The sequence below is a fragment of the Bicyclus anynana genome, chromosome 10 (assembly GCF_947172395.1).
Source record: "Bicyclus anynana chromosome 10, ilBicAnyn1.1, whole genome shotgun sequence".
In the NCBI taxonomy this organism is placed as follows: domain Eukaryota; kingdom Metazoa; phylum Arthropoda; class Insecta; order Lepidoptera; family Nymphalidae; genus Bicyclus; species Bicyclus anynana.
In genome coordinates this window covers 7,101,093-7,245,271 of record NC_069092.1, presented here as the reverse complement: position 1 = coordinate 7,245,271, position 144,179 = coordinate 7,101,093, and the positions used below count along the sequence as shown (strand labels likewise).

The 144,179-nt window shown below is 36.0% G+C and overlaps 7 protein-coding genes across 12 annotated transcripts; 3 read left to right on the top strand and 4 right to left on the bottom strand.

Moving 5' to 3' along the window:
• Window positions 1-67,438: 67,438 nt before the first annotated feature.
• LOC112043598 (uncharacterized) lies at window positions 67,439-70,625 on the bottom strand. Its single transcript, XM_024079082.2, has 6 exons — window positions 70,258-70,625; window positions 69,466-69,805; window positions 68,982-69,194; window positions 67,988-68,150; window positions 67,606-67,736; window positions 67,439-67,522 (listed from the first exon to the last, which is right to left on the bottom strand). Exons 1-6 carry the CDS (start codon window positions 70,503-70,505, stop codon window positions 67,439-67,441), a joined length of 1,179 nt encoding a protein of 392 aa, XP_023934850.2. The 5' UTR covers window positions 70,506-70,625.
• Window positions 70,626-71,644: 1,019 nt separating this feature from the next.
• LOC112043624 (RUN and FYVE domain-containing protein 2) lies at window positions 71,645-98,696 on the top strand. 4 transcript variants are annotated; one of them, XM_024079128.2, is made up of 15 exons: window positions 71,645-71,927; window positions 75,898-76,076; window positions 76,425-76,534; window positions 77,193-77,400; window positions 77,897-78,072; window positions 79,901-80,037; window positions 82,574-82,632; window positions 84,233-84,358; window positions 85,706-85,846; window positions 90,633-90,730; window positions 93,262-93,403; window positions 94,129-94,203; window positions 94,437-94,664; window positions 95,252-97,671; window positions 98,040-98,696. In XM_024079128.2, exons 1-14 carry the CDS (start codon window positions 71,759-71,761, stop codon window positions 95,375-95,377), a joined length of 1,974 nt encoding a protein of 657 aa, XP_023934896.1. In that variant the 5' UTR covers window positions 71,645-71,758; the 3' UTR covers window positions 95,378-97,671; window positions 98,040-98,696. The 4 variants fall into 4 exon arrangements, with proteins under 4 accessions (XP_023934896.1, XP_052739853.1, XP_023934897.1 ...); XM_024079127.2 differs by lacking the exon at window positions 71,645-71,927 and adding an exon at window positions 74,441-74,931; XM_052883893.1 differs by lacking the exons at window positions 90,633-90,730; window positions 93,262-93,403; window positions 94,129-94,203; ... (1 more) ...; window positions 95,252-97,671; window positions 98,040-98,696 and adding an exon at window positions 88,897-90,626.
• LOC112043625 (retinoid-inducible serine carboxypeptidase) lies at window positions 98,606-107,028 on the bottom strand. The gene is made up of 9 exons (XM_024079130.2): window positions 106,869-107,028; window positions 104,612-104,859; window positions 103,662-103,761; window positions 102,439-102,569; window positions 101,623-101,733; window positions 100,304-100,631; window positions 99,617-99,694; window positions 99,309-99,457; window positions 98,606-99,005 (listed from the first exon to the last, which is right to left on the bottom strand). Exons 1-9 carry the CDS (start codon window positions 106,930-106,932, stop codon window positions 98,943-98,945), a joined length of 1,272 nt encoding a protein of 423 aa, XP_023934898.1. The 5' UTR covers window positions 106,933-107,028; the 3' UTR covers window positions 98,606-98,942.
• A 656-nt stretch (window positions 107,029-107,684) lies between these two features.
• On the bottom strand, window positions 107,685-115,997 carry LOC112043626 (uncharacterized). 2 transcript variants are annotated; one of them, XM_024079131.2, is made up of 4 exons: window positions 115,842-115,997; window positions 115,518-115,755; window positions 109,404-109,604; window positions 107,685-108,055 (listed from the first exon to the last, which is right to left on the bottom strand). In XM_024079131.2, exons 1-4 carry the CDS (start codon window positions 115,878-115,880, stop codon window positions 107,763-107,765), a joined length of 771 nt encoding a protein of 256 aa, XP_023934899.1. In that variant the 5' UTR covers window positions 115,881-115,997; the 3' UTR covers window positions 107,685-107,762. The 2 variants fall into 2 exon arrangements, with proteins under 2 accessions (XP_023934899.1, XP_023934900.1); XM_024079132.2 differs by having other exon boundaries at window positions 115,557-115,755.
• A 3,597-nt stretch (window positions 115,998-119,594) lies between these two features.
• Window positions 119,595-125,728, bottom strand: LOC112043627 (gastrula zinc finger protein XlCGF57.1-like). Of its 2 annotated transcripts, XM_024079133.2 has the most exons (8): window positions 125,454-125,724; window positions 125,028-125,202; window positions 124,152-124,244; window positions 122,987-123,121; window positions 121,849-122,259; window positions 121,217-121,314; window positions 121,083-121,144; window positions 119,595-120,649 (listed from the first exon to the last, which is right to left on the bottom strand). In XM_024079133.2, the coding sequence occupies exons 1-8, from the start codon at window positions 125,543-125,545 to the stop codon at window positions 119,799-119,801; spliced, it is 1,917 nt and encodes a 638-aa protein (XP_023934901.1). In that variant the 5' UTR covers window positions 125,546-125,724; the 3' UTR covers window positions 119,595-119,798. The 2 variants fall into 2 exon arrangements, with proteins under 2 accessions (XP_023934901.1, XP_052739854.1); XM_052883894.1 differs by lacking the exon at window positions 125,028-125,202 and having other exon boundaries at window positions 125,454-125,728.
• Window positions 125,729-127,559: 1,831 nt separating this feature from the next.
• On the top strand, window positions 127,560-140,736 carry LOC112043629 (programmed cell death protein 2-like). The gene is made up of 8 exons (XM_024079134.2): window positions 127,560-127,803; window positions 129,121-129,287; window positions 129,755-129,943; window positions 130,154-130,263; window positions 130,847-130,971; window positions 131,432-131,585; window positions 132,839-132,998; window positions 133,705-140,736. Exons 1-8 carry the CDS (start codon window positions 127,696-127,698, stop codon window positions 133,973-133,975), a joined length of 1,284 nt encoding a protein of 427 aa, XP_023934902.1. The 5' UTR covers window positions 127,560-127,695; the 3' UTR covers window positions 133,976-140,736.
• Window positions 140,737-143,048: 2,312 nt separating this feature from the next.
• On the top strand, window positions 143,049-143,781 carry LOC112043600 (uncharacterized protein CG16817-like). Its single transcript, XM_024079084.2, has one exon. It carries the CDS (start codon window positions 143,202-143,204, stop codon window positions 143,694-143,696), a length of 495 nt encoding a protein of 164 aa, XP_023934852.1. The 5' UTR covers window positions 143,049-143,201; the 3' UTR covers window positions 143,697-143,781.
• Window positions 143,782-144,179: the final 398 nt, after the last annotated feature.

Below are 144,179 nucleotides of genomic sequence, written 5' to 3'. Positions count from 1 at the left end.
GCTGTATTACTCGTATCTATACTAATATTATAATGAGGTAAACTTGGTGGTATTGAAAGCGGTAATCTCTGTATCTACTAAACAAATTTTGAAAATTGTTTTACCACTAGAAAGCCACGTTGTTTGTGAGTATTATAGGCTATATGTTATCTCCATATTCAGACGGGAACGGAAACTACGCGGGTTAAACTGGAGTTAAGTCCTTGACAGTGAAATACTGATTTTTCGAGACATTCTCAATAGCAGCTCGAATTCGAAATTTGAAAAGTTCATGGTATTACACACCTGTGCCTTGGAAAGCACGATAATCAGTCGATCTGGATGTTATCATTATCAATTAATAGTAATCGTTTGAGTAAAACGCAAAACTCTTACACTCTAAGCCCACCAACCCGCATTAAAGCAATGTGGTGGGTCTAAACTACACATTGGCTTTTTAATAAGGAAAGAGACCCGGCTGTGGCCTTGCAGTTGACCATTATAAATAATGAAAAGAGCTTCAAACCATTTGGTATTCATGTTATCCAACTATGGAACGAGTTAGGAAAGTTTATACGACTAATGAGCAGATGCAGAGATTAGGGATACTTTGGAGAGCAAGCGAGGAATGTCAGAACCTTATTGCTCCTTTAGCATTGTACCACTTCTTTGATTATCTTAGACAAGCTTGTTTTGCAACCGAGCTGTTTCGGTTTCTATTAACACGATACCTCCCACTAAAGTTGAATGCCACATAAATGCCATTTTGCGTTTTTACTGAAAACCCTTATCATTATCATTATCAACCCATATTCAGCTCACTGCTGAGCTCAAGTCTCCTGTCAGATTGAGTGGGATTAGGCCAATAGTCCACCACGCTGGCCGAATGCGGACTGGCAGACTTCACACACGCGGAGAATTGAGAAAATTCTCTGGTATGCAGGTTTCCTCACGATGTTTTTCTTTCACCGTTTGAGACACGTTATATTTAATTTGTTAAAATGCACACTACTGAAAAGTTGGAGGTGCATGCCCCGGACCGGATGTGAACCCACACCCTCCGGAATCGGAGGCAGAGGTCATATCCACTGGACTATCACGGCTCTTAGTAAAGTTAGTTAGTCTTAATTAACCCTATTTTATAGATTTACTCGTAATTCAAAAATTAAAGAAACATTGAGTACGTACATTAGACGCGTTACCTCAGCGTCTCGTTGCTATCAAATCTCAGCTTAAATATAAATTAAAAGCTTGATTATTATTAGTAAGGGTTACAGCGAACGAGCCGGGAGCTTCAAAGTCGATTATCCGACGCGGAGTGTATAAATAAGATTAGCACATTTGCCGTTAAGCATCCCAAAAACCGGACAACATCAGCCGGCAGCCGGTTGCCGGAATAAAACGGAACGGCAATAAAAGTAAATCGATGCCCGACCCGGGCTGTTTAGCGTCCCGGATTAAATCAAACGTTATACGTCTTTGCAAATTACGGTCAAAGCTTATGGAGATAGGTTTTGTAAACTCTGTAGCGAAACAGGCAGGTGAAATGATTATTTTGTAAAACATGGTACATCCTAGGCCTCTAGCCAATAAGAATCAAAATCAGAATCATTTATTTTCAAGAAACATTAGGTACATTGTGTTATACAAAGATGTTCTTACGTATTAGGTAACAGTGTTTCACCATTAATACAAATGTTTAATTAAAAAAATTAAAATTAAATGTAGCATGAATTCTCTTTCTAGAAACGCTTAGTTAAATAAAGCTTGTTAACGCTATCGAATTAAAATAGTTTCAGACGGTGATTTAGGCGATTTTGAAACATTGGCGATCGATCTATATGGCTAATCTTAGGACCTCTTTTAACATAGTAATTATATATGTAAATATTATCTATTACAGAGCATCACTGTTGTAACAAGAATTTAATCTATCATTATCAACCCATCGCAGATTGAGAGGGGTTAGGCCAATATTCCACCACGCTGGCCCAGTGCGGATTGGCAGACTACACACATGCAGAGAATAAAGAAAATTCTCTGGTATGCAGGTTTCCTCACGATATTTTTCCTTCATCGTTTGAGACACGTGATATTTAATTTCTTAAAATGCAAAGTTCGTCAAAGGCCTGCAGCATGCACTTCCAACTGAAAAGTTGGAGGTGCATGCCCTGGACCGGAGTCGAACCCACACCCTTCGGAATCGGATGCAGAGGTTAAATCCATTGGGCTATCACCGCTCGGAATTTAGTAACATAAACTGTATAATCAATAGAATTAAACATTAGGTACCTACGTACCTGTATGTTAACGTGGTTTGCCACAATTCCTTGATGAATAAAACAGTGGCACGGCAAGTAAACGACAGAACAATATTTGGGGGAAACAAATGGAAAATTATAATTGGCGTCACATTACTGCAGCGGCCCTGTAAAGCTAATTGTAATTACATGCCTGAGATAAGACACGGAACATTATTATTACCATTGGAGTATCCTTATTATCTACATCTTATAATTATAATATACTAGTGAACGCAGCGCGACTTCTCCCTCGAAAGTTCTCGTTACAATATAGCCTATATTACTCCTGCTACTTGATATCTGATAGTTTTCCATTGGTAACAGAGTTTTTAAAAGCGTTTTAGTGGTTAAAGTGTGACAACATAGCAAACAAGCGAACAAACCATGTTCCCGTACGTAGTTCCCGTTCCCGAGTGAATATGGGTAAATAATATAGCCTATGACACTCACAAATAATGTAGCTTTCTAGTAGTAAAAGAATTTTCAAAATATGTTCAGTAGATCCAGAAATTATCCCAATAACACAAAAGTCACCTCTTTATAATATTAGTATAGTATTTCCGACGCTTGAATCAACCCGCATGGGATCCTTTTTAAATGGAATATCCCACTATGTATTGTTCTGTTATATCTCAAAGATCTGGCAACGTTTTCAACTAAAATTTCCAGGCGTCTTGACTTTTTCCGACACTTTCAACCATTATCGTCATAATGTACAATTTACTCAATATTCATTTACACCTTCCTCAACAGTCACTCTATCGATTGATATAAATTTCATCAAAATCCGTTCAATACATTTTAGCAAAACAGCTCGAATATGACGAGAGCATCATACACCAACAGTTTTGCCTGCCATGCTCTGTCAGATCCAACGGGCATAACCGTATGTGTATTGCCTAGCTTATAACATAGACTCCGCGCCACGAAAGAAGTCCCGCGGCTAAAACCTGAACTAATGGCAATAATTACGCCATTAACTATATGACAATGAGCATTAGCTTAGCGCCGCGTCTACGGGACTTTTTTCGTGGCGCGGAGTCAAGGCAGGATCTTAATATTTTTGTAGCTATGCGGCAAAGAGGGGTTATGACAGCTTTCCCCGACATGACATTGTCTCTAGTGTGCTCGCATTGCGTTATGTACTCACAATGGTGGACGAATATGTTATTTTCGTCACCGTGACATGTGCCTTTTTTCTTTAAAAGGATTAGAGAGAAAGCTCTTTGATGTAGGTTAGAAGGACAATATGATCTTTTATTTTGGTATACGTGATTTATATTACAGTCAGTAAACACAATGCCATGTTGACAGACTTTATTAGTATTAGATATTATTCAAAGACAAAGGAATATTTTAGGTTTGACAGTTGAATGCTGCTAAAATTAAAAAAAAAAGAAATACGAATCGCCGGAGAGGCCATCACAGGTAGCTTACAGGTGGCCCGTACAGATGGTTGGATATTCTATAGTCTACTACTGAATACTAAAACTAATTAACATCTGATAGTCGTCATTCACGAATTTACCCTTGAGCTGAGGCTCAAGCGATTTAGCGTTCCGGTACGATGTCGTGTAGAAACCGAAAGGGGTGTGGATTTTCATCCTCCTCCTAACAAGTTAGCCCGCTTCCATCTTAGATTGCATCATCACTTACCATCGGGTGAGATTGTAGTCAACTTGTAAAGAATAAAATAAAAAAAAATAAAAAAAAAAGCCCGCCAACCCGTATTGGAGCAGCGTAGTGGATCTGCGCTCCATATCCCCTCATGAATCTTATTTTTCAAAAATAAACATAAACTGTAAAATTGATTTAGCAAATAAACAACCAATAACGCATACCACGTTATTAAAACGTTCAATAAATATTATCTGAGGTTGCTTTGAAATTGTATTCCCAATATGGCGGTCGAGGCATTGAAAGTGATGTTTAAATAGGCTGGTAATCCCACCAATATTGAAATATCTGCGACAATATTCAAACCGAGAGCGGTGATCCGTTTTTATTAAAACACGAGTTTGTATGCTTAGTCTACGATCATATCGGAGACATGACGCGGAACAAAAAGTTGTCATAGCTGACTTTGTTTTTTTTTTTAATGAAAGAAAGAAAGAAGAGAGAAAATATTTTTATTTGGATAGTAAAAACTTAAAACTATTTTTTTTAATAGGTAAGAAAAAAAAGCGCACTTACCAAATAAAGGTCTCCCACTCAGCATAAAGCTGCAGCTAACTGCAGCGGCCGTTTTCCGTGGCATCATGGGCGCAAACAACATTTATTAAAAAAATAAATAAACAAGAATGAAAAATAAGAGTAAAAGAAAAAAATACTTGAATCATTTTTCAACCTTTATTATATTTTTAAACATAGATTAATATTTATACCTCATTTTTTTTAATTTTCACCTCATCAATTATTAGGTTCCCATTACTTTAGAGGAAATTAAGGTTAAATCTTAGTTCACGTTTATAAATAAGGCTGTTACACTTTTTGTTACTAAATGTTAAATACTGTTACTAGCATGAAAAATTAGGCGCACAAAAGAGGAAATTTATATGAAACTCAATGGTAAACAATACCTAAATATCGTCTACAACGGTCGAGTTGTTCAGGAAGTGTAAAAACTATATATACATAAATAAATATTGTCCATGCGTGTGCTCAGTGTTGTAGCCTATTATTCGGATCACTTTTAGCGGTGATTTTATAGGGACATAACCGATCTATAGTACAAAATTATCATTGCTAAATATTAGAAGTAAGCAATTTTGCACAGATCGCTTAGTTTCCTTCCATCACTGTTTTTATGACTTTCACAAAAAAATGCAAACCGCAATTACAACAAAACCATAATATTTTCTTTCTTCCACTCTTTATTTAAAATCCAGCTATACTTTACATTAAAAACTTGTCGCTTCCACAGTCCACTCTAGCTCTTAAATGAAAAAAAATGTAAACAAAAAACAGGCTGTCTTATAGGAGGCGGTAAACGCTGGCACTGTGTACACATGCTACCAATAGGCTAGTTGACACTTCTTTTAAAAGGATCTTAAATGGTTCAATAATGTTCTACTAGATTGAAAAAAAAAATTATATTTTTAGACATGAATACATGGAAATTTTAATTTTTAAATATTTTAAAAGGCGGCCTTCCATCTAATAGGAACGGGAATATGGAACTTAGACCCACCACGCTGCTCCAATGCGATTTGGCGGGCTTAGGGTGATAATGTTAAATTCATTAACAACTACTATCAGATGTTAATGATAATGACCGGGACCGACGAGTTAACGCGCTCTCCGATGTCCGGTGGTATAATTCCACCATCTTACGATGAGAATTTTAACTTATTATTTATTCCTAGAAAAAAGTTAGTAAAAAAGTAGATAGCTTAGTATCTCATACAGACTGACACAGGGTCGAACCCAGGACCTCGTGAACCGAAACCACATAAGCTAATCATTGAAAAAATGAATTGTTTTTCCGAGCTAGCAATCGAGCCCAGCTGGCCTATTCACTAATTTGGTATTTATTAACAACCTATTAAAATAAACATCAAATCAACTGAGAAATGTCTTCTACCTGCTTTATGATATCCACGAAGGGTTGTCAGTAGGCACCGGTTGACATTTGTTACATATTCTTTAATTAGATAACAACATAATTTAGTTAGATTAACATACCTGATAACCCAGATTCTCTTGATTATCTACTATGTGAAGTCTTCCAATCCTCATTGGGCTAGCGTGGTGGACTAATAGCCTAACCTCCCTCATTCTGAGAGGAGACTATGCTCAACAGTGAGCAGAATATGGGTTGATGACGATGAATTAGCCTGCAGGTCTTCTCTGTTGAAAACCAGTAATCTACACTACCAACTACACCATAGAGGTAGTCATGTCGCTTTGTGCTTGTAAACATATTAAAAGACGACATTTATATGTCTCTAATACTCAAATAAACGCATTAACGGTCACAAAATAGACATTAGGCGAGCCGTAACAGTAGTTGTAAATAAGTACCTAGATTCGAGAGACCACTAAATGTTACTTAGGGTGAATACACAATTCATCTGGAAGACGGGAATGATTCCTTTTATGTTTCTGCGTAACAAGTATTAATGGTCCAACCCGAGACCACCTTGCAGGGGCTATGTCATTGGCGAGCAATTAGGACTCCTACGTTTTGTAAATTGCCTAAGAATATGATTAATATTGTTTACATTAGGGCCTAATACAAACTTCGTTAAAAAAACTTTTTAAAAATCTACTAGGTTTAATTTTGAAACATTGTTTTAAGAATATTGATTTAAAGATAATGATGGTGACAAAAATTAATATTAATATTATCATCATCGGCCTATGATAAATCATAAAAAAGCTTGGTGTTGAACTGTACTATACGATTGTGTACGTAGTCCATAAGTTTGTGAACTTAGTTCTACTTAAGTTTGTAAAATGGTGGTAAACAAAAAATATATAAACCTTGGCTGAGTTTGTTGTGGGCTCTTCTTGGACCAAGGCGCGATTGGAACCCTCATAACTTTAATTTTAAGTTTTCGACTAATTATTATTATTGTATTGCATTGCTTGTAAACTAAGCCTTATTTAAATAAATTATTTTTTATTTGATTTGTATGCATTATAATAGCAAAGTATTTTGTAATTTCTATTTTTTTTTCATTTTTCAATTTAAGTTTTAAATAACGCAATCTTATGTGAGTTAAAACAATTTCGTTAAAACGTCCGTTTCCGGATTTTTAAAAAGGCACCTCAAAAAAAAGAAAGTGATTATTGTAATGGTGGGAAGTCATAAAATGCCGGTGTCGGTTTCGTCATTAATTTGATGGACATAAAATTACTTTTCTGATAAAAATCTGTTACAAATGTAGGTAAAGTGCTTGCGAAAAAGATTTTTGAGGAAAGAATCGTTTCGCATTACATTCTGCGTATAATTATTTTTATTGATGGCAAACATTTGTACAATATTACGTTTGTTTATACATAAATACTAAAATGCAAGAGGCCTATGTCCAGCAGTGGACGTCCATCGGCTGTTAATGATGATGTCGATGATGAAATACTGACAAACACCCGTGGTATCGTCTGCACTTTACCACTACCTCGTTAAGATGGAGATAATCTCGAGCACAGAATAAAGAATGATACAAAATGAGTCGATACAAAAGAAAAACAAACGTCACGCCTCTCCTTGACATCCGCATACAAATATAAACTTTTTTCATAATTTGTATTTCAAGATGATGACACTACCAAAAATTACGTAAATTGATATTATGATAGACTAATAATCAATAATTACCTATAAAAAAAATCCATCCTATTTTATATTTTTAGTGAACAGTTTCTAAAATATTTAAAAACATAAGACGCTATTTTCAGAAATTCGAAAATACTTTCATCATTATGTAGAAAATGTTCAAAGCAACAGGTTTATTTTTATTTATTTTATCAGTTTGGAGTGCAATAAATTCTAATATTTCAATAAAAAAAATTGCTTCAAATCGTTAGAGAAATTTCCGAAATACATGAAATTTAATACTAACATGATATACCCGCAACTTAACCCTATAACCCTGACCGTTTTAACTTCAAAGAACAAAGTTCGAACCTTTCGACCCTTTAAAGTTGAATTTTCCAAAAAACCTTTCTCTGTGCGAGTTTCTATTTTCCTTAAAAATGAAAACTACTGTCTTTGTATACTTGTAGCTTAACTATTTTTTTACGATTTTTAAATTAATATATTAATATTACATTAAGTTTATATTTATTTTGTACCTTCCCTACAAATTGAGGATGAATTTTTTATAGTTTATGGGTTGGGGTAACATTATCGGATGTAACATTATCCACGGAACCCTTCACTGCGCGTGGCCTGACACGCACTTGGCTGGTTTTTTTAAAGATTCGTTTTGAAATCATTATTATTCCGTTGACAATAGCGTCGTCGTAGCAAACAACTGCTACGCCATTGCTACAAAGCTACGATTTGCTCGTAGGCCTTTTAAACTGATTTTAGTTATAGAAATCTTAAGCACCTTGTAAACGTTCAAACTGTTTGTCATATGAAACGTGTTTATTAAACAAATTGATAATGAATTGCGGCTTTGTTTGAATCATTCGTCAAACATTTCTTAAGGAATAAGTCACGTTTGACAAACAAGTTTGTCATCATACCAATAATAACCGATGTCATGGCGTCAAGCAAAAATAAATGTTGACAGTGTTCTTTAGGCCATAAGAAATTGGTTATTATGCTCGTCATCTTCATCATTATTAACCCATATTCGGATCAGTGCTGAGCTCAAGTCACCTCTCAGAATGAGAGGGGTTAGGCCTAAGTCCACTACGCCGGCCCAATGCGGATTGGCATTATGCTCGTAGTTATCTTTTGGGGCTTGAAACTTTATAAATGAAGTGTTAAAACTACAATTATAAACTACACGATATCTGAAGAACAAGAACAATAGTTGAACGATCAAATAATTGTATTTGATCGTTCAACTATTGTTTGGTTGCGTTAAAACTGAACTTAATAACAATTTGTGTTGCAATGGCGATGGCACAGTCAGCTTCCCTAATGTTCGTTTTCACATTTATGGTCCGTTGCGTACCGTTTGTTCAAACACTGACCGTTGATTCATTCCGTAACCGTACAACGCGCAAATATCGGACTATTTCCATGCACTCAGCGCGTTTGGTACGAATTTGTATTGTTGAGTTCGAAACTATCTACATAGTGTTCGATTTTGCATTGTTCGGAGTTTTAACAATTTGTTTTTTTTTTTTTATTAATTTGTTAACAGTTTTTAGGAATTATATGGGCCGTTATCTTTTTTTCTGTAAATGAGAAACTCTTGCCAAAATCAAAAATGTATCGCGATTCTCTATGTTGATAAAATAATGTGTTTGAGAGGCATTAATATATTTCTGGGGTAGCAACAAAATATACCACCAGAAAACATCTAAACCCTTGATATTTTTAAAGTTAATAGTTTTTTTTTTAAATTATCATTTCCAAAAGCTGAAGCTGGAAATTAAACGTATAAAAAAACAACAACTACGCCAAAGTTTGACGGCCTCCGTGGCGCAGGCATACCAATGCGCGGTGGATTTACAAGACGGAGATCCTGGGTTCGATCCCCGGCTGGGCCGATTGAGGTTTTCTTAATTGGTCCAGGTCTGGCTGGTGGGAGGCTTCGGCCGTAGCTAGTTACCACCTTACCGGCAAAGACGTACCGCCAAGCGATTTAGCTTTCCGGTACGATGCCGTGTAGAAACCAAAAGAAGTGTGGATTTTCATCCTCCTCCTTACAAGTTAGCCCGCATCCTTCTTAGATTGCATAATCACTTACCATCAGGTGAGATCGTAGTCAAAGGCTAACTTGTAAAGAATAAAAAAATGAATCATCAATTAATTGACAAATACACCAAAATCAAAATCTAAATCAGAACGTATTGTATTTTCCGAACACCAGATATATTCCCTACTTTATTACCTGAATTGCATGGTAAGAAACTCGTATAAACTTGCTGACGTCGGATTAATAATAACCGAGTTTTGTATGTACAACAGTGAGCAAGTTGGCTTGTTAAGCTTTTGTGTCGAATAACCGCTATCTGCACTATGCTGCACAAAATGACTTCCCCTGGAGCAAATTTGTGTTTGCTCAAGCCTCTCAGTATTTGTCTACTCACCAACAATATAAAGTACATAATATCAAAAGGGACAAGATATCTAATAATAAGTTACCATCCTACCGATAAAGACGTATCGCCAAGCGATTAAGCGTTCCGGTACGATGTCGTGTAGAAACCGAAAGGGGTGTGAATTTTTATCCTCCTCCTAACAAGTTAGTATGCTTCCATTTTAGATTGCATCATCACTTACCATCAGGTGTGATTTTTGACAAAAGCTAACTTGTAAAGTATAAAAAAATAAATAATCGAGAAAGATGCTCCTGTGGCTTTTTATTCTTTACTAGTTAGCTCTTGACTACAATCTCACCTGATGGTAAGTGATATTGCAATCTAAGATGGAGACAGGCTATCTTGTTAGGTGGAGGATGAAAATCCACACCCCTTTTGGTTTCTATACGAAATCGTACCGGAAAGCAAAATCGCTTGGCGATACGTCTTTGTCGATAGGGTGGTAACTAGCCACGGCCGAAGCCTCCCTCACGGCACATTGGGAGATGAATGAAAAGAGACTATCAAATGGGAGGTTAATAAGGTGAATGTAAGCGTTGGAAAGAACGGTTCTGGACCTAATGCAGGATATTCTCAATAAAGATTGATAAGAATTTTAAAGGCACTAAGCGCACGGTTAGGCAGAAACCGTCTCTGCCAACCCCTACGGAAATTAAGCGTATGTATGTACGTACAAAATATTTATATTACCAAGGCAACATGTTGGCAAATTGCGTCACCCCAATAATAGAGACGAATAGAGAAGATTGACAAATTTTTCCGACCCCGCTTAAGTGGGATAATGGAAAAGAGATGATGAAACAGTTCTTCCCTGTAATTCTTTTAGAAACGGCTTTAATAATTAACACCATTTGAAGGTGCCAAGACAGTGACGTCTTGATCTTGAAACGTCTTGATCCTTCAAATTGATCAGAAGATAGCACATACGATGTCATTTTTCGTTTTTTAGTTTTGTAGAAACACGTTCGAACGACTATATCCTAAATTAGGTTTTCTTGCTTGTCTTGCTTTAACAATTCGACTGATCTATGAAATTAGCATGACATTTTTCATAGTAGTAATAGACCAGAACAACAAAGGTATCTTCATCAAAAAAATGACTTCCTCAAGGTTAGAAAATAATTTAACTTGGCATAAAATTTGCACGCTAGTAATTAATAACATTACTTACGTAAAATTATTGTTAAAATTTTTAATTAGGTATCTGTAAAGCTTAGTCAAGAGTCTTGACTAAGGTTTTGCCATGATTTATAAAAATTCCTACTAATAAGTTATTTCTAGTTAATATGCTCAATTTCAAAGAGTACAAGATCCCTCTCTACATAGCGTTCATTGATTATGCAAAAGCATTTGACTCTATCTCGCATAAGGCGCTATGGAAAGCTCTTAACCAACAAGGAGTCGAGGCTAAATATATTGATCTTTTGCAAGCTGTATACAAAAATAGTAGAGCGTCAATAAAATTGGAACAGGTGGGACCTCCTTTTGCGATAAATAGAGGCGTCAGACAGGGGGACCCAATCTCACCGAACTTGTTTACGGCTCTACTAGAGCTGATATTTTCCAGGTTAACTTGGGAAAATATAGGGGTAAATATAAACGGGGAGCTCCTCAATAACTTAAAATTTGCGGATGACATAGTATTGATATGTACAAAATATGATGATCTTTATTATATGATTAGCACCTTGAACCAGGAAAGTAGAAAATGTGGATTGGATATGAATGCTAAGAAAACCTGCATAATGACAAACAACATAGAGATTCCTACGTCAATCGAATCTCAACCCATCAGCTTTGTTGACGAATACATATATCTCGGGCAGAGAATATCTTTCGAAGAGCAAACTATAGAAGAAGTTGAGAGGAGAATCAAGATTGCGTGGGGAAAATACTGGTCTTTGAAACATGTTTTCAAATCCAAAATCCCTCTACCATTGAAAAAGAAGGCCATGGAAAATACAATATTCCCTACGCTTTTGTATGGGTGTCAAACATGGACACTGACCAAACGAATTATTGACAAAATACAAAAATTCCAAAGAGCGACAGAGCGCAGCATGTTGGGCCTAAAACTCAGCGACCGTCAAAGGAACGTTGACATAAGGAATAGGACAAAACTAATTGATGCTGCAGAACTGGCGTGCAAACTAAAATGGCGATGGGCAGGTCACGTGGCGCGCACTAGAGACGGTCGGTGGAGCGAGAGAGTGTTACATTGGTGGCCGCGTGATCACATCCGGCCGCGCGGCAGACCGCACGCTCGTTGGAGAGACGATATCGAAGAGGTCGCAGGTCGTACATGGACGAGGCTTGCTGCAGACAGAGAGCGTTGGGTAGCGATGGAGGAGGCCTTTACCCGAAAATGGGTACCCAAATAAAACAATTAGAAAATTATCAACCTACAATAAACATTTATTATTTTAGAATTAAGTTTTTGTTAATTTAAGTTAGTTTTAAGTTCTTTATCCTTTTTAATTGTTTGTATTATATTATTTTGTATGTGTGATTTGGGAATAAACGGCTTATTATTATTATTATTATTATTATGCTCAATTTTATAAATTATATTACGAGAAAATATAATAAATAAACACAACAAGATAATTGGGACATTTATATTAAAACAAAATAGGTATAAAGAAGATCAAAGAATAATAACAAGTAAAGCTTACGCATTCAAACATGTGTCTCTATATCGAGATATTCAGAATCGGTCCCCTATTTCTGGATATGAATAAAATTCTTAGATAAATTGAGAGTTCGAGAAACGTATCGATATCCTTATTTATTCAAACCAATTCTTTTGAACGCTTTCCTTGGATTTTCTACGAATACGTTGTGTTTGTCGATACTACACCTACACTTGGCAACAGAATCTTTAAATTTGGAGGAATACATTAGACCATTTTTTATTTTTTTTTATTCTTTACAAGTTAGCCCTTGACTACAATCTCACCTGATGGTAAGTGATGATGCAGTCTAAGATGGAAACGGGCTAACTTGTTAGGAGGAGGATGAAAATCCACACTCCTTTCGGTTTCTACACGACATCATACCGGAATGCTAACTCGCTTGGCGGTACGTCTTTGTCGGTAGGGTGGTAACTAGCCACGGCCGAAGCCTCCCACCAGCCAGACCAGGACCAATTAAGAAAATCTCAATCGGCCCAGCCGGGGATCGAACCCAGGACCTCCGTTTAGTAAATCCACCGCGCATACGCCACGGAGGCCGTCAATCGGATATTATAAATGTTTCACCAATTTCTGATAAGATTCGGATAGCCTATTATATATATATAAGCAAAAAATATATATAGTCCACATATTCGCGTTCGTCGGCTCTTCGCGGATGATAGCATAATAAATATTTTTTTATCTAATTGTATAAATGTTGTTGATCAATCCATTAATTAAAGGTTAATTTATTAATGTTAACATAGTTATGAAACATTTACCTCACATTTGAATAGTGTAAATTCATATTAATAGTTTAGATATTACTGTTTATTTATGTGTTAAGCCTACCTGAATTAATACCTAATACCAGCACGCAATTACATTTTCACCATATTACATTGCAATAATTTGGCATTAATGTCACTAAGTATTTAAATGCATTCGGTCTTACATGTAAACGTAGTTTATCGAGAATTATTTCAACGGGATTTTAAATGAAAATTAAAAAAAAAAATTGCCAACTTTATAACTAACTGTGATGGAAATATACGAACTTTTCATCAACTTTGGCGTATACATAACCAATACCCACCGTGTCCTAACTAGATAACTTTCCCCGTCAATTAACGATGGTCACGTATTCATTGATCTGGTACTTTGTAGGACCAGTGGTTAGCCTATATGACTTTGGATCATAATGTTCGAAGTCCGAGTCCAAAGTCCTAAGAAATGCTAACAAAAACAAACAAGCTAACTTTTCTTTCTTCTTAGGTATTCTCAGTACATCAAAGCTCCGCAATTGGGAAATTGTATTGTTCTACTTCCGTGCTTTGTATTATCACCATAAAGTCGCCGGCCCTACCATTTATCCATACCCATTGGAGCAACGTGATAGCTCGTGATAGCCCAGTGGATATGACCTCTGCCTACGATTCCGGAGGGTGTGGGTTCGTATCCGGTCTGGGGCATGCACCTCCAACTTTTCAGTTGTGTGCATTTTAAGAAATTAAATATCATGTGTCTCAAACGGTGAAGGAAAACATCGTGAGGAAACCTGCATACCAGAGAATTTCCTTATTCTCTGCGTGTGTGAAGTCTGCCAATCCGCATTGGGCCAGCGTGGTGGACTATTGGCCTAACCCCTCTCATTCTGAGAGGAGACTCGAGCTCAGCAGTGAGCCGAATATGGGTTGATAATGATGATTGGAGCAACGTGGTACATTTTGACTCTATATGCCTTTTTAACCGACTTCCAAAAAGGAGGAGGTTCTACGTTCGGCTGTATGTATGTTTTTTTTTTTTTTTTTTTAATGTATGTCCAGCGATAATTCCGTCAATTGTGGACCGATTTTAAAAATTCTTTTTTTGTTTTGTAGGGTTTACTTCCAGGGTGGTCCCATTTTTTTCATGTCAGGATCTGATGATGGCATCCTAGAGAAATTGAGGGGAACTTTCGAAAGTTGTAAAGACGGCTAGTACGTTTGTTAGTGTTTCCATAAGGTATTTTAAACCACTACAACTTTATGAAGGCTGGAGGTGGTCTGATGATGGAGCCGACACACAGACGATGAAACTCGTCAAGGATTTACAGCAGTCACCCTTTGTTTGGGCTTGATTAATTTGTATTGATGAGTACTTTCCATCTATATGGGTTGTGACTGTATTAAGGGTCTGGTGATGAAGACGAGGGACAGTGAAGAGAACTCCTCGACGGTTCACAGTAGCTACCTTTTGTTTGGACTTGATAATTTTGTATTGATAAGAACTTTCCACTTAGATAGGTTGTGATTGTACACACGCAGTGGGTATGCTAACACTAAAAATAAAAAAATAAAAATTTTAATAAAAAAAATTCAACCGACTTCCAACTCAAAAAATAACTTTAACTAAAAAGCAAAAAATAACATCCTACCTATGTGCTACCTTCTGATCAGTTTGAAGGCGGTGCCAAGCCAGTGTCGTGTTTTAATTAAAGCTGTTTCTGGAGTAACCACAGAAATTTTGTAGTTTAAACGTATTTAATTAAAACATCACTGGCTTGGCACCGCCTTCAAACTGATCAGAAGGTAGCACATAGGTAGGATGTTATTTTTTGCTTTTTAGTTAAAGTTATTTTTTGAGTTGGAAGTCGGTTGAATTTTTTTTATTAAAATTTTTATTCTCTAAAGAAAATGAACAGGTGGCTTAGCTAGACCGGCATTAAAACAGGCTGTTAATGATAATTATGATGATAATATTAATGTTTTTGGTTAACAAGTTTTTTTTTATTATGGTTAGTAGTAGTCAGTAGTGGTAATTTAACGTAATTTAATCAATGAGTTAGTAAGTATTTTACTCGTATTAGCGGAAGGGAGTAACTCTATTAAAAGTTCATAAAATCAAATAAAAAACGTGTACTAACTTGAATATGATTTTTTCTCTTTATATTATATTGTTTTCTCTATATTATTTATTTCTTAAATATATATTTGTTCAGAATCTAAATTATAACAATCTACTTCCAAACTTTGAAATTATTATTTTTATTAAACTGTTACAAAATCCTACTACTATTCCATACTCCATACTAATATGCCAAAAATAATATTATGACTAGAAATATATTTATAAACAATCTAAACACAACAATTAATTATGTTTATACCAGTTTCTAACTTTACCTGTTATAACAAAGTGAAGTTATTTTAAACCTTGATACATTAAGTTATAGTATATTTTCGCTAAACTTACGTGGGATTAACACATGACTAAATGTATGTAGGCGCTTTACAATGCACTTGCCACACCACAGCGACAGATTTACGATTGCCACAATTTCGTTAATCGCTTTGCGCACAGATTAAATACTATAACACAAAACTTGTCTTTATAAAGTCAAAACATAGTTATTACCAGTAGACAAAAGCAATCTCATGACCTGAAATAATATATTAATTAACAACCTATATTCGGCTCACTGTTGAGCACGAGTCTCCTCTCAGGGAATGAGAGAAGTTAGGCCTTAGTCCACCACGAATTCAATAAGAAAATTCTCAGACAAGTATGCAGGTTTCCTCACGATGTTTCTCCTTCACCGTTTGAGACAAGTGTTATATAATTTCTCAAAATGCACATAACTGAAAGGTTGTATTTTTATTAAAAAAAATATATGGCTTTATATTTCCCATTCCTTTCCAGTAAGTCAAATATACTGAGCTAGGACTAAGAGTATTAATTCCTAAATGCCTGAAGACAAAAGTCTTCGAACAGTGCGTGTTGCCAGAGATGACCTTTAGTTCCGAGACTTGGTCACTAACTATGGGCGTCATAAAAAGGCTCGGAGTCACATGCGGGCGATGGGTCCCTAAAGTGCTGCAATGGCGACCCGCACTGAAAATCGCAGTGTTGGTCGACCCTCCACCAGGCGGACTGACGACACCAAGCGAATCGCAGGGATCTGCTGGATTCAGGCGGATCGCAGGGGACGTCCATCAGCTGATATGATGATGATGTAGATTAATAATCAAGCGGGTGACGTCCCATAACCTCTTTCATTATGAAAATATTGAGGCTTGTAATTTTCAATATTCAAACTATTATATAGATAATTAACTACTATTTGATTTCTTATTATGAAATTAAAACACTTAACAGTAAGTTAATTTTGAACATCAATTCTGACACAAATTCCGCAATATCTGTAACTCAAATTGGGACGAAGGTAAAACATTGGTGAAAAGTATACAGATAAAATCGATTCCGTTTCTCCAAATATAAATGACTGGCGTAACTTAGTAACTGATGCACAAAATTAAAAAAAAATCGAATGACTTCTAGAATTTATAAACAAGCTTCCTCCAGTCATCCTCACAAAAGCTGTAACTATATATTTTAAGTTTCTTGGCGGCAGGAGGTTCGTGGCATAAACAAGGCAACAGATAAAAATGTTGATTTATAAACACATTGGACTTTTGCCAAAGAAACTATCTTATTCATTGAAAATAGGAACCATTTTAGTTATTAATCAAAGTAAACATACTTAAAAAACTAGGTTTTTATCTTCATGTCATTATCTTTTACTTGGTCCCGTCAGTTCCTCGTCATGCTAATCTTATTAACATTTTTAGCTGCGGGAATCGAGAATTGAACCTAGACCTCGAATCGCGTCACTCACTGCACCATTTGATCGCCAAAATCAATTATACAATTGTTCAATAATAAATTTTTACTTTTCGAAATTTTCGAAAAAAAAATGAAAACTGGCATACCCGTGCAAAACATCCAATAATATCTTAAATTTGTTCTGGTAAATTTGTCGTTTGAAGTATTGTTTGTTTTATGTCCTGCGGGAATTTTCGCCGCCATTTCCCCGACACGAGCTGTACACTAGATTTTGCAAAGCGAAACTGAAATACCTATATAAACTGGGTCACCGAAAGGTGCTAACAAACGTTGCACATATGACATGTACTGTAAAGCGTTGTTTCCACATAAATGTGAGGGAGGACGCAATTGTGACATGAGTGTTATTTTATCAATCATGGCGTTCAATTTGAAGCGTCAATTCACGGTTGAGTAGATGCACCGATATCAGCGAAGAGAGCGTAATAGTACTATGCCATACTTATGTCTGCTGCCAAATATGAGCCCTCAATACAGCGCTTATGGCAACCAAAAAAAAAATACTGCAGAAATACTCAACCACCATTTTACACATGTACACTTTTAGCATCATGGACTTCTCTGCTAAAGTGTTTTACAGATAGCATGAGTAAGGTGACAGTTGTCTTATAACGTTCATAATACGTACTATTATCGTGAATCGCAGCAAACTGTCAAAAGCAACACGAACTGTTACCGTTCGCTATCTGAAAAACACTATAATTAAAATTTCCCTGAAAATAAATTATTTTAGCATAACTCTCTTCGATGACTTTATCTTCTAAACATCAAATAAGCCTAATGTTTCCAATGTGAAATAATGGATTTAATACGCATTTCAATAGTCTTTATTATGAACGTCGTATATTAATTTTGGACAAAGCCTGACTTCTGAGTTGAAAAGTCATTATCTACTCACACAGTTCTCATATCTTCACGCTTGATCTTGACATAGGGTCCCTTTGATATTTTCCCTTTTTGCATTTGAAACGCAGTATGAAAACGTGAGACGAGATTGTTATATTTCTTTTGTTTATGTCCTTTATTTACTTTTAAGTAAAGTCACTGTTGCAAGTAATTCCCGTATTTTTAAATAATTACTTAATAATTTTCATTATAACTTTATTCGTGCAATCGACTTTGTTTTCATGTAGTTTCATTATTTTAGAAATAATTTTTTTTTTATTGAATTGTCACAATGCAACTGCTAATTTTCTTATTAGCTCATACATTTTCTTATCATTTTCTTATTAACAGTAATTAAGAGCATTGAATGCTACTTAAAAGGACATTTAATGATTTTAAAACTTTCATTATAAAGAAAATAAGTATAAAAATCTGGAAAATTACAGCACAAAACATATTAAGTAAAAAATAATAAATGTTTAATTTATACTATAAACTTAATATAAATGGATTTCGTCGATTCAACAGTAATCATTGAGACCGTTGGTGTTGTCGATTTATTTCATGACCACTCGAACAGTTTAATGGTTTCTTTTGTATAAAAATAATTTATATTTTGGTGTCCATTGAAACATGAAGTGCAATATACGGACGCGTTAATGTATGTTTTTCATATGTTATTTATTTAAATTGCGTTATAATTTTTAGTAGCAGATTTTATTTCCATTTTAAATGCACACACAAACTAGATACTATTAAAAATTATTAAACTTAAAGTGTGAAATACTAATTAAATATACAGATTGCTTTCTTAAATCATGCAAAATTACCTTCCAGGCTTTGCACGATTTTAAAATTTGGTACAGATTTTGATACAGAAGCAGAAGAACAAAGTGTCTCCTATTGTAGCAATAAGTTATTTATATTATATTTATAATAATATAATTTTAGCAGACTCAGAAGTGGATTACAAAAATAAGGTGTGTCGGACCTGGTTCGTCGGCTTTTCGCGGATAATAGCAAAATAAATAAATTATTATATATTCATAATGAACTTCCGCAAAGTAACACCTGCTTCTATCCAATATGTAACTCTTTGTGTCAACAGTTCACAATCATGATCTTGCGTGTAGCGTTCATCAAGATCAGCATATTAATTATTAGTTATAATTATTAGCCAACCATGCATTATCATGCAAACTAATCGCTTATGCAAAATTTCTGCTCAACCAGTTGGGGATAATCGTTTAAAAATTCAGTTGCTAGATTTGACTTGAGCTATACAATGCAGGGTATATAAGAAATTGACGAGATAACCATGCAAACCTCTATAAACAATAGCTAGTTAATTTTGTTGATAGGTAAGCGGACAAAAGTGACGGACAAGAAAATGATAAAATTAATATGAACTGATATAAGAAAATATTAAAACTTCGGTAATAATTGAAACCGACTTCAAAGACGTATTTCAGATCGCAGTCGAGGGGTAAATTGATATCGAATAAAAAAATTGTTTAACATCGTACCTATATGCTTCTAATTGGTCGGGACCAGGGAACGGAAGTCGGACCCGCGAATTGATCCCCGATCTAAAATCGTGGCTCAAGAAGAAGGCATGGGGAGGTAGACCGCTGGATTACACAAGCGCTCAGTGGACACGGGGTGTTTAACACCAACCTCTTCGCCATTGGAAAGGCTCCACATAAAAAATGAACTTCTGCGGAGAAGAGGACAGTCCGAAGCATGCTCTATTTGAATGCCTGGGATGTGTGAACGCCAGAGCAGAGGTCCAGGGAGCGGGAGATTTGAATGCGCAAACTTTTGCTCGCATATTAGCGAGCGAAGACGAGTGGTACAACTGCGCGAACATGCTCCGCACAATAATGGTACGGAGAGAAATAAGAGAAAGGCAGGAGAAGGGAGATCATGAGAAACGATACCTGATCGGTCATCACGAAGTAATGCTAGGCGGTTCCGTGCTGAGCGAGGAGTAGGGGAGGATATTTTAGTCCGTGCAAGTCGGACATGCCCTGCCTGCCGGCAGAAGTCGGAATTTTTTCCTTCCAGAAAAACAAAAAATAAATGCTTCTAATACTAACTAGCTCTTGGGATTGTGTTAAAGTGCAGAAACGCCAACGACGTTCAACGAGGATGAGTGACTAAACGTTTGTTCGTGAAATTACTCCAAAAAAGAGTAATTTCTTCTTCATTCCTATGCGCAATCATAATCTATATTCTGAGAATTAGATCCAATGAGATTATATTGTACCTATTAGATCTGCATTTACTGCATTGTCACGATGGATATCAAAGATCAACTTGTCATAGAATAAAAAAACACCTAGTTGAGCCAACACTCCAATATCCATGATTTTTATATTAGTGGACTCTAAACTAATGATATATGTGTTCCAAACGTGCCCTCGCTTCGTTAAAAAGGAAAATACATCGGCGTTGTCGGATAAAGAGGTTCTGAAACTTTCAAGATTTATAGGTCGTTTGTTCAGCAGACAAGAGAAAAATAGCAAGATTTAGTTCTAGCACGAGAGACGATTGCTGCAAACGGTGTTCTACACGTATCTGAAATTGGGAGCTAAATCTATACTAATATTATAAAGAGGTAAAGTTTGTGAACCGATTGATAACTACTGAACCGATTTTGTAAATTCTTTTACCACTAGAAAGCCACGTTATTTGTGAGTGTCATAGGCTATATTTTATCCCCGTATTCTTAAAGGGAACAACTACGCGGGTAAAGCCGTGGAGCGTCGGCTAGTTGAACTATAAAGTTAAAATTAATCAAGTCGTACAAGAATAGAAGTGATAGAGTATTTAAAAAAACATTGGTGGTGTCTTATACAATTTATCGGTAGTACAGGCTACTCTCAATTTTTTTATTCTTTACAAAGTAGCCCTTGACTGCAATCTCACCTGATGGTAAGTGATGATACAATCTAAGATGGAAGCGGGCTAACTTGGTAGGAGGTGGATGAAAATCCACACCCCTTTCGGTTTCTACACGACATCGTACCGAAATGCTAAATCGTTGTCGGTAGGGTGGTAAGAAATCAAATATCACGTGTCTCAAACGGTGAAGGAAAACATCGTGAGGAAACCTGCATACCAGAGAATTTTTCTTAATTCTCTGCGTGTGAAGTCTGCCAATCCGTATTGGGCCAGCGTGGTGGACTAAGGCCTAATCCCTCTCATTCTGAGAGGAGACTTGAGCTCAGCAGTGAGCCAAATATGGGTTGATAACGAAGGGTGGTAACTACATGGTCGAAGCCAATATTTGAATTTCAATATTTGGTTTTACATTGCTTATCTATATTATTTTATAAAAAGTTCTCAAATGCAGCCAAATAGAAAGCTTTTCCAGTCTTAAATAGCCTTTTAAAAGTTGAGGAATGCAATCCAAAAAGCCATTCACTTTCGGTGGCGCATTTTCTCGAATTGGCTGAGATCCTGTTGACAACTTTATCGAGCGGTTTTCGATAAATTGCGGCGAGGGAAAACTAAATAAATCCGAGAAGGACTTTAGATAAGGTAATGGTTTCGGTAATGTCTAGCGAATGCCGTCGCCATAATGCAATCGGAAACCAACCGAAACGAGCACTACACACTGCTGGGAAGTATCGAAAAACGAGGACCATTCCGACCTGTGACAGATAAAGTGGATTCCCATTAGCATTCCATCTCGAGCTGCGAAACAACATTTAGCTTTTTTAATGGAATGGAGCAACTTATCGAATTAGTAGAATATATCGATTGTCACATCACAGTTGTAACATCTGACATGATCGTTAACGAATTTTAACGTTAACATTTTCATATACGAGTAATGAGGAATGCCTGGCCCTGTAGTGGACAGTTAAAATAGGCTGATAGTGATAAAACGATGGTCATTTCGGTCTTCTATGAATTTTTTGTAGTATAAAAGAATATACTTCGGCTACCGTACTTAGCTATGGTGGGAGCATAATCTGACAAACTTCAACCTCCTTAAAACGGAATCTATCCCAATCCAGTCCTTACACTGCCCCTACCCTACTCGATCTCTATTCTCTCACAGCTAAAAAAGATAAGTACCAATTGTTTTAGGTGGGCACTTTAAAACCTATAAAATATGGCCAACGCACAATCCAATATCCATAATTGGCTACATTAACCTATGTCAGAGCATAATCCGACAAATTTTTAAACTCAATAAAATGAGGTATGTCTGGTTCTTTCTAGTAGTCAATTAACAATCTTTGTCAGAAATGGTTGGCTCATTATATAACGAGACTAGCTGACACCGCACGGTGTTACCCGCGTGGTTCCCGTTCCCGTAGCAAAACGGGGATAATATATAGCCTATAACCTTCCTCGATAAATGTGCTATCTAACACTGAAAGAATTTTTCAAATCGGACCAGTAGTTCCTGAGATTGGCGCGTTCAAACAAACAAACTCTTCAGCTTTATAATATTAGTATAGATTGGCTACATTAGTTGCCTATGTCAGAGCATAATTTTTAAACTCAATAAAATGATGTCTGGTTCTTTCTAGTAGTTAATTAACAATCCTTGTCAAAACTGGTTGGCTCATTATATAACGATACATCTGGCTGTCGCAGCCTCCTAATCCGTTAAATAGAGCCCAAACCGTCAATATCCATTCATAGCTGTTTGTTTTATTCCGCAGCTCATTCGCTCCCGTTCTCCGGCTCGTTAACGGCAAATGTGCTAATCTTTGTTACACACTCCGCGCGCAATAATCCACTCTGATGGTCTCCAACGCCGCAGCGTAACTCCGACTAATGGCCACAATTAAGCTTTCAGTTTTTATCCGCGTACGGATTCGTTCGCAACGCTCTAAGGTCATATAACAGAAAATGGAGTTATGCAAAACAACTTCGTCCGTCGAGGGTGAAATCGTACTTCGTTATCTTTTCATTTGGTTTGAAATAACTCAGTAACTGGCACTGGAACAATGGTGCGCGGAGGTTTATTCTCCATACAATCAAACTTTGTTACTACTAACTTTCACGTTAGCTGCGAGCAAATCCCTGACAAAGATATCCGAATAAGTTTTCGAATTCATAAACTTATTTTAATAAATGAAACACTCTGTATATTCTGTGCTTTCTCGTTGAAAGAAAATTTTCCTTTAATTTCAATCATCATCATCATATCAGCCGATGGACGTCTTCTGTATGACATAGGCCATACAAACACACTATCTTAACCTCTTTTTAATACTTGTAGTAGAAAGTGAAATCGTTAAATTGCAATCTTTAAACGTCAACTCGTCCGAACTTGCCCCTGATTTGTCGTCCTTACAGCAGACCGTTCTGTGTCCATAGAGTTAGGAATGAAACACATATGTCAGTCAAATAAAATACTTCAAGAATTGCGACATCACTATTATTATATCACATTATTTATTATACCTAAAGAGTAATCTAAATTAACCTAAACTAACTTTAGATTCGACTAAATTATACTTACAATTAACAATAACAACATTTACTAATGGAAGAACAGTGTTTAAAAAAATTAGGAAACGCGCTGGCCACTCCTCTTCTTGGAGTCGCTAAATTCGGATCACTTTTTGCAGTGATTTTGTAGGCACGTAACATATGTATAGGGTGAAATAATCATTGGCTTAGTCGGTAAAGCGTAACAAACCGTACGGTAAGTATACCGTATTAGATTAGATTAGACGGCCGCGTGGCGCAGTGGGTAGTGACCCTGCTTTCTGCATTCAGGGCCGTGAGTTCGATTCCCACAACTGGAAAATATTTGTGTGATAAGCATGAGTGTTGTCCAGTGTCTATGTGTATTTATACATTATATAAGTATTTATTTTAGTATATAATTGTATATTAATATTATAATACCAACTATCTTAGCACCCATAACACAAGCTACTCTGTATGCTTACTTTGGGGCTAGATAGTGATGTGTATTGTTTAAGTATATTTATTTAAAAAAAAAAAAGTATGGATTAGTAGGTGTGTGCATCCTGATCTACATTATAATATAAGTACAATGTAACTAATAACTGTAGAGAAAGGGGGTCACCTCAGCATATGATGCCGACCATTGTAAACATATTACACCTATGTAAATGTAAACATTTAATATGTATAAATATACGTAAGTATATGCGAACAAGTAACGTAGTTTGTGGTGTTTACATTTACTAGTAAACTGTCTATGGAAATTAACTATAGATCGCTATAATAAATAAAGTATTGCAATGTCGTAAATCAGTTTGAAGTCAGCATGTGCCAACGTTGCCGAGTGTTTAGTGTTCGATAAGCTGACCCATACTGACGAGACGAATTGCTCTCTGCATACCCCTCACCCCTCACCCCCTTCCACTACTGGCATGTGCCAAATAGTAATTTAATATTATCTTGAGATAGTAACCTAATAACGGTCTCTATTTTTGGTTTTCGTGATTGCCCAGTGTTTATGACCTCTGCCTTCGATCCCGGAGGGTGTAGGTTCGAATTCGGTCAGGGGCATGCACCTTTAACTTATAATTTTAAGAAAATGCACATAACTGATGCACTAATAAAAGTATTACGATTCGAACTAACGCCCTTTAAATCCAAGTCTGCGGTCGTAATAAGGATAATGACTAGGTTTGAATATATTAATTTTTATGATACATTCGAGTAAATAAGGTAAATGTTAACTAATTTATACATAAAAAGCAAAGATTGTCTGGATATTTGCAAAATAAATAAGATTATAAAATTCTCTAACAAACTCTATTAAAAATCTTTTATCGTAATTAGATGAAAATTCATACAATTTTAGCTTCCTTACATTAAATGTGACATTTTTTATTAAATGAACTATAAACATAAACGCAGAAATAACAAAGATATTAGTAATTTTGTTTAAACGCCCATACAAATCTAACGATCATTAATTGCCTACGACTGCCCTGCCCTGTTTTTCAGGGATCCGCGGCAGCGCTGCAAATCTGACCATATAAATCCCTGTAGCTCCGAAAATAATAATCGCAGATACCCTGTTACTTTTACAAAATTGCTTATCAGCACACTCTTAATTTATATACAATTTTAAAAACTATCATCATCCCTATTAATAATAACATAATATGAGATTTTCAACTGTCATGAGATAAAGCCAGGTAACAAACGAACGGACAGCGCAGCCTTGGTAAATAAATTGGTAGTCTTGGGTCCGTTTTAATCTTTGTGTACGGAACCCTAAAAAAGATATAGCAAATAAAAAATACATGCGTTCAGGTACGTGAAAAGTAGACAGCTATTTAAATATTAATGTGTATGAAAGTAGTACATGCACGGATTTGCTTATTCGATTTATTGGACCTGTTATAGCTTTCCATTTTCATTGGCGCGCACCGAATGAATTTGCAAAAGAACAATAAATTGCCGACACATCCGAAAATTCGTGGGATACTCCGAATTATTAGTTTCATTTAGTTCAAACTGAAAAATTTCTTTGACATAAACTCAATCAAATACGTAGGTACCTCGATATTATAGTAGCTATACAATTTAATTTGCGCGTAAATTGAAATACATTTTTTTTTTATGCAAACAGAGTTGCGTATACGAGTATAGGTAATAATTTAAGTATTAGATAGTTACTAACCATGTACTTTTCATTATGGTGACTCTGGTACTAAAAAGCAAAAACCACTAACAGGCTAAACGTAATTTTAGAAAAATATACATATCTTAACAGGTAATTATTTAAAAAAATATCAAAATCGGACTACTCAATAAAAAGTGTTCATACATAAAAAAATCGAATCGAATCATCATCATCATGCCTATCTTTCGTCGGCTGAAAAATAAATATAAACTGAATCAAATAACAGAAGAATAAAGTGTGAACTACAAAATAGAAGAATAGAAAAATAAAGAATTCTATAATTGTGTTGTATTCATAAAAACCTTTAAGAGTTTCAATTACCATTAGCCTCAGTGCATTTCTTTTCAGCGATTAAATAAAATCTCAAGCTCAGTTGCCCAGAGGTCGTCGCTGGACAAACATCCTTAAAATTTAAATTTAACGCCTTTGATCCAAAGCCGCCCCACTTTCCAGCAATTAAAATGTGCTCAATGTAACTAGAGTTAAAAGGAAGTTACGTTCAATTTAATTACTTTTTAAGCACTTCTTCGCACTACGGAATTAATATACCGTAGGAAATAGTAGTCTGAGACGAATATGACGCCGCTCAATTTCGTGTTGGCTCGTGCCTACGCTAGGTGGGGCGACTAGTTTACGAAAAGAGTGGGAGTTAGAGAGGGGGAGCGAGTTGCTATATAAGGCGCTCGCCGTACGGTCTCTCTCAGTACAAATCTTGCCGTGTAATCCTTCATAGGTTACTTGGGATAGGCAGGGAGAATAAGTTGAGCATTGAGTGTCGACTAGTCAAAAGAGCGGAGTCACAAGCATCTGGGACTGCTCAAAGTATTTTCTGCCATTCCAAGGTTTGCTTTGGTTACAGTCTGAATTGTTAATTAAGTTGTCCTGACAAATATTTGAATCATAACCTTTACTCAACATCGCCTTTCTTTTTTTTTAAATCTACTTTTGAGTTTTTTGCTAGCTATACCTAATTATGCTACAAGTAAAGTCTATATTTTAAATCACAGCAAAAGGTCAACACGAAATATCGAAAACCGCTGGACGATAGATATTTTTTGAAGATTTGAAGAGTATCACTTACCTACTTTTATTATAAATGTATGTATATTTTATTAACCGATATATTTTTTTATTATACGTTATCTCTTTATTCATCATTATCTGCACCTCTTATAGTTTATGTACTCATACTCTTATACTCCATCTCAAGTGATCTCGTTCGCAGGTGGAGTTAAAACACTGACCTTAAGCGTATAGTTGCAATATAAAACTGATTAGGTTATTAAAACTTTTCCCGCAAATGAAAAGCAACTAGGCACCACCTGAGCAGCGGGGCGGGCGGATTTAACGTATCGCAATCGAAAGCTGGGATATATCCCCCTCTGCACTAATCGAGCAATTTCTCCCATGTTATTAAAGGTAAATGGGTATGTTCGCAGACCGTTGCGTTCTCCAAACGGGTTCCTTGTAGACGGTGTTGAATTTTTAAACAAATTGTTCGACCTACCGAGCCGGGAAGCCACTTTATGTTATAGGGTTACTATGTTATTAAACTACGGCTTTGCGAAAATATTTTCCGCATTTCTTACTCTACAAGCGATATGGCGTTAACATTATTCAATTACAAATAACTGACGGCCGCGTGGCGCAGAGGATAGTGACCCTGCTTTCTGCATCCACGGTCGTGGGTTCGATTCCCACAACTGGAAAATATTTGTGTGATGAGCATGGGTGTTTTCAAGTGTCTGTGTGTATTTATACGTAGTATATATAATACGTACGTATATAAGTATTTATATGTAATAATAATAATAAAAACATTTATTCAGCCAAAAACAACATAACATAAATAAGAAAAAAAACATGAGAATTAATACTAACTTAATACTAACTTAATACTAAGGCTTCGGCTGAATGGGGCGCTGCCTCAGCTCTATGCTACAGCTAAGTAACTGTAGCGCTGATTTTCAGGCATGACCCCAGGGTGAGCTCACGGACTGATCGGGAGAGCGTTGCGTCGTTTATTAGTTCCAAATTTAAAATAGATAAAATAATATACTATTATGTATCCACATATCTATAGTAAGTAAAAAACATACATACAGTCGAACGCAGAATCTCCTCCTGTAGTATATAAATGTATATCAACTATCTTAGTACCCATAATACAAGCTACTCTGTATGCTTACTTTGGGGCTAGATAGTGATGTGAATTGTTTAAGTATATTTATTTATTTATTTATTATTTTAACTATACGAGTATTAGATGAAAAATACAATACAATTAAAAAATCGATAAGGAGAGATTAATTTGAGAGCATTTAACACTTTTACTAAGACCCAGAGATAAATAATTAAGAAGGCACAGAGAATATAGTAAATCTGAAAGAAACTCTCGATACGTATATGCAAAATTTCACATGCAATTTCAATACATTTAGATTACATTTATTGGACTTTAACATAAAAAATTGAAATTTTTCTGTTAAATTAATATTTGTAAGACAAAAATAACTTAAGGCAAAAGGATACTTATATGGAAATATTCTCAGAGGCGGTGAAAAATCGAATCGAAAGGATAACTTATGATTTAGACCAATAGTTTAAATTCATCATTATCAACTCATATTTGGCTCACTGCTGAGCTTGAGTCACCCCTTAGAATGAGAGGGGTTAGGCCAACTGTCCTCTGGTTCAATGCGGATTGACAGACTTCACACACGCAGAGAGATAAGAAAATTCTTTAGTATGCAGGTTTCCTCACGATGTTTTTCCTTCACCATTTGAGACACATGATATTTAATTTCTTAACTGTAAAATTGGAGGTGCATGTTCCGGACCCTCCGGAATCGGAGACGGAGGTCATATTCACTGGGCTATCGTGGCTTAGTTTTTATTAAGTATACTTTAATGTCTTAAACTCAGCCTATAATCACAATGAAGAATGTAAGTGGTAATTTAAAATCCTATGAAACACAAACGATATTTCCCCGGGGCAACGTTAATGTTCCGGTGGCGGCGTTCGTCCATTCGACCGAATCTCTGGAAATTAAAGCAGGAAAAAAGTCAATAAATCCAAGCAAGCCGGGCCAGATAACGAATGTCTCTGGAGCGACATAAGCGGCCGGGATACAGGAAACTGCGTTAATGTGACTCCTAACATCTTGATTCTCTCAAAGGTAAATGATGAAGCCTTACTGAAAATAGCTTAATAGCTCATCACCGAGGGGTGGTGGTTAGATCCCCGCCCCGTTTGTCTATTGTTGTATCCACTCCTAATAGTCTTTCCCGACTAGTTGGAGGGGAATGAGAATATTGGTCATATTTAAAAGATATGGCAAATATTATTAAAAAAAAAACAGAGCACAAATGAATTTATAACTCGATTATAATTATGTCAAATTACGTAATGAGTAAAAACAACCGCAGGCAAACAGGATTCGAGTTAATGTTCAAAATATTATTTCGTATCTAATCCATACTTGTATTATAAATTCGAAAATGATATTGTTAGTTTGTTTGTTATGCGTTCACAGCTATTTGACCGATTCTAAAAAATATTAACCCATGGAAAGCTTCATTATCTTTACCCATTTTGAATAGCATAGGCTATTTATACTAATATATTATTATAAAGAGGTCAAGTTTGTGAAGTTGCAGGAATAGGTATTCTCTGGATTTCAAAAGTTATTACCATTAGAAAGCCATATTATTTGTGAATGACATAGGTTAATGTTATTCCTATTGGAACGGAAAATACTCGGATGAAACTACGGTGTGTCTTTTAATAGTTTATATACGTATTCGTAAAGGACTGGGTACGCGGGTGAAACCACGGGGCGTCCGCTAGTTGAATCACTAAATAGTATAAAACAAAGTCACTTTCTCTCTCCCTATGTATGCTTAAATCTTTAAAACTACGCAACGGATTTTGATGCAGTTTTTTTAATATAAACGACCCGGAGATTGGATCCAGTTATTATTTACGTCACCTAGTAATGTGTTGACGGAATCAAAAAATTACCACGCTAAGCCCACGTACTCAAATTGGAGCATCATGGTGACTCTAAGCCTAAACTCCTTATCCTCTCCCTTATAAAGATGGAGTCTGATCCTGTAGTAGGCCGTTACAAAAGAATATTAATTCAATGATTTCTTTCTCTGTCCCTATGTATGCTTAAATCTTTAAAATCGCGCAACGGATATTGACGCAGTTTTTTTAGGAAGGTTTATATGTATAACAACATCTATGGATCCCGCGGGATTTGTGAAAAACTGAAATCCACGCGGACGAAGTCACAGGCATCCGCTAGTTCAATATAAAATAAAAAACCGTAATATAAAGTATCTTCCACTATGCGTAGAATTTATTTAAGATTAAAAAATAAAGTTTTCAAATTGCGAACAGCAAACTTCGCTTTGCGTCGCGAACATAGATCAGCCCTCTGCTAGAACTTGGTTAACTAATCCGAGTTTCCCTTACGAACTAATGAGGTGAGTTTGATTTGAAATCCTTGGAGGTTGAGAAACTCGACTTATTTATTTATTTAGTACGCGAATAGTAGACACGCGAAAATACATAACTAGAATACAATAAAACTATAAGAACTTTAAATTATTATTAGGACAATTATTATGTTTTATAAATATAAAAGTTACATTTTAGAAAAACATAATAAAAAAATAATTTTAAATTTAAAGATTAATTTAAACATATATAATTAAATTAACTAAAAACTAAGACATTATTAAATTTAAATAAAATTTTTAAATATGTAAAAAAAAAATATTTACAAGAAGTATAGCGTCAGATCTTGGGTCACCTACTTGTAAAGTTGTAATGCATGGATCAGTTTGTGAGGCATCATATCAATAGTTTTTTTGGTGTCCGAAGACAGGGGGCTATGGTACCTATCAACAAAGATGTACCGCCAAGCGATTAAGTCCTCATTTGCGAGCTTTTTTAACGGACCCTAAAAAAACGTTCAAATACAACAAATGCATTTCCGAGTGTATGTTCTGACAAAAGGGTTTTATAAACACAAAGTTTTTTTATCAAGCAGTGTTTCATTTTAAATTATGGGCGTTGGAAATAGCACTAGCACTAGCTGCGAATGAGGGCTGACGCTGACATTCGCACGAGAGTTTTTTAAACAATATGGATAGAATTAACTTGTGCCTTTTCCAAGTGGATTGCATCAAGTGAATTCGCAGTTAATCGATAAAAAAAATCGATATCGACTGTTATGACGGCAAAAGATTAAATTTCCATGCATAAAGGAGATAATAAACGACAATTTTGGTCTCTATGGTTTAATCTCTGAACGTCAGCAAACAAAGCGTTTGGCCTCTAATGGAAATTACACACCCTGAGGTCGGAAATCAAATTGACTGAAGAGGTTAAACAAACGATGTGGCCTGGGAGCCGAGACCGTAGTCCGTTGAATATTAATCGGTTCGTAAATGCGCTTTTATTTGCTTTTCCCTTACAGGGTTAACGCGCCTGCCTTCTAGCCAATGGCTCAAGCTAACACTCCGCTCCGAGTAATCGAATAGCTAACTAATATACTGGGCTAATATACTTCACCGGGCAACACAAAACGTTAACAGCTCTTGTTGAAAAGAGGCTTTAGTCTAAAAGACCAAAGTATAAACATTTTGGCAGGTGAATGAAGAAATTTAGTTCTTCTTCGAATTCTTTTTCAGTATTCGATCTTGATAAAATTATGTAGATACAACTTTAATTTTTTTTTATTCTTTACAAGTTAGCCCTTGATTACAATCTCACCTGATAATAAGTGATGATGCAATTTAAGATGGAAGCGGACTAACTTGTTAGGAGGAGGATGAAAATCCACACACGTTTTGGTTTCTACACGACATCGTACCGGAACGCTAAATTGCTTGGCGGTACGTCTGTTTGTTTAAGGGTGGTAACTAGCCACGGCCGAAGCCTCCCACCAGCCAAAACTGTATTACTCCCTATTTTACCTTCTTCTTCTTCTTCGAAAGCCTCTCTGGCTATAAAGCTTGGCAGTCAGCTTCGTAAGCTCTTTATTTTTCCCGAGTCTAAGTATTTGTGTGACACTCGCGATCCTGATTCGACTTTGTCTAATAAAACGATATTTTTACCGACTTCAAAATGTTCGGCTGTGTGTATGTTTTTTCTTGTATGTCTGAAAAACCATGTATTTTATGTTAAGCCTATATTCCCTTCCCCTTCAACTAAACTGCAAGCCAGTGCTAGGTTTGCGTACGTCACATCTAGCAGTCGGCGCTGGTATCCTTGCATGTCATTACGACATGTCAGCCGTGAAGTTCGTGACGGTAAACAATAAGATTATTTTTTTTAGGCATAAAAAGTATGTTCTGCTACAATATGTAATTTATCTTTATACCAAATTTCATCCAAATTGGTTCAGTTGTGTAGCCCATAAAAGGTAATAGACAGAAAGGCAGACTTGCTTTCATATTTGTAATATTAGTTGGTTTCTTTAAAAAAAATTACTGGAGCAAAATCAGCAAACTCCATTCAAAATTAAAACTTAATCCACAATAATATAAGTACAGTGAAATAAAATTTTAACTATGAAAAACATTAAAGTAAATCTCGCGTTAAATGTAGTAATCCCTATTAGCCGACGCTTTACAGCGAAATAGCCGTTGTTGTAGCCATCGGACTTTACGACCAATGAAAACGGAGCCCCTGAACTGGGGCCATTATAGGATTACTTATACACTTATACATTATACGAGCTAGAGGATAATGTTAACCTGCGGGTCGTTATGCCGTCCGAGAGACCCAGGTGGGACGATACTTGGATAGAAACACTTAGTAACTAAGTCAATATTGCAGTTTTTGTAAATCCAAACATACTAGCGGGCAAAGTTGCCCGTGTAGCCAAGTGGTACGTCGATTCTATTTTTACGATCGCAAACGCGTCGAAAACTTTTCGAAACGGCCTCCGTGGTACAGTGGTATGCGCGGTGGATTTACAAGACGGAGGTCCTGGGTTCGATCCCCGGCTGGGCCGATTGAGGTTTTCTTAATTGGTCCAGGTCTGGCTGGTGGGAGGCTTCGGCCGTGGCTAGTTACCACCCTACCGACAAAGACGTACCGCCAAGCGATTTAGCGTTCCGGTACGATGTCGTGTAGAAACCGAAAGGGGTGTGGATTTTCATCCTGCTCCTAACAAGTTAGCCCGCTTCCATCTTAGACTACATCATCACTTACTATCAGGTCTGATTGTAGTCAAGGGCTAACTTGTAAAGAATAAAAAAAAAAAACTAGAAAAAATTATGGGAATGACATTTGCTACCGACAGGTCACGTGATCAAGATCTGTCATACCCATACATTTTTGTAGTCTTCGAAGCGTTTGCGATCGAAGATAGAGAATCGACGTGCCACTTGGTTATAGGGGCAAGTTTGCCCGCTAGTCTGTTCGGCTCAGTCGAGTATTACAGCGATAGCAATAGGATACTAAGTAGACAGTATTCAATTGAGTAAAAGTAAATAATCGAGTGATCAAATTAGTGATTAAGTAAATCACGAGTGTGCGTGTACATTACAAGTATTAACTAAAGTTGGACAATTTAGGGTCATCTCAGTTTAAACTATAATTGGCTACTATAATACTTCCTAAAATGAGAATTGTCTCTCGATCAAAAATAATATCGTCGTCATCAACCCATATTCGGCTCACTGCTGAGCTCGAGTCTCTAATATATATATATTAGCGCTTTATTATATTGAAGTAGAAAAATTAGCAATAATTTGCAAAGGAATATTTCACAATGAAATATTCAAAACGGAATTGAAAATAAATTTTATTGCCACCGGCAAAGGTTTACATCCGAAGAAGGAAATTGGGTGCAATTTAGCGCACGTATCGGTAGGTGCCATAAAACTTCTTACTTCAGGTATTATTTTAAAATGCCAAGAAACTGCCTCATTGGTCCAGTGGTTAGACTTTTTGGCTTCGGATCACGAGGTCGTAGGTTCGAATCCTGGGCCTGTAGCCAAGCGGCACGGCGATTCTTTTTCTATAGACTCAAACGCTTCGAAAATTCAAAAATGTATGGGAATGACATTTGCTATCGACAGGTAACGTGATCAAGTGGTCGATCGGATCTGTCATTCCAATACATCTTTCTAGTTTTCGAAGCGTTAGCTTTTGTAGCAAGAGAATCGACGTGCCACATGGCTACAGGCCCTGTGTCATACTGTGAAATACGGAGCTATTTTTTCTTGAGTAAAAATTATCATTAGCCTAGCTAAGTTGGTGGTGCCGTAGCATGCCTTAACGTACACCTCCTTAGCTTTCATGGGGTCATTGATCACTAACATCCGTCTAATTTATGACTAATTTATTATTACTACCAAAACAAGCTTCCATTTGTATCTCATGTTCATTGGTACCACTATAACTTCAGACATACCCAATTGATACTCACGTATACAAATACTTGCGGACCCAGCCAAGCTTCGCTTTGCCTTATTCAACTTGACGCCCCTTCATCCAGCTTCACCTTCTCGACCTACCATGACGTATGACAGCATGGCGTAAAGTTGATTAATAAAAGCCTTTAAAATATGACACACCCACACTCGAGGTGTTAAAATAACTAGCGGTATAATTCACCGCGACGTGATGAAAACAGTGAATTTCAGAAGCTTCTGTGTCGGCGAGTGTGTACAAATGTGTCTGATTTATCTGCCTCGTGTCCGACAGTGTTTTATAGCTCTATCGTCGTTTTCCACGGCTCATTGCCCGTCCCTGCACTGCTAGTGAATTGAATTCGTTCTATAATGATTATTTATTGACGATCAACGACAGACGCTTGCACTCCACCAACGCGACACAATCTGAATACACCATCTCATTTATTGTGGTACTTTAACTCGTATTAATAGACGTTAGTCAACTTTAAAACACATCATCCGGTGTTGTTCTTTACAGTATAATAATAATTTTCGTAAATAAAAAAGTTGAACGTCTCATCAAGATGAAGCTACTCATGGAAAATTAACTTGATAGTAATCAATTGTAAAAATGTTGTACATGACACATAGCCCAGGAGGCTATATGTCTTGTACAAACAATTAAACTGTAGTAATCATTAAATTTACACTTACACGTAATTTTAAAAGTAATTGTTTTTTCAAGGAAATAGGAGGTACGATTAGAAGCGTAGAATTTATAAACACATGTTAAACGCCTTCATCTGATTTTTTTTTATTACATTGACAAGTTAGCTTTTGAATGCGATCTCACCAGATGGTAAGTGAACATGCAATCTAAGATCGAAGGGGGTTTTTTGCATAAAGAGCTCTATTATTGCTAAAATGTAGGTAATCGAAATTGTTATCTTACAAATCAATACGTGTGCATTATTGTCATAGGTGAACTTAAGGTGGTTTTACTAAAGGCCCATAAAATCAACAAACCGTCTCTTTATTTTGGAAGGATGGAAGCAATTTTGTTCTTTTGTGCGGTAGTATTGCCCCTCAGTAGGCGGATTACGTCTCCCCTACGTAGGAAACTCTTTAACACACGCAAAATTGATGTGACAATTTCGAGATGAAATGTTTGTTCGTATACTGGTATATACATACGAATACGTATATAGATATAACATTTTTATTTACGTTAAAAGCTGCTATTTTAGACTTTCTTCGTGTACATAGCACATTTGTCTTTTCCCCTTATTTATTATATTGAAACATCGGGCTTTTATGATCATAACATGACATAGTTTCTATAAATATTTTTTATGCTAGTAAAAGCTCTGTTGTAAATTATGTAAAGTTTGTAACGTCAATAGCTTTCTGGTGATTGGTTGTTTACGTAACTGTCAAAGCGAAACTTAACTGGGTTCGCTAGTAGGTATAGAAAAAACCAATTGCTATGGTACAGGCATTAGTCTGCGTTACTGCGATTGTAATACTCTCCAAAATCATAATTTTCTTCTATTATGTTTCCTTGACACACAAGGAAACAAATATTTATAACCAGTAATATAAAACCATGTAATTTATTATGTTTACCTCACTTGCAAAATTTGCATTTCATACAAAAGACTATTCATTTCGTTCAGAAATAAACGAAAGTACTGTTATAATTTATATATTTATTTCAATTTATTTATTAGTGTTATTTTTAATGTATTTAATATTATTTACTTTTATTATTTATGTATTAAGTGTAATATGTTTCCTCACTTTTTTTTCTGTTGTACCTATCCATTTCTTTTGTTTAAAATCTTTCCCACTGCCAAGGGTCACTGGCAGAGATCTCTTATAGAGATAAGTGTTTCCTTGTCCACTGTTTTTCTTTTTACTTTTGTGTGTTACTAATATTGGTAACAAAAAAAATTAAATAAAAAATGAAAGTATTTACTTCATTATAGCTCTATTTGCTATACCATTGGTATGCCTTTCTTCCATATTCTTAAAGAACGGATAAGATAATAAAATATGTAGATACTACACCAGAAATTTAAAATTTTTAATACCACCATTATTGCCGTTCCTAATCTAAAGCTATTTACAAGTAGTTGAAATGACTTGCAGGATAATATTCCAGTGAGCGGGAATCGAATCCGTGACATTTCCGTTTCCGAATTGAGCTATTGAGGCTATATAATTCAGCAATACACTTCATGCATTGTGTTAAAAACCTTTAAAACAAAACATTGCATTTATCTAAAACGCACAGTATATTTTTATTTCACGCAAAACGTTGATTGAATTTGTTCCAATCCGCTGGCGTTGACAAAAGGACACATCAACAAATCTCCTCGCTCTATTAAATATAAAACAAACAGCAATCGGACGATATATACAGATTTCAGATGCAAACTCACTTAAATAAACTAGAGATGTGCAATACGAGTGTTCAATTGAAACATACAATAGGCTCATCACTGTCCAGGTCAGCGAGCGTGCCATGTATCGGGTAAATGTGATAGGAATTTATATTAATTTCCTGACTCCCGGGGGCCAGTTGGCTTACAGCTGATACAGGCAGCGCTAACTGCGGTTAGCCGTCTGTCCTAACATCCACCGTGCAGTTATATACTAAACTAGATATTACCCCTATCTTCGCATGCGTTAATTGTAGAATGTTGTCAACTAATTTGCCTAATTTTGGCTGGTGGGAAACTTCGGCCGTGGCTAGTTACCACCCTACCGACAAAGACGTACCGCCAAGCGATTTAGCGTTCCGGTACGATGTCGTGTAGAAACCGAAAGGGATGTGGATTCATCCTCCTCCTACCAAGTTAGCCCGCTTCCATCTTAGATTGCATCATCACTTACCATCAAGTGAGATTGTAGTCAAGGTCCAACTTTTAAAGAATAAAAAAAAACAAAAAAAACGTCTAAAATATATTATTTGTTTCGTACCAATGTCCGGAATCCATCTTAAGTCAAGCACCCGTCTTTCCTTGCCGGATATCAGCTTTTATCACCTCTCCGATGGTGGCGCCCCCTTGCCGCAACCTAATACCTAGTACAAGTGACCGCCGCGAGCCGAGTGAATGTTCGTCAATAAAGCGTTGTTTTTCGCGTCGTTCATAAGTCAGCAAGTTGCATTATTTTTGAGAACTAACGAAAAATCATTTCAAAGTCATAATTCTGAGCGTTGCAGAGATAGGTTTAGGTTTCCTCCCCACCACACTGCTTGAGACGTGATAGGCCAGTGGATATGACCTCTGCCTCCGATTCCGAAGTGTGTGGGTTCGAATCCGGTCCGAGGCATGCACCTCCAACTTTTCAGTTGTGTGCATTTTAAGAAATTAAATATCACGTGTCTCAATCGGTGAAAAAAAACATCGTGAGGAAATCTGCATACCAGAGAATTATCTTCTCTGCGTGTGTGAAGTCTGCCAATCCGCATTGGGCCAGCGTGGTGGACTATTGGCCTTACCCCTCTCATTCTGAGAGGAGACTCGAGCTCAGCAGTGAGCCGAATATGGGTTGATGACACTGCTTTCCTAAATAAGAGCATCGGCATGATGATTATGAGAACAGACTATATTTATTTGTTAAGACCTTGTAAACTGTCTCAGCAAATAAAGGATTTTATTTTATTTTATTTGAATCTGTATCTATATAAGAATAGATTTTAGAGTTAGGAAAGAGTATAAACAGAGTACATGTGCAATTGTGCAATGTGCTTATAGTGGCAATAAATAAGAGGTTTTGTCTGCCTGTCTGTTGTTTTAAAGTTAAGGTAAATAATATGTATTTCATAAAAAACAAATTACGTATTTCTAAGAAAAATCTCATTTATATTTAAGCGGGTTCACAAGTTATAGTTATACGCAAAGAGCGAGTTTAAAAATATTGTTTTTGTCGGTGAACTTAAGAATTGGCTGAACGTCTGCGGATAATATACCCAAACCGTTCTATTTGCATAAAACTTGTACAACTTCGTAATGCCGCTGCCACACACTGCACGAGTGACGTGGGAAGTAACGAGGAAAGTGAGCAGGAAAGTTGTTTGGCCACGTCACTCGTCCTGCCACAAGTATTCGTGGAAATATCCCCAAGAAACCCAAGACTGTGATGGACCTGCCAATGCATAGCTTTAAGCAATGTGTTAAAAAACATTTACTTAGTCGAGGTTACTACAACATTGATGAATTCCTTAAAGATAAAAGCGCTTAAAGGCCATTGGATCAGCTTCCACCTTCACAAAGAAACTATAAGAAATTTTTATGTTGTCATCAGTTGTAAATTATAATACTGTATGATTTTTTAAAAAGAGCAACTGTTGAGTTTCTTGTCGGTTTCTTCTCAGCAGAACCTGCCTTCCGAACCGGTGGTAGAATCTTTACAAATAGTCAACTGACGTGTCAAAAGTGCTTGTAAACTGAGCCTACATGAAATAATTGATTTTTGATTTGATTAATATTTCCAGGAATATTCGAATATTTCCGCGAGTACAGCGGGTAGCAGCAGGGTAACTACGCGGCAGCGCGATTTGGCCAAGTAAACTCGAATATTCGTAAAATATATCTAAGATACAAGCGAGTGTTTCTGCGAGTAGAGCAGTGTGTAGCCAAAGGTAAAACAACTAACTACAAGACAGCGCGAGGTGGCCACGTTATCCTGCCGCGAATATATTCGCGCGAGTATTTGCACAAGTTGAGCAGTGTGTTGAGTATCATCGCGTCGACTTCGCGGCAGCGCGAGGAGCATACAGTGGCAGCCAGGTAACAAAAATGCTAACAGATATCAGTAGCGTAGCGTGCCTTGGAGAGGCCCTGTATCAAAATTAGTTAGGGACCCCAAACGAAGGGTAACGAATACTCGCAAAAAAAATGTTTGCTTTAAAATGGGTTTTTTACTTTTATCTTTTCTGAATTTAAAACTCTACAGTTTTTTTATGATTTTTCCCGGGAAGCACCAGATTAAGTGAGATTGTGGATTACACTACACTAATTTTTTCTTTCACACGTAAGGGCCCCCTGCAGTCCGGGGGCCCCGCATCATTGATACGGCTGATACCGCGCTACGCCCCTGCAGAGATTTTTTTTTTTTTTTTATTCTTTACAAGTTAGCCCTTGACTACAATCTCACCTGATGGTAAGTGATGATGCAGTCTAAGATGGAAGCGGGCTAACTTGTTAGGAGGAGGATGAAAATCCACACCCCTTCCGGTTTCTACACGGCATCGTACCGGAACGCTAAATCGCTTGGCGGTACGTCTTTGCCGGTAGGGTGGTAACTAGCCACGGCCGAAGCCTCCCACCAGCCAGACCTGGACAAATTAAGAAAATCTCAATCTGCCCAGCCGGGGATCGAACCTAGGACCTCCGTCTTGTAAATCCACCGCGCATACCACTGCGCCACGGAGGCCGTCAAAAAGATTGACGGTTTCAATGAAAATAAAACTACAAGAAACGCTACATAAATTATTAAACCCAACTGAGCCCTAATCCTTGTTTATAACACAATAATCTAAGCATAAACCTTTTAATACGGGCCCGCGAAGTAACAAACAAGTTTTATCGTTGCCCAAGTTTGCGGCGCACCTTTATCCGCCACGTGTTCGCTTTTATAACAATGAAGTTGTACCAGTTATCGGATTTCTTCACTACGCGACGTGAATATTTCTCAGATGATGTATAAATCATCCCTAACAGAGTATAGGTATCCATAAGATGCCAGCATATATGTTGGTATAGTTTGTTCGCCAAAAGATCGGGTGTCTTTTTAACCGACTTCAAAAAAGGAGGAGGTTCTCAATTGGACCGTATATAATCTATATCTATACTCTATAAGTCTATACTAACATATAAAGCTGAAGAGTTTGTTTGTTTGTTTGATTGAACGCGCTAATCTCAGGGACTACTGGTCCGATTTTAAAATTCTTTCAGATAGCCCATTTATTGAGGAAGGTTTAAGGCTATATAATATCCCTGTACTCTTACGGGAACGAGAACCACACGGGTGAAACCGCGCGGCGTCAGATAGTCTATATTAATATTATAAAGCTGAAGAGTTTGTTTGGTTGTTTGAACGCGTTTATCTCAGGAATTACTGGTCCTATTTGAAAAGTTTTTTCAGTGTTAGATAGCCCATTTATCGAGAAAGGTTATAGGCTATATTTTATCCCCGTATTCTTACGGGAACGGGAACCACGCGGGTGAAACCGCGCGGCGTCAACTAGTATACCTATATTTTTAATGGCGGATAACTTCGTCGTTTATGCACCGATTTTGATGATTCGTTTTTTGTTGGATAGGAGATATCTGTCCGGGTATATTATCATAATCCTGAAAAGAAAATATGACCCATATTACTCGCTGATGTAGCTTTCCATTAATTACAAAGTAATGTTGGTGAAACGATAAAAAAAAACAGTTTAGTAGTTTCCTAGCCTATTCGCACATACAAACAAACAAAAAATGTTTCTTCTATAAAATTGTAAGAATTAAACCTCACCTAAAGGTCACAAAACACAACGCCATAGAAGTTTATTTTTTAATATACTCGGACTTTAAAGATAACCAGATAAATGCTAAACGGCAAGTGCAATTAATCAAAATTAATGTCGCAGCAGCTTTATCCCCTTGTGATGTATTAATTAGGCGAAAACAGCAAGAGAACGTCTTACCGGCAAATTGTAATGGTACATAATGAGATAATGGAACTTCGCTGGGAATTCAAACACAGGGCCTGTATATTAAAATCTGTGCCGTGATAGCCCAGTGGACATGACCTCTGCCTTTATTTCAATGGGTGTAGATTCGAATCCGGTCCAGGGCATGCATCTCCAACTTCTCAATGAGTTAATTTAAGTTAGTGAGGAAACCTGCAAACTTTGACGGTCTCCGTGGCGCAGTGGTGGGCGCGGTGGTTTTCAAGACGGAGGCCCTGTGTTCGATCCCCGGCTGGGCTGATTGAGGTTTTTTTAATTGACCCAGGTCTGACTGGTGGGCTGGTTACCGCCCTACCGACAAAAACGTACCGCCAAGCGATTTAGCGATCCGGTACGATGTCGTGTAGTAACCGAAAGGGGTGTGGATTTTCATCGTCCTCCTAACAAGTTAGCCCACTTCCATTTTAGATTGAATCATCACTTGCCATCTGGTAAGATTGTAGCCAAGGGCTAACTTGTAAAGTACCTAAGAATTTTAGGTAAATTTTTTATTCTGCAAAAGGCCATGATTAGTAAACAGAATTTCACGCAAATGGAGTCACGGGCGTCCTCTATAATGATACAAAATTTTCAATTCAATAAAAAAATTAGAGTAAAAAATTAAGATAAAGAAAGCTACATATATACATATTCTATAAACAGAAATTATAATATATCTGTAGTTATAATTACTGTAGTATTGTAATTAATATTATTATGAAATACGTGTATTATGTACAATCTGGTATGTGACCTCTGCCCCATAAGTTACCTGCGAGCTCGTAACTCATTCATGATGAGCTAACTGAATATCACACAGGGATGTCCATAGCGAATAAGCAATGTCGTAAATCAGTTTCGGTTAGCAATGTGCTAACAATGCTGAGTGCAACTGTTTGATAAGCTAGACCCGGGCGAAGAGACGAATTGCCTCATCACATACGTCTGCCATACGAGTAAACTTGAATAATAATCATAGTAGTTTTAACGGAATCTTACTTAGTGTTGATAAGTATTATTGAGTTTTTTTTTATTTACTGTTCAAAACAAAAGATTTCTACGGTTTATTTTGCTATGAAAAACCATTTATTCAAGGTAGACATGCTCAAACAACAAAACTTTTTTAACTAAAATATATAAAACCTACTCGTATTAAATGACAGGAGCGTTGCATTGAGACTGTAAACGCCATCTAGTAGAAGACGTTGTAGTCTATACTGTCTTCTAAACACCTACTTGAAACCACAAGATAAAAACAACTTGTGCCCAGACTATTTCGCTGTATTTTAATTATATTTTTCTACAGGTAACATATACATATAATTTGCTATGATATACAAAAATTTATCGTTTATTATAAACGATTAATGTCCAAGCGTAATTAACACCCAGCATGTCTGAACAAGTGGTTGTAAGTGTCGAAACATCTATATACGTATATTATACATTCAGTGGAAAGTTACTCCACGAGCGGGAGCTAATCTAAACTGGATCAAGTTAATTTCACATGACGTCATGTGTTTCGAACACAATATGGTGTCATTGAATAACCTCGCCCGGGCGGCGCATTGACGTTGACGAAGATTGCCATAAATAATGGAGGCGGTTAACTACTGATGCCAGCGAACGACAGAATCAAACCAATTGTCAGTTCATCAACGCCTATTGTGTATGTTGTTAACGCCAATCACGAACAATTTCTAACCTACTCTTTAGTTATTTTGATGATACGCATATCATTTCGTTAGTGTTACACCCTCGAGCACGTGCTGTCGATCCCTTTATGGCATGTCATTATCATTAACATGTGTGTGACCGCTTCAGAATCAAACATACCTTTAAACCAGCCAACCCGCATAGGAAAACGTGGTGAGTGTAAGATCTCTCTCCTATATGGAGAGAAGATTAAGACAAGTAATCGTAGATGGTGATGTGATTCGATATTGTGTAAGTATACTATTAATAATTCAGAAACTATAACATCCTCCCTGAGGCCTCATCTGAGAGCCTAGTGGCAGTTTTATAGTGTGACTCGAATTTCTAAGGAAATGAAACAGCGCCATCTAGTGGCACTAGTTGCACAACTGTTTCAATTCCATATAAATTCGCACTTACGTTAACGCGATAGTAACACTATGAACACATTGAAAGCTACCACTAGGCACACAGATCAGTACCAATATACTTCTAACACTACCTTTTCGTTTAGAAGAAGAAAATCACACTACTATTATAAAAGAGTAAGTTTGTATGTATGTTGGTTCCTCATTTGCGCTGCGGCGGAGAAATAGATTTTACTCTGGATTAATACTTAGGCTGCTTTTCATCCCGGAAAAGGCCAAGGTTCTCACAAGATTTGTGAAACACTGATTCCACGCGGACTAAGTCGCGAGCGTCCACTCCGTAAAATAAGAGAAGACTTATAATTTATGTTAGAAAAATACTAATATTGTGAATCACAACAAGCAAGGCTGAAACTAAACACGCGACCAAGTGAATAGAAATAGACAAAATGTCGTCCAATAGCGTCGGAGTTGTCCCAGTCCAGCCCCGTCTCTTTTGTACCAACGCAATGAAAGTGTTACCGGTATTTCCGGTTGCGCCGCCATTGTGTGTTTCACCCATTTGTTTATTTCTTTGGTCGCATGTTAGCACTAAAGATTCGAAAATAGGATAAATTAAAACCAATTTTTTCTGTTGACGTAATCGCTTTTCTATTTGTTTTGTCATTATCGAGAAAAACATTCTCATTCGCGGCTAATGAACAAAAACGGGCGTGTGGTAAATTCTTACACAGACGAAAAAGCTACTGGCGCCTGTCCACAGAATAAAACCTATAGCAAAATGTCAAAAATTATGACACTAATAATTAAAAAAAGCAATTGCAGTCTACTAATACTTAAACCCGTGAAAATGGTGTCGACATTTTTAAACCACCGTGATTAAATGCAGACGAGATGGCAACACGGAAACGCTGAAGCCTGTCAGTCAACGCGGGTGTATTCCATCAGATTTATCTGGCGCGTATTGAACATTGTTTAATAGCTTTATCGTCGATTTCCACAGCCCACTGGACTCACCAACGCACTCTCGGTGAATTTAATTCATTCCATCACTATCATTAACGGTCTCCAACAGACGAGAGATAAATCACTGTTATACATATTCAACTTACTCATACAGTCTCAATCAGTCAGCTAACGATAATATTATGCGGTGTACCCGCATATGCGTTGATATTGATACGCCAGATAAGTAGCCTTTTGTTTGAAATACGAGAACTCGCTATCATTGCAATGACTAAAATATTTACGAGTACGTACGACTATACAGTCCTCTCCGTCTGTCTCTCTGTTCGCGTTAAACATGAAAAGTACTAAACGGATTATCATACGCTTTTTACCAACAGATGAGTGATTCATAAGCAGCACCAATTAAGAAAACCTTATTACGAAAACAGTTTGAAGTGTCGGAGAAAGTTACCCATCTGGGATTTTTGAATCGAAATCGAAATCGAAAACATTGCCTAATGTTTTTCTTATTATTATTCTTTACAAATTAGCCCTTGACTACAAACTCACCGGATGGGAAGTGGTGATGCACGGAGGCCGTCAAATGCTAAGTGATATTTCAAAACAACGCATCTACTGGTCTTAAACGCGTTTTTAATGAAGTTTTGACATAACTCCATAACACAAAAAGCGGCCAAGTGCGAGTCGGACTCCCCATGAAGGGTTTCGTAGCAGCAAGTTATATAAACTTCTTGCTCATTAATTACATATACACATTATATATATGTATACATATTACGATTACGATTTATGACGTATTAAAAAACTACTTACAAGATCTCGTTCAAACCAATTTTCGGTGGTAGTTTATTTTTTTTATTTTTGTACGAAAATCATCATCAAATTCATGGAATACATCTACTAACCAAGTTTCAACAGTACAGCTCTTATAATTTCGGAAAAAAGTAGCTGTGACATACGGACGGACAGACAGACAGACGGACATGACAAATTCAAAAAAAAATTCAAAATTCATTTATTTCAAGTAGGCTCAGTTTACAAGCACTTTTGACACGTCAGTTGACTATTTGTAAAGATTCTACCACCGGTTCGGAAGGCAGGTTCTGCTGAGAAGATACCGGCAAGAAACTCAACAGTTGCTCTTTTGAAAAAAGTCATACAGTATTACAATTTACATTTGATAACAATTAAATTACAATTTCTTATAGTTTTATTTCCTGTGTGAAGGTGGAAGCTGATCCAATGGCCTCCAAGCACCTTTGTCGTTAAGGAACTCATCAATAGTGTAGTAACCTCGACTAAGTAAATGTTTTTTAACACATTGCTTAAAGTTGTGCATTGGCAAGTCCATCACAGTCTTGGGGATCTTGTTATAGAAGAGTACACCCAAACCCACAAAAGATTTTTTAACTCTTTGGATACGATATGCAGAAATAACTAACTTATGCCCGTGTCTAGTAAGACGTGGGTTTAGATCTCCTTTTCGTTTGTACAAATTAATATTTTGTCTTACATAAACTATACTGTTATATATATACTGACAGGCTACTGTTAAAATGCCTATTTCTTTAAACTTTTGACGAAGGGACTCGCGTGATTTTAGTTGATATATTGCTCGAATTGCTCTTTTTTGAAAATCTATAAGGATTCCGTTTTTTTACCATTTGGCTACGGAACCCTAAAAACTACTCAATTGATACAGAGGCAGATTGTTTATGTTTGACTTAAACTACATTTTACCCCCAAAAACTGAATAGTTTCCCGCGATAGTATAATCTTGATATGAATTAATGCGGGTATCTATAAGTATTATTAAGGACTAGCAGATGCCCGCGACTTCGTCCGCGTGAAAATCGATGTACATTTTCGACCCCGTCGCCCTTCTATTTATATTTTCGTATGTTTTATATATAAAAATTATAAAATCACAGCCCCGGCCGAAGACCGGTGTACAATAATGTGCGCGTTTTTTGTGCTTGGGTAAAATGCAAAGTCGTAGCCATCGTCGGAGGCCCTATCCAACCCCCGGCCGACGGCCGGCGTGCAATTAATTGTGTCTGCGTAAAGTGCCCAGCCGTAGCCACGGTCGAAGACCCTATCACAAACTCCTGGACGAAAGAGGTTGCTCAACAAAGTACGTACTTTTTTTGTGCTTGGGTAAAATGCCCAGCCGTAGCCACGGTCGGAGGCTGTATCACAAACTCCCGGCCGAAGGCCGAGCCACATTACAGTGCGCGGCCGAAGGCTACGCGTTCCGTTTTTCGTGCTTAGGTAAAATGCCCAGCCGTAGTCACGGGCGAAGGCTGCATCATAAACTCCCGACCGAAGGCCGGGCTACAATACAGTGCGCGAAGGCTCTATCACAAACTCCCAGCCGAAGGCCGGGCTACAATACGGTGAGCGGCCGAAGGCCGCGCGTTCCGTTTTCTGTGCATCGGAAAAATGCCCAGCCGTAGCCACGATCAGAGGCCACATTACAAATCCCCGGCCGAAGGCCGTGCTTTTTTTTGTTTGGGTAAAATGCCCAGCCGTAGTCACAGTCGAAGGCTGTATCATAAACTCCGGGCCGAAGGCCAGGCCACAATACAGTGCGCGGCCGAAGGCTACGCGTTCCGTTTTTCGTGCTTGGGTAAAATGCCCAGCCGTAGTCATGGTCGAAGGCTGTATCATAAACTACAATACGGCTACAATACGGTGAGCGGCCGAAGGCCGCGCGTTCCTTTTTCTGTGCATCGGAAAAATGCCCAGCCGTAGCCACGATCAAAGGCCATATTACAAACCTCCGGCCGAAGGCCGCACTTTTTTTTTGCTTGGGTAAAATACCCAGCCGTAGTCAAGGTCGAAGGCTGTATCATACACTCCCGGCCGAAGGCCACGCGTTCCATTTTTTGTGTTTGGGTAAAATGCCCAGCCGTAGTTACGGTCGAAGGCTGTATCACAAACTCCCGGCCGAAGGCCGGGTTACAATACGGTGCGCGGCCGAAGGCCACGCGTTCCGTTTTTTGTGCATCGGAAAAATGCCCAGCCGTAGCCACGATCAGAGGCCATATTACAAACCCCCGACCGAAGGCCGCGCTTTTTTTTGTTTGGGTAAAATGCCGGTCTATAATAAAGTTTACGTACAAACCTTTAACCCCTATTTCACCCCCTTCTGATTTTATTTTCGCTACAAAAAGTATTCTATAACCTGCCCCGTATTATGTTCTCAAACTGTGCTAAGTTTCATTTGAATTCATTCAGTAGTTTCAGTGTGATGCCCGGTCAACAAAAAATAGGGACAGACACAAATAATCGAAAAAAAATGTTTTTGAATTCAGTATCGATTGTATGATAATTTTTTTTTTAAATTAATCAAAAAGTTCTGTAATTTGACCTGTTACAGTTTCATTATAAGTATAGAGTATAGATAAGTATTTAATAGCTATTGCGCCAAATTCGTGCTCTTTTTATAGTAATAAATCTGGCATAACATTATACGATAAAAAAGTAGACAATGTAACTATTTAAAACACAAAAAGGATTATTCAGTTTGAACCTGAACTTTTAAGTAGTTCCTGAGATTTGTTTCGCGCGTTCAACCAAATAAACAAACAAATTGATCAGTTGAGTATAGAATATGTGCCTCAATATCGATATTACACAGTTTTAGTGGAAAACTCGTTTCTCCAAATAACGCCTGCTAATCAATTTGAGCAATCCGATTTTTTCAAGATAACTTTTTTCTATCTGTCCGATTTTAATGAAACAAAGCCAATATGTTGCCCTGAACTTTGCTTAATCTATTTGTGAAATTCGCGTCAAAATCCGTTCAGCAGAACCAGAGAATAGCACGAACATACAGACAGAAGAACAGACAGACAGACAGACAGGCAAAAAAATAAAAAAATATATTTTTGTATTCTATTGCTCATTTCTAATCGCCCTAACTTGATTTTAGTTAAATTTGGTCAAAGTACAGACACTCGATTTCTACTCTTTTATTATAGTATAGATAGATAGATAGATATATGCTGTCGCGACATTTTTTGTAGAAAATGATGTGTGCTGCGACTGAATGACGCTGCTGTATTTGCAACCCCTTGGCCTTTTGAATAGCAATGACAATGCTTGAGGGAATTAGCAGACTGTTGGGAAGGCGCCATGTACACCTTGGGTTACATTATTGGAGTTTTAGGAAGGATCCCTAATTTTTTTAAAAATAAAATATAGCCTATAGCCTTCCTCGATAAATGGGCTATCTATCACTGAAAGTATTTTTCAAATCGGACCAGTAGATCCTGAGAATAGCGCGTTCAATCAAACAAACAAACAAACAAACAAACAAACAAACTCTTCCGCTTTATAATATTAGTATAGATAAATAAATATCTTACCCGTCCTTGTGTACATAAAGAGAATAATGGAACCTAAATAAGCCTACATTTCTTAAAGGTTTATCTGGAACATTCTAGTTTAGTCTAACGCGAACGGGACTTTGACCTCCTATTATGTCTTCGACAGATATCGATAGCGCACATTGTTTGTATTTACGGCACCCCGAGGACATTACAAACGCCATCCTTTTTGTGTAATGTTCACACTAAATTTATTTAACCTTTCCACGCCCCAACATCTTAGAAAGCCATTCATCCAAGGCGCCGATATAAAAGAGTATTATTTTCTACTCCTTTCTTAGTTTCGATAAGGCTTTTTTATATCACAACTAGCTGACGCCGCGCGGTTTCACCCGCGTGGTTCCCGTTCCCGTGGGAGTACGGGGATAATATAGACACTATAGCCTTCCTCGATAAATGGGCTATCTAACACTGAAAGAATTTTTCAAATCAGACCAGTAGTTCCTGAGATTAGCGAGTTCAATCAAACAAACAAACAAACTCTTCAGCTTTATATATTAGCATAGAAGTATAGACAGAACTATATGATATAATGAATTAAATTTTTTTTTTTCAAATTTCATTTTCATATTTCAGCGTTTTGGATGAAAACTTCCAGGCGTTTTGACCTTTTCCGACACTTCCAAAAATTATCGCCCAATTTCAACCAATCTACAAAAAAACCCTTTCTAAGATGCACACGCCGCGCGGTTTCACTCGCGTGTTTTCCGTTCCTGTAGGAATATGGAGATAAAATATATCCTGTAGGATATATTTTAGGAGGAGGATGTATACGGAGGTAGTGTAGCTTCCCAACAATGAAAGAATTTTTCAAATCGGTTTAATAGTTTCAGAGCCTATTTAATACGAACAAACAATCAAATCTTTCCTCTGTATAATCTTAATACATAAATGCGAAAGGTCATTCATCACGAAATCTCGGAAACCGTCTGACGCAGGTACATAGATGAAATTTGGCTAGGGAGGTACCTAGTTAATAGTTAGTATGTGTTCGCTAATAACGGATTTTGCGATAGGGCCGGATTAAGGAGGTCAAAGGGCGGACGAAGTCGCGGGCGTCCGCTTGTCTTAGTATAGATGAAAACCGTTTAGTACTTTTAGAGTTTGTCCCGTACAGGCAAATAAAAAGACAACGGCGGTGTTCTTTGTTTTTTAATACGTATGCTTCTTACATTTACTTTAATTGAAGATTAAATTTAATCATAAAAATTGCTTAATTAAGTGGAATGTTAAATAAAATACATATAAAATTAATCACATCCTACCTGAATGCGGAAATCAGATAAATTCAGTGCAAATAAAGCAAATGGAGGAACTCGGTACGCGAACCTCGTTGCCGGCAATGCATTCACGAACCGATTACATACAATATTTACATAAAAATTATATGAGCCGGTAAATCTCATGACTTCCAAATGGTAACTGAATATAGCATTAAAGGTGATATTGCGAAATATGGATTCGAATGCGAATTATTATTTATAAGCTGGTAATTATTGTATTACAATATTGTTTAATTTGTAGTTTTCGTTATTATTATTCTTTACAAGTTAGTACGACTAACTTGTAAAGAATGCCTTGGACTACCCATACCTTGGGATTCCAAGGTTCAAATAAGAAGCAAAAATGATACCTGCTATCCAATTTAGATGAAAAACAATCATAACGTAAAAAACCGTAGGTATAAGAATAAGAATAAGCCAACGTCAGGACATCTGCAGGGTCAGCTAGTAGGTATATATTTTAATATTTACTTCTTTCCTTCCTTTAATAGTCCATCATTGATGTATAACTAGTCAGTGTACACTAGTCTATACACTAGTGTATAATTAATATATTGTAGAGATTTGGTTAGTTGTACAATTTTTAATACCCACAAAGAATAAATTACGACTTGTCATCAAATCCTTTTATTGCTATTAACATTTTCCCGAAAATCAGCTTTCTACTAAAAAATCTAAATCGGCTATCTTTTGGGAGCTACATTTAACTTTTAATACCTCGTTTTTGAGTTCGAAGTTAAGAAACCCAAAATATAATTCCCAGTGTGTCTTATTCGCTGAACTAGAAAATTTCTTCAAGAAATTCAAACGATGAAGTCGGTAAAACGTCGGGCAGCAAAGTTCAGTTTGCGCGGTGAATACGGATTGGTCTTCTACTAGAAGTTGGTCAACTAATCCAAGTTTTCGCTTACGGGCTAATGAGACGCGATGCCAAGAAAAGTGCAGCCTTTTTACCAGCATTCCTCGTTATTTCCCATCTATAGCTTTCAATATTAATCTAAATTTCCGATACACTGCACCTTCCTTATGCAGAACATTTACAAATGAGCACAGCATACATATTTCCATATTTATTTCAAGTAGACTTTCTTTGACAGTCTTTTAAAATAAAACTAGGATGTTGAACTGACCCGATTTAATAACCCGACCTCTTAAGCGGCTTAACTAGCTTGAAATATTAACTAGTTTGATTAAGATACTTAATTTATTAAAGCTCCGATCGATTTGTTAATTACTAACGGTGACTTCGTCCGTGTTTTTAAAAAGAAAAACCATTTTAGCACTCAATATTTATTAACATTTCTGATGATGCAAATTCATCAACTTCTAATATAACTCGCATGATGGGAAATGGAAACCTATCGCCTAAAAATACCTATAGCATCATTTCGTAGTCTGTCAGTAGTCGTCTTTCAGACTATCCGAAATTAGATTTTACTCAAATCCCACAGGAACCATGGTTTTTTTCAAATTGAAGCATATCTTTTAATCCAGGGTCTAATATATCTACGTTCTTAATTTCAGCCTAATCCATTCACTGGTATTTGCGTGAAAGAGTAACAAACATACATGCAAACTTTCACGTTTATAATATTAGTAGGATGGGATACAATTTTCTCTGAAGCAATCTGTCTGAACTTTCTTTAACCGCTGAAGTTGAGATAGAGAATTATAGTTGTAGTATGTTATCTCTCAGTAATAACGAAAATACTCGAAGGTTTATTTGATCAGTTTTCCTTCTCGCTTGTATTTATTCAACCTTATCTGCTGGCTTCGTGTTGGCTTCGATTGTTATTAAGGCTATATCTACAAGGAGTACCTAAGGAATGTATTCTCAATGTCCTTTATCATATTTTAAGGGTCACGGAACACTCGGTGAATCTTAGAGCAAGAACGCGAATTTTCCTAAACTGAAAAGTGCCTTTTAACGCCATTAGCATGATAGTACAAATATGGTACACTGCGACTGGCCATAATAGTAGGGGAGCCGAAGACGGGATTTTTGCAGTTACTCGAGCGCGGCAGATACACATATGGGACTATACCTTGCACGTTGTTGAGTACCTCCACCAAGTATGAGCCCTTAATATTGGTCGGTACGTTTACGGCACCCAAAAAAAAACTAACTTTTTAACTTAATTAGTATAAGGTGTGCATTTCGAAAATCTAACAATTTGATTGTTATGTGAAATGTAATGTAACAATTTGATTGATATTTTAGTTCGAATTATGGGCGCGATTAATTTTTACTTATTTTGAAGGAAATAATCTCTAAATTAATGGCTAAACTTTTCTGACTATTTCAGTAAGCCAAAGTATTAAAAATTTATTTTATAGTCTGTAGTTTTTTTCCATCGCTATAAGCAAAAAAAGGAAATAACCATTTATTCTTCTTATCATTTAATCTACCAAATGTAATCGTTCCCCATGACGCTGTAGTAACTGCAAATTTAGCATCCCGGGCTTCCCTACTATAATGTATGCACTGACCTTAACTAGCGATACATTCAAACCTATGTTACAGTAAAATCACAAAGTTAAACACATTTAAAAGCAGCAATAAATAAATACATAGTGCCTTTCGGTTTACTCTACATTCAGGTGATTAACGGACATTCATTGGGTCGATTTATTGAGGTCTTTTGTAGTTTAATTTGTTTGTAAAAATACCCCCGAATTCTGTTTAACTAGTCCCTTATTCAATTTGTATTATGTTTTTTGAAATGTTTTTAAAAAAATACAACCGACTTCAAAACATAAGCGTACACACGAAACTAAAAAGCGGAGAATAAAATTATTATATTTTCTTCCTATTGATCACTTTGAAGGAGATGCCAACCCGGTGATCTATTAATTCAAGGTGTACAAAGCATACAGATTTTTGTTTCTCAGAGATTTGTTTTTCATGTGGTTTTTTAGAAGCGTGAGCCTCTGTCTTCGATTCGGAGGGTGTATGTTCTAATTCGGTCCGGGGCATGCAACTTCAACTTTTCAGTTAAAGTGCATTTTAAGAAATTAATTATCACATGTCTCAAAGGGTAAAGGGATCCTGAGGAATCGTGAGAAAACCTGCATACCTGAGAATTTTCTTAATTATCTACGTGTGTGAAGTCTGCCAAGCCGCATTGGGCCAGCGTGGTGGACTATTGGCCTAAAACTGATAGGAGATTTGTGCTCAACAGTGAGCGGAAAATAGGTTGTTAATAATAAGGGTTTTTTTAGTTTTGACTAAAATCAACACCACACACGGGCTTGGTACCGTATAATCTTGTTTTACATGTTAAATTCAAAAGTTCTTTGTAATAAACAATGTCACATAGAATTTGGAACCAATTAAGACTACAGACATCACGAAAACCTCATCCGTAAACAGCGCTTTATTTCAGCGAACGTTGACCAATACTAATTTCGCGACCAGTTAAAATTAGCGTAAAAGTTTATACGTTGGCTATCGCTGTATTTGAAACAGGTCACGACAGACGACAGCCGGTGAACCGCACTCTACGCGGGCCGCGTCAACTGCAACAAATATAGTGCCGCCTAGTTCGCTACATAGACTACAAGCCCTTGAACAAAAATTACCTGTGAAATGACCCAACGTGAACAACGCTTAGAAGGCTGTTACTATATCTAAGTATATATATACTTAGATATACAAACCCGACTTTCTTTTATATATATATATATATAAAAGAAAGTCGGGTTTGTTACAACAACTCGAGAATCGAGATCTCCTGGACCGATGTTCATGGAATAAATAATTATAAAAGATGAACTTTCCATAAATGTTACTTTGTTTAGTACCTGTCAAACATTTGTTGTCCATCCTATCAAATACTGTGTAATGATTGACATATAAAAGTGCATAAAGATATATGCATAAGATTTATGCTATAGGTTAACGAATGTCTTTTTATGTTTGTTTCCAAGATAAATAATTTATATAGGTATAAAAATCAATGCCAGGGTAATGGCAATCAATGTAGAGTAATGGCAGGGTAGGTTAGGGGTAGGGGAGGGGTAGGATAGGGGTAGGGTAGGGATAGGAGTAGGGTAGTATAAGGTAGGGATAGGGAAGAAAAGAACATATACACATAAGTCAAAGCGAAGCTTGACCGGGTCCGCTAGTCAGTAAATAACTGTGAACACTATGTTGTCATTTCTGAGCGGTACATTGGAGTAAGTGAGTGAATGGAATTTTTCAGGTACAAACGATGAATTACGACTAATTATAATTGTACAGCTTTGTTATAGTGTTAAAGATGATTAAAAATAAATGTCGGAAATCCTGTTGCCGTACTAAAATGGTGGTGCCGGAAGTCAGAACAAACTTTTAATCGTCCACAATTGCAGAAGCAAAATAGCTCATTTATTACTGTACGGCATTTGTGCAATTCGTTTTGTACACATATACAGATACTTTACCCAAAAACGCCGTACATTTTTCCAGCGCAGGAGTAGAAATACATGATTGATTTTTTGCCGTTTTTACAGATAATGGTCTGGAACCATTCGTACGCGAGTCCAACTCGCACTTGGCCGGTTATTTTTCATTGAGGTGGAAACATCCCTTCGGACTTCTGCTTGTTGGCAGGGCATATCCGTTTTACACGGAATAAAACGACCTCCTCCGAACTCCAAGGGTGTAACAAACCAAGGAACCTATTTACTGAGGACTTGAGGAGCATCAAACGTCCAATAGGTACTATAGGTACTTAGGCCATCCTATTGTAAAGACTTTCAAACATCGCGGTCTTGAGCCGTATGGGTTTACCTCACAGAACAGAAAACGCTAAAACTAAGCGGCATTCAAAATTATTAAGATCTATACACAGGTACTTTCAGAATTAGAAAAGATATGTATGTGATATACTTACTTTCATTTATTCGGTTTTATAAGCAGTATTATAAGGCAATTTTAAGAAAAAGCTACCTTTCACAAGTTTTTTCTATATCGTGATTTAACTACCTAAATGTAAAATTATCTACTATCACGAATGAAGCTAAAATTAATGTTAAAATATGCAACTTCAAGCGGCACAGTGTAAATACAGAGAGTCAATTTACGTTCATAGTTTATACGCATTTTACATACGACTACAGTTCAGAGTAGGTCGAAGAAAATACTAATTGATATTTAATCATCACAAACTATTAATATCATTTTAGAAATAAATGATGTTTAAATTACTCGCAACAAGAAAACTTAAAGCACCATAGATTTAAGAGTCGGTACGGAGTAAAGCTCCATATATATTCAAAAGCCTTAATAGCGCCACGGTAAAGAGGCCTGTCCGGAGGTCATAGGTTCGATTTGCTGGACTGTCATTCTAGCAGACTTTCCGACTAATTGGAGGGTAACGGAAATAATGTTCAAAATTGAAAAAGAAACAATTATTATTTTAAAAAAAATCGTGTGAAAGAGTGATAAATTTAAAAGACTGTCAACGCAGGAAATGGAATATCATCATTCATCATCATTAACAACCCACATTCAGCTCACTGTTGAGCACGAGTCTCCTCTCAGAATGAGTGGGGTTAGGTCTTAGTCCACCACGTTGGCCAAATGTAGATTGGCAGACTTCAAACACGTAGATAATTAAGAAAACTCTCAGGTTTCCTCACGATGTATTTCCTACACCGTATGAGACACGTGATATTTAATTTCTTAAAATGCACATAACTGAAAAGTTGGAGGTATATGCCCCGGAGCGCATTTGCACCTACGCCCTCCAAATCGAAGGCAGAGGTCATATCCACTATACACACGGAATATATGACCGCCTATTTAAACCAAGCACGAGGCGAAATAGGCCCAAAAGGTGGATCCGGATGAAAGACCATTTCAGACGACGACAACAAGATACTCTGTTGGGTTTTACATTCAGCGTTGTATCCCCTCAAGTCAACCCCAAAACTTTTATACGCGATATTAAAGGCACCCGTTATACGTACAAATATTCAATCGTGAAGTTGACTCGTGAATTTTGCGTATACTGAAGACTTTCTATGTATGGAATTGAAACGCCGGAATCCGCCTACTGAGGGGCAATACTACCGCACAAAAGGACGAAATTGCTTCCATGAAAATGAAGCAGTTAGATTGTCGATTCTGTGGGCGTTTTGTTACAACACTTTGATCGGTTAAAGGTCAAAAAGTTTGCTTCTATTTATATACTTGCTTACGTATGTCGATGGGCTCTTGAATTTTGGTCCATATAACTATACTAATATTTATAAAGCTGAAGAGTTTGCCTCACTGCTGAGCTCGAGTCTCCTCTCAGAATGAGAGGGGTTAGACCATTAGTCCACCACGCTGGCCCAATGCGGATAGGTGACTTTACACACGCAGTGAATTAAGAAAATTCTCCGGTATGCAGGTTTCCTCACGATGTTTTTCCTTCACGTTTGAGACCCGTGATATTCAATTTCTTAAAATGCACAAAACTGAAAAGTTGGAGGTGCATGCCCCGGATCGAATTCGAACCCACGCCCTACGGAATCGGAGGCAGAGGTCATATCCACGGGGCTATCACGGCTCTCACACTATTATAGTTAGTTAATATCAAGTATGTTAACTAAACCTATTGGGCAGCAGACAGATACGCCAACACAGTTAGAGAAAATCAAACAAATTTCATCAAAATCAAAATTCAAAAAAATCAAAGCATTTGCCGACCGATTAATACACGACGGACTACGGTCTCGACTTTTTGGCCGCATCGTTTGTATAGACTCTTCAGTCAATTTGATTTCCAACCTCAGGGTGTGTAATTTTCATTAGAGGCCGAAATGTTTTGTTTGTGGAGCAACGAAGTTTGCAGTGGCGTAACTTTGATGATTGCCGCTCCCACGCAGATACTAGAAAACTAACGGTAATTAAATGGGGTTGATGACTAATGCTAGCCACAAACGATCAATTATTCTCACGTTTTGTAGCACCCACGACTATACTTGATCGTGTGTTGGTCACTGCGTACATGACTTGTATAGTATGCCGCGTACTGCCGTTTGCTTTTCAGAAACGTGAGAAAATTGACCGTCAATGACGACCTTAAGTTTGAATATATTGATTTAAGAGACAATCGGGTAAATAAGGTTATTATAAATTAATAAATTAAGATTTATATAAATAATTAACTAATCTAAATGTAATAAACAATGATTGTCTGCATGTTTGCAAAATGAATAAGATTTTAAAATTTATATATTTTTTTTAATTTCAGATTTTAAATCCTTGTGCTGCGAAAGTAATGATCGCAGACTCCTGTTATTTTTACAAAATTGCTTTACTATTAGCATACTCCTAGTTTTATTACAATTTAAAAAACTGTCATCATTCTAATTGCCACAACATATAATCAATGTAAAAAAATATATTGAAGTTTCTGTTTGTGTTTTCAAAATAACCTGGTTTTCGCAAGTGCTTATAGTTACACGATACCAAAACACATTTAAGCTTTTTTTTTTATTTTTGTCGCTCTGAGTAAGGTTGATCGGCCTAATCTTTGGAAATGCTGAACCAATTTTGATGGCGCTGCGATTACGATTACATTGGAAAATAGAGGTGATTGAGCGAGCATTCACCCCCGACTGTTTCAGCGTGGACCACTGTTTTTGTACCTTCCTTAGATACAATAAACTTGTACGTCTTCAAAGGTAGCCTGCTTCCATCTTATGCTAGTCACCCACCACCCGATAAGCCCACATCCTGCAGGGCTAACGGCTTGACGTCCGATAAAACTGATTGTGTTTTGGTCGCGATCTGCATGATATGCACATCAATAATCAACACACGGTCTGTTAGACTGGATCGTCACTAACATCAGGTGAGATTGCAGTCAACGTTAAATAATAGCTTGCAGTGGCGAAAGATGGAATTTAGATGAAGGTAAGCCGTCCCAAAGAAAAGGAAATTCATGAAGCAGACCTAATGCTGTAACCATTTATGTCGCTCCAGAGACATTCGTTATCTGCCCCGACTTGTTTGGATTTATTGACTTTTTTCCTGCTTTAATTTCAAGAGATCCAGTCGAATGGACGCACGCCGCCACCGGAACATTAATGTAGCCCTAGGGAAATATCGTTTGTACACCAAAGTATTTTTAAATTATCACTTACACTCTTTATTGTGATTTAAACGATCCAAGTTCATGACATGAGTGATTGATTAAAAAAGTGTTTTTTTTTATGCCAAGTGGATATCACCTCTGCCTCCGAATCCGGAGGATGTGGGTTCGAATCCGGTCCGGGGCATACACCTCCAACTTTGCAGTAGAGTGCATTTTAATAATTAATATTAATAATAATAAAATCCTTTTAGCTAAAAAAACAAATTAAAAATTTTAAGAAAATTAAATATCACGTGTCTCAAACGGTGAAGGAAAACATTGTGAGGAATTCATACAGAGAATTTTCTTAATTCTCTGCGTGTGTGAAGTCTGCCAATCCGCACCAGCGTGGTGGACTATTGGCCTAACTCCTCTCATTCTGAGGAGACTCGAGTTCAGCAATGAGCCGAATATGGGTTGATAATGCTCTAAATACCATTAAAGTTTGATCTTTAACGGCGTTTTTCGAAGGGTTTTCCCGATTCACTAGCACGTGCATCGAGGAAATACTGCATTTTTGACTTTTGATATACCCTACAAATGATATCGCATAGTCAGCTCATGTGTGCGTTGACATCATCAAGCTTTTAAAAGTACGAAGTCTCGTGAATTGCAATAATTTTTTTTATTTCACATTTTCTCGCCCCGATTTCCGCACGAGTTCAGCATTTAATTTGTAATGATTTCATTCGGATTTCCAGTTTCAGGTAAGTTTATATATTGCAGAGATTTTACAGAGATTTATTTATTGAGTGATTTTAATAGTACGAGTACCTACCAATCAACCAACCTTCTGTCTATGTTTTTAAGTTAATACTAATTTAACTTTTATTAGAAACAGACGTTATCTAGCGTAACTTAACAAATAATGATTAACTTATTTTTCTACTAACTGCGCAAGAGAACAAATCCCCTACACTGTCACCCAGACAACCTCCGTGGCGCTGTGTGTGTGTGGCTTTTCAAGACGGAGGTCCTGGTTTCGATCGCTGGGCTGGGCTAATTGAGGTTATCTTAATTGGTCTAGGTCTGTTGGGAGGCTTCGGCCGTGGCTAGTACCACCAAGCGATTTAGCGTTCCGGTACGATATCGTTTAGAAACCGAAAGTGGTGTGATTTTCATCCTCCTATTAAGAAGTTAGCCCGCTTCCATTTTAGATTGCATCATCACTTACCACCAGGTGAGATTGTAGTCTAGGGCTAATTTATAAAGAATAAAAAAAAACCCAGTCTTACCCAGACCTAATGCAGTGTTTACTACTTACTCTTTGGACGAAAAAGGGAATATTGGGCATATTTAAAAAAATGTATCTTGGATAAACCTAAATAAAAAAACCCTAGCAGATGTGAAACCTGCAATATACAAACTACTTGAAATCGTAGATTTCTCCGCGGAGTATAAAAATGTAAATCAATATTTATAACAATTACTATCGGTCGTCCGCAACTCCGTTTGCGTGTAATTCTGTTTTTTACATTTTCATGCACTTTCTCAGGATTTTATAAAATAGCCTATTCTGATCCAAGGTCTCATTAATTTCTTACCAAAATTCATCATATAGGCTATATAATAACACGCTAAGCGCTAAGACGTTGAGAATGTTTTAAAAATCGGGAGAATTTTTCCTATTGAGAGCAAAAATCTTGTAAATCCATGACAGAATTGTTGCCTTTTAAAAATTCTAAAAAAAAAGTCCAGACAGTTCCCGCGGGATTTGTGAAAAACTGAAATCCACGCGAACGAAGTCGCGGGCGTCCGCTTTACTCGAAATAAATCAAATCAAAGACTCAACAAAGGTGAACACAAGAAAAAGTATGATAGCTTGTCGGATTAAAGGCATTCAATTTAAATATTCCAGGATCTTTGTCCAGCGAGTTCCCGAAGGCAACCGGCCGTGAAATTTCATTTAATCGCTAAAAGAAGTGCGTCTCGGCTAATGCAGATTGCTCACCCTCGGGCCCGGTTAATTTATAGTTCAACAAAATTTTATTCTTTCTTTTACTGTTCATCCTTCCAGTTTTTCTCATAGCTAATGGACTGGACTTACTGAATTAGATACTTATTTAATTTGCACGATATTGTCCTTTGCCTTCTAGCGTACTGTCTGGATTTTATATCTTTTTTTGGCATTCAAAAGAGTATTTTTATTTTGAAAGCTTAGCCAAGTTCAACAATTTAGAATCTCAATGGCTCAACGGTAAGAGCGGTCGGACTCGTCACCGAGGGGTGGTAGTTCGTACCCACTAAATACAGTCTTTCCCGACTAGTTGTAGGGAAATGGGAATATTGCTTATCTTATTTAAAAAAATATGGCAAATATTCGTAAAAAAATAATCAAAAAAAATCGATAATTGAGTATTGGGGTATACTTTACTTACATTTTTGTACTTTACTGAGCAATTTTTACTGTATGCAACTGCATACTTTTTTTATTGAAAGTATGCGGCAAAATGCTGAGTTGGGGCCTTTTTCTAGGTTGTGCCACATATTACAGGGCATTCTTTAGTGCTCCACTGTTTGAGTGGACAGTTAAGCCTTATTATGTTATAATTTAGATTTAATGTGATATGTGGCATTACTTAAAAATAAAGATCTTTTCTTTCTTTCTTCTTTTCTTTCAATTTGCCAATATGAAATTATAAGAAATTTGCCATAGAGAAACTGTTTGATTTTATTTCTTTTACTTGGCTTTCATATTTGAGTGTTCTTGATTTTATTTCAGTTATTTTTTATTTTACACAATATTGTAAGTATTATTAGATATGACATTTGATTTGTAGTATATAAATATAAGAATTAGATTAATAAGAATAAGAAGAGACCGCACGCAAGCTAAGCTCTGCAGAGGCACCATCCAATGTGGTTTCTTTCTCGAATTTTTCATTTTATAATTTTTGTTTAATTTTAATCTAGTCTTACGTTTTTTTTTAAATATATAGTTTGTTTTTATTTTGTGTAAAATAAAACATTTATTATTATTTAAAAAAAGGAAGGTTTTATTTTGCCTCGGAGAATACGTAAGGACGTCGGTCGTGGTCATAATCATATTACCATAGTGGTCGTTAATAAATTTTACATTATCAAGCTAAGCTCGCCAACCCACATTAGAAAAGCGCGGTGGGTCTAAGCTCCACATCACCTCTCCTATAAGGTGGGAGGCTGTAATAGGCTGATAATGATGAAGGAGAGAACCTACCAATTCTTAGAATAAAATAAATGTGAATCGATTCCATCGTGAATTGGTGACCTATTCCTGTTGACATCCTTATCAAACGATTCCTTAGATGCGGGGGCGTGGAAACTTAAATAAATTTAAGGCGAACATTAGATAAGGGAATAGCTTTTGTAATGTCTTCGGGACGTCGTAAATGCAACCAATGTGTGTCACATATCAGCTGTCGAAGGCATAATACGAAATCGCGTTCCGGTTGTTTCGTTTATAGCGATAAAAACAGTAACTTTTAGTCCTTGGGCCGAGGATATTTTATTCATAACCATACTCCATACGTATGGCTATAAGACTTTCACGGCGAGTCGGACGAAATTATGAACGTAGCGAATCCATGATATTAAGGCGTTTTCCTTCTAACTAAGACTTCGATGCATTCGATAACAAATATGACTCCTGAAAATAATTGTCCGGGCAAGTTCACTTCGCTTCAATTAATAAATATTTAGTTCCTAGGCCCAAAGACTATTTACGTGTATATTATAGGTAGTCGCTGTGATAATTGAGAACATACTATAACGGCACACTACAGGGTAAGGTGTTTCTTTCTAACGTTTTTACTGTTTAAATTTTAAAGCCTTCTAAAGAATGCAGTCACCACGGAAATTGCGGACGAAAGCTAATTAGTAAACAGACAAAGTTTACTCTAAAACAAAGACGTATTAATTAATAGTCGCTTAGGAAGTACGATGAAGTAGTTATCAAAGGAATGGCCGGAAGAAAGCGTCTCAACTTCATCCCGATACTAAGGACGCCGGTTCTACTGACGTTTCATTGATACCACGGAAATAGTGTTTAAGAATGAGATTACACTTTGATGGAGATACAATAACAGTTTTGTACAGGATGTATCGACTATCGATCTAGAATATCCGTGACTTAGAGACGAGCGAGAATTATATACGGGAATAAAATATACCGGAATACGGAGATAAAATATACTGTATGTTATTATAATACGGGAACAAAATATAGCCTATGACACTCACTGCTTTGTAGTGGTAAAAGAATTTTCAAAATCTGGTCAGTATATCCAGAGATTGCCCCCCTACAGTATCGCAAACTTTAGGTACCTCTTTATAATATTAGTATAGAAGTTTAGATAGGTTAAGTTGAATATTTTGTAGATTAGTCCCACGTTTTAAATACTTTATGAAAAACCTGTTTGATACTAACTCGAAGTAATGACAAGTTTAATTAAAAAGACTGGTTAAATACGCACTGCTAAAAGCCATTTTGAATGTCTTTCGACTAGGCAGGTAAGTGCTATCATGCTCCCGAGGGATATTTCATTACCTTGTGATATTACTTACGTTACAATGTGCTGGGGAGACGTTCTGGTACGCTGTTTTGACCTAATTAATATATCACCCAGGGATAAGGCGTAGACGACACTAATTTTGATTAATTGCAAGGGCGGCAGTTTTATCGGATTACCTTTTGTCCCAATATCATATTACCGTACCTACCTACTCATTACCTACCCCATTTAAGAAATTATTCCTAGCATAACATTCAAAACACAAATTATGCAAAGCATCTATAATCTTAATTCCGTGGATTTTTTTTTATTCTTTACCAGTTAGCCCTTGACCACAACAATCTCACCTGATGATAAGTGATGATGTAATCTAAGATGGTAGCGAACTAACTTGTTAGGAGTAGGAAGACAATCCACACCCCTTTCGATTTCTACACGGCATCATACCGGAACGCCAAATCGCTTGGCGGTACGTCTTTGCTGGTAGGGTGTTAACTAAAAATGTGCCAATTAAAAAAACCTCAATCAGCCTAGCCGGGGATCAAACCCAGGATCTCCTACCGCACATACAAGTGCGCCACGGAGGCCGTCAAAAGGTAAGGAACTAGGTAATTTAAAAAATATCATTCCATTATAAAGTTAATACACGATTAAGCTTCGCTTTGGCTTATGCTAAGCGTCCATAGATCCGCATCGTACTTATAGGACGCATCGCAACAAACGGATCGTAGTATTTTATGTATAGAAAGTCCTACAAGTGCGTCCACTGATCCACGTCGTACGGATCGCACGAATCTATCGTAAAATTAAAATCCGTTTAGTATGAAGCGTTTTAATATGCACTTACTTCTTCCCTATTGGCTAGTACAGTTACGCGAGCAACCAATAAGCTATCAACGACAAGAATAAACTTTAGCCGCTTATAATAAGAATCCCATCTCATTTGAACTAATTAACAAAAAAAAACAAAGTTTCTATGATCGGCTGTATGTTATAAACGTAACGGTTTCCTTGACTTAGACAAAAAATTAAATACCTATTCCAGGGCCGTAGCTACCGCCGTATCAGCTGAAATGACTAGCTGACGCCGCGCGGTTTCACCCACGTGGTTCCCGTTTCCGTAGGAAAACAAGGATAATAGAGGCCTATAGCCTTCCTCGATAAATGGGCTATCTAACACTGAAAGAATTTTTCAAATCGGACCAGTAGTTCCTAAGATTAGCGCGTTCAATCAAACAAACAAACTCGTCAGCTTTATATATTAAGTTTAGATACGGGGCCTCCAGACTACAGGGGAGACTCCAGACTACGTGTGAATTTAAAAATTAATAAAATGTAATTCACAATATCACTTAATCCGGCGCTACCCGAAAAAAAAAAACATAAAAAGTCAAAAAAGCAATTTATTTTACCCGGGCAAAAGTAGGTTAAGTCACTATCATTTTTATTTAAAGCAATTTTTGTTCCTTTTCTGAGAAATCTATTTGGGCCTCTCGACTAATTTTGATACAGGGCCCCACCAAGGCGCGCTACGCCACTGACCTATGCAAACAGATGCTGTCGCGGACAATAACTATAATAATAGGTACAATCTATACTTATGTAAAACTGGTCGAATTCTATACATTTATTCGCAATTTCGGATTTCTGCCGTGTAAACCCAAAACACTGTATCTCAGAAAACCCAGTTTTGAGAAATCGGCGTTTAAAAGTTTTTTTGCATTTTGGTTGATTTAAGCTACATTATTCTTATAAAATGTGTAGTATTAGGTATCAATCGAAAGATATTTTTGTAACCTATATAGCCATGTAAGTTTTAGGGCAATCCTGTAAATACATTTGCAATAATCTTTATAAACTTGTATTGTTATAGCAAAGGCGTAACAAATTAAGCTTACTTGTCAAACCAAAACACTCTATTTATAGTTACAGTTTCTTGGCTTTATAAGTAGCTCTTCAATATGTTTAACTGAAATACTGTATTTTTTGTGTTATTGTTCATAGGCATATAGTGGACGGGCTAACATGACAGCAGGGCTTTTTCTGTTCTGAGTTTTTGAATGTGTTTGCTAACTTCAACCACAGGTTCATGACATAATATGTCTGGAGGGCTTCCTATTGAATCTTTAGTTCTAGAACCCAGAGATTGTGTTTGATGTATTATTACTTAAGTGTATGTAGAAATCTGTAGCGAAGTTCATGATATTTTGTCTGGTTTTAGTTTCAGTTTCAAGTTTTGGATCCAGGTTTTGTGTGTGGTCACTTCTTTTTTTTTTTGAGGTTTTTTTCGTGCTTCTGTTTTTCGTCTTTTATGTTCTCTATTGTTTTGTTAGTGTTTGTTGTCATTATTAATTGATTTTCTTGAAGCTTTAAACAATTGTCTCAATTCTTCTGCCGTTTCTTTAGATTTTTGTTTTGTTTTCATAAGTTCAGTTCGTCTTGTAAGAAGAATTCGCATAGTTTCACTGAGTATTTTGTCTATAGTATTTAGTTCTGTATTATTATATCTACGTGGTAGGCTGGTGATGATAGTGTCAGCTAGTTTGTTGTAAGAAAATTGGATATCTTCTTCTACATGCTGCATTTCCGGTTGGTATATTTTAAAACCTAGTACTCTAGGTTGGTAGGGCCATGGCACCTCTACGTTTCTTACCTTCGATCGGTGATTAGACAAAATAAAATCGATTTCGTTTCTTACTTTGCCGTATGGCGAGAGTCAGATCCATTTTCAATTTGCTCAAGCTTTAAAGAAAGAGTTCATAATTGACATTCTATGTTCCAATGAGTATATCTCCTCCTTCGTTTCTCTTTCCATATCCGAATATTCCCATTACAAGGTTTTCTATTTTGGACTGGCCAACTTTTGCGTCAAAATCACCGATGACGTTGATGTTTTCTCCTGCCTGGCTTTCAGCAACCCGAAGCATTTCGTAGAATGAGTTGATTTCTTCATCTGCAGAGTTTTCAGTTTGTGTGTATATTTGTAGGTATTATTGTAAGCAGTTGGTTGCCGTATTTCAATTTTAGTAGCGCAACTCGATTGGAATGTGCTAAAAAGCTTGTAATTTAACATTTAAGTTCTTTTTTTATTAAAAAACCCACTCCATTCTGGCCGATTGTTTCACCTTTGTAGCATAATATGTATTTTTGATTATGCAGCCCTACATAAATATATTGTGTGTTAGTTCTATAATTTTTTCTGTTTTTGTTACAGATTTTACGTTAAATGTTCCAATTTTGATAGTTTTTTGGGGCTGTTTAATTTTTCTGGTTGTTTTTTTATTGCTTGCTTGATTTTTATGGGGTATGGGCTTGGGGGAGGGCTTAGTGGTATTAAAGGACTTATATCATAGCGAGATTCGAAAATAAACTCTGAATTCTTATAGGAGTTGTCAAGCTTAATGGTCTGTTTGGCCGTATCTCCTTATCGTATGGCCTGCTTCTGTTAGATTCTTTGTTATTAATATTCTCCTATTCAATCAAAACATGGTTTACGGTTGACGACATCGTGGAGTAATTATAATGTTGTATATTGCTTTGTAATCATTTTTGCAAAAGTAAATTACCCGACGCACTAATATCTTTTATAACCTAACTGTAGCGTTCACTCACACGCATTGGCAAGCGGCCACTGAATGTGGGAACCTCCCACAGGCTAAAATGCTCTACTTGATGGTTCAAAAACTATTGGCTAGGGAGAACACTGTAACTTTTGTTTCGCGAAATAAGTAAAGCCAAAATACTGTAACTCAAATTACAGTTTTATGCTTTTATAAACTATGACTTTTTTTGAATTACAGTCTTGTTGGTATACTCATATCTCCATAAATATTAAAAAAAAGTCAATTTTTTTTTATTGGGGTATAAAGCTCATCAAAATTAGTCAAATGAGCGCTATAAACCCAAAACACTGTAACTCAAGTTACAGTGTTTTGGGTTTACACGGCAGATTTTACATAAACCATTTGTAACAACGAACGTTAGCGTATAAAGTACGCCAGCGCCATCTAGAATCTATACTTATAATACGAATTCTATACATTTTGTACATTCTGTAAATTGGAGATATTTTGAAAATTTTTGTTGGGGGGCATTATATAATTAATACTGAAGCTAAAAATTTTTTTTTTCGATTTTTTATCTGTCTGTCTGTCTGTCCGTGATTTTTGTTATTCGGGCAGAATGCTGAAACTACTGAATGAATTCAAATGAAACTTGGCACGGTTTAATACGGAGAAGGTTATAGGATACTTTTTATTGCGAAAATAATGAGAAGGGGTGAAATTGGGGTTGAAAGTATGTATGGAAAGTCCTTCATTTTTAGAGTTACAGTTTTAAAAAAATGTTCATAAATCATAAATAAAATACGAAATATAATCGAAAAATTTTTAAAATTCAACCCCTAAAGTGGTGAAATGGGGCTTTAAAATTTACATTGATTTCCATGCGGATGAAGTCGCGGGCGTCTGCTAGTAACAAAATAAAAATTGTACTATCCAAAAAACAATAAGGTAAATCCCAGTTTAAGTGCAGTAATCCCTATTAGCCGACACTTTATAGCGCGACGGCCGTCCAACGTTGTTGCTGGACCATCGGGCTTTACGACCAATGAAAACGGAGCCTCTGGACTGCGCTTATTACAGGATTACCCACTCGCACTTACACATTTACTGCGCCATTGGTCTAGTGGTAATTCTATGTGACTTTAAATCACAAGATCGTAGGTTCGATTTCTGAGTTGAGTCGATACTGAGATTTTCATTTTTTTTTTATTCTTTACAAGTCAGCCCTTGACTACAATCTCACCTGATGATAAGTGGTGATGCAGTCTAAGATGGAAGCGGGCTAACTTGTTAGGAGGAGGATGAAAATCCACAACCCCTTTCGGTTTCTACACGACATCATACCGGAACGCTAAATCACTTGGCAAAACGTCTTTGTCGGTAGGGTAACTTAGCCACGGCCGAAGCCTCCCATCAGCCAGATCACATTTAATTACAACACAGACTTTGCCATTAAGCAACGTTAAATCAAACATACCTTTGTATAATAGTAAATTATGAAGCTATTACATTAAATAACATCAAATAATTAATACATAGAAACGCTATCGTCTTCATCTTTCAGGCCTTGGGTAAAGTTATCTTGCAAAAATTTTTTGCAATAAGTAATTAGCTGAAAATAAAGGAAAAAAAATAGCCAGCAGTTGACAAATTCATCAAACGACATTATATATGAATAGTTAAGTATCTACCTACCTGTTGATGATGATTTTTGGCTGTTTTATTAATTCTCTTGAGCTCTTGTTTGAGATGAGTATCTTCAACAAAACTGCTGTTGACACTCCAAATCCCTTTGTCGAAAATTATCGGCAAGACGTAAGGGTATCCTGTAAAACCTTTCTCATATTTATCCGAACAGATCAATTATAGTTACCTGGCATTTCAAGTTTCATTCACGTATCATCACAAGCACAACCCATATACGGCTCACTGTTGCAGAGAGCCGCTTGATTCTGGCGGCTCGAGACCGTTGTGCTTAGAGGTCCATGCAAGGCCTATGTCCAGCTGTGGACGTCTATCGGCTGATAAGGTAAGGTAAGAACTGAATAAAATTGCCCTATTTCTAATAAAATTTTACCTTTAATAGTTCCAAGAGAACCATCGCTAATGACGCCAATATTGGCGTAAACTTTTGCGCCATCGTCACGAGTGCGCGTTACCCAAATGTCTCTCAAAGTTTTGCCGAATTCAGCCGCTTTGTAAATACACCCGTAAGGATTCTTCGATGCAGATGTCGCCACCTTTTTACATAAATTTTTCGATATTAACCTTGCCTTAGGGTAAGGAAAGATTTATGTTTAGGACTAATAAATATTTATTTGCATATTGACTCATTTCTTCTATAGTTACAGGAAATATTATTGTTTATTTGTAAAGGAAGTTTGCTTATCCCAAATATATCTAATAAACAGGCATACATTTACCGAAATATTACAAAATATTACACGTTAGTATCTCTGTTTATTCGAATATTAAGAATAATAAGGTGCTCCGTAGAAGGACCATAATGACCTAGCAGGGCTAAACTATATAGTTTGAAGAGCTGGTTGACGTTGGGGTCCCAATGTGGAATAGTAATTCCGCACCAGAATACGTAATGTATTCTGACCATCCACATCGGTCCATCGGTCCACATGATGAGCTGAGCTGAGACATAAAGCGCTGAACGCATGCTGTTCGAGACCTTAGTATTTGAAAGTCAATAGGATGATCATCATCATTCATCATTATCGACCCATATTCGGCTCACTGCTGAACTTGAGTCTCTTCTCAAAATGAGGAGTTAGACCAATAGTCCACCACGCTGTCCAAATGCGGATTGGCAAACTTCACACACGCAGAGAATTAAGAAGAATCTCTGGTATGTAGGTTTCCTCACGTATTTTTCCTTCACCGTTTGAGACACGTGATATTTGATTTCTTAAAATGCACCAACTGAAAAGTTGGAGGTGCACGCCCCGGGCCGGATTCGAACCGATACCCTCTGGAATCGAAGGCAGAGGTCGAATCCACGGGGCTATCACGGCTCTTGGATGATGAATAAAAAGAGCAGTAATTACTGAAATAAACACCTTTTCAATAAATTCTTTTTTCATCCATGAATCACTGAATTGCGTAGAATCCAAACTACGTGATTCCAAAAAATCCTTTCTGCTCATTTCACTTTGATTTCGCGAATTATTATCAGTATCGCCATGAACTACCAAAGGCTTTACTACTTCAACGTGAAACACTTCATCGTTAGCAGCCCAAACAAACAATTCGTTGATCATGTTACATTGAACCTAAAATTAATTGACCTTTATTTGTATATACCTATTTATTTATGTTACCTATACATTAATATATTATTTCTCAATTAAATACAACCAAAACGACTTCACAAACATAAACTACCCACGAACTAACTTAATCCAAATCTATTAAAAACTCAACTCAGGGAGTTATGAATGAAAATGCTGAATGCCCGTTATTTCCGACTGTACCGTACATACTATAAATGTAAATACTATAAGTAGATCTAGGAATGTGTACATAAAGTGTTGCTTTCCGTACATTTAAATAATCTGCTAATACTGCTTTTGCGATTGCCGTTATAGGTGTTGGACAAAATAACACATCTGGTGGCATATCCACAGCCATCGTCTTGAGAATATCTAAAGCCACCAAACCATCTGCTATAAAAATCGGATTCCTTTTCTTTTCACCCACAGTTTTCTTGCCATCATTATTATTGACATAATCAGATTTGACGAACTTAAAAGTGGTCGCAAATTTTATAATTAGGTATATTGTTTCAAAATTCTGCTTATACTCTTCTTCAGAGAAGTCAAAGCGGTTTGGATTGCGAAAGTTTGTCATAAAACAAAAAACATCGCCTTCACAAGCGTCAGATCTGAAAAACTTTAAATGTTAGTTCTACATACCATCAAAATACCCACGTAGAAAAGCATGTAAAGGTAGAGCGAGTATAATATATCACTCACTGATACAGAAGAAGAAGAATCGTAAGCAATTTAAGAAACGTACAATAAAGTCCTAAAGTTGATTTGGACTTAAGATATGTTAAATTCAATGTCATTACATCGAAAAAATAGAAGCAAATTAAATAATAATGCAGAATCACTACAAATAAATGAGAAATACATGCCCAGCACACCGTATATGATGTATCATAATTTGAGAAACACAGAACAAATCGAACCGAGTTAAAATTATGTAAGTTACTAGCCAAGGCCCCGCGGCTCTACTTTTGATGGTATATAATCTAATAAACTATCAAAAGTAGGTACTAAGTAAAGTAACAAAGCCATTAAGTTTATTGTAACAGAACAAACAAAACCTCACTTTGGCAAATCAGAAGTCACCATAGTGGAATTGGTGCATGAATAGGCACATGATTCAATTTCCAACCTAAAAGCGTTTGCAGTCTTAATCTCACTAGCGCACACTATTAAACATAAATCAATCAATTGCTCATTTCCAAACACTACACCAGACATAATTTTTGTTATTAATAATTGTGATGCCGGCGCAAGAGGATTAATTACAAATACTTTTATAGGTTTCAATACTGGCCGACATTGGAAATTCATTTTTTACGTGAATAAATTGATTTTGATTACAGATTATTGCTCTAGTAAGTTTAATACTTGAGAGTAAAGTATAATGAATATATACGAAATAATGTTAAATTGTTAATTATTAATTTAAAAATTGAGTGCGAATTGGTGCGAATCGCAAACGGCTAAAATTCTTTTTTAAATAGCTATCAGTGTTGCCAGTTGGATCTTATGCAAAGTTACCCGAAATATTAAAAAAAGTAACCTTTTTGTGTAAAAAGTAACCTTTTGACTACTAATACTCTTGCTTTTTGCGTTCCACAGCATGGCTAAACCACCATTTCAGCCTCTGGGGGCTAAAGTAATTTTGTTTTTTTTTTTTAATATCTGTCTGTTACGAATACTAGCCAAGTACTAAATTACTACAAACCGAAGGAGATTTTACTCGTAAATAGAATCATCTTAAGTAAGGCCCTGATTGTTTGCCTTTTACTTATGGGATAAGAAAAATACAATTAAAGAGCAAGGATTTAAAAAACAATAGACGTTAATTTCTTAAATTCATACTTGATTTTTTTAAGAAATTCAATGTGACTGCAACTTGCTTATTTCGCAACGTCAATTGTAACGTCTTCATTTATACTGAGATTGACACAGAAACATCGATGAGTTCTTGAGCATTTGTCCGCATTTCTTGATTTAACGACCGTTCTGTTTTAGATATACGAAATTGTAAGTTAATTCTAAAAATTCCGAAATATCACGTAAAAGTAACCTTTTTATTAATGTAACCTAAAAGTTACCAATGCAGTCAAAAAATCACCTAAAAGGTTACAAAAGTAACCTTCTGGCAACACTGATAGCTATTGGCTTTACGCATGCTTTACGGCTCTTGGTTCTAGGTATTTGAGCCGACAATAGATACAGATCAAAGAGTTTGATGTTTACAAAGATTATTAACCTGCTGTAGATAAAGATTATTAACCTGCTTTAATTACGGTCTTTGATAGCTTACCTTAATGCCTTGTACTTTGTAGTTTTATCTTGTCATTTTATGTTTAATGATTCCTGCGAGGTGCGGCAGCAGTATAATGTGCTCTGTGGCTGGGTGACATTGACAACTGACAGTTGACAGTTAATTGAAATTGTAAATGTCAAGTATTCCATTCATTTTGACATTTTCTTGTTATGAAAAATTTGTGCGTGACACGTCAAGGAAAATTAAAAATTATGTGATGTGGATAGTAAATAGAAATGTTTAGTGCATTAATTAATAGATAACAATTATGGCTTCCTCCAAAGACAAAAAGACTGATGTGTCCCCAACAACATCTACTACCTCAGTTAGGTCGGCGTTACTGGAGAGATCTCCATCGGTGTCCTCCAACAGAGGGGACAAATGGCCGGAACTGTTGCTGTCCCGACCGGAGAAATCATATTTTTTCAGTACCAAGTGTAAGTAATTACGTAGTAGTATTATATTTACTTACCACCTCTCATGGGTGCACTGTTAAATGTAATATATATTAGGCCTTTGTTCAAGCAAAAAGCTTTGACAAGTAAATAATAGATACAGCACTAAGATTTAATTTTAAATTCTGCAATCTTGGTATATCTTTTTAAATCTGAACTACCTTTGATAATATATAAAACTGAACTATTGCAACATAAACAAACATAACAAAACAAAAAGAAAAAAATAGGTATGTAGATTGTACCTATTTCTTCTTTTTTTAAAAAAATGTTAGGGATTAAAAATATGGAATATTATCTTGAAGTGAATTATTTTATTGAATACTATATGTGTGTTGAATTTTTTATCTCCACAGCGAACAACATTGTGGCTTCTGTATTTATGACTCTTGACGAGATAAACTATGCACAGTTATTTTAGTTATGTCCGTCAAATGTAATCTTTGTAGAAAAATTAAATCAAAAAAGATATTGTTCATGTTCATATAGTTAGAATATGGATATAAAATACTTATAGCCCATGTTACTTAACAATAGAGAAGCTTTCCATTGAAAAAAAAAATGTTTAGTGGTTTAGCTGTGTAAATAAACTTGCAGCATGTAACAAACTCAGTTTTGCATCAATACATATAAATAAAATTGAAGTGTCTGTGATTTCAAGATGACTGTTTCCTTAAGTGCTTATAGTTATTTACACAATACTAAAAAAAAAGCTTTTTTTATAATTCTTGTCTGTGTTGTTTGTGTGGAATCTTTGAAACAGATTTAAATTGGACTTTCACTGGAATATAAAAGGACGTAAAAAAAATGGTTACCACATTACCAAGTCGCAAGCATCCACTATACCAAAACTAAAACAAGTTTTTTAAAATGTGTGTCTGTTTGTCCAGGCTAATCTTTGTAACGGCTGAACTGATTATAATGGGGTTTCATAAAAGCTAGAAGAATTTTATTGAGCAACATATAGGCTACTTTTTATCCTGAAAAAATCATGTTTTCTGTGCATTTGTATAAAAATTATATTTCACACGGACAGAGTCGCCTACCATACTCACTAGAGTCCTCTAGTGTATAATAAAATCTCTTTTGGTTTTCCATTTCCCTATACAGAGTCACTCTGTACCTACACTGGATTGCAACATTAAACAACAAATTCTCTTGGCAGCAGTCCTAGTTAACACTGGCTGTAAACAAGATTACTTTGAATACTTTAATGTAATTATGAAAGTGTCAGGTTATGTTGTGCTAAGTGCCTCAAGCTATGTTTTTGTAAGAACCTACACACATCAAAATTGTCAAGTTACAGGTAACTCAATTATAACCAAAATAAAAAGAAATTGGAAAATCCAAATAAGCACTTGTCATAAATCTTATTGTAACAGCTATTTGTGATTGATTAAACAGCTTCAATATGCGAGCTGCCAGGATATCCAATATGATTGCACAAAATCTCTGCTCCTCTTAAGTGGACTGGGACTTGCGAGCTAGTTTAAAAATTCATATAAAACCAGTAAGCAGAGCGGGTAAACAGAGCAGGATTAAATAAATTTAATTTAACATTTATTTATTTAACACAGTATGCAACTCCAATCTGCATTAGTCCATTTCTCCGCAACACTTCCTTGGTGGACAGGCAGCCTTGTAGTGACAGCTACATAAATACCTATTGTTAAATGGTGATAAAATAAAAAATAAAACCTGGCTGAGTTTATTGTGGGCTCTTCTCGAACCAAGGCGCGGAACCCTCGTAAATTTAATTTTAAGTTTTCGCGAAATTATTATCACCATTATTTTATAATATTAATAATACCCGACGTTTCGAAAGTGCTTGTAAACTAAGCCTAATTGAACTAAATGAATATTGACTATTAGAAGTTAATGACACATCACATATAATTCAAAGCAAAAAGAGGACCTCATGATCTTTAACCATACTAGTGGACCACTAGACCAATTCTAGGAAGGCTAATTCCGGAAAAATAAGAAAACAAATATAGTGACGCACGGAAGTGCGTCAGCCAAATTAGAGAGAACGGCTGATATTAAAATTACACAAATAAAAAATACCTAGGAATTAGGAATTTTGTAATTTTTATGATCCATTTAATTAGTGAAATATGTTATAAATTGACACAGGTTATTGTAAAATTTTAAACCACCCACTTTTGTGGATAAAGCCACAAGTTAGTTATTAATAAATAAATTACACATAGGTGGAAGTGAAGTAAAATTAATCATCTGTGCAAATAACTTGTAGAAACAATATTTGTCAGCAGTATCAACAATATTTACTATCTTTGATAACATTACTTCACTAAGAAAGTGTTGAGGAGTAATTATATATAGTGAAGTGTTTTCAAAAAATGTACTTGATTAACTAACAACACCAAGAAGCTAATGTCAAACAGCTTCAACAAGCTACGTAAGATGGCAGCACTTTGTCGGAGTATTGATTTTACTGCCCAGCACTTGCTAGTTGGAAAATCAATATCCCTGAATTGTCTGGAAAACCCATTTGCGTGACATTGTCCTTAGCGGTTCTCTATTGTGATCAAAATAGCAAAAAGTGATTCTCCAATAAGTCGAAATAATACAAGAGATATAAAGATAGGAAAACGTCGGATAAATTCGTTGTAAACAGAGTTACGATGTATTTGCAACAGTGAACAAAATTCACGTTTTCGTGTGTGTTGTTTCGCTTCATAGTTATTTTGCTGTTTTATTATGCGTTCTCTAACTGCGGTACACGGGGTGGATCCCTTGCCTGATTTGGGGCTCACATCTGGGATACAGGTGGACGACAACCCCGATGCAGACATGGCCGGGGCGCAAGATACCATTTACTTGTGTAACTTTCGCGTCTCAGTTGACGGCGAATGGCTCTGTCTGAAGGAACTGCACGATATGGAAATGCAGAACTCCTATTCTGCCCAGTCCGATAACGGGGGTATTACGTCTCCAGATGATCCCATGCATTCATTGATGGGTAATTAATTTTATTACTGCGGAAATTGTTCGCAATTACTGTTATCACAATGGTGACTGAAAAACCCCATTTCCCACCGTTTTGCGTAGTTTATCTAACCGGTTTTTAATGGACAAATAATAGTTATCGCAAAAGCGTGTTTATTCAATGTTGTTAATTTGTAGATTTTAAGAAGCCTATTTCTACAATACATATTATTAACATTTAAATTTTTGTTTTCACAAATTATCTGGTTATTAAATTACCTGGAACAAACAGGCAGACAGAAAACATATTTTTGATTTTTCAAAAATGTTCAGTGAAAAGCTGTTAATTCAAAATTAAAATTAGATACCTCAATTTTATGTGTATACGTATAGGTTCTCTGGTGTTAATGTCACATATTTCTACCTCAAAGTAGCATCTGCGTTTACGATCTAAAGAGTATGGTTGCATGTTAATGTTACAGGTACTGTTAGGTACATATTACAGGAAAGTGTAGTTCTATCCGCAACTTAGGTACGGGTCGAATCGTACGGATTTTATCTAAAGTCCTTTTCATGAATGAAGTCCCGTAAACGCGGCGCTTATTGTCATTTGGTAATAACGGTCTTATTGTCATTTGTGTAAGGCACTGTCAATTTTAGTTCAAGTCTTAGCCGCGGGAATTCTTTCGTGAAAATGACACTACCGCAAATTTAAAAATCCGTTTTATGCGATGCGTCCGAAACGTGCGATGCGGATCAGTGGACGCCTACTAATAGCAGACGAAGGTTTATCAATGCCTCAATATATTCACGGTAAAGGCAAACTCAGCCGAGAATCCAAAAAGTCGAAATTCACCGCCCGCTGGACTAATATCGTACCTAGTCACTCTTAAATTTTTTTCGCGATTATTTCGAATGAAACGGGAATATTAGTCATCTAATGTACTTTAATAAACAAGAAATGAAGTATTTTTCAATAAAGTCGAAGTATTTGTTGTAGCTCGAGACCCAGTAGTGATAGAACGCAGCAATCTCGTGAACATCTCGAAGCTGATTGTGAAGGAGTTGATTGAGCAATCTCTGCGCTATGGCCGGATGTTGGACAGCGACCACTTGCCGTTGCATCACTTCTTCATTGTTCTGGAGCATGTCATGCGTCATGGGCTCAAACCTAAAAAGGTAACTAATGGTTCATCCACCTTGTTGAATGTCACAACGTATGACAATTATATGGAACCTAATACACATATTTACTTAGTTGATATATTTACTAAAAGACAAAGTATAATCTCCATCGTATCAGACGAAAAGCGAAAATTTCCTTTATTTAGCTAAATAAATAACTTGAAAAAATATCTTGCCTTAAAATTCACTTAATCGAATCTTGAAAACGGATAATTCCTTCATTCGATTAATACAGTCTCAATGGTCGTCTACTTGAAACTTGTAGGTATAGGTAATTTACAATGAAAACCCGATAATTATCTTCAAAAAGAATGGATTATCACAGTTTTTACTTTACCTTAGGGTTTGCTTGGTCCAAAGAAGGAACTGTGGGATATTCTACAAATGGTCGAGAAATATTCACCGGAAGCGGCCGACATCACGGCTAGCATCAGGGACTTGCCCACTGTCAAGTAAGTATATTGAATGTGTAAAGATCAAGATCAATACTCATCATCATCATCATTAACATCCGATGGACGTCCACTGCTGGTCATAGGCCTCTTGCATGGACTTCCAAACAAAACGGTCTCGGGCCGCGAGCATCCAGCGTCTCCCTGCAACACGCTTGATGTCCTCGGTCCATCTAGTGGAGGGTCTACCAATACATCGCTTTCCGGTGTGGGGTCGCCATTCCAGCACCTTGGGTTCCCAACAACTCGTCCAACTATATTCGACTTCGACGGTACTTAGGTTAAATCTACACTAACATTATGAAGAAGGAAAGCTTGTAAGATCATAGGGAACCATTCATGTTGAGACTACGCAGGATATACTAAAATGCACAAATGTGTAAAACAAATAGCTGGCAAAGACGGCACACCGACACGAAAAGAAATCATGCGCAGGGCCGAAAACTTTTCGAAGACACTCAGGCAGATTGAGGAGATATATATTGTTCAGTTAAAATATAAAAACATTTTTATGTATGCTTTTCCCGGCACTAGAGCCTTGGACTCAGTCGAAATGTAGACACGGATATCAGACACTGGAGACTCGAGATTATTATAAAAATGAAGTACGTAAGTTTAACGAATGAAGAAAAGAAATTTTATGGATTTCATATTTTAGAACTGCCATGGGACGCGCTAGGGCATGGCTTCGCTTAGCGCTAATGCAGAAGCGGCTCGCTGATTACCTCAGGATTTTGTTGGAACATCGCGAGGAAACGCTGGAGGAATATTTCGAACCACACGCATTGATGCTAAATGAGGAAGCCGTGATCATAACAGGATTACTTGTTGGCCTGAATGTTGTTGATTGCAATTTATGCGTTAAGGTGGGTATGGCCTATATTTGTCTATTTATCTCCGTTTTTGCGGTGTTACGTAACCCATTGCTTTTAGAGATAAACTCCAGCTCAAAGGTTAACTATAAGTAGTTGGGACTATTGTGGTACTGTTGAATTTCAACTCAGATTTTGATAAGGACTGATTTCCTAGCACAAGTTTTGAGCTTAGTGAGGAGAGTGAAATATTAGTATAGTCAATCCCGCATTATATCTATCTACCCACATTGAATTTTCCAATAAAATATTTTTTGCTGACATTTATAGCAAGAATTAAATTAAAAGTTTTAAACCATTTTTAGTCATCGGAAACGATGTAATTTAATGTGTTATATAACCTCAATTATACATAATACAATCTCATTTATAATGTTTAAATTAATAATTTTTGGCTTTTTATGTGTTCGGTGTTTAGGGGAATCCCCTAAAGTGATTTTAAAGCTGAAGCTAAGTTTCCTTTTATTTTAATTTGTTTAAAATATTGTAGGAAGAAGATTTAGACAGCCAGCAAGGCGTGATCGATTTCTCCCTGTATCTGCGTGGGAGCAACTCATCTAACGATTTGACCGGCAACGGAAACGGTAACAACGAGCCGAAGCAACGTCACATCAACACAATGTTGGACCAAAAGAATTACATCGAGGAGCTGAACAGGCATCTCAAGTGAGCATAATAATTCTTTTTTGCTTTACAGTATTTGAGTAAAAAAAAATATTGCTTATTTTTACAGGTTAAAAAAGTGGAGGATCTATGTACGTCTGGCTTTTTTCATCGATTTTTCCTTAGATTTTAATTTCTGACCATTGCCGTCGCTTTTGGAATATTAATATTACCGTAGATTGGGGGCCAAAGTAGATATTTTTTTGTTGTTGCATACATTTTTCTCGCCCTCATTCTTAAACTAGCTAAGTACTCGTATGACTAACCTATGAAGTTTTAAAGTCATATCCGCTTTGTCAACGCCGAACTAGATCCCCGGACTAGGAGACATAGCCTTGGGGCCTGTACCCCCACCCGGATTTTTATCTGGGATGCGATTTAAAAATGGTTAATGGCAACTTTTTGGTAAATTTCGCCAGTGTTGCGAAAGTAAACGTACTTCCCAATGCAAAGGGTATAGGATCGCCATTCTGAACTAGGTTTATTACATAGTTTAGTGTTTAATAAATATACTACTCATGAAAAAAAAATCGAAATATTCCACCAGAACTATTCAGGTTCCATCAGAACTGTTTCGATTTTTTTGGTGCGAAGAAAATATTTATTTCTTATTTGGATCTCATGCGAATTCCCTGTAGAAGGTTGATTGCTACTATTCGAAATCCATTACAGTAATCGGGATTTGACATACAATATGTGTATTCCCAATACCTTGTACCTATTTCAAATCCCAATTAGTTCTTGCACCATCTCTATCTGACTTAACAATTGATTTAGTAAACCTATTAGCTAATCGCTCGAATTACTTTAATTGCCCGGTCTAGTGTAGGTTCGAACCAGTGTATATAGTCGACAATTGATAAGGGATTCGATTACTCAATTCCAGTATTTAGTTACAAATTAATTAAAACGCTACTATAGGCTTACACGTAGATTACAAATGTACAAATTTAAATTCATTTATTTTATTTAGGCTTCTACACATTTGAAACACTGAATAGGAAAGTAGCATATTGCTATTTTATAAATATACTAGCAGACCCTGAGGAATTCGTCGGCGTCGAGACCCTAATAACTTTAAAAAAAAAATTAAGGACTCTGACTACTCAGGAAAGATTTACGCGTGTTCATATATAAACAAATCCCTGTTTTTGTCGGTTGTATAGAATTATGAACCGTTTTGAAAATTCATTTACCAATAGAAAGCCAGTTTATTTATGAGTTTATATTTTATCCCCTGTCATAAAATAAATGGCTGTTCGTTAGTCTCACTAAAAGTCGTGGACTTTTTGTAAAACAAAAAAAAATTTGGGTAACCAAAACGTAAAAATCTAAAATATCAGTATTGGCTGCATGAGTATGTTAGTCTTATTAAGTGAGACAAAGTTTACTTTAAGTAATATAATATAAGTAAGTACTTACTTAATAAATTATGTAGATTAGACATACCTACCTATTACAAACTTTAACTGTTTGACATATTAGGTGAAGCATGAAGAGCAACTGAACCACCCATATTCAGTATAACTGCATATTTAATTACAGAATTCAGTCATCTAGCCTACTAATATTATAAAGCTGAAGAGTTTGTTTGTTTGCTTGGACGCGTTAAACTGCTGGTCTAATTTGAAAAATTCTTTCAGTGTTAAATAGCCCATTTAACCAGGAAGGCTGTAGGCTATATATTATCCCCATATTCCTACGGGGACGGGAACCACGCGGGTGTAACCGCCCGGCGTCAGCTAGTCTACTAATACAATTACACCACGACAGTCTATCGATCTCAGATAGGTTCCTAACTTATGTAACAAATAAAACAATTTTCTTTTAGTGCAACAGTGACAAATCTTCAATCAAAAGTCGAAGGCCTGACAACAACGAACGCTTTGATGAAGGAGGACTTGGCAATCGCAAAGAACACCATGATTCAGTTGGTTGAAGAAAACAATCAGTTAAAGCATGCTTTAGGTAAGTACCTTTTCCAACCTAAATACTACTGATAAATATTGATGGTTTTTTTTTGTAGACCTTTGAATATGAACCTTTTGTCTTTTGACCTAGATTTCTCGGATTTCTGGGTCTAGGTTTATTTATATCAATTGCTTCCTACTAGAAGTATCAAACAAACCACGATATCAGTTTTTTTGTTTTTCATAATTTAGGAACGTAATATTCATTCCTAACAATAGTTTCTTATCCTTCGTTAACAACCCATATTCGGCTCACTGCTGAGTTCGAGTCTCCTCTCAGAATGAGAGGGGTTAGGCCAATAGTCCACCACGCTGGCCCAATGCGGATTGGCAGATACACGCAGATAATTAAGAAAATTCTCTGGTATGCAGGTTTCCTCACGAGGTTTTCCTTCATTGTTTGGGACACGTGATATTTAATTTCTTAAATAATATAATCATCATAATATAGTTTCTTATAATTGTAATAAATAATAATTATTTGTGTGAACTGTTAACGTTGTATAGTGTACTGTGTAACTAACCTGGATAACGGTTAATATTTTTATACAAGACTATTTATCAGGGTCAATTTAAATTAAAATATTTTTGTACTAAATCTGTTGGTAACGGGGCCGACTCCTTTTTTTTTTACAAATTAGCTCTTGACTACAATCTCACCTGATGGTAAATGATGATGCAATCTAAGATGAAAGCGGGCTAACTTGTTACTTAGGAGGAGGATGAAAATCCACACTCCTGTCGGTTTCTACACGACATCGTACCGAAACGCTAAATCTCTTGGCGGTACATCTTTGTCGGTAGTGTGGTAACTAGCCACGACTGAAGCCTCCCACCAGCCAGACCTCAATCGGCCCAGCTGGGGATCGAACCTCTGTCTTATAAATCTACCGTGCCACGGAGGCCGACACAACTCTGCCATTGAACATGTGCTTTTATTAGCGTAATTTTTTTTTCACCAAAAACAGTGTATTACTATTTATCTTTAACTGTATCTTTATTCGAACCTCGTCAAAATTAACGATGCTTGCACAGTTCGCTAACTTGACCTCCAATATGGCCAGTGAATAGAATCATCAAGACATTCACTAAAATTAGTTTAACGGCTTTAAAAGAAAAAAATATATAGACCTATTTCAATAAACAGTTTCTGTTTATACAAAACCACCATTGTTAAATATCTATAAAGATCTAAGTATCTGTATATACTTAATATACATTATATCAGACCCAGATAGTGTATTATTATGTTAATGCCGCGAATAAAAGTCCATCAAAGTTAATGATAATTTTCTATATAGATCGGTTACGTCCCTACAAAATCACCGCAATAAGCTATCCGTACATAATAAAAACTTTAATAAAAAAAATATAGCCGACTTCAAAACCTAAAAACGTACCCACTAAACTAAAAAGCGAAAAATAACATCATAATATGTTCTACCTGCTGATCAGCATGAAGGCGGTGCTAAGCCGGTGATGTATTAGCCGTGATAGCCCAGTGGATATGACCTCTGCCTCCGATTCCGGAGGGTGTGGGTTCGAATCCGGTCCGGGGCATGCACCTCCAACTTTTCAGTTGTGTGCATTTTAAGAAATTAAATATCACGTGTCTCAATCGGTGAAGAAAAACATCGTGAGGAAACCTGCATACCAGAAAATTATCTTAATTCTCTGCGTGTGTGAAGTCTGCCAATCCGCATTGGGCCAGCGTGGTGGACTATTGGCCTAATCCCTCTCATTCTGAGAGGAGACTCGAGCTCAGCAGTGAGCCGAATATGGGTTGATGACGACGATATATAGTTTTTACACTTCCTGAACACAGAACTCGACATTGTAGACGTTATTTAAGTATTATTTGTTTAAATAACATTCGTTGTTGACCACAACTAATATTGACTTGACTATAAATTTCCTCTTTTGAGCGCGCAATTTTTCATGCGTTAGTAACACATCTAACAGTATTTAGAGCGCCTCATTTTTATACGCTAGTAACACATCTAGCAGTATTTAATATCGTTGATCAAAGTAGTAGGCAAAAGCCGGTTATTTCTATAAACTAAGCAGAGTACTAAAATAAAAGTTCAGAAATAGAAAATAATTCAAATATACGCTGTGACAAATCATAATATTATTCGGAAGCGATGACCTGTTTGAGAGAGTACCGTGTATACCTACAATTATATATATATCGTGATAAACACTTGGAAAAGTGTGTGAAAATCGCGTCGCGCAAGAGTCCGCAGTAGATAAGACACCTTGCAATACAATGAGTCACGACCTTTTGAGTTTTGTATCGCTCAGTTTAGTAGGCATTAGTATGCCGGTGTCGTCAGACGTCACTTTATTGTCACCTCCATAAAAAAATATACCGTTATGCGATTCGCGATGGGCAATTCAACTGCTAAGAGTCCGAGGAAAAAAATAAATTGGACGAAAAACTGTGAGTTATTTCGATACGCGGTCCGATTTCGGATGTCCGTCCATGTTTATTTATGTACCGTCTGAACACGTGCGTTTCTTTTTATGTTCAGGTCAGGACTTGTCCAAAGATAGCAGGATGAAAGTGATGGAAATGCAAGCTGAGGAGGAGGTATGTGATCATTGCTTTTCTTATCTAGATATTGTGACATCATAAGCACGAGCACGTCTATCTTACGAGTATGTATTTACAACCAGCAGATTTCGTCCACATGAAGTTTTTCACAAAAAAGGGACATGGATTTTCCAGGCTAAAAATGTAGCCCAATTGTTGCTCAATACCCTCTTCTATCTAGCAATGAAAGTCCCATTTAAATCGGTTCAGTCGTTCCAGAGTTGATTGTGTTTTAGTGTCGTATAAATTATAGATGCACTTGAGAAAACATAGTTATTTTGAAAACACAGATAGACACTTCAATATTATTTATATCTTAATGTATTGATTAGCTATATGACAATATTTGGCGCTATACCAGTGAGATGTATTACTTTTAGAGTTGTAAGTAAACTTCATTAGTATCATGAAAATTTAATTATTTCATCGTTACAAATTGCAATAAGTTATGTACTAATATAGGTTATTCTATTTATTATGAGTCTATTATGTTACACAAAATTGTGAAATAGTTTTTATAAGTGAAATATTTTGAAATTACCAAAATAATGGATACCTTTAGATATCTTCACTTTAACTAGTATTATCAATCAACTAATGAATTAATTGTACTCCAGACTCTGTTTTTATAAATATTCCTAAGAATAAATGATGTGCAATAATCAAAATAAAATGAAAATTACGACTTCTTTATTTAATTTTTAATTTTGATAAATAATTTATGAGTTGGTAATAAAAACAATTAAGTTAAAGGTATTTTATATTAAATACATGGAATAAAAGAGATTCGTAATAAATATTATGTTAAGGTTATGATTATGATGTAACTCATTGCAACTACAGAACGACTGAAAGGATTTGTATGAGCGCTTAAAGAATGTTCTAAAACAGTAAATAAGCTAGCTTTTTGTTAATACCTCGGATACGTATCTAGAGGGGTAATGGTCGAATAGAGGGGTAAAAAGCTAGTGAAATATTGATCCTTCGATCATCGATTGCACTCTACGTAATCTAATCCAAACAGACAGTTTTCCTTGTGACATACCTACACATAAAGCATTACAATAAAAACAGTGTGTGGGCGATGACCTCATCACAAACAATCATTATATTGATGGCAAAGCAGTAACATTACCGTGAATTCATTTGACAGTATGCAATTATACGGATAATAATATTAACTCTCTCTATTTATTTATTTCTCCTTAAAAAAGGAGAAATAAATAAATGAGAGATTTATTCTGTCAGCATTTAATAAGATTCAAGTTCAACCTATTAGTATTAATATTTAATGAAGCATAGTCTAGTCAGCGAACGTAATTTTTAATCTAATTTAATTTTGCGCCTAAAATAAAACCTTATTAACAAAAAACATTAACCGACTTCAAAGATGCGATTTCCGACTCTAAAAAGCGAAAAATAGCATGTCTATTCTATTGATCGGTTTGAAGGCGGTGCCAAAATACAAAATAAACTTTAAGAGCCTTTTTGGCATTGCCTTTATTTGAAAATGAAAAGACCCCCAATTTTCCTATCAAAAGGTAAACGCTAGCCCAACTGAGCAGTTTAATCGGAAGCTAAAATTATTTTCTTTCAGGAGAAAAGAAGTGTAAAGAGTAACACTTCTGACAAATACAAGCATGAGAAGGAATCTGAACTCGGCAAGAGTTTGGAAGAAGAGAGGAAGAAAAACTTGGAGTTGCAGAAAGAGTTGGATTTGCAGGTAGTATATTGGTTTTCTGACAAATTCTCTTCTATTTCTTACACGCTTATATTATAAGTTTCATTTGTATGTACTTATGTATATTGTTTTGAGCTGTGATAGGGTGTGAGCCGAATATGGGTTGATATTGATGATGATGTATGTAAAGCCTCAAGATCACGTCGGTAAAGTTTCGGACTTATCACCGAGAGGTCGGGATTCGATTCCTGCCCACTGAACTATTGTCGCACGCACTCCTATCAGTTTGTTTCAACTAATCAAAAGGGAAACACGAATGTTGGTTATATGTAAAAACTATGACAAATATTTTGTAACAAAAAAATCTTGATCGTAAGAGAGTTTGAGCTTTTTTTTTTACTTCACCTTATATTGTTCTAAAAAACTATATGAAATAAGATTAGATTACAATAATTTTTGATCATATTTCTCGTGTTCTAAACACAAGGTCAATGCTGTTTTGAAGAAACGCAGCACGGAGTACATTACATCGCGTTCGACCTTCCCCTTCACAACGCTTCTGCTTTCGAATCCGCTCAACCGTAAAATGGGTCAAATCTATAATCGTTATTAAATTTATTGTTATAGAATATAGTTGTCATACTAGGAATGCTTGAGACTGCTGTTTCAGATACTAGTATTCGCCTCGCGGTTTTATTCGCGTACTTTAAATTCCCGTAGGTCAATAATAAAAAAACGTGGCTTTCTTCTTAAAAGAATTTTCAACTTGTGTTAGATCCAGATATTTACTCCTACCATCTCACAAACTTTACTTCTTTAAAATATTTGTCTATAAAGTTAATTCGTAACCTAAATACCTACCAACATAAATACATCATAATTTTCAAACGATAGACGTCCACTGTTGGCTCAGTCTAATTACATTTAAGGACCTGTCTCGCTAGACGTTATTTTTCTGTCAAAATATATGATCAACGATCTAATGCGATTATAAAATCTGTCTCTATAGAATCGATGTTTCATAGAGTTCATCGGTTAAAGAGCTCCGTAAATATACCTTTTTGTGTAGTTGAATGGATTAAAAAACAGTCGACAACTCCTAGTTTAGTATAAGATGTACATAATCTAAGCTCGTTTTCCTCAAAAAATTATAGACAATTTTGTTCGCATATTTGGTAAATTCTTTGTGCGATACAGTTTACCACATTATGTTATCTGTCCACTCAGTGGGGGTCAACAAACACTGCACTTTCCATTGCAGGGTCGCCATTTCAGCAAATTGGGACCCCAACCAATTATAATAACCAATTATACACAACATATTAGATAAATACAATCCACCAAAAGTCTCGCGTAATTTAAGTGTGTTCATAATATTTTTTGTTTCAGATATCTCTTAAAGCTGAAATGGAGGTAGCAATGAAACTCCTAGAGAAAGATATTCACGATAAGCAGGACACGATTATATCCCTCAGACGACAGTTGGACGATATCAAACTTATTAACCTGGAGATGTACAAAAAGTTGCAGGTGAGCCAGAAATTTAGCATGTTTCGTATGATTTTGTACCCTTTGCCTAAACAAATTAGCACCGTAGGTTAGTTGACCTTGATCTTTATGAGCTTCGCAAATTAGGTATTTTACGATACTTTTAGATACATTAACCGGGATAACCAACAATCAACCTGAATAGCTAACTTACGATACTTAAACCAATAACAATAAAATACACATAACTAATTTGAAACAAGCGTAAGTTCTGTAATTTGGTATTCTTTTCTAGTTACATCAAAATTACATTTTATAAAAATTTGGTCTGGTAAGCCTTGACCTTGGTTTCCAGCTTACCAGCACAAAATTGAACATTTTCAAACAATTTAGCCTTACAATGCCGCAATTAGTGTTCATCATAATAGCAAATAAGTCATCGATTTTCTTAAGGTTCGCGCTTATTAGGATTATCCGCATTGCATTATAATATTTTCATCTGCAGCTCATGTTAAAGTCACCATTGAAAGACAAAACAGTGTATTCTACAACACTTTTGACGGCCTCCGTGGCGCAGTGGTATGCGCGGTGGATTTATAAAACGGAGGTCCTGGGTTCGATCCCCGGCTGGGCAGATTGAGATTTTCTTAATTTGTCCAGGTTTGGCTGGTGGGAGGCTTCGGCCGTGGCTAGTTACCACCCTACCGGCAAAGACGTACCGCCAAGCGATTTAGCGTTCCGGTACGATGCCGTGTAGAAACCGAAAGGGGTGTGGATTTTCATCCTCCTCCTAACAAGTTAGCCCGCTTCCATCTTAGACTGCATCATCACTTACCATCAGGTGAGATTGTAGTCAAGGGCTAACTTGTAAAGAATAAAAATAAAAAATAAAAAAAAAAACTTGGTACGCGCACGGTTAAATTCCATTATAGATTTACATGATCGATTGGCTCTTATGTGCGCTGACTTTTACTAGCCTTTTCATGGTTCGTTGTATAATTATGCATATTACGTCACTTCACTATTCAATATGATTACATTACAAAACATTAGCCAACGAAATAAGCGTGCTCGGTCAGTGTCGTACAAAATGACAAAAAATATGGTTACATGATTTTTTACAATTACATTTAAACAATCGTAGTTATAAATTATAACTATGATTGTTATGATATAATTAGCTGCTCCACATAGATGGACTTCCCGCATTGCTTAGTTTACTAATTAACAGATATAATAAATATAAATCATATTTATCACACAGCACGATGTTATGAAATTAGTAGGCTAGTTAGTAGCCATATTGCAAGTGTCAACTTACACTTATATTACAAAAAAACAGACAAAGATTTTATGAAATATTCATAGTTCTAATTAATCACATAATACCATGATTGGCCTGTAGATAAAATGGTACGGTTTGTGGACTTTCAGGCGCTATAAGTTTTGTTTCGCTGCTGCTGAGTTAGGGATTTTTATCTGAAAACACAGATTTTACACAAAAGAAATTACGGATTTGCAGAATTTATTTCTCTGCAGATCCTGCCTTCCGAACCGATGGTAGAATTTCTAGAAATACGTTTCAAAAGAGCTTGTAAACTGAGCCTACAAATAAACGAATATTCATATCCATCCAGCGAATTTAATTAAATATAATATTAAAAGTTCATCGCCTTTAAATAGTAGTGTTAAAAAAATATGTGCAGTTAGTATTAGAAGTCATTGCCCCCCGAAGGTTCTTCATTAGGTGTGGGTGCCAAGCCATTATAGTCCGCCCATGCACGCTTTACACCGCTCAATGATTAATACGGCTTACATAAAACGTAAATGATTTTGTTTGACCTTCATTGTATTGTTATACGCTTGCCCGACAGAAAAATCAAAGGCAAAGTCTCGAATATATACCCGACGCAAAGTCTCGAATATATCGAGGCTTTTGATTGCCGCCAGTCCCGTCGCTCATTAGATAAATGTGTATAGCAAAGCATTTTGCTTCTTGTGATCCCATAACCGTAGGCATATAAAGTTACAAATGCTTCTTAAAGCTGAATGTTTGTATTTTGACTCCTCTGCATTACTTTAGCATGGATATATAACCTGGTTTGTGATGTGTCTGATAATAATAGATGGAATTGTCAGATATTTCGAGGCACTTTGTTCGCGTGCCTTTGCAACAACAGCATTCATTACGATATATTGTATTAAAACATATTATGTTCCAGCCTTTATTACAACTTTTATTTATGAGGAAGTTCTCTACCTCGGATATTGGACCCCAATTAAAGTGCTACCTTAATATTTGTTTTGTAAAGATTATATAAATATATTTTGATACAACAATTAAAATTAAACATACAAGTATGTTAATTTTTGGCTGGTTCTAGTTTGGTATAGTCAGGAAAAGTAGAGGAGCCATATTACATGCTTTTAGCCTTAAATAAGCGCCATCTAACAATTTCCTACATCCTCTCGGCTATTTAATACTGTCATGCAAGATATGCTGGTCTCATTATTAGTGAGAAAGGTAATTCTTCTTCATTATTCCCATATCCATACTTATATACTAATATATATAAAGCGGAAATATTGGATTTTTTCTGTTTGTTTGCATTGAATAGGATCTGAAGCTACTAAACCGATTTCAAAGGACGGAAAAAAAAAGGAAAGGAAATCACGCGGGTGAAATATTATATATTTTTGCCAAGTACTTCTACATCCATCTGATATCGATGGATATGTACCGTCTAAATAAAGGTTTATATTTTTGTGTTTATTTGAATAAAATTTATGGTTGGATAATATCTGAAACCATATAAATTAAAATTTCGCCATTTGGCAGGTTATGATGTAATTGTTCATTGAACTGTATACAAAAACATATTCAAAAGTTTATCTTATAAACAACAGTAGTGATCTGTGATTTTGGGAATATAAATTAATTTTTATTACGATTTCTCATAATAATGGAGAGCATTATTTCTTGCATAGTGATCCTTCCGCTTTATTTCGATTGCCATAAGCTTAATACCCATTAAAATGTATTTATAACTAACATTGGTGTGTTCGTCAATGCCGCATTAATCGAACGGAAGGAATGCGAGATGGAACTCACGCAGAAAGGCGAAATGGTCTCCAGGCTCCAAGGGAAGGCTGAGCAAATTGGCAAAATACTCCACAACCTCGAAAAATATAACCATTTCCTCGGACCGGACCATGATTTAGTCAAAGCTTTAAAATCGCCCACTAACGATAACTTAGGAGAGAAGTTAGAAATGCTTAGAGCACAAAGTAGTCAACAAAAGGGTACAAAGTCAAAGGACGAGGGTCCTCCCAAAAAAAAGTTGAACCTACAGGAAATACCACCGTTTCGCAAAAATACCAGCACCGACAAGTCTGTAGCGCAGTAGAAAAAAAAATAGCAAATAGATTTATTGTATATACCATTAGAATTATGAAAGCCCACACGGTGATGTTTCTCGTAGCTTAATTAGATTCACGTTAATAAGTAACGTTATACTATTAAGAGTCAGCTCAAACCAAGCATCAAACTACGAGTATATGCATACTTGCACTAATGTATCCATACCATTGACCTCTTATAATAAAAAGACGCACAATCATGTAGAAAATTTCACTTGAAAATCGGCTAATTTTGCTTTGACAGTTTTAGAATTATTGATAAAGAAAATTATACCTAAAAGCCTTTAAAATCCCAAATTCAGAGCAAATTCAGCCTTAAGGATTGAGTTCAAGGTTGAATTTGCAAATGCGACTATTTGAATTGAGTGTCAAGAAGTTGTCTTTGGCACTCATTGAGTGGGGACCTTTTTTGATCGCTGATTGTGCATCCACTTTTTAATAGGAGATCGATGATCCGTACCTATCCAATTTAAATAGACTAGTCTATTGTAGGCATGCAAATATTTAACATGTTACTGATACTCTTTAGATATGTGCTCTACAATGTGCAATGCCATAGTTTGTTGCTCGGTCCGTGCTGACCATCATACTGTTCCATGCATTTATGAAGAGGATAATAGGATGGCGGCATTGAATTGATACCATAGATATAATTATTTTTAATCAGAAAAATCAGGGTCAGGACATCAGGGATTACACATCAATAAATCGGACAGTTCTGACAAACTGTTATTCTTCATGTTAGCAAACTAAAGGAGCGCACATGCGTGTGTAGTTCAGAGAAAAGAGACAATCGAGTAGAAGCTCATCAAATTTCACATGGGGAAAGAAGGGGCTTGGCCAATATTACGTAATTTTTCCCCACAAAAAACTGTAGAGTTACAATAAAGTTAGGTAAAATTAAAGTCTTGAACTACACTCTAAGCAACTTGAATAGCTACTGGTATGTTTCACTGTTCTTAAATAAAAAAATAATGATACAAATTGTGTTGTTTAAGTCTAACACAATTATAAATCTCACATTTTACTTTTCATTCATTATCACGACATCTCAGTATGGGTTGGAATAGGTATATATAATATATAATATATATATATATATAGCCCCCTAATGTCCCTAATGTCCCTGACGAGGACAAGTGTGAGAGTTTAAGAAGTAGAGTTTACGCAGAGTATAACTAATTGTAATCTGCATATTTTTTTCAGTATCCCTGACGTAAAACTGATCTTGATATCTGAATAGTGCATAAGAGAAATTCCATCGTATTAGCCTCGAATAATAATAATTTATAATAACATTACGCCTAGTGAATTCCGTATTTTATGCTTAAGTACTAACAGTCTCCTATTTCAATAACAAAATAGTATTACAATGTATTAACTCAGCTAAATACTGGCTTTGTTTTAGGAATGTGAAAGTTCCTTGAAACATAAAACAGAGCTAATAGCCAAATTGGAAGCAAAGACTGAATCAATGGGCAGCACGATACATCAGCTTGATGAGAAGTAGGTTATACATGTTTTTCTTAAGATACGCCTTGAATCGCTCGACGATCAGTGCCTAAAAGATTATATTTAATAGGGTACTTGACGGTTTAATATGGTACACGCCGTATACCGAGTACTAATTATATAGTTTTTTTGAAATATCATAAATATCAATTTGAAATTTTCACATTACAATGTAGTGTTACAAATATATTTAAAGTTCAACTGATTGAATTTAGGAAGATGTTTTACATTTAGACAAATATTTAATAATGGTTATCATCATCATCATCAAATCCAAACTATATAATAAAGTAAATATTTATCTCTTAACTTGCGACAATCTGTATTTTTATCATTAGATTTAGATTTTGATTATTTATGCATATATGCACAAAGGAAGAAGATAGATAATAAAGTATTGTTCCATATTTCATTGATCAAGTTTTTAAAATACTGCTTCATATTTCCTTCTATATTATTACAACATCTTCCTATAACTATCAGCAAGTTGTTTAAATTGTTCATCAACCGGTATTTAGAATTTTATCACAGCTAGTCAACTACCCTATTAGAACGTAACATGTATTCGCTTGACATATCAACTTATGAAAACGCACTTAGGTGTGGGCGATGCACCGCTTGCTAAAATTGAAAAATAAAAAAGAAATCTATATAAATTTCTATTTCTATGATATTGGCAAACCCTCACAATAAAACAGTGATATTTTGATAAATTATACTTATATTTTTAATACATTATAATACCACATGAGAGGCAAGGCGCTATTATTGCTTCAGCTTAACGTTGCTGTGGTTGTAATTATTCCAAAATTAGTTATAGTATGGTTCATGTTAAGTTTTCATTAGGTTTATTTACTTTCCTCTAATATTACACTATCAAATATAATATTATTTTGTCTGTTAAGAAAACAAGGTCTTGTAATTTTTATATAATAGCTTTAACTATGCCACTATAGTATTGAAATGTTTTAATCTATATTTAAAATTATTTAGAATCTTTAGCGTTATTTAAATACCGATGTATTCAGATCTATGACAGAATTATACCAAATTATTATTAGATATTCTGTATATTTTTCCAGTGATATTCGAGTATTTTAGGAAACACATGTGATTTAATCCATAGGATGATTTGTATTCTTTAAAAATATATTACTACATAATCGATCTCATTTTAATGTAATTATTACTATCTCTAAACGAAATTATAACTAAAAAAAATTATAATGCGCAATAATGTATTAGCATTTTAGATTTTTAGAATCAATTGTATTAATTCGGTAAACCTTTGTCGGTTTGTTTTATAGTTTTGTAATTTTAAAACCTCTAGATATGTAAAGCCTTCTTTGTAATAAATGATATTCAGTCGCATACCGTATTTCATTTACGAAAACCACAGTTCCGTGCTTTTTTTCATTTTGTTTCTTGTGCAGGTTTGCCATTATCATACTTATTTGTGTTTGCATGACTTCTGCCACTAACATTTTTATGGAAATTATTTATATTATACTTATAAATTGTAAATAGGTAGGTTTTACCAAAATTACCCTGATTTAATTTTTATTATTCATTTACTCTGATATAATTTTTATTTTGCAAACCTTTACCTTACGCTACGTGGATGATTAAATACGAAATAAGTAAATTTGAATCTTGACAAGGACAAACATAAGCTATAAATTATAAATTACAAATTTATTTTAGAAGAACAACAGCTGAGTTTCTTGCCTGCTCTTCTTAACAGAATCTGCTTTTCGAACCAATAGTAAAAGCATAAATAACTGACAGACTTGACTTTTAAAAGTGCTCCTTTAAACCCTACATGAAATAAACTAATTTGAACTTGAAATGTCATCAATATCAGCATATTTTAAAAGCCCATTTCAGAGCATTTTTTTATAGAAGATATCAAATATAATATTTACAAATATTCGTATAACCAATACAGTAGTGCTGAATTACTATTTTTCTGACGAAGTAGGAAGATTACTTCTACACTTCCGAATATAATATATAGGTAGATTAAATGAGATACCTATGTTGGTGACCTGCACTCTTATATTTGCCCTAGCTTTAGTATCAGAACAGTTAGTGTCTTGTCAAGAACCGAGAAAATTTTAAACTGTCAAAAGGTTAGGTTCCCCCTAACATCACAATGTTTATGTCAGGGTTTACTTTTACTTACATCTCTAAAAATGATTGCCCAAAAAAGATATGAGTGTTTAAATCCTAATTTCTGCATAAGATGCTCATTAGTAGATGTGAATTTTAGAGGTTCTGTAGAAATCTTTAAATATTATACTGAAATTCAGAGGCAATAAATTGCTAAGAACATGTTTAGTTACCCGATACTTAGTATATCAGTCTTCTTTTAAAAAATACTTCTTGAAATTTTGGATTACCTAATGAAAAGGTAAAATCTGAAATCAGCTTAAACTATCATTTTATGATGGAAGAAAAAAGTTACGAGAATTATCTCAAATCTCTAGCCAGAATAGCAATATAAAGCTATAACAAAAGCATAGGTTACAGGAAGATAAAAGTACACGAAAGAATCTAGAAGATAATTCAAGATCCCTGGGACAGAAGGCAGCGACTGCTGAAACTAGAGCCATCGCCGCAGAGGGAGACCTGAGAATAGAACGCGAATGGAGGATATCACTTCAGGTACTTTCCATTTAAATGTCTCGTTAATCCAATATTCTTCTTTCTTGCAAGAAATTTCTCAGTAGAAGCCCGGAGTTAAAAGTGGCAAATAACCCCATCCTCGGAAAACATATTGAGCCGTCGGTACCGGTCATTGTCATTAACATCTGATATCGATCCTTACAAACTCAAATGCCGGCTCCACATTAGTGCCGTGAATTCGCGCGCGTGTTCCTGCCATGAATTCACGGAAGTCCACGTCCTCTACATTCACGGGATGCTCACAATCGTTTGAAACCCGCCGTGAAATGGACGTAGAATCTGTTGCAGCAATAACTTTTGTTTGCTGTGTCACTGTACCACTATTTAGATGAACCATGAATGTGGATGCTCATGCGTGAACCCTATGTCGCGGGACAAAATACCGAATCTGATCGGGGAAAGTGCGTGAACCCCGTGAAAATCGTCCACATTCACGTTCGCACCTGTTCACTGAGCTTCATAGTAGCTGAAAAACTAGACTGTTCTTACTTAAAGAAACAGACTGTAATACGAGATTTTTCTGTCATTTACCCTCCTTAAATTTGAAAAAATCTCATCTCTTTTATTACGAAAAACACTACTATCCAATTTCAGCTTACCAGCTTCAGTAATTTTGGCCTGGGGTTAATTGTCAGTCAGTCGACTTTTGTTTTGTATGTACTTGTATGTATATTATGTAAATAACGTAATTATATCAATTGCAGGAATCAATGATGCGAGATCGTGATAAAATATCAATACTCACCCAAGAAGTGGAATCGCTTAAATCTATAGGACAGGTAACGACAATAAATAATAACCAAACTTACCAGGCTATAGTTTACAATTAAATATTGTTGAGTTACCTATATCAGTTCATACAGATATTAATAGATATAAACAAATAAAAACTAGGCACGTCCCAAACGCCAAATTTAATTGTCTCTCTTTCTCTCATCTGTTTTCAGAACTTCATAAAGCTAAAGACCTTAATATACAGATAATAACTTTAGACATGTATTTTTTTTTCTAGAAATATATAGCACTACAAGAAGAACAACATCAGCTTAAACAACAATACACAGAAGCTCAGAGAACTCTTGAAGAAGTTGGGGCCACTTTGTCTGAAAACAAATTGCAGCTTGCCGAATTGTTAGAGAAGGAGGCTAAATCCACCGACGAGACTCCTAATTGGACGAGTGACAAGGACGCAGTAGCCTGCGCCGCGTGTGCTAAGGAATTTAATATTGCAAGGAGAAAAGTAAGTTAATTTAAAGCTGGAAAGTTCCATATAGGTTAGAATTTCGACACGCTTTGTTTCGTCCTTCCTTTCACGCTTTCATCATGTCAGCCGATGGACGTCCACTGCAGGACATAGGCCTTTTGTAGGGACTTCCAAACATCACGATACTGAGCCACCTGTATTCAGCGAATACCTGCGACTCGCTGACTCGCTTGATGTCGTCAGTCCACCTGGTGCGCTTTCTGGTGCGGGGCCGCCATTCCAGCACCTTGGGACCCCAACGGCCATCGGCTCTTCGAACTATGGTTGACAAAATGTCTATGAAAACTGTTGGTCTATCAATTTTCAATCTATACTAATATTATAAATATTATAAAGCTGAAGAGTTTGTTTGCTTGAACGCGGTAATCTCAGGAACTACTAGTCCGATTTGAAAAATTCTTTTAGGTTAGATAGCCCATTTATCGAGAAAGCCTACGGGAACGGGAACCACGCGGGGGAAACGTCACGTCAGCTAGTAATCTAAATCAGTGATAGAGGTTATGAAAAGTGTCATAAAAAACGGAGTTTAATGTAATTTTTAACCATTTCTTTTCTATTTCCAGCATCACTGCAGAAGGTGTGGCCATATATTCTGCGGTGCGTGTAGTGAAAAGACAGTTGCTCTTGTGGGCAATACAAAACCTGTACGTGTTTGTGACGCTTGTTTTGTAGAAGTAAGACTGACGTAAACGTACCTTGAAGACTAATGAACATCTTAAAGGACGGTAAATAAATAGAAATATATAACCTCAATCGATCCCTACCATTTAGACAACTGTACCAGAGCCTGACAGTTGGACAAAAGAAGAAAGGACTATGTTAGTCATTAGTTGGTCAGTCTTTAAAGAATGGAAAAGTATTCTTTTTTAAAGTAAAACCTGTAAAAAAGAACTATTATTCAACATACAAGTTACAGTTCTAAGAAATGTTTGTAGATTTTATGAATAAGTTTATTATATATACTCGCAGTTTCCTTTATTATATGTCCCACTTCAGAACATGGCCTCCTTCTTGTCCATGGCCGAGGCGAATATGGAGTTTGAGAAAAAAACATATTTTCTTTTCGTCCTTTAATATAGTCCCACCAACTTTTTTGACCTAGTGGCCAAAACTGGAACTACCGTCGCTGTGATCGCTATTTTGCTAAACATTATATTAAAAGCCACCCTCACCAGGAAAGTTAAGTTTGTGGTACTACAATTAAAAGTAAAAGTCAATACTAGACACAAACAGATATGTAAATAGACAAGTGTTTGGCGTGCCATTTGCAAGTCAAAAGATATACGATTTCGATATCCCAACACACTATTTTCAGCTAATTGGTTACTTTTAATTTGCTACAACTTGAGACTGCAATTTCTTGCTTGAAATATATTTTTTTCTATAAAAACATGAAAATCAAAAGTACCTGTTAATTGACAATTTTTATTTTATTTTGCTTGGAGATTGTTGAAAAAGCGACTCCGATCATGCCACTAAGAATCGAGTTGCATTGGCAGAGTTTTTTATAGAGTCCACGTATAAATTGTTCATTTTTATTATATGCGATGGATGCTTCTATATGTCTATTTACTCTGTCTCTCTATTTACTTGTCTACGGTGAGACAAGCATAAGTGCGACTGTGCAAGATAATCAGGAAAGCAAACTGTAGCTATATAAAGTTATTGTACGCGAACTGTATTTATTACATTTTTAATATTTATTAGATTGTGATCGCAAAACTACCCCCCTGACGGTCAATGTGTTGTTTTAACATTTTTTACATCAATGAAATACGTATAATGTTTTTTAATTATTTTTATTTGTTGGAAATTATTTTTTTTTATAGGAAAATCAATATGAGCCATTTTTAAATATGAAGTTGAAGCTTTTAAATATTTTTTTTTAATCAAATATGTTTGTCTCGATTTGTAATATATGGCTTTTAATGTGTTCAGACTGTACTTGCAAAAACATGCACAGACGCCGTTGTTTATAATTTACGCTTATTTAACTCCAGCGCAGGTGCATATGCTTATAAAAGATTATAATTTACGCTGTGAAGACAGAAAACCATTTCTATGGTTCTCGTCGATATACATCATCGTCGATTGCAAAGAGCCGAATGTTTGCGATTTTCTTTTTTTTGCTTTTTTGATTACTTTACGCTTATGTACCTGCGCAGGAGTTTCGTTTTTCTTTATAATCAGGCAAAAATATACCTACCAGCTAATGATAACGCGCGTTTATTTCTCTATTGGTTGTTGCTTACGGCGCCATGTTCCAAATCCGCTGCGTCACAATAGTAGGGGAGCCCGGGATGCTAAATTTGCAAATACTCTAACGTCAAGGGGACCGATATCATTTGGTAGATTAAATTATAGGAAAAATAAATGGTTATTCTTATTTACTTTTTTCGCTTTTAGAGGTGGAAAAATACAACACATTTTAAAAGCAATTTTAGCTATTAATTAGGAGGTTATTTCCTTCAAAATAAGTAAAAAAATAATAGCGCTCGTAACTCGAGAACTAAAATATAAGGGTTTTATTTTGTAACTTTGAAAAACTCCCATTCCATTACGTTACGCTCAAATCGTCAGATTTTCGAAATGTGGAGTTTGTAGCTATCAAATCACCTACCTTATCTTAATATGACGTGCTGATTGAGTATTTCTGAAGTTAGTTTTTGTTTAAGTTTCCATAAACGTACCCACCAATATTAAGGGCTCATACTTGGTGGAGGTACTCAACAACGTGCTAGGTATAGTCCTTCATGTTTACCTGTCTCTCTCGAGAAATTGCAACAATCCCCTCTTTGCTCCCCTACTACAATGTCAAGGCAAGAATGCAAGAGTGTATATTGTTGGTGTATTTAAAATCTTATCGGAAACTAAGAAGGCCTAAGTTTAATGGGGATGATGACTAGGTTTGAATATATTGATTTTTATGATACATTCGGGTAAATAGGGTCAATGTTAACTAATTTATACATAAAAAGCAAATGTTGGGGAGGGAATTATCGTAAGTAAATTAAAAACCCTCCAATGATAAAGTGGACTGTATTTCTTTGTTCAAATCACAATTATTACACTTTTATAAGGTTCACTGTTTCTTGATCTTATACTTCACACTCTACGGTTTAGGGATCTTGATTGGTTCACTGTTCGAGCGGAAGTGAGTTTTGGACCTGGGAGGCCGGTATATATGCATTTCCCCCGCCCAGCACTGTGGTAAGTTGAGCCGAGCAGGAGAGGGGCGATCGCAGGGGCTGAGAGACGTACGGGGAGCGGGGGGCGTCAGCGGTCGACCAATCAGCGTTAGTCACCACTGACGCCGCACAGGGAATGTAGCTCCTGTCCGTAACAGCAAAGATTGTCTGGATATTTGCAAAATAAATGAGATTATAAAATTTCAAAAACTATTAAATTTTTTTTATCGTAATTAGATGAAAATTCATACAGTTTTAGCTTCCTTACATTAAATGTGACATTTTTCAATATATGAACTATAAAGATAAACGCACAAATAACAAAGATATTAGTAATTTTGTTTGAACGCGCATACAAATCTAACGATCATTACATTGCCTATGACGTCATTTTTTCGAGCCATTTTGTATGGGGCGTTTTTCAGGGATCCGCGGCAGCGCCGCAAATCTGATTCTTTAAATCCCTGTAGCTCCGAAAGTAATGATCGCAGATACCCTGTTCCTTTTACAAAATTGCTTTACTATTAGTATACTCTTAATTTATATACAATTTAAAAAAACTGTCATCATTCCTATTGATGGTAATTCAGTATGTTTCGTTAGGTTGCTATTCTGTGACAAAAGTGGTAGGACTGTGCATGTTTTTGTTTTTACTGTAATTTGTAAATAGGTAATAATAAATCATTGTATTAGGATTGATGTTTACGGTGCTTCAATTAAAAATACGAATGTTGTTAAAATTTTATTGTAAATATACGAAATTTTCGTTTGTATAGCAATGATTACCTATTGTTTAAGATATTATACAATTTCAATGCTCTTATCTGTTTTATTTTTAAATCCGCTTCAAATTTTATTACAGGCAGGAAAATATCAAATAGGCAGTTTGTCACAGAAAGGGAAAACATTAAAAATAGATAGATTTAGATTTGATAACGTTAAGCTTCTCTTTCTAGTTAGTAAGCTACACAATACTTTTGTATATTATAGGCAATTTGTTTTGTAAAATTATCATGTCAATGTACAATTATGTGACTAATAATTTTCTAAATCTTGATGGAGTCAGTTAAAATCTTCTTAAGACGTATTCCAAAATATGTTCCATTGCGATTGGGTTATCTTCTGGGACCTACAATAAATAAGAAGATAATTTGAACGTACCCTACTTAATATTTCTGATCTATCATCTACTTGTTGAAACTTAACCTAAGGCGACTAGTTATTATTATATTCTATGTACCTTCGAGGAAGTTACGTATAAAATTCAAGGCATGTTAAATTTAAAATACTTTGTGGCACAAACATATACTAGTAAACACTTAGCAATTAACTTGGTTCAATAGATTGTACAGTTGAATGGTAATATAAACTGTATTATTTATACTATGTACAATGTACAATTGTAAATACTATGAGTGAAATTGTACTTTACCCAGTGCCCTGAGCCGAGTACACTCCAAAAGCTGAACTCCCTCGCCGCTTTATAAAAACCATTTATATTTCCCTTTATGGGAATTCGCTCAGCATTTCTAAATTCTAAGGCTTCTCGCCACTTGAGAGCGTGGACCCAACTAGAGGCTCCTGAAAGTTAATAAGATTGTCTAAATAAACCTTGACAAGAAAAATGCTATTGTGGTTCTAAATCTAGGTGCTAAATCCCCAAACCAGATTACATACCTATAGGTAACAGGACACAAATGGTTTTATAATAGAAGTAAATTAATCATTAAAATATTATACCTGCAAGTGGTGTAATTACATCTAAATTGCCATTGTAAACTGCGATTTTGAGATCTGTTTGATTGAGGAGCATCTCTACTGAAAAGTGCAATTAGAACTAAGTATTATTTTTTAACCTACGAAGTTTCAATGTAGATTAATATATCTAGTAGTAGGTGTACGTCGCTAACTATGAGCCTCATAAGAAGGCTCAGATTCACACAGCGGGCGATGGAACGAGCTATGCTTGGAGTATCTCTGCGTAATCTAATCAGAAATGAGGAGATCCTTAGAAGAAGCAATTTTGCCGTCGCGAAGCTGAAGTGGCAAAGGGCGGGGCCCCAAGGGACCCCAAGGTTGGGGTCCCAAGGTGCTGTACTACGACTCTGCACTAGAAAGCGTAGTGTTGGTCGACCCCCCACCAGGTGAAATGATGACATCAAATGACTTTGAGTAAAGTCACGCACTTGTGAACGTTGTGTGTAGGGTTAAAGGATCCTTTGACTGTTAACAAACACTACCCTTTTCCACTCAAGTCACTCTCCTCGCCTATCCCAAGTAACCCATAAATAATTACACAACAAGAGATGTGGACGGCTCGAACGCCACGAAGCCGTCCGTACCGCAAGTCGTTGCAACGCGGTGATAACATTTGCTTACAGTTTTGCTCACTAAAGTAGTAGACAGCAATGTAAAAACTTAACTTACAGAACTTATTAGACGGCACTAGATAGCTATCTACCAAATTTTGGCAACAGTTATTCGACGACCAAGACCATGTTAGATTTTGATTAACCTCTACAAGTGTAGGCTTCACATATTTATTTACTTTCTTCGATAATTCTGCAAGGTCTTTATAAGGTTTAGGTTTGTTGATGTTGTAGTAATTAATATCCATCGCGGCTTCTCTTATCATTAGTTGATATAACAGATCATGTAAATTATTAGCTAACACATATTTTTTTATGTCTGTCAGATGGCTTATGTATCTAGCCATCTCCATTGCTGACGTATACGTTTTTAGATCTATAATACCCTGGAACAAGTATGTATTAATAGATAGATAGAATTGAATTATAATTGACTCTATTTTTGTGTACTGTAAACCAAATTGAACAATTAATGTTCCCTATGTACCCACCCACCTATTTATGTGTCCGTAGTTTAACAGAAATTCATTTCTTCATCAATCAGGTAGGTATTTCCATCGTATTATTTACAATATACGACGTATGATGTTTGATATGATGAGAAAACCCTGGTCGTGTAGTGGGTCATTCAATTGGACTAATGATGAGCCGCGACAACCGAGAATCTTCATAGTTAGTCAGGTAAGGTCCAAAATTACTCCTAACATTGAATCCATTTGTGACAATAAACAAGCACACCCATCACATTAATATTACAAATACATTTCTTTTGGTACTTTATGTGTTACCTTTTATTCAAATATAAACCTTATTTTCTTCAACAGTCAATTTTTTTTAGTGAGGGTGGAGGTTCATTAGTTAGTAGGGGGTTCGTTGTCACTTGGAAATTTTAACAGGGTTTCGTGGAGCCCAAAGTTTGAGAAACTCTGGCCTAGTGGATATGATATGATCGGATTCGAAGCTAACCTAAGCCTTCGTAAGATTTAGGTTCATCTCCATGTCCATCTTTTCAGTTAGGTATTTGCATTTTAGGAAATTAAATATCACGTGTCATAAAATCGTGAGAACACCTGCATAACTATACCTGAGAATTTTCTTAATTCTGTACGTGTGTGAAGTTTGCCAATTCGCATTGGGCCAGCGTGGTGGACTATTATATTTTGGTGGTGGAGGTAACCCCACTCATTTTGAGAGGAGACTCATGCTCAACAGTACGCTGAATATGAGTTGTTGTTGTTGTTGAATGATGCATGATAATGATAACAGAGATTTGTCGCCACTTGCGTTTTGCCCCACGGTAGGACTGGCATCTATATCCATTTGGACGTAGGTTAGAATTATTCTTCATACTATATATCTACAATGAAGATAACTTACCATATGATAAAGATACTCTGGTTGTGCCAAACCACTTAGCTTCGGACTTACCCAACCACTACCAATGCCAATACCCTTTAAATTCATTTTGAGACGATTATTTATCATTGCCTGCAAATTAAAAATATAAAATTAATAAGTAATTAACTACTGCCTTTCTTGATGTTTACCAACAAAGAAATTAGATATGAAGGTAGAAACCGCGTGTCATTTCATAACTTATTTATTTTAAACTATGTATTATGCTTATAAAATGTTACATAAAATATGTTAACCATATTATCTAATTGTTCTAAGCTTATTTATCAAATTTATTTTCATTAATTTAAGAACAATTTAATTATAATTATTATTACGTGTGAAATGACTAGTGAATTATACCCTCATTTTTAATTTGTTTGTTGGTAAACAGTACTCACCAAGAAAGGCTATAGTATATATTTAATTATTATCTTACTCCACCTACTGTTGTTTATACATAAACTTGAAAATATTAAGTAATAACCTATTTAGTTTATTGCTTAAGAAAATTTGAATCATCCAAATCTGCAATTTCATAGCTAAAGGCCTAATATCAATAGGTACCTATTACTCAATAAGAACTTTTAGCTAGTTACACGCATTGTTATTCTATACAGCATAGGCCAGTCCTTGCAACATCTTCAGCATTTCGCTGAAAAGGGACCAACGGATTAAGTACCAGCAAAGGTTCGAGTAACTTCATGACACCTACTTACCTACGTTCATAAAGTAGTTTATTAAAATGCATGTGTAATCTATCAACTTATTAATTATTATACACCGAAAATTTGTTACCTTATGTAAATAAAAGCCCAGCCTAGGACACAACTTGCCACCGTAGCTTTGGCCAAAAAGATACGTCGGTGTATTACGAAACTCTTTGTTTGTTTTGTAGAACCCTTTGATTGCTTTCAAGAGATCTTTTACTGAAAAAAAGTTGTTGTCGTTGGTAGGGTAGATATAGATATACATATTAGTAGTCCAGTCAATTTGCCTTTTTTTGATAAAGTCGCGGTCTAAAGGCTATATCTAAAGAATATTTATTTCGCTTAAAAATGGTGTATTATACTACAATGTAACTGCGCCAGTTGTACTTAATGCCATTCATTTTGAAAAACTCAAAAAACTTCAAAAAAAAAACGTTTGAAATGCATTTTTCATTAGATAGGTACTAATTTCTCCGAGATTCATTGCTTGGCTTGGAATTTTTCTCTTCAAATTGAAAAACATGAAGGCAAATCTTCATGTTTTTCAATTTGAAGAGAAAGATTCTATTTAGTACATACCTACCCTTTTTTAAAGTTACCAAAAAATTAAACAGCTGCAAATATGTGAGCTACGATAAATTTTAATAATTAATAAATCGGTTTCAACCTATTACCGGTCCGACCGGTCCAAAATACCTTCATTAAATCAGCTAACAAGCACTTGCCAAAAATTCTCACGATTTTTATTGTATCCTACACACCTGCTAGCTTCTAGGCAATACGACAGCTTAAGTGCGTATAAATGTGATTGTTTTCAAAATTATTAATTCACACTATCTACATTAAGGTCTTTATAATTAAACTATGAAATCTTGCAATACAATGCATCATAAAATATTATGCAAATAAAAATTAAGAGGAATATTTTTATTAAAATTAATATTCTTCTTAATGAAATGAACTTTAGACAATTGTGGTGTAAATCTAAATCCATGTTTACTACATACAACACTCACAGATAACGTAGTTTTCTACACATTTTTGTTATTTTTTTGTCTGTCTGTGTGTGTCCATCTTTTTTATTACCGGGTATCACGCTGAAACTATTAAATAAATTCAAATGAAACTTCATTTGATGCTATAATACGAAGATGGGTATAGGATATTTTTTGTTGCGAAAATAAAATCGATAAGATTTTCACGCGGTCGAAGTCGCGGGCGTCCGCTAGTCTAAATATATAATCATTGATTGAGAGTATCTTTAAGAACCAGTTTCATTAAAATGTTCATTAAATGAAAATATTAATTTACCTGCATCTATGTCCGAGTTCACGTAGAGTGTTTCATTAGCTACATAACTAAATCCAGTTCCTACTGGTTGATCTATAAACAGTACGTTCCTACCATTTACCTGTAAACAGAAAAATCTCAATGGGGTTTGAATGCAGATTGATTGTGCGGGGTAGTCAATCACCCATGGCCACTTAGATGAATGATTATTCAAAAATGCTGCCGCATGTTGACACTGAGAGTATTATAAATCCATTTAAATAGAAGTACAAACTAAACTAATGAACTTTCGTCTCTACTTACTTAGCTTACTTACTTAGCTTAAGCTAATAAGGAATTTAAGAATTTAGCGTAGAGCTTTTTTGTACTACTTACTTACTTAAGTTAATAAAAGATTTGATCAACTCAAGATTGCTCGATTGGTCAGGTTGATCGCCCGGAAATTACAGACATATTATGAGGCTTTGTAACCCCTAGTCTAGCCTGCTTGATGGGAAATTACCATCTTCATAGCTGCTCTGTGAATTGTTTGATAATCCACTGCCAGCTAGGCCATGTGCTTAGAAAATTGAACTAATTATCTAATCTAGACTGTTATTTTAAATGCGAAAGTAAGTCTGTCTGTCTAACTGTTAACTAACCTTTTCACGGCTAAACGGCTGAACCGATCTATTGACTTTTGATATGATAGTTAATAGGACCTTGGAGCATAATATAGGGTACATAATGACCCTAAAATAAAAATAAAAGGGGGTGAAAAAGGGGTTGAAAGTTTGTATTCATTTCTAGAGTTACAGTTTTTAAAATTTGTTTAGAAATCATAAAAAAATATGAAATATAATGTGATTCAAGAAATTTTTAAATTTAACCCCTAAATTGGGGTTGAAAGTTTTCATTGATTTCCACGCGGACGGAGTCGCGGGCGTCCGCTAGTGAGTTTATAATGTTTTCGATTTATCAAGTTAACCTACCCATGTATGGTTTCGAGGTTGCATATCCATAGTAAGTGGCCCGATTTCAGCAAAGTTTCCAATTCCTGAAGCAGCGTGACCCGGTCCGCCCTGGATCCATATAATTAATGGTTTGTGTTCCGATCCATGTCTTACTCCATCGGCGTAATACAACCAGTAAAACAGAAATGCTCCAGGACGCACTTCAATATACTTGTGAACACTTTCCCATGGTTTATGATTTAGAGCTTCTAGATAGGGATTCAATTCTACAATCAATAAAGGATACTTTATTATTAAAGTATTAAACCTTGAACCGTCGAATCCAACTCGACTGGGCTGCATTCGGGAAATTTCGCGACATCTTTCGTCCGAAATTCCTCAGTGCCTGAAGACAAAAGTCTTCGAATAGTGCGTGTTGTCAGTGATGACCTATGGTTCTCAGACTTGGTCGCTAACTATGGGCCTCATAAGAAGGCTCAAAGTCACACAGCGGGCGATGGAACGAGATATGCTCGGAGTATCTCTGCGTGATCGAATCAGAAATGAGGAGATCCGCAGAAGAACCAAAGTCACCGACATAGCTCAACAAGTTGCGAAGCTGAAGTGGCATAGTTCGAAGAGCCGATGGACGTTTGGGTCCCAAAGTGCTGGAATGGCGACCCCGCACTAGTAAGCGCAGTGTTGGCCGACCCCCCACCAGGTGGACTGACGACATCAAGCGAGTCGCAGGGAGTCGCTGGATGCAGATGGCTCAGTATCGTGGTGTTTGGAAGTCCCTACAAAAGGCCTATGTCCTGCAGTGGACGTCCATCGGCTGATATGATGATTAAGATGATGATGATGATGATGATGATGATGATGATGATGATGATGATTAAACCATAACTTTGTAGTTGTAACGATCTTTTGATGCTAATGATAATGACCAGTGCCGATGATTCTACTTCCTCTCGGAGGCACTGGGGCATCGACCACATAACAAATATACGCCTAATTCGTATTATTCGTAAAGCAAACAATTCAGTCAAATCACTAAGGTGTGCGGGCGCGGGGTATTGTGTGCTGATTGGTTTACTCAAGGCCAAGCAATTAAATAAATAAAATTTAAGGATGGGACACTTGCTTTCAAGGAAAATTACATAATCGATATATTTTTATATTATACTTTGACGGCCTTTTTAGGGTGGCTCAGTACAGTCCTTTTTAGGGTTCCGTATATCGCCATGGAGGTTTTATGTTAGTAGGTATATTTATTCACTTTACTTATTATAACAATAATAAAAGGATATAAAATAAAAGGTCCATCGCATCACCTAATTGGTGATGCGATGTGGAATGGAGAAACGGTAAAGAAGTAATGGATGGGCGAAACAATATATCCACGCATGCGCGGTCGTGGGAATTCTAAATATGAAATGAATCTGGAATGTGAATGTAGATGGCCTGACCTGAAGTGGGCGAACGAAAGAGTTCGTTCGCCACACGTAGTCCACAAAGAACCCTTATAGTTTCGTCATGTCCGTCCGTTTGCGGTTTAGCGCAGAGACTATTACTACTAGAAAGCTGTAAATTAGCATAAATATGTAAATTATAAATATGAACAAAGTCGTAAAATAAAATCATAAAAATATATTTCTTAGGGAACATCCCCTACATGTAAAGTGGGGATGAATTTTTTTTTGCTCGTTTATTTCATAGTGTGGGGTATCGTTGGATAGGTTTATAAAAGTTGTGAGGGATTTTCTACCAACATATTTCGATTTAGGGATCCGTTTGTAAAATACTAAGCTTTTAAGAGCTAATTTTTGTTTAGGTTGTTTATGGATACGTGGAAAAAATCACAAAAGTAGGATGTATAATGAAATAACAAGGAAAACTATAACGGCTAATTAGTAATTGCTATTTAAAGAGTAGGTAATAGTCGACTAACTTAAAAAACGTAATTGGAAAAGTCGAGTCACTTGAGAATAGTATATGTAGTTGTAGGCAGATACCTAACTATACCTATCTACTCAATTCTCCAAACTAAGGTGAAATGAGAAATATAAATATTATAGAAATGAGAGAAATAGAAAGTTCATACTTCTTCGTTTCAAAGTTTACCTAAACTAAGTACCTACTTAAAAATCATGGAGAGATTTTAGATCTGTGTCCATAATTTATTAATGTCTTGAAAAAATTTGTACAAAAATCATCAAATATTTATAGAGAAGATCTAGAAATTCTAACAACATAAAGATACTTCTATAAATAAATAACAGTAGGTCTGACTTACCTTCACATTTATGTATAGTGAACAGGAACAACAATGTATAAGCTTGAATAAATAACGCAATCATTTTCCTCCTGAAGTATTTGCGACACTTATATCACAAAACAAAACAACCGAATCCACATGTGACCTCTAAGGCAGTTTCAAATCGTTTAACCACATATTGTCTCATATATAATTCATGTGGTGATATCATCATAATATTCTATTAATCGAGTTAGTAAATTACTAAAATCCCACCTTTTTTTTCTACAAGTCAGCCCTTGATTACAATCTCACCTGATGGTAAGTGAGATGCAATCTACGATGAAAGCGGGCTAACTTGTTATGAGTAGGATGAAATCCACACTCCCTTCGGTTTCTACAAGACATCGTACCGGTACGCTAAAATCGCTTGGCGATACGACTTTGTCGGTAGGGTGGTAACTAGCCACTGCCAAAGCCTCCCACCAGCCAGACCTGGACCAATTAAGAAAACCTCAATCGGCTGCCGCTAAATCCACCGCACATACCACTGCGCCACGGAGGTCGTCAAAAAAAACCTTCTAAAATGAAATGTTTATTTTAATAAGTCCTGATTCTGATTGCAAATAACAATTGGTTAATTCACAGGTATGGAACTGACACCATTTCATTTTCTGTACTTTACTAGAGGCACCACTTGCTGTATTGCATTCACATAGTTACGCGACGTACCTATTTAAAAATTAAAGCCATTTATACATTAAACGTGACAGTACAATGGTATAAGTTCTAACTGCCAAGGCTACGGTATCTAGGCGGTGCACGATTAAATAGCTAAACAAAGGAAACAAAAGGTCTCTCTCCTTTCACATCATATAATTAATATTACAATCATATTACATTATTACTTAATTCTATATTAAATTATTAACATTAAAAGAACAAATCAACAAAAGACCCTACTATACCAGTGTCACCATTGTACTTTCTCGGTCTGTTATATCTGTTACCGTTTGATTGTACAGCGGAGGGATAATAGTAATTGTGATGACGTTTAGGCTCTCTGTAGGTTGACGTAGCATCAGTAGTTGTCGTAGTATTTGGACGAGGTCTTCCCTGCTTCTGAGGAAGACCAATAATGTGATTGCTGGGTCCCCCGACAATGTTTCCAGGTCGGTAGATCACTTGAAGATCGTCTGAAGGCTCGGCAACTGGTTTCACGTTAGCTGAAAAGCACAGAAACTGTAACTATGGCGTTTAGCACTTGGGACTGAGGGTCGTGCATGTATCGTCCGTCCAATAAATCCTCGAGATAATTCGGCCACTACAGAACTTACGCGATCGAAGTATCGAACAAAAGGGAAAGGTGAAGAAATGAGAAATTACCCTAATATACCAGCATAACCTAATCATCACCATCATCATCATCATCATCATCATCATGCAAATACAATCATCATCATGCAAATACAAAATAGGTATTCCTACCATTTTCATGTAAAGAAATGCCAAGACGTTATTTGACTTGATCTACTCCTTGGACCGTAAAAAAATGTCAGATCTCATTGAGAGCAAAGCCTTCTAACTCTACAAGCTCTAACCTAACATACTCGTACTCTAGAATACCTATTATTATAGGTAATTCTTTTCCAAACCGTTTCTTCGATTTGCAACTCATTACAACCCTATCAATGTACCTACGAGAGAAATACAATGGCAAACTTCTTACTAAAACCACAGAATACATATGGTTACTATGGTGAGTTCATAGATATTTAATTTATAATTATATTGTTAAAACTAAATTTTTAATAATTTATCTTGATACGTATTCCTATTCAAAATTCCAAATATGTAATCTTTGACCTCAATCAAGTTGGTAAGTGAACCACGCGAAGTTACAATAAATACTTGATATTGTGATCTCGTGATTAGGTGTAGCTACCAACTAACTTATCTAGTTTAATCTATATCTAAAATTAGATAAGTATTAAAACTTTCAACACCTTGAAAGAGTAGTTCCTTTTTATGCTAAATTCAATTAATATTCAATATACGAGTATTATTATTCTATTATTAGACCTGTTAAGGTTACTGAGGCAAAATTAATAGATATAGGTACCTACCTAACTTCTTACGAATAATGTAGGTACAAGTGGCTTAAAGACCTGTTATAATACGACGTATAATTTTGGAGCTTTAACGAAATAGTAAATGCACAGACTGAAACCGATTTATATTGAAACTAGCAAACCCGCGTGGTTCTTGTTCCCGTAGGAATACGGGGATAAAATATAGCCTATAGCACTCAGGGATAGTGTAGTTCCCCAACAGTGAAAGAATTTTTCAAATCAGTTTTATAGTTTCTGAGCCTATTCAATACAAACAAACAAACGAACAATTAAATCTTCTCTTTATAATATTAGTATAGAAATATATTTTTGGTACCGTTATTTACCTACACTACTTTTTACTTAGAGTGCAAGAAAATAGAATCATCATTATCAACATTAATTTTAATGGCGCACTACAGTACAAGGCCTTACAGTTTTTATCCAATAAATCAACAAATACCTGTTGGTTTCAGTGGTTTCGGTGGAGTGTAGGTGTTTGTTCCGAAGTACCCAGCGGGCGGTGGTCGCGTTGGTCTGGTAGACGGCTTGATGCCATGCTGGTTGTGCTGGTTCAGCAAGTGGTGCTGGTTCGACGGCCGCTTCTTGATTGCGTTGAAGTGAGTGCGTTGGTTGCCTTGTCTTCTTATTGGACTTGGTGTGACTAAACGTGAGATATAAGTAATTAAGTAGAATTATTAATTATTTAGATATTTATAACAATTGCGCGCAAAATATACAAGAAATAAATACAGAAATCTCAAGGTTGATGAAATCTTTTTTAAACAACTTTGATTTATAGCTTGGCAAGTTCGTTGATGACACTCCCATGATATGCGGGCGGGGCGGAAAGACGGGGCGGAAAGACGCGGGTGCAAAATTGTGCGCGCGGGGCAGAGAGAAGGACTGTACCCGGCCCGCCCGGACCATCGTCCATCGGGAGTGTTACAAACTAATTTGCCTAACCTAACAACTAGATTTTAGGCTTGGTAAGTAATGCAACGTCTATGTGTGAAAATAAAAACATTTTAGATAAATTCATATTTGTCTGTCTGTTACCTTTTCACGGCTAAGCCACTGAACCGATTGGTAGATATTTTTTTATTTTATTCTTTTAAGTTAGCCTTTGATAACAATCTCACCTGTGATGATAAGTGATGATGCCGTCTTAGATGGAAGAGGGCTAACTTGTTAGAAGGAGACTGAAAATCTACACTCCTTTTCGGTTTCTACACGGCATCGTACCGAAACGCTATCGAATTGCTTGGCGGTACGTCTTTGCCGGTAGGGTGGTAACTAGCCACGGCCGAAGCCTCCCACCAGCCAGACCTGGATCAATTAAGAGAATCTCAATCTGCTCAGCTGGGGATCGAACCCAGGACCTCCGTTTTGTAAATACCACATACCACTGCGCCACAGAGGCCGTCTAAAATCTAAGGCCATCGGCTGACCGGCACTTGTAAGTGAAACTTTGTAACGCCTTTATTTGAAACTAGCTGACGCCACGCGGTTTCACCCACGTGGTTCCCGTTCCCGTAGGAATACGGGGTTTATATAGGTATAGCCTTCTTCGATAAATGGGCTATCTAATACTGAAAGAATTTTTCAAATCGGACCAGTAGTTCCTGAGATTACCGCGTTCAATTAAACAAACAAACAAACTCTTCAGCTTTATAATATTAGTATAGATGCACTGAAAATTGTTACGGCTTCTTTCAAACAATCAGTTGCGGGTTAATTTTGTAACATGAATTAAGTTTAGTTATAGTTTCTCATGTGTGTTAACATGGATTGAAACAAAATGTTAATTTTGATTCCTGAGATAGATTGTAAATAACTAGGACACTAAATTTTCTCGAGACATTTTATCGATAGCCATTGACATAGTGACCTTATACTAAACTAATGGCTATCAATAAGCTATTTTAGCGTTTATAACAATCCATATATAGAATATCGTTTCTTTGGTTCAGATGAAATCGCGTGGTTTACACAATCTTTGAATATTTATTTTTAACTAAGTAATGACTAATTAGCATTTTACTGCGTTCTCAGCTGATGCTAAGTGATGACGCAGTGTTAGAGCTTTCTTGAAAGACGTACAAGATTATTCTACCCATAAATATGACTGGAACGTTAAATCGCTTGGCGGTACGTCATAGCTGGTGGGGTCATAACCACGGCCGATGCTTACCACCAGACCAGCCCCTGTAGACGAGTGGCACGTCGATTCTCTTTCTACGATCGCAAACGCTTCGAAAACTAGACAAATGTATGGAGATAGATCTTGATCACGTGATCTGTCGATAGCAAATGTCATTCCAATGATAATGAAACGCTAAACTTATCTGAGCTCAGGGCGGTACCCAGACCCTCTCTGTTGAGAATAATAGCACTACTTGCTACGCCAGTAAGGTCGTCAAAATTATAATTAAAATTCATTGCAGCTTTTAGGACTAATAAAAGTACTTAATTGACACAACAATTGACATGACAATGAATTTAAATAAATAAGCTTTTAATTGCTGTTCCTATTAAACCAAGGCATTGGACTTTTACAAAGTGACACCTGCGTTTATAACTTTAATATCTAGGTACATTCTATTTAGAAACATGAGCACATGTGTCCAGCTGATAAGGTACAGATACCGCAGATTTACTAAGTTCCTTTCCATTCCAATGTCATATCCGCGTGTAGATACCTTGAGTAGGCATAGTACCTATTAGTGTTTATCTAACACTAACTGCCTAACTGGTATGTTGGATCGTTGTTCAGCTATAGGCAAACAGTGGCGTAGCTAGGAGTTGGTGTCGAAGCCGTAGGTAGCCAAGCTCGCAGCCTCGCAAGGCCTTGCGGGGCGTTTTTATGAGTAGATAACCCCAAAACCTACAAACCTAGACACTACAAACGGACAGTCCTGACGTTTCAACTTTTAGCAAAGACGTTTTAAAACGGTTTTTACCAATAGAGTGATCTATGAAAAAGACTTAAGTAGGTGTATAATTTGTCTAGGTGTTGTGTGAATTGGTTAAAATATGACGACAATTGTGCCGGATGTTTCGCAAAAGATCTAGCCTCCTGGGGGCTTTCATCGAAGACGTTTCCTGATCCGTTTTACATATTATAACAAAACAATTATTCTCTAGTAATTCTCTACAATAAAGTTCGCGATGGCATTTTACCTATATCTGTTTTTAAGAATATTTTATCTTCAAAACAATTTTTTGGTTTGTTTTGAAGATAAACGTAGATATCACGTAGGTACATTGCGGTAATTGGAAAGCTAAAAGTCTGTTCTTTAGAAGAGTCAGAGCTGGGGCGTATCTATCGCCGTATCAGCCTGTATCGATGATACGGGGTCCCCGGACTACAAGGGGCCCCTTACGCGTAAAAGCAAAAATTAGTAAAATGTACTCCAAAATCTCACTTAATCTGGTGCTTCCCGATAAAATAACAAAAAATCTGCGGAGTTTTCACTTCAGAAATAACAAAGGCAAAAATACCCGTTTTCTTTTCGGATTAGGCATACGCACAAAAGTTAAAAACATCAAAATAATAAGATAAGTCACTGTTGACTGTCATATTTATTTAAAGCGAGCATTTTTGTTTCTTTTGTGAGAAATCGTTACCTCTTATTTTGGGCCCTCCAACTAATTTTGATATAGGACCCATGCAAGGCACGCTACGCCACTGGGTCAGAGGTAACCACGCCGACAAAGTCGCGGTCGTCTACATAATAATTAACTTAATAATATTTTACCTTTGCCGGTATTTCAGTTAAGTACCTAAGTTCTTACCTACCTAAATAATTCCTACGTTTAATGTAATACCTCCATACGACAGTTTTTACGCAGCAAAATAATGTTTTCCGGGTTAACACTTGTAAATTGACTAACAAGGTCAAGTAATTTGATTCGTACTAGGTGGACTAATGGCCTGCGACAGTCAGACGATGGCATATTTTTTTAATTTTCCTCGAATTGATATATGAAATCATGACTCCAGACACCAAAAAAGTGCAACCTTTAGGAATCGCTAACGGAGAGTTGCCACTAAGCTAAGGAAGGGTATGTCGACTGGAGACATAACTCCTCATGATATCCCGTAGAAAATATCACAAAATTGTGTTTTGTACTTCAATAATCAATATTTTGATTTTCTAGTTCTTGAAACCCTGCCTTTCAAAGCCACCACGGTCCGAATTCCATACTGTAAATACAGTAGCCAATTATGGAATTCGGATAAATGGGTATACTCAGAGGCACAATTATCCGCCCACTTTAATATACTTGCGTCATATTAAAGTGGGCGGATAATTGTGCCTCTGAGTATATTTACCAATGGTAGGAGTCAAGCACAGCTTAAATGCTTTATGTTCATAGCAGTAGGAGTATAGGCTGACAAACTTTAAGCCATCATGAAATAATTCCTCCGTTTTTTTTCTTCATAAAAATAAAGAGGTATGTCTGGCTATCGCAGGCCAAAACATATACCTACGTGAGAATGTATAGGTACATTTTGTAATGACTTTTTTACGTGCTGTAAAATTCTACCATTGGTAAGGGCACATACTTATATAATGTAAGGGCAACAATTGTAATTGTAAATAGTGGGGCTAACTCATTATAGGTACCAATGACTAGAAGAGACACGCGACTTCGTCCGCGAGAAAATCAGTGTAACATTTAAATCCCTTTTAACCTTATTATCATTACATTTTACATTTTCATTAGACACATTTTACGATCTATTGTGTGACTATACGCCACTCCAATTATCGTGAAATAACACAAATAATTTAAAGGCGAAAGTTTGTGTGTAAGTGTGTATGTTTGTTACTCCTTTAGGCCGCACTTATGAAACCGGTTTGGCTGAAATTTGAATGGAATGGATTTAATGATGTTACCCTGAATTATCGGTATCAACCCATATTCGGCTCATTGCTGAGCTCGAGTCTCCTCTCAGAATGAGAGGGGGTTAGGCCAATAGTCCACCACGCTGGCCCAATGCGGATTGGCAGACTTCACACACGCAGAGAGATAAGGAATTTCTCTGGTATACAGGTTACCTCACGATGTTTTTCTTTCACAGTTTGAGACAGTGATATTTAATTTCTTAAAATTCACACAACTGAAAAGTTGGAGGTGCAATTTCACACAAACTGTCACAAACGGTGTCGCGAGCGTCCTTTAGAGTTATGTGCAACTCGGGACCGAACGTAGTGCCGTATGCATGAGAGAAAGGGAATCCTAAGGGATAGAGTGACGCTGTAACGCGTTACGTTACGAAGCGGTTTATCCTCCCATAAGGAAGTTGTCACTTCACAAACCACTATTTAACCTCATAAAGGTGAAGTATTAAAAATTCTTATAACGTGATATAACTTTTAAAAAGGGCTAATTTATATTTATGATATTTATAAATAATTTTCCAATTAAAATGATTATAAATTATTTAATTTTTTCTAGATATTATAATTTAAGTTAAATCAGAAGTGATTTTAAAAATTCTTGAATGGCATATTAATCTCATGAAATTCATGATTTATTAATTTCCGTAAATATTATAACTTAAAAAATTAAGGAGATTTTGACAAACTTTTAACCCGTTATCACCCGCTTGAATTTTTTAAAATTCTAAAAAGTACTTAGCTTAATATTATGTTCTGCGATGCTCCATGATTCAGCGGTTTAGGTTTAAGTTACGTTCGGTTCAACGGCTTAGGTACGCGTCAAAAGGTAATAGGCAGACAGACAGACTTACTTACTTCTTTATTCTTATTCATTATATTAATAGGTATTATCATGGTTTTTATAACTGTATATTTTACAGGCACAGATTTAGATCATAAGCACCTATAAAGGTACTAATGATCTAAATCTGTAAGTAATGAAAAAAATCTTGACCAAACTATTCATAATAACAATTAGTTTGCCCTATATTTTTAGGAAACCTACTCGCAAAATATTTTTCACTACTCTTGCTTAAAAACACTGTCATATTACCACTCCACAGCGGGGCTAACCATTTCAGCTAAAGTAATTTTGTTTTTAAAATTTTTGTCTGGTACGAGTAGGTAGGTACTAGCCTACTATAAAACGAAAAAGGTTTAATTCGTAAGTAGTTTAAACATGCTAAAATAATAACTTCTAGACTTCTACTTCGAAACTAGACTACCATTACAGACTACATTAAAAAATCGAAAAAGTCTTTGTTTAGAAACATAGAGCTAGTTAATTAGATAAGTTAGTTAGTACCTAATGAATGTTGAATAGAATTAGTTGTTTTAGAATTTAATTTTAGTTTGGATCGTGCCGCGATGCAAGAACCAGCTCATGACTAAGGGCCCCGTATGGGTTCGAAACTAGTCGGGCATACTCCGACTTAACTCCGTCCGTGAGTTTTAGCCGTGTTTCATAATCAATTAATAAGAATTAGTTGTTGTTGTTTATTATGAATTTTATTAATTTTTAAATTAATTGATTTTTTTATTAATTATTTTTAATTGTTTAATTGATTACTTTTTTTAGTTGCACTTTAGTACCTCGATATTTAATTACGCACACCGGAACTCACCGGAACTAATATCATTTTCATCATAATCATCAATCTCACCGCAGTCATCAGGTGCGTCATCCACTGGTTTCTCTTGGAGTCCGTTGGGCGAATTTGGTGTTAGCAAATTGTAAAATTCCCCAAATGTCCGCGGATGACTGTCGTAACGCTTTCGTCGGGGTGCGATTTTATTTGTAGGGCACATAGGCGCTAAAGGATCCACTGTCACTGCTTCTAATTGCACAACAAAACTAAAAGCCTAAAAAAAAAGAAAAAACCACCTTAGTTAATTTTTATGTTATACGAATTATGTGTTATATCAAAAATATTATAATTTGAACGTACTAAAGTAAATGCCACTGCATAGTAGTCGAACGCAAGCATTTTCACGTAATTAAAAATACAACAACGAAATGCTTTCGCGCAAAAGTCCCATTGAGATCTGAATGCAAAGTTATAAAGTGTCCGCTACTAAAGCTCGAGGTCTCCCACGCGACAGAAATGAATGTGTATAAATCCTTGGGCAATGACCGCTCCTTATCTTATACGAGAAAATGGCCAAATATAACTGAAACGACCATAAAAAATATTTATTTCTAATGGCTACATATTTTTTTTCGATTAAATTTTGTGTAAAAAATAAGTTCTTTTGACCCAATTCTCATCAGCCGGTTCAATCATAACTGTATATTTTTACGATGCTTCGTTATTTTTCTGCAGGCGAATATTGATGCAATCTGCTGGTTATATCATAATAACTCTAAAAGGTTCTTTTCGTAACAATGACTCCTTTGAAACTAAGTAGGGCAACAATACATTTTGTAACGTTTCCAAATTCATCACAAATTGTTGAAAATCCTTATAAGAGTCCGATGGTAGATAGTTATCAAAATATTAATTGGATTTCCCAATAAAGGTAATACAATGGACTATGGCGATCTGATGCAACTGCCGTTGTACGGTATGGTGAACACCTAACATTTTCAATGAGGAATCTCCATAATTAGTTTAGGACTTGTACATATGTTTTCTGTGGTATAGGTACCTACTAGGAAAGTATGTTTAAACACAAGTCAATAATAGTAAATAGTAAAAGTTCATTTATTTGAATTAGGCTAAGTTTACAAGCACTTTTGAAACGTCAGGTAACAATATTATTAGGTAATGGTGATAATAATGGGTCGAAAATTTAAAATTAAAGTACTGCAGTGGGCGATCGCCGCTGAGAGTCGACTGCAGTCGGCAACGCCGTCGTCTGCCGCCGAGGCGTCGCCTACTGCAGTCGAGTGCCGTTGGCTACCGCCGAGACGTCGCTAACTGTAGTCGGCAATGCCGTCGCCACCCGCCGAGACGTCGCCGACTGCAGTCGACTGCGGTCGTCGGTAGAGTTGCTGCTCGTGTAAATGAACCATCGTCGTCATCAACCCATATTCGGCTCACTGCTGAGCTCGAGTCTCCTCTCAGAATGAGAGGGGTTAGGCCGATAGTCCACCACGCTGGCCCAATGCCGATTGGCAGACTTCACACACGCAGAGAATTAAGGTTGGGTATGCAGGTTTCCTCACGATGTTTTCCTTCACCGATTGAGACACGTGATATTTAATTTCTTAAAATGCACACAACTGAAAAGTTGGAGGTTCATGCCCCGGACCGAATTCGAACCCACACCCTCCGGAATCAAAGGCAGAGGTCATATCCACTGGGCTATCACAGCTCTCAATCATCAATGAACCATACATACCCTGAAAACCTATAGGTAGATACTTACCTATGTAGTTATAAAACTTAAACCACAGAAAACATACATATGTTTAAACTCTAAGCGTTAGCTTTTACTGCACTTGGGTCGTTATGTTCAACACTTCAAGACATGTAAAAGCTACAGAAATCTATCTTGATTCTTGAATGTATCTAATATCTACCTGAATACAATTCACATTTTTCTCACCCTCTCCATAATATCAACTTGCAAGGCACTGGGCTGACAACCGTAATAATTGGAAACACCTGTCTTACGTTTTTTTTTAAATTCGCAGTAGGATTTTTAAAAGTATCTCAGATAACAAAGACAATTTATATACCAGTTGTTTGACAAAAAAAAACGATTACTTTCTTGAAACATGCAAATAATATGCAAAAGTTTAGTCATATGCCGTTCGCTGACATTTTTATAGCCGACGCCAAACGGTCTTATGATATTAAAATCTAGTTTTAAAAGTTTTTCGCATACTGGATTGACTGACCGCCAAACTTCTTTATGAGGATGACACAAAGTGATGATGATGATGATGATGATGATAATGAACCTAGTCTATGCCGGGCCGGGTTTTGGGTAGCCGCTGTACATAAACCGTACCTACCTCAAAAATTTTGTAATAGAAATAAGTCACTAGCGCGTCAAAACTGAGGCGAATACTCGAAGCCATAGCTCACTCCATCGCCCGCTGTGTGACTCTGAGTTTTCCTATGAGGCCTATAGTTAGCGACCAAGTCATCACAGACAACATGCACTTTTCGAAGACTTTTGTCTTCAGGCACTGTGGAATTTCGGATGAAAAAATATCACAAGGTTTCCCGCATGCTGCCCAGCCGAGTTGAATTCGGCGGTTCAGCTCTTTCTCGAAATTGGACCTACCTAACTGGACCATAATGTCGCAGGGATTCGTTGGATACTGGGCGACTCAGGATCGTAATGTTTGGAATTCCCTACAAAGGTCTATGTCCTGCAGTAGACGTCCATAGGCTGATATGATGTTGATGAAAATAATGACGACACGTAGGTACCAATTTTTACATGTAGGACTTTCCATACTATCTTTCAATCACTATTTCACCTATTTCTGATTGAATAGTAGTAATAATATTTCACCTATAGTTGACTCATATCAAAATTATTTCTATATAAATAATATTCATTTCGTACTTGGGAGTCCTCCTCCTTGCGTCGTATTCCTCATTACTGAGGGTCGTGACCCCTATCACAAGCTTGCTTCTTCACGATGTCGCGCCATGTGACTCGGCTCTTCGCGACTTGCAGAGCCTCGTGTACTTTGGTGTCGAGAGACGTTTGTTGTCGTACTTGGGGGTAAGTAGTAGGTAAGTAAGACAAACGTCCGTCGAAGCGTCCGATCCGAGCGGCGCGCGAGCGCGATCCTCGCCTGTTTACTTCCCCTCCAAGGTGGTGCGACCATGTACCTGTACGTTTTGTGTTAAAACACAGAGTGCGCCAGGCCTGCCACTGGCTGAAACGACTATCGGAACAATAATAGTTGACTCAACATTCCACATGGAGGTAATCTCGTGAGCAAGGTTTTTTAATACTTTTTCCTTTTCAGCTTTTAACTAAAATGTAGACCAGACATTTTCCTTTTGACCAAACAAACTAAGCGAATAGTACTTGTAGAGCTTACTGTGCCGTGGGAGACTAACATTCCGAAGGACCACAGTATAAAAGTGAATAAATATTATGACCTAACAAACGAACTAACTAAAAATGGCTATGTAGTTAGTCCGTACGCCGTAGAAGTAGGTGCGAGAGGATTACCAGCAAAATCTCTCTATAACTTGCTTAAAGACCTTGGCCTCTCTACGAGTTAGGTATCCAAAGCTGCTCTAATAGGATCTTACCAAATTTGGGCAGGCAGGGAGAACAACACGAGTAGAGAAAGGGGGAATGTTGATCGATCGTCAAGGAATTCCTTAACCCTACATCCTGTAGTCACAAGTCCAAGACTGCTCGGAGTTTTTCTCTCCACTCTAAGCCATGGAATGCTAAGATATTCGTCTTATATCGTTAATACTTGCTACTACCACTATTATACTAAAGTTTCTTTACGTATAATGACGGTTATTGTGTAATTTCGTTGAAAATACAATAATAAATATTACTAAAACGAAAATACGATGAAAAACTACGTAGTGACTGATTACTTGAATGGTACACCGAGTTACATAATAACCCTGCTGAACGGGCTGAGTGTGGCATGATGACGTCACGCAAAGTATCGCGACTGTTAACAGCGAGTCGATATTTCTGCGAACTATGAATACATGTAAAATCACAACTACTTCGTTTTTTTTTTAATAAAACAAAAGTAATGTATTTAAAGCTTTATTGTAAGAAAGTTTCAAGTGATTTTGCATACCCAGTAACATTCTCCATTATAATTAGTATTCAGTGTTGAAAGTGTAATTTAAATATTTATATTAAAATTTAAATATTAATATATATGTTACATAAAATAAAACCGAAAAAAAAATATTGTTTTATTAATAAGTAACGAGTAAAGAACACACACAGAATTACACATGTGTTGTTGTTGACCCCGCCAGTGTGTGGGTGTGTGTTACAGTGTCGCCAGCGTGCTTGCGCATGTGCAGTTGGAGAGAACGCTTAACTTTGCATTTGTATTCACATTTGTTGCAAGAATAAGGCTTCTCACTGTTGTGAGTTTGCATATGGTTCACTAGGCTACAGTTTGATGCACATTTAAACTCACATAGTGTACAAAAATAAGGCTTCTCACCAGTGTGAGTTCGCATATGACACGCAAAGTGGTGTTTTTGAGAACTTTTATAATCGCATAAGTGACAAGAATAAGGCTTCTCACCGGTGTGATTTCGCATATGATTCACTAAGTGCTCTTTTCGAGCACATTTGTACTCGCACAAGTTACAAGAATAAGGCTTCTCACCAGTGTGAGATCGCATATGTTTCACTAAGCCACTTTTTCTAGCACTTTTGTATTCGCATATATTACAAGAATAAGGCTTCTCACCAGTGTGAGTTCGCATATGATACACTAAATCGATTTTTTGTACACATTTGTACTCGCATAGGTTACAAGAATAAGGCTTCTCACCAGTGTGAGATCTCATATGTTTCGTCAAGTGCTCTTTTCGAGAACATTTGTACTCGCACAAGTTACAAGAATAAGGCTTCTCACCAGTGTGAGATCGCATATGACGCACTAAGTGCTCTTTTTGAGCACTTTTGTACTTGCACAAGTTACAAGAAAAAGGCTTCTTTTTTTCACCAGTGTGAGAATTAATGTCTGTCTTTGCTTTGTTGCTGTCATTTATAGTACGCTTTCTTACACCTTTATTAAACCTATCGCCTTCTTTAGGTGCAGCTCTCACAGGCAAAGGAATACCTGTAATGAGAAGATATTTTCATTATCTTCTTGAAGTTCAATAAAAGCAGTCATAAATGGTCATGGATGGCGAGTGCAGCTACTATTCATACGAGATCCGGTATAAGAAATATATACCCTCATCTGGTTATCATTTATTTGGAATAAGAAATAAATGATTGAATCAGATCCCAACAACTTGTGTAGTCTCTGTAGACTACACAAGTGAAGTGTACAACTGTACAACGCAACATGGCGTTTACATTAATTTATTCTAGAATATTTACAAAGGTTAAAATGTATTAAATAATTAAAATTTTTGTTAATTGTCTAGCTAGTACCATAGAATATTATACAAGATAGTACATAATGAAAAACGACCTAAAGATACAAATTTTATCCTAATAATAACTACATAATATAAAATGATAATATTAAGTCGCTAGTCACTTACTGAAAGGTTGAGCCAAGTGTGTTGAAGAGTGACAGTCATCAGCCAGGCTCTGAACTGCAGAACTGTAAAGTGCACAAGTGTGAGAATGTATACAGAGAGTAGTGGAGTGTACAACACTAATAGAGTATACTGACTTGTGCTCAATGAGGTGCGCCGAGTGCCAGCCAGAGCTCACAGCTGTACGAGGCTCACACACTTGGGACGTCACACATTTGCTATCAGCATCGCTGTTCTATCAGACACAAAGACGAGAAATTGAGTCTCCACAACACAATAACATATTACCTGTACATTGAACAATGAACATATACACAGTGAAGTTTCCTTTGTCTTAAACCGAAATACCAGATTATGTACTCAATGTAAATCCATTAAATAATCGATTTTTGTTAGTATGTTACAATCGTAACTCCTTCAATTATAATTTGTTTTTTTTTAATGTCACTATTATAAAAAAAAACAAATTACAATTCAAGGAGTTATGATTGTAACAAAACTATCAAAAATCGATTATTTTAAAGCATCCTTTATTTTCAAACACCCGCCTATACTTAGCTACACTTTCGCCTACACTAGGTCAAAGTTTAATGACTTCATACTTGGGAAACAAGTTTAATAAATTTAAATTGTTTTTTGCTAGTGTGTGAATTAGCTCGAGTTAATTTTTAATTTTCTTAAGGGTTGTCTTGTATTGGACTAATGAATGTCGGCGCAGCTTACATACGGTGAAACTAGCACGGTGTATAAACAATTATGGAAATCTCACCTGAAGATGCACATGCATATGAGCAATGTAATCTTCTTCACAGAGAAAATCCTCTACACAAATTGTACACTCATAAGGAATGTTTTCACACTTCAACAAAGTTGGAACTTCAACAAACACTGCGCCTTTGTCAGATACTTGTCCGTGAGGTACTACAACTTCATCATATTCCTTTTTCACTTCCATGTTTGTATCATCAAACATAGAATCAAGACTGGGTTCAATTTTTACAACAACTGTGTCATCACCACTGTGTCCAGTCTGTGTCTCTACTGATTCTGTCTGTTTGTCTTCATCTTGCTCTTCTACAATGTGTAAGTCACAGTGGTCTGGTCCTAGGGATGTAATCACGAATTTCCTTTTTACAAGTACTTTGTCTCGGTTTATTATTTCTATATGTTGGTTTGTTATCTGAAACAAGTGTCACATTGTATGCATATTGAGTACTCAGATATTCCATGGAAGAACTACGAGATTTAAAAAAAGTGGCAAAAAGGTAATATTTTAAAATAATCACACTAATCACACTTATATTACAAAGGCGAAAGTTTGTGTGTGTGTAAGTATTGTTCCTCTTTTACGCTGCGGCTACTGAAGCGATTTGGCTGAAATTTGGAATGGAAATAGATTTTACTCATCTTTACTCTTCATCCTGGAAAATATCATGGTTCATGATGATGAGATTTGTGTTAAACAGAATTTGACGCGAATGGAATCTCAGGCCTCTGCTAAGCTGAAATTACTTTGAGAATTCCATAATGCTGTTTCCTTTTTTTTTAATCTTTTCATGTTATTCTCTAAGTGGGCAGTACCAAACAAGCAATTACAACGTTATCCGCCATACATTTTATCACACCTAATACAAAACTTCATATGACCCATCATGACTAACAGCATTTTGGCTCATATTGTCAAAATTTTAATGTAATCTTGTCTCAAAAAATATGATAAATTATTTTCAATCTAGTACTCGTAGAATGTTATTGAACAATTTAAGACCATTTAAAAAAAGTGTCAACTAGCCTATTATATCATCTAACCTAAGACTGTCATTGTTACTTTTTTGCTGGTTTTTTGCACAACACAACATGAATAACAAGACTATAAACATGCATAATAATATGTATCAAGCACTCACAACTTTATGTTTCTCAACTAAGTCCTTCATCAGTGAGCGGGTTCTCAAGCTGTCGTCTCTAAATCTGATGATGTTTATCAGTCTGTGAGCACATTGTACACAAAGTGTTTGTTGCAGGTTCCCTTGATCACACAACTGAAACAACTGCACTGTTCAAACATTCTCTGAAGCATCAGACAGAATAATAAGGCTGTTGATATCAAAATTAATATATAAACAATAGTCATTTCATGTAGTACTTTTAATAAAAAAAACAGTAAAAGATCATCTGAGACGAATATCTCTGAAATCCATGGATTCACTAAGTGGGTGCCGGGTCTATTGTATGGCAGAGAGAAAACTCCAAGCAGAATCCAGGACTTAAGACCAATGGATGTAGAGTCAAGGAATTTTTTAACTTGAAAATTGCATATTTAATGTATTTTCCAAACACCAAAAACACTGTCATTCATTTTGTGATGTCACAGTATTAGTAAACATCGTCATCAACCCATATTCGGCTCACTGCTGAGCTCGAGTCTCCTCTCAGAATGAGAGGGGTTAGGCCAATAGTCCACCACGCTGGCCCAATGCGGATTGGCAGACTTCACACACGCAGAGAATTAAGATAATTCTCTGGTATGCAGGTTTCCTCACGATGTTTTCCTTCACCGATTGAGACACGTGATATTTAATTTCTTAAAATGCACACAACTGAAAAGTTGGAGGTGCATGCCCTGGACTGGATTCGAACCCACACCCTCCGGAATTGGAGGCAGAGGTCATATCCACTGGGCTATCACGTCTCACTTACACGTCTTAGTAAACATACACAAGACAAAACAGGAGCCGTCCGATTTTTACTTTAAGATTTAGGTGCTTAAATTCAATTTTCTTTTTGGTGGGTATATAAATGAAATTATGGTTTTTAATAAAAAAATAAATGTGAAATGTAGTAAACAAAACTTTATTAACTTTATGTCACAAGTGAATTTAAAAAATAAAATTTGGGAAAAATTAAGCCTCAAAAATTATGATATTTTTAACAATGTTATAGAAGGATAATGAAAAATTTAAGACTGTTTTACAAAAACAGTGAAATAGCCTATTATATTGATAGGCAGTCAAGAAATAAATGTATATTATATCTCATACAATTAGTCTCAATCAAAAGCGAACAACTTACAGGAAGACCAACAAACTCTTGGTATGCTTCATCCAACTTGTATTTACTCATTAGCAACTGCTTGCTGCCACTGTCCAGGCACATTGTGCATACCTGCAAATACAGTAACTAGCTGTTAGTTTGAGTCATATACAAACCTATGACTACAGACATACACATATACAGATATACAGAGACATTATAGTCTATTGGAAATGATCTCTGCCTTCGATTCGGAGGAATTTGTGCATTTTGACGGCCTCCGTGGCGCAGTGGTACGCGCGGTGGATTTACAAGACGGAGGTCCTGGGTTCGATCCCCGGCTGGGCAGATTGAGATTTTCTTAATTTGTCCAGGTCTGGCTGGTGGCTTCGGCCGTGGCTAGTTACCACCCTACCGGCAAAGACATACCGCCAAGCGATTTAGCGTTCCGGTATGATGCCGTGTAGAAACCGAAAGGGGTGTGGATTTTCATCCTCCTCCTAACAAGTTAGCCCGCTTCCATCTTAGACTGTATCATCACTTACCATCAGGTGAGATTGTAGTCAAGGGCTAACTTGTAAAGAATAAAAAATAAAAAAATTTAAGAAAAATTAAATATCACATGTCTCAGACAGTGAAGGAAAAACGTCATGAGGAAACCTGCATTCCTGAAAATTTTCATAATTTACTGGATGTATGAAGTCTGCCAATCTGCATTTGGCCAGTGTGGTAGAAGGCCTAACCCCTCTCATTCTGAGAGGAGCCTTGTGCTAAACGTGAGCTGAATATGGGTTGCTTATAATGACAGAGATACTATTAGTGAGGTTCTCAATATGTTATGGCCCGTCAGCAGAATTTGAACTTATGATCTGAAGCCCACACATAGGCTATCAATGATTTTTTTGCGAACATTACCAGCACTGTTGAAGGAATGGCGCCAGGAACAATCTGCCTTGAGCCACTTTCTGTCTCACTGAAGTCATCACTTAAAAAATGCTGAGAGCAGATCACAGCAGAGTCTGGCAGGTGAGTGTCTTGTTTGCCGAGGGCTCTGAGCCAAGTTGCACGTAGACATGCTTCATTAGGAAAACTGGAAATAAGCATTTATTTAAACAAACTTCTGAAATTGCTGCAGACAACAAGTTTCTACTCTAACATTGCTTCTTTCAAAAAGTTAATGTTTGTTAATGTGACGGCGGCTAGTGACAATCCAGTGCAAGATGAAAGTGTGCCAATGTGTAAGGGGTGAATGGCTGACTGGTGATACAGCTTCGCTGGAAGGGCGAGGTATGTGACAAGTGTGATGAGACGCACATTACAAGGCAACTCAAATACACTCACCCGTGAAAAGTAATCCCCTGGTCCTTGCCCATGCCCTCTGCTGTACGAACATTGCCTGCAGTGTTCCTGCAGAAAGGCACACAGCACCGCATGTTCAATATTTATGTTCTTTGGTTTGTGCTGACAGCTCGCGCCCCGACTCAGAGATCACGCCACAATGTATTGTAATTGTAATAATTGTATGCAAATTAGTAATATTGTTTTCATTTTTATCGAACGATGCATCAAGATCAAATCAAGCCATAGACCCAGTGTTGCCAGTTGGATCTTATGAGAAGTCACCCGAAATATTAAAAAAAGTAACCTTTTTGTGTAAAAAGTAACCTTTTGACTGCTACTACTCTTGCTTTTTGCGTTCCACAGCATGGCTAAACCACCATTTCAGCCTCTGGGGGCTAAAGTATTTTTTTTTTTTTTAATATCTGTCTGTTACGCAGTGTTGCCAGAAGGTTACTTTTGTAACCTTTTAGGTGATTTTTTGACTGCATTGGTAACTTTTAGGTTACATTAATAAAAAGGTTACTTTTACGTTATATTTCGGAATTTTTAGAATTAACTTACAATTTCGTATATCTAAAACAGAATGGTCGTTAAATCAAGAAATGCGGACAAATGCTCAAGAACTCATCGATGTTTCTGTGTCAATCTCACTATAAATGAAGACTTACAATTGACGTTGCGAAATAAGCAAGTTGCAGTCACATTGAATTTCTTGAAAAAATCAAGTATGAATTTAAGAAATTAACGTCTATTGTTTTTTAAATCCTTGCTCTTTAATTGTATTTTTCTTATCCCATAAGTAAAAGGCAAACAATCAGGGCCTTACTTAAGATGATTCTATTTACGAGTAAAATCTCCTTCGGTTTGTAGTAATTTAGTACTTGGCTAGTATTCGTAACAGACAGATATTAAAAAAAAAAAAAATACTTTAGCCCCCAGAGGCTGAAATGGTGGTTTAGCCATGCTGTGGAACGCAAAAAGCAAGAGTAGTAGCAGTCAAAAGGTTACTTTTTACACAAAAAGGTTACTTTTTTTAATATTTCGGGTGACTTCTCATAAGATCCAACTGGCAACACTGCTGTTACGAATACTAGCCAAGTACTAAATTACTACAAACCGAAGGAGATTTTACTCGTAAATAGAATCATCTTAAGTAAGGCCCTGATTGTTTGCCTTTTACTTATGGGATAAGAAAAATACAATTAAAGAGCAAGGATTTAAAAAACAATAGACGTTAATTTCTTAAATTCATACTTGATTTTTTCAAGAAATTCAATGTGACTGCAACTTGCTTATTTCGCAACGTCAATTGTAAGTCTTCATTTATAGTGAGATTGACACAGAAACATCGATGAGTTCTTGAGCATTTGTCCGCATTTCTTGATTTAACGACCATTCTGTTTTAGATATACGAAATTGTAAGTTAATTCTAAAAATTCCGAAATATCACGTAAAAGTAACCTTTTTATTAATGTAACCTAAAAGTTACCAATGCAGTCAAAAAATCACCTAAAAGGTTACAAAAGTAACCTTCTGGCAACACTGCATAGACCACAGATTGAGATTTGACTTTGAGAAGAACCACAAACGTCAAATGAGAAAGAACCACAGATTAATTGAGAAGAACTATTGTAAGTGCAACCCAAGAGTATAGAGACGACAGACGACAGATAAAATTTGAAGGGGCTGTCAACTAGTTCTAATTGCACAAATTAATAAAATTGCCCTTAAAAACGAGTACCCGAGCTACTCGAATGTACTACCATACAAACTAAAACTTTGAATGCGTTTTCATCTATGCCAAAATATTAGGAAGTGTCAATTTTAAATGATGGTGCTACGCTATAATAACACTAAAACTGGACACTAACTAAAACTTTATTGATAAGGTATTTTGACTCATTAGAGAACTTGAAATGCCTTATCTAGAAGCTTGATTAGGATATGTTCAGAATATCCACATTTGAAAATTCCGCCGTCAGAGATGTAATGGGTCTATACTAGATGGCGCTAGGGAGAAATTTCCACTTTTTTTAATATGAGTCGGCATTCTTCTCCGTTAGGAGTATTAGTGTTCTGTGCCGTGCCAATATTTTGTTAATTCTTCATTTGTCATCTGTGTGTTAATTTCATTTGTGTCGTTCGATTTTGACATTTGTTGATAATTTAAAAATTTTAAATATCAAATTATTTATTATTTGATTTCATTGCAGAATATAATAAATGCTTGATATAAATTAAAATGGCAAAATACCAAGGGAAGGTCTATTTAGGTTATGAGGAAGAAATAATTGTAGACAAAGATCAAACCCAGATAAATTATACGATCAATAAAATTGGCGGACTACCTGTAAGTATTTAAAATCATACAATCATAAAAACGTGCGTTAACATACGATAATAAAAGGTTAAATAATTTAATTAAAGCTAACATAATTTAAAAATAATCACATATAGGTTTGTGTGTGTTTATGTGTATGTTTTTTTCCTCCTTTACGCTGTGACTACCTGAAGCGATTTGGCTGAAATTTTGAATGGAAATGGGTTTTACTTTGGATTAACACAAAGGCTATTTTTGATTCCGGAAATATGCAAGGATCCCGCGGGATTTGTGAAAACTGAAATCCACGCGGACGAAGTCACGGGCGTCACCTAGTAAATTATATTATTATTTGCAAGATTATGGCTACAACATTGATCTTAATTTTTAGTTAAGTAACTTATAAACCATCATGTTGACATGGCACACAAAATTAATAATGAATCACTATATTATACATTTTTTCTAATATATATAATGATATAAAAATGTAACATTATTAAATTTCCATCTTCCCCACTTCCCTAAAATGGGGGGTGAAAGTTTGTATAGAACATTCTGCAATTGACAAGGCAGAAAGCTAAAAATTGGTATGCAGACTATTTGTGACTAAAAAAACTGTGCATCATATTTTTTTAAATACCTTAACCTTACCCAACCCCTTAAAAGAGGGGGTGATATTTTTTAGTATACTTTTTGCAGTTTTCAAGGTAGGAAGCTAAAAAACAGATTCTTTGTTTCCAACAAAAAATACCTGTTTTATTTTTTTTACCCTGAACTAAGAGCAGGCAAAGTTGCAGTCAAAGCTAGTGATCTATAAATATGGCAAAAATATCACATTTGTTGGGACCACCATTAAATGTTTATTTCATTCTACTTTTTAGTGTTTATTGTTACAGTGGCATCAATAATACATTACCTGTTAAAAGTATGGTTCACTTGCAACAATGAAACCCACAAATACCTTGAAATGCCAACTGTCTGTGAGGAAATCAGTAATAACTGCAAAAAGCATAAAGAAAGGCATTCAAATTGCCTCCCTAACTCATTGATGGTAGCTCCGCAAATCAAACGCCTGAAGCGTGCTGACGTGCTCGATGACTAGTTGACCGCATAGCTATGGCTTTCCTGTTAGAAACCGCCTTAAAGTCTCACAACTCACTTGCTTAAAGTCTATTGACCGATCGCAGATCCAAAGAGAAAAAAAAAAAATTGTTAAAACTCCAGTCTGTCTAGCAGAGTTCATGAGATACGAGCCTGTTGACAGTTAGCAGAGTTTTAGGGTTACATTCTACCCTTTGTGTACAGAACTCTAAAATTTATTTAATTGGATGGTTTTGTTTGCAGGATTGGCCTCCGTTAAATGATATAAAATTTTCAACCAAATGTCCTCTATGCAGCTTACATAGGTTGTTGGTAGTGCAGTGCTATGCACCTCTAGAAGGTTCTGTATATCATCGCACTCTGTATGTCTTTGCCTGCATTAATCCAACCTGCTGGACTCAATCTGAAAGGTAAAATGAGAATTTAAATAATACACACATCATCTATCCTCAAAGTGAGCGTAAACTGAGTTATTGCTATTCAGGTACATACCAAATATAAACACTTAAATATAATGTATAAACACACCTACTGAAATTAGAAAATCCATACTTATCAAACAAATATTTTCCCATGGTTATAATCATTCTCAAAAAAAATTCAATTCTTTGTTCCTGCGTTCAATAGTGCTAGTCCCCACTTGAGTCCAGAAAGTTAATACCAGGGGTTGGCAACCTTTGGAGTTGGAAAAGCCAATAATTGCAATTTATACAAATTCAGTCTATTATGGGCCACTAAATTATCCTTAACAATATCATACATGCTTGTATAAAGTGTTGGAACTGAATTGGTTACTTATAGAACTAAAGATCCTCAACATAACATTGAAGGAAAAGGTTGCCAACCCCTGACCTATATATGCTATTGTTTTCTTTAGTTGGACGTGTGTAAGAAGTCAAATAAAAGATGAGCCAACCAAAACAAGTGCTGTTGTCAGCATACCTAGCTCGGAGACTAACTTGAGCTGGTGCAAAGGATCAGATGAATGGGATGAAAATGACAATGCAGATACCACCAATGGCAATGTCATGCTTGTCGACAATAGCCCTCTTAATGGTGTACAAAGGTATGGAATTTTAATTACAATTAGCAACCAAAAAACGCCCCCATTCAATGAGTGCAAAAACACAACTTCTGGCACCTAATTCAAGTAGTCGCATTTGCAAATTCAACCTTGTAGTCCACTATATATATGTCAAAAATAGTGAATTAGCCTGCAGGACTCTATGTCATAAAGAATGTTGTCAAAAACTTATTTCTGTGCACCTATTTTAAGGAACTCTGATGAGGAAGATGAAAGCAATTCATATGACTTGGAGACAGTAGAGCAAGCTTTGGGAAACTTACAAGTTGATGCACATAATGCAAACTTGTCACCAGTACAGGGTAAGTGAATTTATGGCCGTATATTGTTCTTGTTTCTGTTGTAATACCATTGATCTCCTATTAAAAAGTGGATGCACAATCAGCGACCAAAAAAACGTCCCCACTCAATGAGTGCCAAACACAACTTCTTGGCACTCAATTCAAGTAGTCGCATTGGCAAATTCAACCTTAAACTCAATTTTGAATTTGCTCTTCTTCTTATTGAAGGTATAATTTTCTTTACCAGTAATACTAAACTTGCCAAAGAAAAATTGCCAAGTTTTTAAATGACATTTTCTACATGATTGTGCGTCCTTTTATTATAAGAGGTCAATGGGTACTGATGGTGAAGGTCAATGTTACTCAATGAAGATTTAGTTCTCTATTGGTAACATAATTTTCAAAATCTCTTTATAATATTAGTAGTAAAGATTACAAACCATTCCAAATATAAAATTATCTTCACATTTCAGGATATTTATAAAATAAATAAAATCTCATATTAATTTTCTTTTAAGTGTATAAGGTAGATATATTTTTTTTAATTATTTACTGTTGTAGTAGGCATAGTATGTGTGATAAATTGTTGTTATCAATATAACAGGAGCAGTGGGTGCAATCGGCGCCCCCGTGGCGGTCGCTGAACTGGAGGGGGGCGACGAGTCGGGGCTGGTCATAGTGGAGACACCCACTGCACCAACAAATAACATGGAGATACTGTTTAGCCAAGTAAGCCAAATAAACTTACTGAATAACTTATTACTTAGTGAATAGTAAGTGAATGCCCAGTGGATATGACCTGTGCCGGCGTATAACTTTTCAATTGTGTGCATTTTAAGAGATTAAATATCACGTGTCTTAAACGGTGAAGGGTTTTCCCTTCATTGTGAGGAAACCTGCATACATGAGAATTTTCTCAATTCTCTACGTGTGTAAAGTCTGCCAATTCGCATTGGGCCAGCGTGGTGGACTATTAGCATAACCCCTCTCATTCTTAGAGGAGCCTCGTGCTCACCAGTGACGCGAATATAAGTTGATAATGATGATAGTAATAGTGGCAGTGGCGTGCACTCCATATAATGCCTACCCTGAAGACTCATAATGAACTTAGATTGTAGAAGGAATTTTCCATTTTGTACAATTTTGGGCATTATGTTGTATGTTTATTAAAATAAAATATATTGTTCAGATTACAGAATTGCCACCCGACATACGAACTTACCTTCTGTCTGCGCCGCTCCAGTTTATTCCCAAATACATTTATGTGGAAGAAGAATGGGACAAATGTTATGCTGACAACGACAAAGTGACTGAACTACTCAATAAATACAAGAGAGACAATGGTAAGTAGTTGGAACACAAAAAGAAAAAAAGTAATAGGGTAGTCGACTCGTATCAAATTTAATATAAACAATATTTATTTCGTGTAGTACATGGAATAAGGGTCCAAAATATCTCGATATTTATTAATAAGAATTTAAAAATCATATATTTTTATAATTTTCCAAACGTCTAAACTTTGTCGTCCATTTTGTGATGTTACTTGATTTACTATAGTGTTTTTCAGATAGCATGGGTATTGTGAAAGTTCGTTTCCCTGTTGAAAGTTTGCCGCAATTCACAATAATAGTACGTATTATGAATGTCATAAGGCAACTTACTGTCACAGTACCCATGATATCTTAAAACACTTTAAATATCTAACTTATTGACAAAAATATTACTTAACAATTAACTATAATTTTAGTCAAACACTCATCACAAAAAATATAGACCTCCATAGCTGACAGACGTTTTAGTTCGCATTGTCAAAAAAAAAATTTTAAAAATTAAAATTTCCATGTAAATGAATGTGTCTCGAAAAAATATTACTTATTGTTTACTAATTTTTGCAATAACATTACTTCATAGAACTAGGAGAACGCCCATAAAATCTTCGATTGTAAACTGCCTACTTTACATATTGTGTAAAAAAAAGAATATTTGCCATATCTTTTAATTATGCCCATTATTCCCATTCCCCTCCAACAGTCGAAAAAGACTGTGTTAGGAATGGACACGACTATAGTTCCGCGGGTGGGGATCGTACCACCATCCCGCAGTGATGAATCCGACACTTTTACCACTGAGCTATTAAAGCTATATTATAAAACAAAGTCCTACACCGCGTCTGTCTGTTCGCGATAATTACTTTGGCTTACTGAAATTGTCAGAAAATTTTATCGATTATTTAAAAGATTATTTCCTTTAAAATGAGTAAAAAAATAGTCGCGTTCGTAACTCGAGAACTAAAATATACCTAAGGGTTTTATTTTGTAGCTTTGGGACCCTCCCTTTCCTATAAATTATAAGGCTCAAATCGCTAGATATTAGAGTAATTAACTAACCTACCATATTTCTATTCTGGTTGAGTATTTCTGACGTTAGTTTTTTTTACCTAAACTTACCCACCATTAAGGGCTCATACTTGGTGGAGGTACTCAACAACATCCAAGGTACAGTCCCTTGTATTTATCTGCCGCGCTCGAGTAACTGCAAAAAATCCCTCTTCGGCTACCCTATTATAAACCTCATGTGCCTGTGAAATCTTTTTCAGAAATGGAAGTGGGCAGCGTGGCGGAGCGGGTGTCGGCGGGTGCGGGGGGCGCGGGGGGCTGCGACGACGAGGCTTACGAGGACGCGCCGCCGCCGCATGGCGACCGGCTGTTCCACGCCTTTCTCACGCGCCTGCACCAGAACCCCACACAGATACTGCGGTGAGCATAGCATAATATTGTATAGTGAGTAATGTAGCGGAGCGGATGTCGGCGGGTGCGGGGGGCGCGGGGGGCTGCGACGACGAGGCTTACGAGGACCCGCCGCCGCCGCATGGCGACCGGCTGTTCCACGCCTTCCTCACGCGCCTGCACCAGAACCCCCACCCAGATACTGCGGTGAGCATAGCATAATATTGTATAGTGGGTAATTTAGCGGAGCGGGTGCCGGAGGGTGCGGGGGCGCGAAGGGCTTGGGTACGAATGAGGCCTTCTACAGGTGCTTGCATTGGAACCCCACACTAGTATGAGGTGAGCATAGCCGTAATAATATATCCATGCTCAGGGGTAACTGGTCTTGTGGGAGGAAAACTGATGCTTTGCAGTGGTAATAATACCACAGAGATTAGTATTAAATTTACTTTACTTTACCACGTTAGCTTGTATTAGTAAACTAGGGAATGGGAATTTCTTATACAATTTTTCCAAATTAAAAATCATCCCTGACTGTTTTTGTGGGCTCTTCTAACACCACATCGCATCATTACAGTATCTTTAAAACAAGAGTAAATAGGCAATGGTAACAATGGTAGGCAATAATCTTCTTGGCAAGCGTGTCTCACCTTAGACCATCTACACTTCACATCAGGTGAGATCATGGTCCCTATTTTGCATTAAAAAAAAATCTTTTACTTTGAAATAATGTCAGATATTCCCGCGATTCACCACCATTGCTGGGCGCGCCGCTGCCCGCGACCGAGAGCAGTGCGAGCGCGTGCAAGCGCTGCGGCGCGCGGCTCACGTGCGAGCTTCAACTACTGCCACGCTACGCTGATACGCTTCGCGTACGCCGCAGCCAAGCGCCGCTGCCGCATCTACACTTCCTCTCCGTGCTCGCCTTCACGTGCTCGCAGAGCTGCTGGCAACCAAACGACAGGCTGGTGGAGGAAACTGTGCTCTTCCAACCAGAGGTCGTATAAACAAGACCCACAGAGTGTTCATAACCAATAACTACCGCGTTTATTCTCTTACATTCGATGGCATTTAAGATCATGACCTTGATACACTGTGCTAGTTTCACCGTCTGTAAGCCGCCCCAACATTTATTAGTCCAATACAAGAAACCCCTTAACAATATTAAAAACGCTAATTCTCATGCTAGCGGAAAAAAAAAATTAAACATCCTGTTTAATTCTGCTTCGTAAGTATGAAGTCATTGGACTTTGGCCTAGGTTAGGCTAGAAGTGAATGACCTCAAAGGGCCGCATAGCGGCATGGCGGCGAATAAGTAGTATGAAAATACAGGAGGATTTAAAATAATCTATTTTTGAAAGTTTGTTACCATCGTAACTCCTTGAATTGTACTTTGTTTTTTTTTATAATAACATGGGCCTCATCAGGCGATGATTCTGCGCACCCCTGGCGACGCCGCTGAGGTCCCATAAAAAAGCCTACGGCATTTACACAATTTTCATAACCAATACCAAATGCCTACCACGCAATACGGTCAAATAGGTCAAATATATCTTCCTAATGTTAATATTTATGTACGCAAAGTTGCTATGAGCCTACCGACAGGCTGCTCGACGGAACTTTGCTTTTTCAAATCAGTGATTATATGAACACAATATACATGGTGCCCCTAATGAATGACTACCATTTACGCCAAAAAAAAATGTATGTGGAAATGGTAGATTGTAGGCAAGACATTCATACAAGCAATGTCAAAAAACTCATGACATGATTTATGTCATTAAAAAAACCTTCGGCTGTTATTGGTTTGAACACTATACTCTGTCAATTTTACTAATAAATTATGGTTGTCCATATTACTCTTCAGATGTTACTCTCCAGGAGCCAAATTTTAATTAGTCACGTCTAGCATTTATTGTTTTAATTACCCTTTAAGGTATTTAATAGACAATGGTATCATTGCTGATACACATCAGCAATGATACCATTGATCATGATATACAATAAATAACATTTGGATTTTTCGCGAAAATCTTTATCAAAATCAATATGGCAATAACACCCACAATTGTCATACTAATAACTGTACTGTTTTTCTTCGAAACCTACGTGTGTTTAGAAAAGACCGCCGTCATCTATGTAATTAATAATATTTGGATGTTTTTCTTGGCAACTCACACAATATATAATTTTTTTAATATTATTGATTTAAAATACTTTTCATCCAATAAAAAAAGGGTCAACCAGAACGGTTTGAATGTCCACTCGATTTAATTGACATTGTCCGTTTGACCCAACAATACTTTAGGCTAGTTTAAAATGTAATTTTAACTCAATATATTATGAATACTCTGATGTCTGAGAAAGGTATTGACAGCTGGGTGGTCAAATATTTGGATCTGGTTAATGTTTTTCAAAACTTTTGAGGGAAGGATTTCTAACGAAGTTTTTGGAAGTTAGGTCTTTTTGAGAATTATAAATTTTTGTTTCTCACGCTATTGGTAAAGAGTAATCTAGTCTAGATTTATTATAATTATGGATTAATAGATTGATTTAAAACGAATGCTAGAAATTTATAAACCTTGTGCTAGTGCTAGTTCTGTCACAGATATCTACAGACTCGCAAAATACTTAATTTTTCTAAATTATATTTCTGTATTATGTAAATCCTTTTTATTAATTTAGTGCTTTGTGGAAAGGTATATACTACTATAGCTGAAAATAATAGCACTATGTGCTTTTATTTCATAAAAATTGCAAGAATGTGGTAGCTACTTTAAAAGATTTCTCAGTTTATTTTAGTTATTTGTGCTGAACTAACACTAGAAGGGCTCTGACATATTATTATCAAATTATTTTGAGAAAATATTATCATGTTCATATGATTATTTTTGTTATTTGTATTTGTAAAGTTCGAGTATTCAAAAAGCTGTTGAATATCAAACTTTACATACATGACAAATAATAATTTATAAATAAATTTAGTTATTGCTTTTATTCTATAAGAATATTGTGTTTTTAAATATATTTTTTATTTATTTAGTCATAGTGTAATATAACTATTGTAATATAAGAATGGTAGTGAATTAATACGTCCTTCACGTTTAAGCCTTATATTCAAATAGTATGTTAAAAGTTAAGGCTTGAAATTTTCTTTGTTTTTAAAACTTCACTGTTATTTGGATCTTCATCCATTGGAAAAAATCTTGTCAATCATAGAATATTAGTCAGTTTCATAAAGTTTCCGAACATTAATTCTAAGATTAGTTATTTATTTAATAAAAATGTCCTTAAAAACTAACATTTTAGTATTTGGCCATTAGAATATTGCAATTGCTTATTCTTGTTAAGAAGTTAATATGGAGGCACTTAATATATTTTCATTAACATCATAACACGGTAACTTTCCATATACCTTTATTGAATACTAAAAAAAATGCCCTTCCTCACAACACAGGTTAGACAAAAGCCCCTTGTTGTATTGTATATGAAGACAAAATAAATCTTATTGTTGGTAACAATATTATAAACTAACCACATTCATATGGTTTATATATTAATTTAAACAAACTGTTAAAATACATATCGATATTTTGGCATGGGCAGAAAGATGTGGCATAAATAGTGTAAAAAATAATGTTTTTCTTTTGTTTTAATATGGTTCCTCATACCTACATTAGCAAGTCATCAAGTAAATTTTTTTATCAAATAATTTTGCCCTAATATGGTGAAAATGGTCAAATATTTGACTATCGTCCGACGTTGGAACGTTGGCAGTCCCCAGTCAAGTCATATCATGCTTTAGTAAGGCGAAGACAACCTTACTAAAACTTTTGATGGAGTCCACCGAAAAAATCGAATTAATCACTTGGTTCTTGTTCAACCTCCATTTCGTTTGTGCACCTTTACAAAATAACTAGTATATCGAAAAAATGCAGAAAATCATTGAAAATAAAACGATTTTCCCGCCATACTCCTAATAAGGACTTTCGGATTTATAATTATCTGGCTTAACCATAGAGCAAGGTTATTATAATATTAGAGCCTTTGGGTCAAAAAAAGGCTAATACTAAAAAAAAAAACAAAAAAAAAACAAAAATACCAAATATTGTTTTGCAAAAAAAAAACTAATCATAATCTAACAAGAGAGATTTCCTGTCCGTGCTAAAATTTTGATATGTACCTATTAAAAAATGTATTTAGAATACCTCAGTTACTTCATCGATTTTAACTCTTAGAGTTTGTTGTATTTATAAGTTACAACGATTTTTATTGTAATTATTTTGCGCATATTATGCCCGTTTCGACTGTGATGTAAGTGTACTACGTTTTTGTTGTTATTATTAAGGTAAATAAGGTGTAATTAATACTAATAGAATTAACGTTTTGGTAGATACGAGTAGTTATTAGTTTGCAGGGAATAGATCTATGATGAGATACTTAGGACTAAGATGCGTGCCAAAAGATAAAGCGATAATTTTGACTTTGTACATATCGCGAGAGCCGTTAGCTCAGTGGATATGACCTTTGCCTCCGATTCTGGAGGGTGTAGGATTCCGGATTCGACTTTTCAGTTGTGTGCATTTTAAGAAGTTAAATATCACGTGTCTCAAACGGTGAAGGAAAACATCTTGAGGATACCTGCACACCAGAGAATTTTCTTAATTTTCTGCGTGTGTGTACTCTGCCAATCCGCATTGGGCCAGAGTGGTGGACTATTGGCCTAACCCCTCTCTTTCTGAGAGGAAATTCGAGATCAGCAGTGAGCCGAATATGGGTTGATAATGATCAACCCATATCGCGATCTCTTTCTTTGCAATACGACGAAAGAGAGTAAATATGTAGTCAAAATTGTCGTGAAAATGTAGCAGCGACATCGAAACCATCGCTCGATATTTCGTTGCGTTGAGACAAAAGAGAAAGAGAGTTGAGATATTAACGCTATTCGTCGACATTATAGGGTAGTCAACTCATATTTAATATAAATATCGTATAGTACCTACATGGAATAAGGGTCCGATAAATATCGATATTAATTAATATAAGTTTAGGATTTATTATAAAACTTCATTTAAAGATTATGTATTTTTAAATTTTCCAAACGTCAAAAATGCTGTCGTCCATTTCGTGACGTCACAATGTTACTTGTTATCCAAGAAATAAACGAGATATGAGATAATGTCGAGATATTTCCCATACAAACGTTCAAGAGTCAAGGGATAGAGTAGGGTAGGGAGGGGTAGGGTAGAGTAGTGTAGAGTAGGGATAGAGAAGAATTGCACATAAGTCAAAGCGAAGCTTAACCGGGTCCGCTTGTAACTAATAATTTTGTCAGGCATTATACTCTTTGGTTAAGGTTGAGTGTCCACGTGACGTCATGAAACAGAAAATATAGATCATCGTGGCTGATAGCGTTTTGACTCGTACTTAAAAATTATTTAATAATAATCAAAAAAATATTTAAAAATTAAAATGTTTATGTATTTGTCGGCGCGAATGAGTTATTTAATTGGTTTGCTCGAGGTCATGAGCCGAGATAGTACGAAAATAGATGGGGAGTAGTGGGAGACAGAGTGCTAGCGATATTATTTTATAAGCGACCGCTCGGGTGGTTAGCTCATTCTTGTCGTGGCGTTCGATCCGTCCACACCTTTGTTGGATAATATCCTTTATGGGTTGTATGGGATAGGCGGGGAGAGTGACTTGAGTGGTAAATTGTGTAAGCGATTAGTGAAGTTATGCGAAGTGAATCTAATGGAAATGGCAGTGCCGATGACCAATGTCAGGTCAGCGGTTCTGCCTGCAATTATTTCAATGAACGGCTTCTCCGTTATATTCATGTCTCGAATATGTAAATATTATTTTTTTCAATCTAGTAGAACGATAATGAACAATTTGTGACGTTTATTAAAATGTGTCAACTAGCCTTGCTTCCTTTTTGAGATATGTCGTGGTGCGCATCTTAGGTCTACCGGAGAAGGTAAATGCCTTCTTTTCGTCTTTGAAGCTTATGGAACGCTGTCCAGTTAATAATATACTTAATACGAAATAGTTAGCACTAGTCACTTGAATAGAATTGTTTAAAATTACAAATCGAATAATTAAAACTAAAAATATATTTTGTTCTGTCGATTTCGTAATTACTATACCTACATATAAGTAAAAAAAATAATTTAAGTACTAATGAAACTTTGACTCTTAAATAGAATTCCGGATACTGTGTATTTATAAAATAGATAGCATGCATTTTCGAGCTATAGATTTAGTGTACTTTGACAGTAACTGCTAGAGTTTAACTAACGAAAGTAGACTGAAATTGCCCGCCAAATTTAAAAAAATATTTAAACAAATTAAAAAAAATCATAATTTGTTTAAAATTTTTTTTTGTTTGTGAATACATTACTATTACATTACTATACTACATAATTATACTATTAGTGTTAAACTCAGTTGTTCCAATATTTGCACTCTAATTTTCAGAATTTACTAGGTTTTTTTTTAATTTGGCTGGCGATTTTAGTCTCTACTTTCATCAGCCAAACTCAAATTTATAAACTACATATGCCGGCCCCAAATTTTTAAGAAATAGTGTTAGTGGCCGATAACAATTATTGTCATGCTTTACATGTTTGGTCCATAAAAATTATTATGAATTGAAATATATCGAACTACCTAATACATATTTTATATAGACAGGCATTATTTTGAGAGCGCTTATAAAGGCAAGGCGAAAACTGATATTGTTGTTAATTTAGCAATGCAACTGTGACTCCTCTGCTGCTATGCAAGGTATGTATTGGCAGAGTATCATAAACACAGACATCTACTGTGCAGTAGTCTGTATTTATGATACTCTGCCAATGCGTAAAGAAATAAATAAATATTTCTATTCTACATAGTAATGTAGAGTAGAAATATTTATTTATTTCTTACAGACTGATAATATCCTCTGAAAAAATAGAGCTAGACTCCACTATTACCTAAGGTAAATCCCTGGACATCCTTGGCTTAGTGCTAAAGCGGTAGATATTATCATAAATGTTTACAGCACTCGCGTCTACTAGCAAATTATTGTCTCTACCAAAGACAAAAGAGGCTTCCCACAAGCTTGTGTGTGTTCTATGTTTGTTTATCATGGTGCAAATAAATAATTTCATGGAATCTATTAATGAATACATTCCAATTCGGATTCAGAATAGCAAAATAATTCATTTTTTTGTATATTTATATTAATAGCAGAATTATTCTGCTGTTACTTGGGTTCTCGGACCAACGACCAAAGACCAAACCCTGGTAACTTTTTAGTTTTCAACTTTAATTGTCACTATTATCTACTTATTAATATTACTGACGTTTCAAAAGTGCTGGTGAACTAAGCCTAGTCGAAATAAATGAATTTTGAATGGTCCAAAGAATTTTTCAAGATAAAAAAGCCTATAGCTTAGCTTAATGACCTCTTTTATTTTCCAGAGAAAGTCCAGTTATTTTGAAATCACAGACGGACTCTTCAATGTTATTTATCTATATTCAGCAACTAATAACATTTGGAGGATCCTCAGTTTTCTACCTGCCGAATGAAACACTCTCTAAAACTTAAAATAAAGATATACTTATTTTAATATAAATATTAATATGATTTTTATTAATAAAGGCTATTTATAACCTATTTTGAGTTTACGCACAACTACATTGCCACTATAGAACTTCCAATAAATCTTACCAGTTAATTATGTACTTAGATTAGTAAAAAAACAATTATAAAATTAAATTAAATTCAATAGAAGTTTTATTTACCTTATAAAATCTATACATAAAATAAATCTGTAAGTCGGTCAATTCTAAGTACGTGAAACATATTTCCAAAATAACTATCATGGGGTGATTAGTGATCGATACTGATGCCAAAAATGCAATCTGTCTGTATGTAATGTTCGTTATAGAAACAAAAACTACTTGACGGATTTTAAAGAAACTTGGTCCAATTATTATTAAATTCATAGTCCTGGACAGCTTATAGTATACTTTTCATCACGCTACGATCAATAGGATCAGAGCAGTGAACGGAAATGTTGGAAAAACGGGAGAAGTTATTCGATTTTTCAAGCTTCCGTCGCGTGGTAGGGTAGAGGTAGGATACGGGTAGGGTAGTGGGAGTACGGCTGTAGAGTGGGAGTAGGGTAGTAGTAGGGTTTGTCGCGGGCGTCCGCTAGTATTGTATTAAAATAATTACTACGTTACGTATTTACGAGTAATGTATTAATATCTTCTTTATACTTGCAAGGGAAGGCCCGGTGCCCCTTTTTCAAAGTTTATTCATTTTTCTGAATGGCGAACTCCAATACATCCACATATCGGTCTATCAACTTGCATCACCATTCACCGGTTCTCTGTCTACGGTTTTATGAAGATTTGGGCTGTTGCTGTTGGACAAATCTTGCCGTTTGAAAATAATCCGTCACAGACTATACTCCTTACAACATCTGTTCCTTTAGTGTTGCTATATAATAAATTCCTTTTTATTTAGTAGAAAAACAAAATAATCCACATATTTAAAAAGGATGATGACAGTTATATAAATAAGGAGCAATTTTGTAAAAATAACAGGATATCTGCTATACTTACTTTCGGAGCTACAGGGATTTAAAGGGTCATATTTGCAGCAATGCCACGGATCCCTGAAAAATTGCACGAATTAATGACATCGTTGATCATAATGATCTTTAGATTTGTATGAGCGTTTAAACCATAATTCAAATATTTTTCTTATATTTTGTGCGTTTATGTTTATAGTTCAAATATTAAAAAAATGTCACGTTTAATGTAAGGAAGCTACAAATGTATGAATTTTCATCTAATTACGATAAAAGATTTTTAATAGATTTTGAAATTTTATAATTTTATTTATTTTGCAAACACCAAGACAATCTTTGTTTTTTACATATTAATTAGTTAATATTGACCTTATTTACCCGTATGTCCCATGAAAATCAATATAATTATTTAAAACTAGTTATCATCCTCTTTGTCCCAATTTTAAAACTTACTTAATACTAGGTTTTGCCTGAGACTTCATCTTTGTGAACATAGGATTTTATTTTTGGAGCGAAGTCCTTTTATGTGGCTTACAGTAGAGTGAACTGGCAGAAAATGCTACATAACGTTAAAACGTTAATCAGTATGACGTGTACTTGTGTGTAAGAGAGAGTGAGCGAGTGTGTCTTGAAATTTAACAATAGTCAGTACGTCAGCACATATTGCATTGAATGTTATTACCTCAATTTGTTTTCGTTCAGAATTGATATCTGGGAAATGCATGAATCACAAAAATAGATTGGTAAGTTTGAAATTTCTAGCACTGTTATAATATTATAATATTTTTAATCTTTAATAATGTAAATCCAGGCTGGGGTTCCTCTACCGCATAGTACTTTATTTATTTATCCCGTAGTATTCATTCTAATGCTTGGGCCACACTACGAAAACGTTAATGCCCGTTTTAATTCCGTTATTTTACGACCTTTAATTGTAAGCGTTATTACAGTGGCCACACTTGAACGGCTTATCGTCAACGCCCATTCTCGGCAATACTGTGCCTCGAATTTGGAACAAGATTAATGTTGACGCTGCTGCTTTATATGTTAACATTCTCATTCCTTTACTCCATAACTATAAAAGCACACGTGCGATCCCATCGCGCTCGCCGTGCATAATGAACCAGCGTGGTGTGGCCGCTTTAACAAGTTAATTCCCGCGTTAATTCCTTTGATGTATCGACAAAGGATTTTAGACGTTAGCAATAGCTTGAGTCTATCGCCGTTTTTAATGCCGTTGAAAATTAACGCGTTGTAATCGTGGCAGCACTAAGGTCTAACGTCCTTTAACGCCAAAATTCACGGCGTTTTTCATTAGTGTGGCCGCAACATAAACATTTTCGAAAAAAAGTCGTGTTTGTCATATTATTGAAAAGGATGTATTCAAAAAAGAATACATTAAGTCTATGCAAAATATATTTTTTTATTTTACATTTTGGTAAAAATTTTAATTTAAATATTGCTACACTAGATTCCATAGACAAATCTGCAATTGACATTTACCAAAAAAAAGCGACAGTCGGAAACCGAATGGTGCAAAGAATTTTCAATCCTAATTAATTGATTTGTGATTTCTAAGTTCACGTTTGATCAATTATTTCACGTTCTAAAGTTCTTTTTTCTTAAATATAGTCGAGTTAAAATGTCGGGTGAAACGCCAGTACCTCCTCCCGTTCTATGGGCACAGCGCAAAGAAGAAGTGTTTCTCACATTTAGCATCGAATCCAAAGATCCGTCAATTAAAATAGAAAAAGACTCTGTCTATTTCAAAGGTATTAACGCGCAAGACAAAAAGGTTCACGAGGTGACAATTCCATTGTACGATGCGGTGGTTCCTAAAAAAAGTGCCTTTGTAAATAAGGGACGTTGTATAGAAATGGTGCTATCGAAGGAAAAGAAAGATGCTCCTTACTGGCCATCGCTGACGAGCGATAAAAAGAAGCCACACTATCTCAAAATAGATTTCAATAAGTGGAAAGATGAAGACGACGAGGACGAAGACGCCGGCGGAGCTACGTACGACATCGAGGAGATGCTGCGCTCCATGGGCGGCGGCGCCGGCGACCGCGCCGACAAACCGTCCTTCGACGATGTCGAGAGCGATTCCGACGACGAAAACTTACCCGATCTGGAATGATGTGTCCCGTAGTGCTTACGCTTATATTGAATTCAGTACATGTATATTTTAAGGTTTTTACAGTTATAATAAAATCTTTGCAAAAGCTATTGGTTTTAATAACCTCCAAAATATTATTTTGTATGATAATAAGAAATTAAATATTGTGAAAGTAGATGATTGAGTTGCTCATAGCTTAGATCATTAGTTTACCAAGTTTCTATAAATAAATGTTATAAGTATTTCTTTTGTTTTTTAAATTAAAAACATTATTTCAGAGCTTATGAGATTTTAGGTGATTTCTAGTTTGTTTTCAATAAGTAATTGATACTTAATAACTAGCTGATTCACCCTCATCTGTGCCTGTAAAAATGTGTTGACAAAATATTGCCTATGTCTCTCACAAATAATGTGGTTTTTAATAATAAAAGGATTTTGATAATCAATTCAGTAGATCTAGCGATTACCCATACAATACCACAAACTTCACCTCTTTATTATTAT

Coding starts and splice junctions, on each gene's coding strand:
- LOC112043598 (XM_024079082.2), bottom strand. CDS start 70,505: ATGAATTTCCAATGTCGGCCAGTATTGAAACCTATAAAAGTATTTGTA. Junction 69,195..69,465: donor TATTAGCAGATTATTTAAAT/GTACGGAAAGCA, acceptor AATTAATTTTAG/GTTCAATGTAACATGATCAA. Junction 67,523..67,605: donor CCAAAAATCATCATCAACAG/GTAGGTAGATAC, acceptor CTTTATTTTCAG/CTAATTACTTATTGCAAAAA.
- LOC112043627 (XM_024079133.2), bottom strand. CDS start 125,545: ATGCGGTGCTGTGTGCCTTTCTGCAGGAACACTGCAGGCAATGTTCGT. Junction 124,245..125,027: donor CCATTCCTTCAACAGTGCTG/GTAATGTTCGCA, acceptor CTGTATTTGCAG/GTATGCACAATGTGCCTGGA. Junction 123,122..124,151: donor AAGAGTTTGTTGGTCTTCCT/GTAAGTTGTTCG, acceptor CAGTTGTTTCAG/TTGTGTGATCAAGGGAACCT.
- LOC112043629 (XM_024079134.2), top strand. CDS start 127,696: ATGGCAAAATACCAAGGGAAGGTCTATTTAGGTTATGAGGAAGAAATA. Junction 130,972..131,431: donor TGGAGATACTGTTTAGCCAA/GTAAGCCAAATA, acceptor TATATTGTTCAG/ATTACAGAATTGCCACCCGA. Junction 131,586..132,838: donor TAAATACAAGAGAGACAATG/GTAAGTAGTTGG, acceptor AATCTTTTTCAG/AAATGGAAGTGGGCAGCGTG.
- LOC112043625 (XM_024079130.2), bottom strand. CDS start 106,932: ATGATTGCGTTATTTATTCAAGCTTATACATTGTTGTTCCTGTTCACT. Junction 103,762..104,611: donor AACCTCGAAACCATACATGG/GTAGGTTAACTT, acceptor TTCTGTTTACAG/GTAAATGGTAGGAACGTACT. Junction 102,570..103,661: donor GAACTCGGACATAGATGCAG/GTAAATTAATAT, acceptor ACTTTTTTTCAG/TAAAAGATCTCTTGAAAGCA.
- LOC112043624 (XM_024079127.2), top strand. CDS start 74,670: ATGCGTTCTCTAACTGCGGTACACGGGGTGGATCCCTTGCCTGATTTG. Junction 76,535..77,192: donor AGGGACTTGCCCACTGTCAA/GTAAGTATATTG, acceptor TTCATATTTTAG/AACTGCCATGGGACGCGCTA. Junction 85,847..90,632: donor AGATGTACAAAAAGTTGCAG/GTGAGCCAGAAA, acceptor GCTTTGTTTTAG/GAATGTGAAAGTTCCTTGAA.
- LOC112043600 (XM_024079084.2), top strand. CDS start 143,202: ATGTCGGGTGAAACGCCAGTACCTCCTCCCGTTCTATGGGCACAGCGC.
- LOC112043626 (XM_024079131.2), bottom strand. CDS start 115,880: ATGCTTGCGTTCGACTACTATGCAGTGGCATTTACTTTA. Junction 115,756..115,841: donor ATGCAGTGGCATTTACTTTA/GTACGTTCAAAT, acceptor CTTTTTTTTTAG/GCTTTTAGTTTTGTTGTGCA. Junction 108,056..109,403: donor GAAACCACTGAAACCAACAG/GTATTTGTTGAT, acceptor TGTGCTTTTCAG/CTAACGTGAAACCAGTTGCC.